Source organism: Peromyscus maniculatus, chromosome 1 (genome assembly GCF_049852395.1).
Source record: "Peromyscus maniculatus bairdii isolate BWxNUB_F1_BW_parent chromosome 1, HU_Pman_BW_mat_3.1, whole genome shotgun sequence".
NCBI classification, from domain to species: Eukaryota; Metazoa; Chordata; class Mammalia; order Rodentia; family Cricetidae; genus Peromyscus; species Peromyscus maniculatus.
The window spans coordinates 455,161-575,899 of record NC_134852.1 but is presented as its reverse complement, the minus strand read 5'-3'; the positions used below and the strand labels follow the sequence as shown (position 1 = coordinate 575,899).

Here is a 120,739-nt window from a genome sequence, read left to right as displayed (position 1 = left end):
AATCTGTAAATTGCTTTTGGTAAGACTGCAATTTTTACTATGTTAACCCTGCCTATCCATGAGCATGGGAGATCTTTCCATTTTCTGACATCTTCTTCAATTTCTTTTTCCAGGGACTTAAAGATGTTGTCATATAGGTCCATCACTTGCTTGGTTAGTGTTACCCCAAGGTATTTTATGTCATTTTTGTCTATTGTAAAGGGTGATGTATCTCTAATTGCCTTCTCAGCTTCTTTGTCCATTGTATATAGGAGGGCTACTGATTTTTTTGAGTTGATCTTGTATCCTGCTATGTTGCTGAAGGTGTTTATAAGCTTTATCAATTCCTGGGTGGATTCTTTGGGGTCACTCAAGTATACTATCATGTCATCTGCAAATAGGGAAAGCTTGACTTCTTCCTTTCCAATTTGAATCCCCTTAATCTCCTTATGTTGTCTTATTGCTCTGGCTAGAACTTCAAGTACTATATTGAATAAGTATGGGGTGAGTGGCCAGCCTTGCCTCGTTCCTGATTTTAGTGGAATTGCTTTGAGTTTCTCTCCATTTAATTTGATGTTGGCTGTTAGTTTGCTATATATTGCCTTTATTATGTTTAGGTATGTTCCCCGTATTCCTGATCGCTCCAAGACTTTTATCATGAAGGGGTGTTGGATTTTGTCAAATGCCTTTTCTGCATCTAGTGAGATGATCATGTGGTTTTTTTCTTTGAGTTTGTTTATATGGTGTATTACATTGATGGACTTTCGTATGTTGAACCACACTTTCATCCCTGGGATGAAGCCTACTTGATCATGGTGGATAATTGTTCTGATGTGTTCTTGGAGTCTGTTTGCCAGTATTTTATTGAGTACTTTTGCATCAATGTTCATGAGGGAGATCGGTCTGTAGTTCTCTTTCTTTGTTGTATCCTTGTTTCGTTTAGGAATCAGGGTAATTGTAGCCTCATAGAAGGAGTTTGGTAATGTTCCTTCTGTTTCTATTATGTGGAACAATTTAGAGAGTATTGGTATTAACTCTTCTTTGAAGATCTGGTAGAATTCTGCACTGAAACCATCTGGTCCTAGGCTTTTTTTGGTTGGGAGACTTTTAATGACTGTTTCTGTTTCCTTAGGGGTTTGGACTATTTAAATAGTTTATCTGGTCTTGATTTAACTTAGGTATGTGGTACTTATCCAGAAAAATGTCCATTTCTTTTAGGTTTTCCAGTTTTGTGGAGTAGAATTTTTTGAAATATGACCTTATAATTCTCTGGATTTCCTCAATGTCTGTTGTTATGTCCCCCTTTTCATTTCTGATTTTGTTGATTTGGATTCTCTCTCTCTCTGTTTTTTGGTTAGTTTGGATAAGGGCTTGTCTATCTTGTTGATTTTCTCAAAGAACCAACTCTTTGTTTCATTAATTTTTTGTATTATTCTCTTAGTTTCTAATTTATTAATTTCACCTCTCACTTTGATAATTTCCTGGTGTCTATTCTTTTTGGGAGACTTTGCTTCTTGTTGTTCTAGAGCTTTCAGGTGTGCTTAAGTCACTAGTGTGGGATTTCTCCAACTTCTTTATGTGGACATTTAGTGCTATGAATTTCCCTCTTAACACTGCTTTCATAGTGTCCCATAAGTTTGAGTATGTGGTGTCTTCATTTTCATTGATCTCTAGTAAGTCTTTAATTTCTTTCTCTGTTTCTTCCTTAACCCATTGGAGATTCAGTTGAGCATTATTCAGTTTCCATGAGATTGTAGGTTTTCTGTAGTTTTTGTTGTTGAAATCTAACTTTAAACCATGGTGGTCTGACAGAACACAGGAGGTTATTCTAATTATTTTGTATCTGTTGAGATTTGCTTTGTTGCCAAGTATGTGGTCTATTTTAGAGAAAGTTCCATGGGGTGCTGAGAAGAAGGTATATTCTTTCTGGTTAGGATAGAATGTTCTGTCGATATCTATTAGGTCCAGAAAGACAAATATGGTATGTACTCACTCATAGGAAGATGCTAGATGTGGAACAAGGATGACTGGACTGCTACTCACATCATCAGTGAGGCTACCTGGAAAACTGGATCCCAAAAAAGACACGGAGAAATGGATGAGATCTACATGAACAGCCTGGTCATGAGTGGGAACAATGAAGGGTGACGGTCGAGGGAAAGAGAGTGGGAGATCTTAGCTGGATCAAGAAAAGAGAGGGAGAACAAGGAATAGGAGACCATGGTAAATGAAGACCACATGAGAAGGGGTGGAAGCAGAGAGCTAGAGAGGCCCACGGAGATCCACAAAGATACCCCCGCAAAAGACTGCTGGCAATGGTCGAGAGACAGCCAGGACTGACCTACTCTGGTGATGGGATGGCCAAACGACCTGATAGGTGTGCCAAAAACCCCATCCAAGTACTGAGGAATCTGGATGCAGACATCCACAGCTGGGCCCCTGGTGGAACGCTGGGAGTCTAATTAGTGAGAAAGAGGAGGGTTTATATGAGCGAGAATTGTTGAAGCCAAGGTTGGATAAAGCACCGGGACAAATAACCAAATGAATGGAAGCACATGAACTATGAACCAAAGGCTGAGGGGCCCTCAACTGGGTCAGGCCCTCTGAATGGTTGAGACAGTCATTTGACTTGATCTCTTTGGGAGGCAGCTGGGCGGTGGTGCCGGGTCCTGGGCTCATTGCATGAGTTGGCTGTTTGAATCTTGGGACTTATGCAGGGACACTTGGCTCGGTCTGGGAGGGGGGACTGGACCTGCCTGGACTGAGTCTACCAGGTCGATCCCGGTTCTCGGGGGAGACCTTGATCTGAAGGAGGTGGGAATGGGGGGTGGGTGGAGGGGAGAGGGAGGGGGCCAGAGGGGGAGAACAGAAGAATCTGTGGCTATAATGTTGAACTGAATGGTGTTGTAAAATAAAAAGAAAAAACAGAAAATAAGCAGTCATATGAGGGAAAGGGGGATCTGTGATTGGTATGTAAAGTGAATAAAAGATTTCTTAATTAAAAAAAGCAAGCAAGCAGTCACCACTATTAGTTGCACCCTCACCTTTCAAAGAATGCAAACATATAGTTTATAGTCCAATCATTTCTTCTGTTGCCTATAATGAGAGTGAAGAACTAGACTATGAAATTAAAGGTCAGGTGTTACACATGTTTATAAGTGAAGTATAGGGAAACAGGCACACATGTGAAGTTCACAGTGGACTGGTCTCCACTTTTATTCTTGATGCAGCTTTAGAAGGTATAATCTGACTGCATGAAGAACCTCGGAGAGAGTAACTGAAGAGCAATGTAAAAATTCTCTGCAGCTAGGGTGGCACAAATATTACAAATATTAGTTGTCCTAGCACATGCATTAGGAGTTTCATAGTGATCAAAGGGTCAACACAGACTCATTTGACAGTCATTTCGTTACACTCATTTAGAATGATACTCCTTGAATAGTGTGGGGTTTCTTTCAGTGAGACATCACCAGATACTGTGCTGTAGAAACTGTCAAGAGGAGGGCTATATTTGATGGACAAGACACAGAGTCCTTTTTCACTCAGCTTCCAGCCTAATAATTAAGAGGCCAACTGGGAGAATAACAAAACACTCTTTGGACAAAGTAATAGAAGAAAAATAGCATTGAGTCTCTAAAAGAATCTGGAGTTGTTTCTTGGTGTGCAGATTGGGTAACAGGACAAAAGACTCAAAGCAATGCTCTGAATCTCATCTTCCTAACCATCTACTTCACACATTTACATAGAAGATACAAAGAAACTTACTGTGTATTCAGAATATAGTTGAAATAATCTTTCTCAACATGCTCCTTCAAAACCCTAAGAAGAAGATACAACCTGTCAACAGGTCTCCATCCTTGTCTTTATTCTGCTTCATTCTCCAAAAGCACCTGGGGTGAATTAACCTGACAACAAGAAGTGGAATGTTCAGGAGGAAGAACAGAAAAATCAAAGTGAACATCTTTGTCTTACTTGACACCTGGGCAGTGTGCATTATGAAGTGCTATTCAGATAAACACATTATATAGGCATTCATATATTTCCCTTGCTTTGTTTCTAAAGCCAAAGGAGAGGCTACTTATGAATTCATGATTTCTTTTTTTCCAGATGGTCCCTCCCCTCTGGAGAATCTTGGACACTCTCTTCCCTGGGGCACTGAATCTGATGTCCATGTGATTAAATTTGGTTAATAAATATAGATGAGGAGAGTTGAGCTAGTTTGATGATATCATTCACAGTTGTGGAAAATAAGGCTCTTTGGAGGATTCCAGATTGGGAAAATTGTTCCCAGGACTGAGTGAATAATCTGTGTATGTTAGTGCCTTTAGAAATAATGTCAGTAGATTTTATTGGATGATCCCCATTGAGACCTTCAGTGATGGTTCAAGAGGGACTCACAGTCAGAATTCATGGTTACATACTGTGAATTGTATCACAAAGTCCATGGTAGGCAAAAGCAGCTTGATGTTTAGAGCAATTGAGTTACACACAGCATGCACAGGACCTACACCTGTGACAGTTAATGTCTAACCAAATCCTGTGCTTCCACGTGTTGTGAACCAATAATCAGAACAAATTCCAAAATTTCCTTAATCCTGCCATTTTAATACTATCCAGCTAATCATAGAGACACTGTTACATTTATAGCACTACAAAAAATGTTTTTAAATATTCAAAAAGATCCATACAGATCTTCTGTCCTACATTTCAAACACTAAATAAGATCTCTCATTCCTCCTCCACACCAATCATTATTAAAATGTAGATAATTTAAATATTTGTTTTCTGAAACATCAACTTTGTCCCCAAGCCTCAGTTCTCATAGATTAATTTCTTGTGTTGAATCATTTCTTCTGCTTTATATTTGCTTCCCTACATTGTTTTAGTTCATTTTACAATCTAGAAAATGCTGTGAAGGAGACTTTTTTGAGTATCTTAGAAGCAAACAAAAAATGGGAAGTGGCCCTGTGTTTAATGTGTAAATTGTTCTTATAACATTTTCCTAGTTTTCTATTATTGTTTGCATTCTAGAAATTGCACTGCCAGTGTGAGAGCATTCTGATGAGTGTGGGCCAATCATCCTTCAGTGGATATGGACTACAGAGAAAGCAGAACAAAAGTAGGGCATTAATTTGCTGTGGGTAGTGATGTGTCTTATTTAGTATTTGAGATGATGCACACATGGCTATTGTTATTATCTGGATATTATTTTTTATTCAATAATAAACACTTAAAGAGTGTATGACCTCTGGTTTTGTGATGAGCTATCCTGCGAGTCTAAAATGTGGAAATAGAGGTATGTGACAGGAAGAGTCTTTCATAGGAAAACAGAGAAATATCACCTTTCATGAAGTGTGCAAATAAAAATTCCAGTGGTCCAGTTTGGGCATGGTATCCAGCTTTGTTTTGTGTGTATAATTATTTTTTAATTAATATACTTTATTCTGGCAATTAACACATGTATCATGTGTCCTTTGGTGGTATTTTCTCTTCTCTTCTCTTGCCCATATCTACTGCTCAACTTACTACTCATTTCATTCCTCTGTCTAAGCAGTTTCCTTCTACCTTTCTTATGTTTGGATGTGTGTATATAAAAGTAATGAGACAGTGTGATATTTTCTTTATATTTGTTTCACGTGGGAATCCATCCTTAGATCCTTAGGCCTTAAATTGTCAAATAATACATGTGGTGATATTTTATTTATTCTGAAATGTGATTTTATTTGTATGTTAATAAATAAAGTTGTCTGGGAGTCAGAGCTAATAGCAAGCCATTTAGCAGAAGTCTGGCAGTGGCAGCACAAGCCCTTAATCCAATCACATGGCAGGCAAAGTCTTTGTGTGTTCAAGGACACAGCCAGCATAGTGATACATGCCTTTATTGCCAGTACCAACCACAGAAAAATGGAGGTCTGTATAGACAGGCAGTAATGAGGAAGACATGTGGTTGAGTTAAAACCAATGAGAAGGTAGAACAGAAAGGCAATAAAAAGACAGGTCAAAGAGGAGATACCTTCTTTATGAGTAAATAAACCTGTTGAGGATTTCCTCTGAATATTAATAGGTCTAAGAGAAGCCAGAACTCTGTAATCTTATTAGTTTAACATCATCTTCAGTTCCAATCATTTATGAATTACATAGAATCAATTTGTCTAAATTTCTCTAAAATCCATTTGTACAGTTTAGTGAAAAATCGCTGTGTATATATTTAAGTGTGGTAATTCATGATACAAAACTTTCAAAATTCTAATAATGCATGGCAAATAACAATAGTGAATCTTTGTACATATGAAAATAAAATCACAAAATTTTAGCTGAAATCTTTTCTTTATTTTATTTCCTCAACTTTTTAGACTCATTGTGACAGATTACATATCTAGCATATTCTGAATAACAGTGAAATAAACCTGGGCAGACAAATATATATGTGCTATGGTGACTCACTTGCTTTCAGAAGGTTTCATGAAAGGTATGGATGGACCATAAGATATTGCTACATTTACTGACTGAAGTAGCCATATGTGCTTACCACAATGGAGACCTAGGCTTCAACTCACACTAGAAATATTCAATGTTATTCCCACAACTCCTACATGTTCATTCATTTATTGTAGGTTAGATTTTAGTCGCCATTTATCACAAAGATAGGGATTTACCATCTTTATTATGCTTTACCTTTATATAGCTAAAACAATTGAATGTATTTTTATACTCATGTTGTCTTTCACAATTTGAAAAAAATTAAAGTTAAAATCTAACACTGGTTATGAAGAAGTCAGCATTTCTAATATTTTAATGGTGGCCATGGACTTTGTTTAAATTGCATTAACCACATAGAGGTATGTCCCATTTATCCCTAATTGTCTCCATGACTTTTACAACTAAGTGGTGTTGTATTCTTTCAAAGGCTTTTCTTCATCTCATGGGATGATCATATGTTATTTCCTTTTTTTCAGTTTGTTTATGTGATAGATTATGTTAGTTGATTTCTTGTATTGAAACATCCCTCCATCTCTGGGTTGAGACTGACTTGTTCATGTTGGATGATATTTTTGATGCATTATTGGATTTGGTTTGCAAGAATTTTATTGAGTATTTTTGCATCTACTTTCTTAAGGCAAATTGGACTATAATTCTTTTTTGTTCAATATTTAGGAGATCTGCATATCAAGGTAACTTGCCTTGAGAAATGAATCTAGCATGTTTCTTCTATCTTTGCTTTGTGGAGTAAATGTTTGAGTATTGGTGATAGCTCTTCTTTGAAAGTCTGCAATAATATTTTATGACCCAGGGTTTTTTTTTGGTTTGGAAATATTTAATGACAGCTTCTATTTTACTAGGCATTATAGGTCTATTTAAACTGTGTATATGATGTTGAGTGGACTTTTGTAGAAGATACATATTGAGAAAAATGCCTGTTTATTATAGATTTTCAATTTTGCGGAACATAGTTTTTAAAAGTATTTTTTTATGGTTCTCTGGATTTCCTCAGTGTCTGTTCTCTTCCCCTTTTAGTTTCTGAATTTATTTAATCTCTATTTTATTTCTGTGACTTTTACTTAGTGTGGATAGTGATTTGTTTATCTTGTTGATTTTAACCAAGAACCAACTCTTTGACTCCTTTTTTTTCTGTGTATAGATCACGTTGTTTCTATTTTGTTGACTTCAACCCTGAGATTGATTAAATTTTGGTATCTACTCCTCTTGGGTTACATTGTTTCATTTTGTTTTTGTTCTAGAGCTTCCAGGTATGCTGTATTGTTCTTAGTGAGAGATCTCTCCAACATTTTTATGTAGGCACTTAGTGATATGAACTTGCCTCTTGGAGCCACTTTTCTTCATGTCCCACAAGAAAGAAGATGAGGAAGTCAGATGGGGAAGAACTAGATGGATAAGAACGAGATGAGAAAGACCAAGATGGGGCAGAACTAATATTCTTAGAGGGAACAGCAGAACGAAGTAGAGAGTATTGGGCAAGAAAGGAGCTAAGTAAGAGAGCAAATGGAAGGCATGTAGACAGAGAGCTGACTCAGAAGAATAAAGTGTAGAGACTAAAGAGCTCTGTGTACATCGATTTATTAGAGAAACACTCAGATTAATCCACCAGCAGGAGCATCTCTTCTGAAACTCTGGATAAATGCAATTTAGGGGCTGGACCCCAATAGCATTTATTACCTGGTGCTTGGCATGATAACCATACTAATCAGAAGAGTAATTACCCAAGGACATTCTGGGAGAGAGGAGTCACTTAGAGGAGGCTGTTCAGAGTAGAGTCAGTTTCCCTGAGGATCATAAAGATGACCTCTGAAGTCTTCATCTACCAGGTGGTCCTAACCAAAGGGTGCTGCAGACCCCAAGGATATGGTACATCCTGGAGTGTTGAGTAGTTTGAATAATACCTTGCCCCAGTCCCCTAAGAATATTTTTCAAAACCATCAATCAGAACAAATCTAAAGAGAAGGAGCTTCTGATAGAACTTACAGGACACAGTCTTGAGATAAGAGGCATTTCAGGCAGCTCTAGTCAGTTTACAAGCTTAGATAAAGAAGCAACAGACAATTTTTCAGGCTCCCAGAACAATGTAAAGAAAGATTTAAAGGTCCCCTAAGGGACTCAGACCTGGTAGGATGGTTTCACTGGCAGACTATGATAAGTGGCAACGATTCTAACTTTTCCTTTCTAGGGAGAAACATGCTGTTATTTCATTCAGGGACTTCCAAAGAAATAACACAACATTATCACACTACATGACCTCCTGAGAGTGTAAACTACAGCTAATGAAGTCTACTAAGTCCTCTGAAGTGGCAGCCTCCTGCTACAAACAGCCTTTTTTTTTTTTTACTATGACTCACTGGAATCTAAAAGGATAACTTGAGCTGTAAAATTTCTAACCTGCTCTGCAGTTAGCTAGGAGCTCCATCCAGCAGCCTTTATTTAATAACAATACAAGCCTCCAAGCCCTGCTTGAGCCAGTTTTAAAACTACGGCAATTTCCCAGCATTCATAAACTAATTCTTCAGCTCTCCTATTACAAAAGTGTCTGTTTTTCTTTTTCTTTTTCTGGGTTGCCTGTTTCTATGGAGGTATTTGTTTATTTACAAAAATCTTGGCCAAATCTAAGAACTTCCAGTTAAATCATTCAAACTAGACTTGCAGAAAAGGGACACTCTTCCAGGATCTGGAAATCCTATGGGTTTTCTGGACCCCAGAGACTTCTGGAGACAGAAATCCTACCGAAATAAATGCTTCCTGAACATCTGCCTTCTTTTGTCTCTGAACCTAACTGCCTGTCTGTAATTAATCTCCTTGCATTTCTGCTAACTGTGTCTCAAGTCACTTCAGCCTGCATCTCAAGCCCTTCTCTCATCTTGCCCTGCCCAGCAGTTACTTGACTTGATTACAAACTGGAGAAATTGGCTGCTACAGATAAAAAGACAAAAACAAAAACAAAACATCTCCCTTTTAATTTTTTTACTGTGCTTATTTTATTTTATGATACACCATAAAGGATTTATCCAGTTTTCACTCTCCTTACATACAATAATTCTGAATAAGAGCTCTTGTCCCTATATTAAAATAACTCCAGTACAGGCTCATTGTTTTCAAGCCTAAACTTAACATGGATAAAACTTAAAGTTCTATGTTTATAGCACAACTAATTTATAAACTATTAAGAATAAGTTTACTTAAATTATAAACTATGAAAGATAATTAAGATATACAGCATATAAATTGCTTGGCCAACTTAAGCTGTAAACTGTTTAAGGATAAGTTGTACTTAAATTATAAGCTATTAAAGACAATTTTAGAAATACAAGTTATAGGTTGATTATCTTAATAAAAGTCTTATTCTCTATTGTATATAAAATCGTATTTATATACATGCTAAGTGTGCCAAATATAATCAATTCATTACTTAGCCCCTTGCATTTAAAATATTTAAGTTTCCCACTTGAGACAAACTGCCATGTTCTTTAATGCCAGGGTTTAGTCCAAATTAGACTTTGGGATCATTTGGAATGTATTTCCATTTACTAGGTCTAAAGATAATTTGCCTTGCTACTCAATTTCAAATAAAGATAGCTCACCAAACAGATTTCAAAATAATCTTTGACTGTTACTTTGTTTAAAGTAATTCATTCACTCTACATTGGGTGCTCTCCATATTTAATCATTCATGTCTCCTGAAGAAATAAATACAAATATACTTTTAGATGTAAAGTTTTTACAAGGCTATGAAAGCTTAGATATAAAGAATGTTTAAGGAAGTTCAGAAATAACAATATATGTGAAATACAATGTATTAGGAAAGATAAATATAACATATAAACATCTAATATGTTATAAATGATAATGAGTCTCAGTAAATAATCTAGATATACAGAGGAAGTATGTCTAAGTTAGATCTAACAATAAAGTTTTTTATTGAGGTCTGAGATATATATAGGCTTTAGGAGTGGAGTTATGTTCCACCTCCTTCACAATACAAACACTGACTCCACATCAGTATGCCATAGTACAAGAATCTATGGACCTCCTTAAAATGGACACTGAGGCTAATTATAGGCCATATCTCTTCTGCTGTACAAGGTGTCAATGTTGCCCTAGGGATGATCAATCTTGACTTAACTGGAGAGATTAAGACCATTGTACAACCCGCCACAAAAACAATTCACATTAAAGCAGGGCTGCACCTAAAGGAGGTTCTATTTCTGATTCTAGTGATATGGCTTTCTGGGTATAGGAAATTAAATTTCCAGACCAACTAAATGTTTTAAACACAGGGAAAGAAAATAATTGACTTGCTAGACATAGGCACAGACATTTCAAGCATTTTGTGAAAAGATTTGCTGAGTTCTCAAAACAACTATTACTCTTCCTCTATACTAGAGCTAGGTCAAGCTAATGTTGTAGGCAGAAGATCAGGAATATTAAGGTGATCTGATAGAGAAAATCATAGCATTGTCTGTCTAGATGTCATCCCCTCCATACCTATCACTCTATGGGAAAGAGATGTGCTACAACTAATGGGTGTGTTATTAACCTCTGCTAATGAACTGGTTTCAGCTCAAATGCTTCAGATGGTTTTTACACCCTGAAAAGGACTTGGGTAAACAAGCCCAAGGCAAAATTGAGCCCATTATTCCAGAAATTAAAAAATGATAGACATGGCCTAGTGTATCAAAATCTATCCTAGGGACCACTGTTCTCACTGCGGACCTTCATTACATGGAAGTCTGATGCTCCTATAAGGGTTAAACAATGGCCCTTAGATGCTGAGAAATATTGGGCTGCTACCTGTCTGGTAGAAGTTAGAGCCCCACACCAGCTCTTGGAACACAACCATATTTGTTATTAAGGAAAAAAAATCAGGCGAATGAAGACTGTTACAAGATCATAGAAAATTAGATGGAATTCACTGGAGCCTATGGACACTTTACAGCCTGGCTTGCCATCTCCTATGGCCATCCTGAGAAATCAAAAACATAATTGTCATAGATTTGCAAGATTGCTATTTTGCCATACCTCTACACCCTAAAGACTATCAATGCTTCACCTTTAGCTTACCTTCTCCAGATTTTTATAGACTCTATCAGAGGTATGAGGGAAATACCTTACCTCAAGGAGGCAAAACTAGCCGGACAATATGTCAAAAATATGTTTTTGCAAGTTTGTAATGTGTATTCTCAAGTTTATCTTGTTCATTGTATGAATGATATATTGATTTCTCATGATGACAAAGCCTATTTACAAGAAGCATTACATTTTCTGGTCCAACAATTGACATTATATTGGGCCTCAAATGGCCCTAGAAAAATCCAAATTCGGTTTCCTTTCTCATATTTGGGACATGTTACTCACACAAATTTTGACTCTCCTCTATCTTTTCATGTGAGAATGCACTGTTTAAAAACTCTTCATGATTTTCAAAAACTGCATGATGATCTCTCCTGAGTACATACTTATTTAGATATACACATGATTGTACTCCAAACTTTATTTGACACTCCTCTTTGGTGATACTAATCTAAGATCATTGTGAAAATTATACATCTGAGGCTAAAGCTTCCTTGGCTGTTTGTGGGAGGGACTTAATTCTAAAAGACTGGGACTAGCAAGGAAATTAAACCAAAAAAAGAAGAATTATTTGCAAGATATTCATGTGATAATCCTCCCTCATTGGCAGAACAGCATAATATCTTGTATTATGACCCTGAAGATTGGCAAGTAACTCAGATAGGATAAATTGGCATCTTTTCATATGAACTACATGACCATCATCTGTTCATTATTGATGGTTTGTAAGAGTACTAAACATGATTTCATAATTTCAGGTGTTAATTCAATCTATAGCATTTGGGTCATTGATTTTCAATATCAGGAATGCCTAGAGCTCAAAAAATGGACAATGGCCTTCTTACACATCAAGAACTTTTAAGAACTGGTGCTCACCTTTCCTATCTCCCACTAAGGCATTCCTTGTAACCTCCAAAATCAAGCTATGGTAGAAAGAGATCATCATACTTTAAACACCCAAATATCAAATTGCAAAGTGAAGATTTTAATATTCATCTGTCCATCTTAACTTAAATCATGTTCCATTTTAATCATATAAATATATATTTGAGGACAATATGAGTACTTTCCTCCAACACATATCCACAAAAGTTACACTTGAGCCTCTTGGACCTCCTCAGTGGAAATTGGAAGGTCCTGATGTTTTAATAGTGACAGGAAGAGAATATGCTTGCATGTTTTATCAGGACACTGACACACCGTTTTGGATCCTGGATCACTTAATCATACCTCATGGCCAGGCCACTGCAGGGCAATGGCACTCCTAGCTGCCAGTCAGGTTACAAGCTGTACTTTACGTCTAGATTCTTAATATTTAGACCTTGGCTCTAGGAATAAATTGATAGGAAAAAGAGGTTCCTCCTTAAAAACTCCTTGACTCCATGGTCTACCACTAATATATATTTGTTTCCAGCAGGAATTCTAATCACTTAAAGAGTTAAAGGTTGTCAACTTCTTGCCAACTGGTGTGTGTCTAGCTGCAGCCCTGCACCCCACACTCTAGCCCACATACCAAGGAGTCCTTCTGCACTCCTGTTTGTCTCTCAGCACAGACGGATTCAAATTGCTGTCTGCATGGACAACACATGAAAAAGCCAACTCTTCCCTGAGCTTCCACTGTATTCCAGCCTTCTCAACTTCAAACTTTGCCCTATTTCAGCATGAAGCAACTATAAGCAAATCCATGCCCCCAAATGTCACTCCCCTTCATTTCATTTTGCTTAAATAACCTTCCTACACAGAGACTAGATTACCTTTTTTTTTTTTTCGTTTTCGAGACAGGGTTTCTCTGTGTAGCTTTGTGCCTTTGCTGGAACTCACTTGGTAGGCCAGGCTGGCCCCGAACTCATAGAGATCTGCCTGCCTCTGCCTCCCGAGTGCTGGGATTAAAGGCGTGTGCCACCACCGCCCTGCCAAGATTACCTTTTTTAAAGGTTTTATTATTAATTGTTTGAAATCTATCCATGATCCCGAATTGGATGTCCTATCAGACACACTCTTTTGTGTCTGGTGTGCTTGTGACAATTGTTCTGTATGTCTTTCTGTGTATACCCTGACACAGGTTATTACTGCCTTCTCAAAGTTAAATGGGTTACTTTTGCCTTGATTATAAATTGAACTATTAGGTCAGCTTCAACTGCAGCCTTGGTCCTACATATTCACATGACTAACTCAGGTTACTCTTTATCTAACAATACTTCATTAAAATACAGATTAACCAAATTAATATCACTAATCAGAAACTAACAAATATACTTAATATTCCAAATTAACCATTTTTGATAACTCAGAATCATATTATTTAGACACACTGTACCATGTTATGTCACACTGACTAATGATAGATTTTTATGCTACTTCTCTCCTCCCTCCTTGGAAAAGGGATATTCTAATTATATACGACTAAAACTATTTGCTGTGGAATGTAATTCTGTATGATGTGGATGTGTGCTACTCTGATTGGTTGATAGATAAAATGCTGATTTCCCAGTAGCCAGGCAAGAAATATAGGTGTAATGAGCAAACAAGGAGAATTCAGGGAAAAGGAAGGCTGAGTGAGGAGTCACCAGTCAGACACAGGGAAAGCAAGATGACAAGGCAGAACTGAGAAAAGGTACCAAGTCATATGGCTAAACATAGATAAGAATTATGGTTTAAATTAACTGTAAAAACTAAGTCAGTAATAAGCCTGAGCTAATGGCCAAACAGTTATAATTAATATAAGCGTCTATGTGCTTACTTGGGGAATGATAGTGGAAGAGACTTGTGCCAACCACTGGCCAGGTGGGACACAGTAAAACTTCTGACTACACCTATTATATGGTTAAACTAATCCTCAGGTTTTCATCTATATAGATTATTTATTATAAATATATTTATTTAAATATAATTATATATTATTGATAAAAATATTGATTAAATATCAATATTAATTAACCATTACCATTTATCCAGTCATCTCCAAATTTAAATTTATCCCCATTGTTTGCTTTCCCAGAGAGAATTAAACATTCTCCTTTTCTTTGCTAAATGAAAACACCAGAACTATTGCAAGCAACAATAATAAGTAGCATTTCAGCTGATTATGAATAGCTACTACCTGGAAGAAACCAAGGTCAAGCCGGGGCTCAAGGAGCCTTGGTGATATTGCCCATTGATTATTAGCCATTTGCTGCTATGAATTTCACATGTGTTTTTGTAGCATTTCCATCATTTATTAGACACAATTTCCCCTCTACTAATGGACTATTTAGATAACCTACTGTGCAGTAACACAGCCGGGATTCCTAATTTCAGACTTTTCTGTAATTATCATCATTAGCAGCATCCATCCAGGACCATCTCTGGATGGAGAAAGTATCTTAGCTGAGATACTTCACAGATTCTCTAAGAACAGACTTAAGCATCCAGATTACCTCTTTGAGAAGGCCTGGTGGATGTGTTAATTAAGCATAATTTTCTCCTTTCTGGGTTTAGATCAATCCTTACCTACACTAAAACCAAATGATAGTGTTCTAGAAAAGGTCATAATAAATCTTGTAATTGTGTTACTATATTCAGGGATCAACATCTTGCTCAGTTATTTTCAGAGAATCTTCATTCTAGAGAAAACAGGAACAAATAGCAAACAGAAATCAACAGCCAGACATTATGGTTAGAGGAAGAAAACTAAGTTTATAAGGGTTGCCTTCTTCACATATCTCCCACAAGCCACAGAAAATAGCACGGACACGTATGTAGAAAGAGATTCAGAGGCAGGCAGAATGGAGGACAATTAAGGTCAAAGCATGTGAGTCTATTTAATGGACAATATGGACTTATTAAGATTTAAATTTAGAAATACACTCCCTAATTTAGACACAAGTAAACTTCTGAAGTCATCTTCTATTCTGTAAGTGAGCAAATGGACCTGGCCAACAGATCAAGCCAGTAAGAAGAAGAATGTGACCTCTCTCCCTTTCCTTTATGAGGTCACATATGATGGCAAGAAGCACAGCCTCTTTTGGTCCGTAGAGCCCATGTTCATGGGTGGAGCAGATAACACGACAGAGGACATGAAAGAAAAAAAATGTCTTATAAATGAACAGGTTTGATAAATAAAAGAAATCATAGAACCTAGGAAACAGGAACAGTGCAAACATAGTTTTTCCTAATTGTGTCCCATACCTGAGAGTAGAAGTCATCAAAAGCCTCATCCCTAAACCAGAAGCAATCTCCAATTGATCAACACCAGCTAATGAGAATTTACTTTCCCTCAAAGGAGTCTTAATAGGGAATCGAACTACTCTTAACTGTAGACTGTATGCCCAGAAGTAGATGGGAACAGAAAATTGAGTCAACTTCATTTTTGGAAGCCTTTGTCTCATAGTATTGTGTCAGAGTTTCCACTTTGTCCCACTTTTGTAGATTTTTCATGCTGTGTGTGTGTGATTATATATATATGTACACACCTTTATATATATAATATATATTCAACTTTAAACTACAAATTGCTTGAATATATGTTATGGTTCAATGAAAGATTTTTGGGGGATTTCTGAGTGTTCAAACACATGTGTTTAATTCTCATGCTTTCTCTTGGGCTCTTTTCCTTATATTTGTCACTTTGACCAAATCCAATGGGTTAGATTTTCTCTATCAGATTATGTTTTTTATTATTATCTCCTACAAACCTTGCTTTTTTCCAATGAGAGATAGAAATGGGGTTAATTCAGATAGGAAGTCATGGGGGGAGGATCTTGTAGGAGCTTTAAGGAGCTGGGAGACAAACCATAATTGGGATATTATGTGAAAGAAACACAATTTTCAATGAATGGGAAAGAACGAAAACATGTGTTCATTGTAGTGCTATGTAAACTTCAATTTAAAATTTTCATTTAATTTCCCTTATGTGTATGTGTGCTTTTTGAGTGTGCTCTTATGTGCACACCTGTGTGTAGGTGTTCTTGAGAGACAGAAAAGATATCTGATCCATTGGTACTATTGTTATAGTTGCCTATGAATTGTAAGATGCATGAATTTGATAGTGAACTCATCTTCTCTGAAAAAGCCGAACATGATGTTAAATGCTGATACATGATACATAAACATGATGTTAAATGCTGATACATCTTTCACAATATTATTTCTCTCTATTTAACAAAACATCTTTCTTTCTCCTAAGTTTTATTCCTCTAACTCCTAGTATGCAACAGCAGTCTCTTGTCACCTCCAGAAGGGGTAATTAGTCTGCAAATATTCATTCCCTCTACTACAAACTTTCTCAGGTTTTCTCTTACATTAAAAGTCACACATTAATTCAGATATCAAAAGAATTACTCTGAGTTTATTTCAAATATTATATTGTATTAGAGAAATAAAAGAACACATCCCTTATGCACTAATCTCCAGGAAGCAGGTCTTGTAAAATAAGTGTTGGAGTGGAACATTATAGGATACAATGTACAGAAAAGTAGTACACCTGACATTTCTGGGCATTATCATAGAAGAAACAAAGAGAATAGATAGCTAATACATACATCTTGCATTGTATCACAACTGGTGTCTCTGTACCATCACTAAATTTTTAAGTAACATTTTATGAAATGAGTGTTCAGGAAGATGTTTTCTCCCTTAACTTTTGAAGAGAATTTCTTTCAGATCGGAACAAAATTATGTAGCACTTGGGGATAAAGATGCATCCCAGCAGACCCGCACTTGAGGACAAAATGGAGAAGACCTACACCACCACCATGACCTTGCCCTTGGTGCTGTGGTAGACAGGGAGAAAGGTGATCCACACACTGCAGAACAACAGCATGCTGAAGGTCAGCAATTTGGCTTCATTAAATTTGTCAGGGAGATTCCTGGCCAAGAAAGCCACAATAAAGCTTGTAAAGGCAAGAAAGCCATGGTATCCCAAGACACAGTAGAATGCAGTAACTGAGCCCTTGTTGCACACAATGATGATTTGGCCATACTCAGAGTACTCATCAATGTCAATAGAGGGAGGAGAGACTAGCAGCCATATTGCACAGACAATAATTTGAATAAGGGTACATATGGCAATGATGTAGTTGGGTGCCCTTGAAATCATGAAGAACCTCATCCTTCTTCCAGGGGCTATGATTATGAAAGCCAAAAGCACAGTCACTGTTTTGGCCAGCACAGTGGAAATAGCCACAGTGAATACAACTCCAAATGTGATTTGCTGTAGAATACAGGTAGCTGAGCTGGGATGGCCAATAAAGAGCAAGGGGCACAAGAAACAAAACATGAGTGAGATGAGCAAGATGTAACTAAGATTCTGGTTGTTTGCCTTGACAAGGGGAGTGTCATGGTGCTTGACAAAGACCACAAGAACAAGCACTGTGAATGCAGAGAAGCACAAGGCTATTGAGGCAAGAGTCTTCCCCAAGGGGTCTTCATAGGTCAGAAAGACCACAGATTTGGGAAGGCACTGGTTCTGCTCTCTGTTGCCATACTGGTCCTCTGGACACCTCACACATTTTTCCACATCTAAAGGAGAAAGGAATGTATGATTAATGCAGCTTTAGCCATTTATTGACTGGATATTTCAATTGAATGTGCTGAAGAAGCATTGCACTATCTGCATTTGTTTCTGAGAATGGAGTGGAAGGACATTGCTGAATAACATTGCTTCCATTTCATAATACTCATTCATTATCTTTATGGGGAATGAAACCAAACACACCATGTATTGTCTAATTTATGATGTGTTGGTGATGTCATTTGTTATGTTATCAGAAAGCACAGATATTTTCAGTACAAGACTTAAACAGGTGAATTGACAGAGTGTAAAATCATTAACTATTATTGTGCACAGAGTGTATTTTAAAGTCTCAGATCCCATGGTTGTAGTGCCTCCTGATGTCTTTCTGTCTGTGTTATATATTTTCTTCCAATAATAGATGGGGACTTTGTCTTCTATTGCGTTACTTCCTGTGATATGTTTTCTAGTTTGAATTTACTAGCCCAAATCCATTGACATAGAAGAAATACTAAACAAAATCTGTAGGGACACTTAGAATTCACACATGGCATGCCAACACAAAGTAGATTTATTTGACCCAAAGAAAAATGAGCAGGGAATAGGAGACAGAACCAAGAGATAGAGAATGAAGGAGAAGAGGAAAACAATAAGAAAGAGGGGGAAGAGATTTTTGGCCATGTTGGACAAAGAACTGCTCAGGATAGAGAAGACATAGACATGGCCTCTTTGAAATTGGCAGTTTATAAAGATCAAAGTGAAGCCCCCAGTTAGGTTGAAATGATTAATTCTGATTGGACTGTTTAATTGGGACAGACAAAGCAGAGTTTTTGGAAGCTGGACTTCAATTCTTTGAATGCTGGACCTTGATAGTCAGCCTCAGGAGGAGGAAGTGCCCAAATAAGGGAATAGACATTGATGACTAGCTTTAGGAATGTAATAGTTTTAGTTATCATTTCTATTGCTATGAAGAGAACCATGACCCCAGTAGCTCTTACAAAGGAAAACATTTGATTGAGTGGCTTATATTTCAAAGGCTCAGTCCATTATCTTCATGGGGGGACATGGTGCTATGCATGCAGACATAGTTCTGGAGATGAAGCTGAACATTTTACATCTTTGATCCATAGGCAACAGGAAGAAAACTGTCTCACTTGGTATGGCTTAAGCATATAAGAGGCCTCCAAGTATTCATGCACAGTGGCACGAATCCTCCAATTAAGACAACACCTTCTCCAACAAGACCACACCCTCTAATAGGGCCAATTTCATTCAAACTATCACTGAAATCTTATGATTTTTAACAATGTAAACGGATTGGTGAAGAAAGGCAAGGCTTGCTAGAGCCATATTTCCATGCTTATTGTAACTAAAGTTCCCTCATAATTAGTAAGTTGTGTGTGTGTATGTGTATGTATGTACATGCAAAAGTAACAACAGAGCTCTAATATGAGAGGGATTGTGTTTATAAGGGGGAAGCAGGAGGGTGAGAGTGAAAGAAGAGTGTTACATATATATAATTTTGATGTTTATAAATGCAAAAATAATTAATCAAGAAAATCTGTCCCCAGTTGTGTCCTTATCTGGAAGTAGGGATAGTTTGTCCATGAGTCTTGTTCATAAGAAGCAGTAACCCCCTCCTGAAGGCAGAAACCTCTGTATATACTTATCATTAACAAGCCTTTCTTCCTGATTCTATCACCTTTGGAAACAGACCACCACCTTTCTTCCTCTTTCACTAATTTCCATCTATGAGAGTCTCAGATTTTGTGAGTGTACTAAAGTGCTAAGTAGATATTGATAAAATACCATGATCACAATAAAAGAAGAGCACTCAAGCAAGAGTGATAGGATAAGGGTTTGTTTGGAGGAATCATATCCTGTCCATAAGTTGCAGTTTCCACCATGGAAAGTTTAGGAAACTTGAGTACAATTGCTCTGAATCATTGGACAATTGCATAGAGTCATGATGTGCTTCTAGGTTTCAAGTGTTTTTATCTAGAACAATGCATTTATGGACACATGAAACTAGTTATTTTTTAAGGCATAGAAATTTTTCTTAGTAGTGAAGAGATTATACTGCTCTTACAGAAGAACTGAATTCAGTTCTAAAGACCCATGTCAGATGTCTCACATCTGACTGTACTCTAACTGCAAGCGCCTTGGATGCCTCTCACATGCACATGCAATTGTGTACACATAACCACCCATTTCACACACACACACTCACACACACACACATACATAAACATAATTAAATAATAAAAATATTTTCTGTAATTTTTGATGTATTTATTGTTGTAAATACCCTGTATTTTTATATGTTTCATATATAAAACAATTTCCTTAGAGTTGATTTAAGTAAATTGCAGTAAGTTGTATGTGCAAGTACATAGGCATCAGAACACAACCTCTAAGACTTGGCAACATCTTTCTATTACATGGGCTCAAGGAATGAACTCATCATCAGCTTTAGTAGAAAGGGATTTAACTTCTGATCTGTTTTACTGGCCATAAATGTTCTTTAATAACTTTCATTATATACGATGATACGCAACAGGATAGAAAACATAAGTATCTGCCATTGTGATATAAACAACTCTAAATAATCATTTGACTAACATGGGCTGTGTAGGTGGCAACACCATTTGGATAACTGTAGCTAGTTGCTATCATTCAAATTGTGTCTTCCACTTTTTACTTTATTAACTATGCTGTATATAAAAATACTGATTATAGTACTCCATATTTTCTACTTTATGTGTGAACAATTCTCCACACTTCTCTAGATTTCAAATCACAATGATACTTTGAAAGGGGGATCTCTGGATACAGCTTGAAATCCTTTGTATCATACTGATCAGTTTCTTACAATTTCCCAAGAATTTGTTTCTACTCTTCATTAATCTTACAGAGACAGAGTGCTTATATTTGGTTTCTAAAACCCACATTGCAGAGTTCAAGGGATCAGAAGCCCTAGTCTGTTTTCCATTGATTCTCTGCATATACATGGTGCCTATCAACTTATAAATTTATGTAGTGACACAAACATAGATGTAAATATAAAAAATAAATATTAATAAAATTTTGTGATTAGAATCTAATCTACTTGTAGTTTCAAAGGAGATTAGTCACTAGTAAAGACCTTCTATGGAATTCCCTCACATTGTGGTTTGATTATCAAAATTTCTATGAGAAAAGGCCACCTACCATGAATTTTCAATGAGTCAAAGATGTATGTCATGGCATAACATGTTGCTTAAAGTGACATTGTTAATGATCATAGTATTTTCAAAACTAACTTGGGAAAGTGATATGGTTTATTTTTCCACACATCTTTTAGAACCTTTGATCATCCCAGTGTGTTTGGGAGAGGATGATCTATGTGAAGGATTTATCTAACAGCAAGCACTCACTTGTCTCATTAGAAACTTCATTTTCTGGGCAGGGGATGCAATCAAAACAGCAGGCAGAAATTCCCTTCTGCATGAATTTTCTGAATCCAGGACCACAATCAGCACTGCACACAGAGGGTGGCATCTGAGGAAAATTAGACATATGCTGATAATAGGAGTTTTACTTACTTCTTCCATAACAAAATTATATTAGTATGAAGGAATATCAATGAGCTTATTTTATGTATACCAAATGAGTGACCACATTAAACAGTATACTTTATAATGCCAAACAAGCAAATGTGGTGGTATCGTGTTCCCCAAAATATTGTGAACCCTTATAAACTTATCTGGGGTCAGATACAGAACATCCACAATATTAAACATAGAGGATAGGCAGTGGTAGCACATGTCTTTAATCCCAGCACATGGGAGGCAGAGCTAGGCAGAAATCCATGTCTTCAAGGATATAGCCAAGCATGTTGACTGAAGCCTTTAATCCCAGAAAGTGAGCCTTTCATCTCAGGGCATGGTGGTAGAAAGCAGATAGATATATACAGTATGAGGATCAGGAACAAGAAGCATTTGGCTGGTTAAGCATTTGTCTGGTTAAGCTTTTAGGTTTTGAGCAGAACAGTTCAGGTGAGAGCTATTTGGATATAAGGACACAAAGGCTTCCAGTCTGAGGAAACAATATCAGCTGAGAAGTTGGCCAGGTGAGGTTATCTGTGTCTTGTTCTTTCTCTCTGATCTTCCAGTGTTCACCCCAATAACTGGCCTTAAGTTTGGTTTTATTAATAAAACCTTTTAAGATTCATGCTATAAGCAAATGTATGGAAACAATCTGATGTAAGTTGAGTAGTTTTCCAGTCTTAGAAATTTAGGAATAAAAATGGGTTCTTTGCTGTGGGCAAACACCATTGAGCTTGCAAACTGAATTGTCTAGTTATTTCACCTTGACAGAAAGTACATTACAAAAGTTAGAGAGAAGTGTAACTAAAATATTTCTTTCCATTGAACTAGGCGGCTGCCATAATATTTATGCATTTTATTACTGCATAATTGATGTATGAGTCCCCAGTATACTGTGGGCAGTGCTGTCCCTAGGCAGGGCTATAGGAGAAATCAACCAGAGCAAAGCAGTAGACAATGTTCCTTTTGCGTCTATACTTTAGTTGAAGGATCCAAATCCTTGCTTTGTCTTCCCTTTAGTTTAACCCATTAGCCTAATCAAACCTTCTTCCTGAGTTTGTTTATGGTCAGTGTTTAATCACAGCAACAGTGCAACAAAGTAGGATAAATGGATATCAGAAACATGGGAAATATCTCTTCAAATCTATGACAGCAAACATGACTCCAATAAATAGCACTGCACAGCATGACAAGCAGAGTGTAAAGAGAATCACAGCTAATTAGGCAGAGCCTGGTGTATTTCTGGTGACAAAGTGTTGAACTAATATGCATTGAACTGAAAGGTGGAATGATTCCTGAGGTGAAAGGGCAATAAAATGCCAGCAAATATTTGGGGAACTGGAATAAAAGTGAGATTGTTGAAAGTTAATTCCTGGACTCCTTAAAATTTGAAATATAAAAACTGTATATAATCAAAAACCTGGTGATAGGGATCTATATACTGTTTAACAAAGCTGCTGATGATCAGGTGCTCACATGCCATCCTTTGTTGAGTATTGAGTTCTGTGTCAGAACCAGAGTGTCTCAGATGCAAGGGCTCTTTCATGTTCCCCACAGTGTGATTAACTACAAATATCCTTTTTGTTGTGGTTTTCTTGAAACAGGGTTTCACAAAGTATTATTGGTATATCTCAACTAACTATATATAGTAGGTTAACTAAGATCACATAGAGATCTGACTCTCTTGCCTCCTGAATGCTAGAATTAAAGGTGTAAGCTACAAGTGGGCATATGTCTTTCCTTGTTTCTGTATTTCATGTTTATCATTTCTTTTTGTACTTGCTATGATGTTAAGGCCTATTTTGAAGGTGAGTGGAGAAAATGTATCTTCTCATCCAATTTCTTTTTTATTCTTCATTAAATTATTTAATTTATTTGCCAACCACAGTTTCCCCTCCCTCCTCTTATCCAGTTCCCTCTCCACCATTCCTCTCTACTACAACACCCACTCCTCAGAAAGGGTAAGGCCTTCCATTAGAGTCAACATAGCATGGCATACTAAGTTGAGGAAGGACCAAGCTCTACCCACCTTCATCAAGCTGGGTGATTAATCCCACCATAGGGAATAGGTTCTAAAAAGACAGCTTATGTGCTAATGACAGATCTTGGTCCCACTGCAAGGGAATACAAACAGACCAAGCTATACATTTATAACCCACATGCACAGGGATTAGGTAAGTCCCATGAAGGCTCCCTAGCTGTTGGTCTAGATTCCCTCAGCCTCCACTACTCTGGTCAGCTGTCTCTGTGGGTTGACCTGTTATGATCTGGACCCACTTGCTCATATAATCCCTACTCTATTCAACTGGACTCCCAGAGTTTGGCTCAGTTTTTGGCTGTGCATCTAATTATCTGCTTCCATAGTTACTAGATAAAAACTCCATGATACAATTAGGAAACTCACCATTATGATTAAAGGAGAAGGCCTGTTCAAGTACTCTTTCTAGGAATCTTAGCTGGGCCCTTCTTCTAGAATCCTAGGTGTTTTTCTTGTACCAGTTTTCTCCCTATCCCCATAATGCCGTAATTACTGCTTCTCTCAATATATATCCTTCATTGCTCTCCCTCTCCATCCCTCCACCAACTGGGCCATCACAAAACTTCATGTCCCCTTCACTCAGTTTATCCAGGAGATTCCAGCAATTTTTCCTTCTAAGGTGATACATGTGTCTCTCTTTATGTCCTTTTTAACTGACTTCTCTGGTGCAAGTGTTATCATTTGCTTTACATCTTATGTTCTGTTAATGAGTGAGCACTTCCCATGTTTCTGTACCTGGGTCTTGGTTAACTCACTCAGGATGGTGACCCTCATGCAAAGAATGGATAAAGGAAATGTGATACATTTACATAATTAGCAGCAAAAAACAATGATATCATGAAATTTTAAAGCAAGTGGATGTAACTAGAAAAAAATCATCACTGTCTAATTTTTGCTCATTTCTTTTGAGGGAGGGTCTATATATGCAACCCGAGCTCACGTGGAATCACTATGTACACCACACTGGCCATCAACTGAGAAAGTTTGCCTGCCTCTCCATCCAAGAGTTTGATTATAAACATGCACCACCACATACACCTGGCCTCACTAGGAATTCATTGCAATTCTTTGAGTTTCTCTTCCTGTAATATAATGGTGTCAATAAGATTGCCATAGGTAAAACCTCTTATGTGATTGGGCTGGGAAAAATTATTTAATGAAAAACAAAAGTTCAATAAGTCAAGATGTGTTCCTTCTATTATGTTAGCTTTTTGTTTATTTTTTTTAATTTTTAAATCAGATTGGAAACTGAACTTTTTTAAGAGCACATTCTGCACACATTTGGATAATCTGTAGTACTATGCTTGAATCTATTTTTGTGCCCCATTTACTTAGCTGACCTGCATATGCTGAACCAACCCTGTATCCCTGGAGTGAAGCTATATTTGTCACAGGGACAAAACTTTCTGTTGTGTTGTTGACTTATATTAGCCAGTGTTATTTGAGAATTTTTCCACCATGTCCATCCAAGTGTTTAGCCTCTCATTTACTTTATAATGTTCTACTTCTTCAAAAATCTTTCCCTCCATATTTACAGAAGGAATCTCTCTACATTTGTAAGTAAGGTTTGATTTTAGAAGAAAAAATGAATGTTGGTTTGACAAAACAATCTTTTTGTTCAAGTATTATGATTAGAGAATGTGAAGATTGACATTAATTTTATATTGATTATTATTTGCTAATTATTGCCCGTTTTTGTTATTGCAATATTTGATACAGTTTGATAACATTTGTTTTTCTATCTGGTTTTGTAATGGTTGCTGTCTTTCTCTTCTTTGACCACTCATATTTATCTTACTTTTCAGTGTGTAGTAGTTCTTCAAGTGTCTTTCATAGAAATGTTAGTGGTTATGAATTCTTAAAACTCATATATATCATGGAACATTGATCTGTCTTAGTATTTGTTAATGTCCTTAAAGAACTTACAGAATGAATCTTTCTGTCTCTCTTTCTCCCTCACTCTGTTTCTCTGTCTTTCTCTCACACATATACGTATATATGGATTCACACAATTTATTAGAAAGTCTTCTAGGATGCAATCTAGCTAATCTAGAAATCACTAGGCATCAAAGACAATCCAAAATGTATAAACTTCTCATTCTGTGATGTGGAATGTTTGAGCTGATCTTCAGAAAACACTTAAATACCATAGATGGTTCTAATGCCAGTGAAGAAATGGACTTGCTAGAAAGATGAGAGAGAGCAAAGAACACAAGTTTCCCTTTTAAATGTCCTCATATATGCTTCCAGCACAGAGGGGGACTTTCAAAATCAAATGATGTAATTCAAAGTTGTGTCTTCCCAACTTAATATCCTGATAAAAGATGTGTCTTTTCCCAGGTTAAAAGATGCCAATTACAGGCATGACTTCCTTTTTCTTCTTTTTTGGATTTTGTTTGAGAGACATGTTTTCTCCTTGTAGCTCTGGCTGTCCTGGAGCTCTCTCTGTAAAAGAGGCTGGCCTAGAACACAAAGATCACTCTGCCTCTGACTCTTGAGTGCTCAGATTAAAGGCATGTACCACCGTCACCTAATATAAGGCCTATCTACCTATCTCAAAGATCTGGGTAGCAAATTGATCTTCCTACTTCAAGTGAAGTGAAAATATCTCTCAAGTGTGCCCTCCATTTTTGGTTTTGATAAATTACAGATGCACTCAAGTACATACCCCTGAAGAGACTCACAGCCTCCTTTGACTATAAATAACTTTGTTGGGTATAGTAACATCTTTAGCTGCTTGGATTACATCACTGTTACTCTCCCCTTTTAAGAAAGTTCATGAAGGAATCTGCTGTTTCTAGAAGGGTCCTTTCTATGAAATGGGTTTTTCTCTCTGCAACCATTTATTTCCTTCCTTTATATGCATAAATCAAATTTTAAGTAAGATATGGGACAGGAAGCTTCTTTTCTGATATTAAATGCCCTGCCTCAAGATGGCCACCTGTCTCACTATATTTTGGAAAATTCCCATTGTATTTTACTGGATATACTGTTGATGTCATTGTGAGTCCTTCTTCACTTCTGCCCATTGTTTGTAAATTTGATTGTTTAATGGTAACCCCCTCCCTAGTCCTATACATATTTCATTTATCCTAATTTTTATCTTTGTCACAATTTCAGTTTTCTAATTATTCTGCTTGGTCTTCAAGGCTGCCAACTTGTCTTCAATTTTAAATATTCCTCTGGAGAAAAGATTTCCTGGGATATTTTGGATTTATTTTATTTCCTTTGCATATTTTAGTTTGACTTTTTCATAATTTTGTACATTTAGGAATGCATCTGTCATATGTTCTCTCAGTTCCATTGTGCGTGTAAGTTTTTAATCTCATTACATTATCCTGAAGGTGATTTGTGTCCTGTTTGGCATTGTGGAACATTGTTATAATCATTCTATGAATTCTTTTTTCAGTATGTCATTGAACATACTTATATTTAAGGCTATGACTGGAACTGCGTCCTGACCACTGTCTACCACCCCCAGCTCAACTGCTCATCTTTTGTATTTGGTTTTCTGGAAATGCAGCAGCCTGGCCAGAGTGAACATCCCCATAGTTCCATCATTGCCTAGCCCTTGCCTGGGACAATGGAAATGCAGGGAGTCAGTGCAGGAGGCACAGCAGGTTGCAAGGGCGTCAGATGCTACCACAGCTCCAGTGACCTGAACAGACAAGATGTGCTGCCCCTTGAGCACTGAGGCACCAAGCCTAGACTCTGGATAGCAAATACCGAGTATATGGAGGTTTATTAATTTTTTATTTTATTTTATTTATTTATTTTGGTTTTTTTGAGATAGGGTTTCTCTGTGTAGCTTGCGCTTTTCCTGGAATTCAATCTGTAGCCCAGTCTCGCCTTGAACTCACAGAGATCTGCCTGGCTCTGCCTCTCAAGTGCTGGGATTGTTTTTTATAAATATTTTTTTTATAATTAATTTAATTGTACCTATTAGCCATGGTTTCCCCTGTCCTCCCTTCTCTCATCCACCAACATAACTCCCCAATCCACCTCCATTCCCACCTCCTCCAAGGCAAGGTCTGCCCTGGGGATTCAGCCCAGCCTAGTAGATTCCATTTAGGCAGGTCCAGTCGCCTCCTCCCTACACCGAGGCTGAGCAATGTGTCTCAAAAAGGCCCTAGGTTCCAAAAAGCCAGCTCATGCATCAAGGACAGGTCCCAGTCCCACTGTGTGTGGGGAGGGGGTCCTAAATGATTCAAGCTCATCAACTGTCTCACTTATTCATAGAGCCTGGTCCAGTTTCATGGGGGCTCCTCAGCTATTGGTTCACAGTTCATGTATTTCCACTAGTTTGGCTATTTGTCCCTGTGCTTTTTCGAATCATGGTATTGATATCTCTTACTCATATCATCCCTACTCCCTCTCTCTCAGGTTGTACTCCTGGAATGCCACCTGGGGATTAGCTGTGGATCTCTACATCTGCTTCCACCAGTCACTGGATGAGAGTTCTATCATGACAGTTAGGGTGTTCAGCCATCCCTTCATCAGTGTAGGTCATCTCAGGCACTCACCTGACCATTGCCAGTAGTCTATAGTGGAGGTATCTTTGTGGATTTCTGGGGACCTCTCTAGCATTCTGCTTCTTCCTATTCCCATGGGGTCTTCATTTATCATCATATCTCTTTCCTTGTTCTCCCACTCTGTTCCTGACCCAGCTGGTACCTCCTGTTCCCCTAAGCTCACTTTCCCCCTCCCTTGCCCTCCATTACTTCCACTCACATCCAGTTTGCTCCTGTAGATCTCTTCCATTTCTCTGTCGCTGCATGATCCCTGTGTCTTTCTTAGGGTCCTCTTTACTAGGCAGCCTCCCTGGAGTTGTGAGTTGCAGTCTGGTTATCCTTTTCTTTACATCTAGTATCCACTTATGAGTGAGTACATACCATGTTTGTATTTCTGAGTTTGGGTTACCTCACTCAGGATGATATTTTCTAGTTCCATCCATTTGCCTGCATATCTCATGATGTCATTTTTTTTCTCTGCCGAGTAGTACTCCATTGTGTATCTGTACCATATTTTATTTATCCATTTTTCAGTTGATGGGCATCTAGGTTGTTTCCAGGTTTGGGCTATTACAAATAATGCTGCTATGAACATATTGACTATGTGTCCTTGTGGTATGATTGAATATTCCTTGGGTATACAGCCAAGACTGGTATAGCTGGGAGGTTGATTTTGAGGGATATTGATTCCCAATTTTCTAAGAAAGCACCATATTGATTTTCAAAGTGGTTGTACACACTCGCATTCCCACCAACAGTGTAGGAGTATTCCCCTTGCTCCACATCCTATCCAACATAAGCTTTCTTGAGTATTTCTGACCTTAGTCATTCTGACAGGTGTAAGATGGTATCTCAGAGTCATTTTGACCTGTATTTCCCTGATGATTAAAGATGATGAGCAATTCCTTAATGTCTTTCAGCCATTTGAGATTCTTCTGTTGAGAATTCTCTGTTTAACTCTATAGCCCATTTTTTTAATTGGACTCTTGGGTATTTTGATGTCTAAATTTTTGAGTTCTTTATATATTCTGGATATCAACTCTCTGTCAGATGTGGGGTTGGTGGAGAACTTTTCCCATTCTGTAGGCTGTCATTTCATCTTATTGCCTGTGTCCTTTGTCCTACAAAGCTTCTCAGTTTCATGAGGTCCCATTTATTAATGGTTGCTCTCAGTGTCTATGCTACTGGTGTTATGTTTAGGAAGTGATCTCCTGTGCCAATGAGTTCAAGACTAATTCCTACTTACTCTTCTAACATGTTTAGAGTTGCTGGATTAATGTTGAGGTCTTTGATCCACTTGGACTTAAGTTTGGAGCCTGGTGAAAGATATGTATCTATCAGCAGTCATGTTGACATCCAGTTATGCCAGCACCATTTGTTGAAGATGCTTTCTTTTCTCCATTGTACAGTTATGGATTCTTTGCAAAAAATCATATGTTCATAGGTGTGTGGATTAATGTCATGGTCTTCACTTAGTCCACATGTCAGTTTTTATGCCAGTATCAAGCTGTTTTTATAACTCTAGATCTATATTAGAGCTTTGAAGTCAGGGATCATGATGCCTCCAGAAGTTGTTTTATTTTAAAGGGTTCTCTCAGCTATTCTGGGTTTTTTGTTATTCCATATAAAGTTAAATATTGTTTTTTCCAGGTCTGTTGAAGAATTGTGTTGGGTTTTTGTTGGGGATAGCACTAAATCTGTAGATTGCATTGTTAAGGTGGGATTTAACTATGTTAATCCTACCTATCCATGTGCAAGGGATATTTTTCCATTTTCTGACATTTTCTTCAATTTCTTTCTTCAGGGGACTTAAAGTGCTTTTCATACAGGTCCTATGCTTGCTTATTTAGAGTTACCCCAATGTATTTTATATCATTTGTGGATATTTTAAGGGTGATGTTTCTCTGATTTCTTTCTCAGTCCATTTTTCATTTGAATACAGGAGTGTTACTGTTTTTTTTAAGTTAATATTGTATCATTCTACATTACTGAAGGTATTTATAAGCTGTATGAATGCCTTGGTCAAATTCTGGTGGTCACTTATGTATACTATAAGGTCATCTGCAAATAGTGAAATCTTGACTTCTTCCTTTCCAATGTGTATCCCCTTTATATCCTTGTTGTATTATTGCTCTGACTAGAACTTCAAGTATTATATTGAATAATTGTGGGGAGAGCAGACAGCCTTGTCTTTTCCATTTTACGGGAATTGACTTGAGTTCTCTCCATTTACTTTGATGGTACCTGTTGGCTTGCTGTAAATTGCCTTTATTATGTTTAGATATGTTCCCTATATTCCTGATCACTACAAGACCTTTATCATGAAGAGGTTTTGGATTTTGTCAAAGGCTTTTTCTGCATCTAGTGAGATGGTCATGTGGTTTTCTTCTTTCAGTTTGTTTATTTTTTTGTATTACATTGCCAGGCTTTCATATGTTGAACCACCCTTGAATCTCTAGGAATGAAGCATACTTAATCACGGTGGATAACTGTTTTGATGTATTCTTGGAGTCTGTTTGCCAATATGTTATTTAGTATTTTTGCATCAATATTAATGAGGGAGATGGATCTGTAGTTCTCTTTCTCTGTTGTATCCTTGTTTGGTTTGGGAATCAGGGTAATTGTAGCCTTATAGAAGGAGTTTGGCAATGTTCCTTCTGTTGATATTGTTGGAACAATTTAAAGAGTATTGGTATTAACTCTTCTTTGAAGATCTGGACGAATTCTGTACTGAAATCAACTCTTCCTGGAATTTTTTTTGGTTGAAAAACTTAATGACTGTTTTTATTTCCTTAGGGGTTATTGGTCTGTTTAAATAGTTTAGCTGGTGTTGATTTAACTTAGGTATGTGGTACCTCTACAGAAAATTGTCCATTTCTTTTAGATTTTTCAGCTTTATGGAGTACAGGTTTTTGAAGTATAACCTGATGATTCTCTGGATTTCCTCATTATTAATTGTCATGTCTCCTTTTTCATTTCTGATTTTGCTAATTTGGATGCTCTCTCTCTCTCTCTCTCTCTCTCTCTCTCTCTCTCTCTCTCTCTCTCTCTCTGCCTTTTGGTTAGTTTGGATTAAGGATTGTCTATCTTGTTGTTTTTCTCAAGGAACCAACTCTTTGTTTCATTGATTATTCTCTTTATTTCTATTTTATTGATTTTAGCTCTGTATTTATTTACTTCCTGGTGTCTATATCTCCTGGGTGTCTTTGCTTCTTCTTGTTCTAGAGCTTTTGATGTTCTGTTAAGTTAGTAGTGTGAGATTTCTCCAACTTATTTGTGTGGGCATTTAGTGCTATGAATTTTCCTATTAGCACTGCTTTCGTGGTGTCCCATAATTTTGGGTATGTGATATATTCATTTTCATTGGTCTCCAGGAAGTCTTTAAATATTTTCTATTTCTTCCTTGACCCATTGGTGATTCAGTTGAGCATTATTCAGTTTCCATGACATTGCAGGCTTTTTGTAATTTTTGTTGTTGTTGAAATCTAACTTTAAACCATGGTGGTCTGATAGAACACAGGAGGGTATTCTAATTGTTTTCTATCAGTTGAGATTTGGTTTTTGGCCGAGTATATGGTTGATTATAGGGAAGTTTCCATGGGGTGCTGAGAAGAAGGTATATACTTTTTTGTTAGGATGAAATCTTCAGTAGATATTGATCAAGTCCTTTTGAGTCATAACAACAGCTAAGTCCCTTATTTCTATGTTAAGATTTGATTTGGCACATGTGTCCAGTAGTCAGGTGTTGAAGTCTCCCACTATTAATGAGTGAGATTTTATGTGTGATTTAAGCTTTAGTAATGTTTCTTTTACATATGTGGGTGCCCTTGTGTTTGGGGCATAAATATTCAAAATTGAAACTTCATCTTGGTGGATCTTTCCCATGAAGAGTATGTAATGCTCTCCTTGATCTATTTTGATTGATTTTAGTTTGAAATCTATTTTGCTGGATATTATGATGGCTACACTGCTTGCTTCTTAGACCATTTGATTGGAATGACTTTTCCCAGGATTTTATTCTGAGGTAGTATCTATCTTTGAAATTGAGGTGTGTTTCCTGTATGAAGCAGAAAGTTGGGTCCTGCTTTTCTATCCATTCTGTTAGCCTGTGTATTTTTATGGGTGAATTAATCCATTGATGTTAAGGGATCTTAATGAAAAGTGATTGTTCATTCCTGTTTTTTTTTTTTTGGTGATAGTGTGTGTACTTCACTTCTTTGGGGTTACTGTTGTGAGGGTATCTATTGCCTGTGTTTTTGGGGTATATCTGACTTTCTTAGGTAGGGATTTTTTTAGTGCTTTCTGTAGTGCTGGATTTGTGGGTAGGTGTTGTTTAAATCTGGTTTGGTGTTGGAATGTCTTGTTCACTCCTTCTATGAAGATTGAAAGTTTTGCTGGGTATATTAGTCTAGGCTGGCATCCATGGTCTCTTAGTGTCTGCATTACATCAGTTCCAGTGCTTCTGGCTTTCAAATCTCCACTGAGAAATCAGGTGTTATTCTGAATGGTTTGCCTTTATAAGTCACTTGGTCTTTTTCCTTATTCCTGCTCTTAATATTCTTTCTTTATTCTGTACATTTAGTTTTTCATTATTAAATGGCAAAGAGACTTTTTTAGAGAGTCTAGTCTGTTTGGTGTTCTATAGCTTTCTTTTATCTTCATAGGTATTTCCTTCTTTAAGTTGGGCAATTTTTCTCCTATGATCTTGTTGAATATATCTTCTCTGCCTTTGAGTTGGTATTCTTCAGCTTCCTCTATCCCTATTATTAGTAGGTTTGTTCTTTTCATGGTGTTCCACATATCTTGGACATTTTGTGTTATGACCTTTTTGGCTTTGGTATTTTCTGTGAATGACAAACATATTTCCTCTATTGTATCCTCTAGACCAGAGATCCTCTCTTCCACCTCTTGTATTCTCTTGGTTATTCTTGCATCTGTGTTTCCTGATCGATTACTCACATTTTTTATTCAAGCATTCCTTCTGTTTGTGTCTTCTTCATTGTTTCTATTTCTCTTTGCAAGTCTTGAACTGTTTCCCTCACCTGTTTAAATGATTGTTCATTATTTTATTTCAGTGATTTATTGTTTTCTTCCAATTTTTTATTTGTCTTTTCCTTGTTTTCTTTATAGACTTCTTCCAATTTTTATTTCTTTTAGTCAATTTCTTTATTGATTTCTTCCATTTTTTGTTATTCTCTTCCTCAATTACATTTTTTTTTCTTGAAAAGTCTCTAGCATCTTCATTGTGCCATTCCTAATGTTGCTTTCTTCCTCTTCTTCTACCTTGTGATGTTCAGGCCTTGCTGTTAGTGGAGGGCTTCGCTCTGGTGATGTTGTATTGCTCTTTATGTTGTTGTATGTACTTCTGCCTTGACATCGGCCCATCTCTTCCTGTAATGGGTATAAGAGGGCCCTGTGTCTTATTGAGTTGCTGTTGGTCCACTCTGTGCTTGTTGTGTCTGTGGTTCAGGGAGCTATCAGCCCCATCTTAGTCTTGGTCTAATTTGAGCAGGCAGATTCTGTATCTTGGGGAACTTCTCTTGGATCAACCCAAGCTAGTTGATTCTGTGGCTCACTGATCCACTCTTGGTCTTATCAGGGCTCTTGGTCCAGTTAGAGTTGACAGATTCTGTCTTACAGGAAGCCTCTCTTGGTGAACTGAGAGGTGGCAGATTCTACTTCTCCAAAAGCTACTCTTGTTCTGATGAGGGCTGGCAGATTCCCTGTCTCCTGATGTTACTCTTGGTCCTGTGACAGCTCTTTGTACAATGAGAGTTCTCTCTAGGCCTGATGATAGCTAGGGGTTGTTTTCCTAGCTTCAGAAAGTTCCCACGGGATTCTGTAGGATGGGTATTGAGACAGGGCATGTAGATTGCAGGGTGCACTGGGAGGTCATGGTGAGGGAAGGGCTTTCCTACAGGAGCCCTGCCTACTGGCCATCAACTGAGGCTGAGTTGGGCCAGTGTTCCTGGGGGAAATGGTTGTGGCCAGGAATTGGTCCTAGGGGCAGGGCTCACTGGGTATGAAGAGTCACTCACTCTAGGACCAATGAGAGCTGTCAGACAGCTTTAATTAGATACCTTAAAACCACCCACATCAGAATTCATTCCTATAATATACCTTAGGTTCATAGAAGTATACATCATTTATAAATTTCCAAAGCTATTTTTTTACTACCAATAATACATCCTCCCCACACAGATGAGAAAAATTGGCATATCCTTGTTTGTTTCAGAGAATTAGAAAGAACTAATGGAACCATGAAATGTTCCTCTATTGAGTAGTTTTTTAAGAACATGCTTTTAGGCTGGAGAATTGGCTCAAGTGTCTATAACAATTACTGCTCATATACAGGGTTCAAGTGTGACTTTCAGCACCCACTGGGTGGCCCTGCACTCTCTCTACCACCCAGAGATTCAAGCCATTGTTTTGGCATCCATATGCACCAGGCATACCAGTGTTGCAGAGACATATATGCAGACAAGACATCCATACACATTTAATAGAAAAAAGGAACAAAGAAAGAGAGAGACAGAGAGAAAGAAAGAAAGAAAGAAAGAAAGAAAGAAAGAAAGAAAGAAAGAAAGAAAGAAAGATAGTTACAATTCATAGGGAATCTAAATGGGCCATGAAAATGTTATCTTAGTATTTGGTTAGAGATATTGGCAATTTAGGACCTGTTGGTACAAAGGCTTAAGAAATTATTTAATAATCATTAATGGTTTGTATGTGTTTACTTTACTCCTCCTTATATTTACCTTCAGTCTTTCAGGATCTATGTCAAAGGTTCAGCAGAAGAAAGGACATGCACTGTATAGTAATCAGAATAGTATCACGAAGATATTGAATGCTTCACTGGAAATGATATAGTACAGTGATAACTATTAATATTCTTTTTGTTATAAAAACAAGAAACATGTTCTGGAATGATTGAAAAATCACTGTATGCATGGTATGCATGTCTAAGAACCTCAAAGAATTAAGAAAATGTCACATCAAGAACTGAAAAAAAGAGACATAAAGAGGGAAGCTAGAAAATGCTTCTTAATATGGCAGTCTATTTCAATGCATCAGTTAAAAGGCAGCACAAATGGACCCACTTGACAGTGTTACTGCTGTATGACAGAAACAATTACAGTTAGGTCAGACCCACCTGTCTACTTCCTGTGGCCCACTCTATCACGTCTTCATATAAATGGAGCTGTTGACCATGTGGAAAATATGGACTAAATTCTCCTATCTTCACCTTGACTTCAAATCCATTTGGGAAATTCCAAATCTGGAAAATGTCATACTCTGCCTGTAGGTTTTCTCTCTGGATCGTATTGACTTTTTCTCCAACAGGATTAGTGAAATGAGTCTTCCTCAGAAAAGAGTGCAGCTGAAAGAGAGGCAGCATTCTATAATGTATGTGTCCTTTCTTGATGTCAGAAAACATATAAATATTTCTTCTTAAAGGCAACATTATTGAAGGTGTCCATAAGAGAAATATAATAAGAGAAATAAAAGTAAGTGGATAAATAAAATTTCATAACATTCTTAGAATTTAAATTCTTTCAGAGGAAACTACAAAGAGTAACATGCACACACAAAATTTGATAAGAAAAAAGCAGAGAGAGAGAGAGAAAGAGAGAGAGAGACTCAAATAAATACAGACATATGTACATAATACAGATACATACAATATACACCCATGTATATATGTCAGACACACACATCAAAATACAGTCAGAAACAGACAGTCATACTAACCCAAACAGACACACAGAAACAGAAACCTGAAAAACACAGAGGCTCACACGCAAATGCACACATTTTTAGACAAATACACACGGGGAGACATACACATAGTGAAACACCCACACAGAGAAACATTGACATATACAAATTTATGCCCACAATAAAAGACTGACAGACAGACAGACAGACAGACAGACACACACACACACACACACACACACACACACACACACACACACAGAGAGAGAGAGAAAAACAGATATTCATATGTGAAAGCAGATACACAAAACATGATGTAGTGACATGCAGCTGAACTGAAAACACAGAAAAATGTACATAAAACAAACACACATACACAAAGACATTGACATAAGATAAATCTATTCTCACTTCCACAGACAGATATGCACAATATATGCAGCAATGCAGATAGACACACAGATACACAGAAAAAAGATTCATTCTCCCATACACTGTGAGAACCATTAATTCACACACATGGACACATGTATTTCCAGAAATATATAAGAGCACCACTGTTACACAGTAATTCCTGTGTAATTACTCACAGTGTGCCAAATAGGTCCCTAGAGCCTACACTAGGGCATAATCAGTTGAGAACACTTGTGAAAACCATCTCATACACTGATTACCACATGTTTGACAATCAATGAACAAGGGCTCATCTTCTTATCATGGAGAGGGTTAATGAGGAAGGACTGTTATATTTCCAGTAATAGAAGAAGTGAAATGATATTCAGGTGTTCTCTAATTATGTTACTGATATTTCTTGATAAATTGTGTCCTCCATTCCATTGCTTTGACATTAATATTTATATCAGAATCTAGGTTTAATTCCTTAGGAATTAAATTAAATTCCTTAGGAATTCCAGGAAATAATTTCAAAATATTCCTTCCCATTTGATTAAATATTTGCTCATCAAGTAAATTGGGGCATCTGACAGACTCTTAAAGGCTGTATTGATGACACATAATTTTATCCAATAGAAAAAAAACACTACCTTCAAGCAGTTACCATGGTGTTCATTCCCATTATACACTTGTTGAAGAAGCATCTCATGGATAACATGGACTACAGTATACACAGCATTATACAAGTCATAACTGTCATCACTAAAGGCCATGTCAATAGTCTGTTCCATTAGAAATTGTAATGAGGCATTGGATGAACAATGCTTCAGTGTCTTACACTTGGAAGCTGGGACCTCACAGTTAAAGTTCATCCATCCCAGCCTTGCAAGGTATTTATCTGTGTATTTCAGAGGGTTCAGTGTCTGGACAAATGTTTTAAAACCAGAAATCTCAGAATGGTGGTGTGTAAAAGCTAGTATCCCATGGGATGAGCCAATTGTAGAGTCTCTCTTACTTGTAGTGACATCCCACTGTGATGTGGTCAAAAATATTCTGTGTATACCTAGAGATTCCCACATTTTAAAGCTCACAGCTAGAGTACAGTCAATGTCACCATAAATGATGACTACATTTGCAGATGATGTTATGATTTGGTTATAATATACTTCAGCTCTTGACATGTATGTAAGGACTTTGGTTGGGATCATGCACACAAAGGAAAAGCAGACTGTATTTTTCTGCATCTCAGTTCTCAAATTTGAGAGAAATTGGGTACCCTGGTCATTGTCAGAGATAGCCACTCCTATCCAGTTCCAGTTGAAGTGAAGAATCAAAGAGACCATTGCCAGTGGTAGAGCTGTATCCTTGGGGGCCATCTGATATAGATAGGGAAATTTTTCACGATCACTTAGGATGGTATGGAAAGGTCCATAGGTAAGCTGAAGGATCTAGGACAGAGTGAGCAGCATGAGGTAGCATACACTTCTAAGAACTTGTAAAAATACTTTCAGCAAAGAGTTCTATAAAAACTTATCACCTATAATTTTTCCCTCATCTCAACTTCAAAAAAGGAAATTAAGCCACATCAAGTCTCTCAATAGTAATCTTGAACCACATTGTTTCACATAATTCAACATACTATTCTTAGCATCTTGGTATTGTTGCAACAGAGTCACAATTTCTTGAAAACCCACACCACAAAAATCTCACCTGTTGAGATATAGAGGGGTCCAGAAATGTCCCAAATATCGCAGATGTTTCATAATCTGGCCCTGTCAGCAACACTATACAACCAGGCTCTCCTTTACATACATAATTAGGGTAATAATCTTTAATTTCTTCACCGAAATTTATTCTTCTGATTAATTCTGACATATTCATGGATCCACACTCCAGCAATTCAAATACTAATGACATATTTGGCAAAAGATCAGGGTTCCTATTGACTTCATCCATGGAAAAAGTTAAGGCCAATGGAAACTGGATGTTTTCGGGTGATATTCTGTAAGAGGATAAGATGGTTAATATGGACAAAGACCTAAAAATAATTCTTTGTATTCAACAGAAGGCCTTTCAAAACTGGATGGCATTTTCAACCAGACCCAAATACTGAATCAAATGTCTTGTGCTGTGAAGTTGAAATGACATAATAAGCTGGATGTGACAATATTTTATTGTGTTGAAATGTAGTAACATTTTATTTGTATGTTAATAAATAAAGTTTGGCTCAAGAACAGAGGAAATAGCAAGTCATTTTAAATAAACACAAAAGTAAGGCAGTGGTAGCACATGCCTTGATCTGATCATGTGGCAGGCAGGGTATCTCTGTGTTCAAGGCCATGCTAGGGAACAGAACACATGCCTTTAGTGTGACTAACAGCCATACAGACCTGGAGGTCTAAAAAGACTTGCAGTGACAAGGAAGTGAGGCAGCTAGGCTAAGAGCCAATGATGGGAGAGAACAGCAAGGTAATAAAGGTGCAGGGAAACAAGAAGTAGCATACATTTTGGAAGCTGTTGCATGATGAGGTAAGGTTAGCTGGACACAACCATAGCAGCAAGGGGACAGAGCTCCAATTGGCCGGACTGCTTTTGGGGTTACTGACTCCAAGGCTCAGGCCAGGTGTGGCTCAGGCCAGAGCAGAAGGCTAGAATTTGTTATTTTTTTTCTCCTGGTGTGTAATAGCTCACCACGTCTCTCTTGTAATTCCAATTTTGGACTACCAGCAGACTAGATAACAGCTTTTAAATTCCCTTGGACATCTACTGTGTTAAGCAGACTTGGTAAGTCATAAAGATACCTTAAATGGAGAAACTAGTTGAAAGACAATTTTTTCCCATATTAAAAAATTGGGAAACATATTTACAATGGAACAAAATTGATATTTTTGATAACACATTAGAAAGTGTGAAAATGGAACAATGGTGAATATTGTTGATGGGATATATATAACATCAATTATGAATATTATTTGTTTAATCATCCTTATTAAAGTATTAAAACTGTTGTTTAATTTAAGTGCAAAGATAAAAGCTTTAGTAAAATCTCTTAAAATGATTTATATAGAAATTCAGATGCAGAGAAAAGAATTTAAAGGTGAAATATTTTCAGAATTGACTTATATGGTTACAGAAAGATAGCCTCTTTCCAAACAATCAAACTTAATCGATTTGGTAACTTTACAGGAATTACCTGCTTAAGGGCATGTACAAGTTAACTGGACTCCAGTGGAAATGGGAGCTTTAAGGAGCTTTAAGGAAGCTATTATATCATATGGCATGCATTTTCCACTCGTGAAGCAAAAGTTATACTCAAGGCAAACTTGGAATAGTATACCTCCTCAGAACTGGAAAGAAATGGTAACAGCTGTCCTAGAGTCTGGAGCACAATTAGAGTGGAGAACATGGTTAAAGGAGGAGGCTAAGACAATAAAAAGCCAATGTAGAACAAGAGGTATGGAAATGTACCAGGATCAACTACTTGGATAAGGCAAATATGATGATATACAAAGATACTGTTTATATGATAACCAATCCGTAATTCTATGTCACATGGCAGCAGTGAATGCATGGAACAGAATTGAGGAAGCAGGAAAAATTTTGAATCATTCACAAAAGGTGTACATGGTCCCAGAGAATCCTTCACAGATTTCTTACAAAGGCTGGCCTCAGCAGTATAGAGAATAATACCAAATTCAGAAGCTGGACAGAAAATAATTGCATGTTTGGCTTTTGAGAATGCAAATGAAGAATGCAAAATAATAATCAGGCCATTAAAAGCAAGATCAACACCTTTGGAGGATTGGATCAGGGACAAAATTAATATTGAATCTCAAGACCATGATGAGATGTGGATAGAAGTGATTTCAAAACCTTTGAGGAAAAAAGGTCAGAAATTTTGGTTGTGGTAAACAAAATTATTAGAAAAGCAAGTATAAACAGGGTGTTCCTTAAAAGAATATTTATTCAAAGAACAATTGCAAAAGAATGTCCCTCCATTCTGGACTATGCAGAAGGTGTGGTAAGGGTAAACGTTAGACCAACAAATGTAGATCAATAAGAGACAGACAATGTAATCCTTTGCCTTTGCCTTCAGGAAACTCCCAGAAGGCCTTCATATAGACCCCCACCGCAAATTCAGTTCAGACCTTTATGCCATCATAAAAGAAACCCCTACTCAGAGCAATTAAATAACCAAATGGCTATTGAAATTAACCAGACTGCTCGGGAGGATAAAACAACTACAGCAGAAAAATAGAAAATTCAGGAGGAACCATAAAGCAGATTTTTGACAAACTTCTCTAAATGAACAAAGACCAAAATTAAAAATACGAATAAATTATGGTTTCTTGGAAGAATTAGTAGACATGGGTATGGATGTGTCAATAATTGAACCAGAATTTTGGCATCCAAATTGGCCTCTGCAGGTGGTAAATTTTCAGCTGTTAAGGAATAGAACATTATCTCAAGTGAAACAGAGTGTAAGATGGCTCAAATGTGTAGGACCAGCAGGACAGAGAGGAAAATGAAAGCCATATGTGGCTAATATACCTATGAACTTATGGAGCTCTGATCTATTACAACAATGGAATAGTCAGATTACCATTCCTCCGACCTCAGAAACAAATCATAAACTAACACATGTTTCTGACAGAGATTGTAGAAGTTATTATTCTAAAGAGCTGTCAATAGCCATCCAGATTGTACAAGAACAAGGCATAACAACTGATGATCCTCCAAAGACACCAACAGCTCTACCTTTAAAATGGTTAAAAGACAAGCCTATAGATGTTCAGCAATGACCTTTAACAACAGAGAAACTGCAGGCTTTAGAAGAGCTGATACAAGAGCAGTTAAATGTCCAGTATATTGAAGAATCAACCAGCTCTTGGAATTCTCCTGTATTTGTTGTTAAAAAGAAATCTGGTAAATGGAGAATGGTAACAGACATAAGAGCAATTAACAATGTAATTCAACCAGTTGGTTCTCTACCATCTGGAATTCCTTTGCCTACTCTGTTACCTGAAGGATGGCCACTGATAGTTAGCAATTTAAAAACTGATGCTTTTCACTACTTTGGCTATTTGTCCCTGTGCTTTTTCAATTCATGATCTCAACAATTCTTGTTCATACAACCCTTCCTCTTTCTCGCTGAGTGGACTCCTGGGGCTCCACCTGGGGCATGGCTGTGGATCTCTGCATCTTCTTGCATCAGTCATTGGATGAGAGTTCTAGCATGACACACGAACTATGAAACAATAGCTAAGGAGCCCCCAAATGGATCAGGCCCTCTGGATAATTTAGACAGTTGATTAACTTGAACAGTGTGTGAGGCCCATAGGTACTGGGACTGGGACCTCTCCTTATTGCATGAGCTGACTGTTGGGAACCTGGGCCCTTTGCAGGGATACTTTGCTCAGCCTTGGTGAAGGGAGGAGTGGACTGGACCTGCCTTGATTGAATCTACCAGGTTAAGCTGAATCCCCAGGTCAGTCCTTCCCCTGGAGGAGATGAGAATGGAGGGTGGGCATGGGGAGGGGTAGAGGGGGGCTGGAGAAGGAGGACAGTGGAATCCATGGCTGATATGTAAATTTAATTAAATTATAAAATAAATTTTAAAAAAGACTGTTGCTTTTTAATACTCGTACAAGAAAAAGACACAGAAAGATTCACCTTCACAGTCTCTACATATAATAATTCTCAACCAACAAAGAGATATCAATAGAGGGTTCTCCCACAGGGAATGTGGAATAGCCCAACTCTGTGCCAATATTGTGTACCACAGCCATTGGAATTAATACATAAACAGTTTCCTAAGTCTATAATTTATCATTGAATGGACAATATTTTACTGGATGATTCAATGCCGATAATTTAGAACGTTTGAAGAAATAAAGAAAACATTGCCATGTTGGGGATTGCAAATTGCTCCTGAAAAGATACAAAGAAGATATTCTTTTAATTATTTGGGATACAAAAGAGGTCTACAAAAATTAGACCCCAAAAGTACAAATTAGAAGAGATCCATTGCAGAGTCCTAATGACTTTCAAAGATTGTTTGAAAATATTTCCTAGCTGTGAACCATTGTTGGGGCAAAAAATGATGAACAGAGTGATTTTTTCAAAACCTTAGACAGTGACAAGGACTTAAATAGTCCAAGAAATTTATCAGCGGAAGCTGAGATTTTGCGTTGGTGGAAAAGAAAGTACAGGAAGTACATGTGGATTTGTGCATCCAAGCTTGATTATATTTTGGTTATTTTACCCTCTAAGCATTCTGTTACAGGAATTTTAATGCAGAGTGAAGATATATTGGAATGATAATTCTACCAAATAAATAGAGAAAAATTTAAAACTTATGTGTAAAAGATCTCTGACTTGATTTTAAAAGGAAAACTGAGACTTAATCAATTAGCAGGTATAGTCCCAGCAAAAACAGTCATACCTTTAACTAAGGAGGACATTGAAAAATTATAGGCAGACAGTGAAACTTGGTAAAGAGGTTGAAATAATTTTTTGGGAGAGATTAATAGCAAATATCCCAACAGTGATAGAATTCAACTTATAAAGAGAGCTGATTGGGTTTTGCCTCACATTGTACAGGAAACACCCATATGCAAAATTCATAAATTTTAGACAGATGCAAGGAAACAAGGAAAGGCAGGTTACACAACAGAAAAATTTAAAGTGGTTCAAAGTGCTTAAAATTGTGTACTAAAATGAAATTGTGCACTATTCTGTTGATTTTAATGGATTTTTCAGAACCTCTCAACAGTTACTGACTCTCAATATGCTGAAAAAGTGGTATTACATATTGAGACTACAAATTTATCTCTGATGGGTCAGAATAAACTTCACTATTTATTCAGTTATAATGTAATGAGGAATAGGAGTCATCCTTTATATATAGCTAACATCTGATCCCATATGGGTCTGCCAGGCCCTCTAGAACAAGGTAAAGATGAGATTGAAAAATTATTGATAGTAACTGTGATGGATAATTCAGATTTTCATAAAAAGTATCATGTCAATAGGAAAGGATTTAAAAGGGATTTTTCCATAATGTGGCAACAAGCCAGGGAAATTCTAAGGAAATGTCCTACTTGTTTGCCCCACCTGCAGGGCTTCAATGGGTTCTCGACCACCCTAAGGAGGGAATGTAGGGACAGGAGATGCAAAGGAAAAGACACCAAGTCTGGATTCTGATCAAGGTGCCACTTTATTTCTCTTCCAGAAAGGTTGATATAGTTCCAAAGGGTGGGGGCAGCAAGAAGCTGTCATCTGCATAAGGTGGGGCAAGCTAACAGGATGTTTGTATAGGATGTTTACAGGGTGAGAGGGTCAAGGGCTCTGACTCAATGTCCTGTTGCTAGGCAACCTGACTGTAAGATGATCTAGTTCCGTGTCTTATTGGGGGTCTGTATTTTTCCACTAACTAGAGAATCTGTCCTTGTCCCTGACACTTGTTCTTTTGGAAACCAGACTCTTCTACCAGCAGGATGTAACCCAAAGTGTATTCAGAGGAATGAAATCTGGCAGATGGATGTGTTTCACTTTGCAGAATTTGAAAAACTGAAAAAAGGACAACACACTATTGATACTTATTCAGGATTTCAAAGGGCAAGTGCTCTGAGTTCAAGAAAGGGCGATTTCATTAATCAAGAATTGCTAGTAGTTATGGCCATCATGAGTATGCCTTCACAAATTAAAACTGACAATGCACCATCTTATGTGTTGGCTAAAATGAAACAGTTCCTTGCTTATTACAATATAAAGCATATTACAGGTATACCACATATTCCTACAGGCCAAGCAGTCATAGATATATCAAATCAAACTCTAAAGGACATGCTAAATAAACAGAGAGGGTAACAAAAAAAATTCCATTCATTTTACACACCAATTAAAGATCGCCTTCTAAACTCCTCCAGCTCCCTCCAGCTCCCTCCACCTCCCCCACCCAACCTACACTCCACACTTCTCCACAAGAAGACAAGGTCTCCCATGGGGTGACATATGCAGTAGATGCAAGTCCAAGCCCCTTCCCCTGGCCAAGGCTGTGCAAGGTGTCCCATTATAAGTATTTGGTTCCTAAAAGCCTGCTGATGCACCAGGGATGGTTTTATTCTGTTATTTTAATTTTGTCATTGTAGTTTTTGGTGGCTATATGTTGCCTAGTAGAAACATTTCTGCTGTCCTGAGAGGCCTATTCCCTGAGGTTCCCATGAAAAATAAATTTTTAGTTACTGGGAGCTGAGACCAATTAAGGAAGAATGGCCAGGTAGAAAGATGGAAAGGTTGCTTCCTTTGAAGCAAGGAAACTAGGTTTTTCCACCACTATGTCTCAGTCCCCTAGGAATGTGTTAGAGAGTCAGGAAAGGCCAGAGCAGAAACTGTTATAAAACTGAGAATGGTAATGTGTGATTTAACGGGTGAAGAATAGAAGCAGAGGTGAATATCTGTGGATAGCCAATCTGCTTCTCTGGCCATAGTTTCTCGAGTGTTCCCTAGGTATAGTTGTTCAGGTTGCATGACTAGGAAAAAAGCATAAAGTATGGACACGGAAGTTTGGTGAGGATGATCTGTATGATTCTCTGGAGAAGTTGATGTGCTGGCTGAAGCAGGTGATCGGGTACAGAACTGGGTATATGACATGGCATTTTTTTTTTTTTAGGAACTGAAGGGGAGGTGAACATTTGCAGTTAAGTTTTATGCTTCCCTGCCTCGAGTGGAATATAAGTATCCAGGGAATGTCTCCTTGAATTTGGGGCTCTGTTAAAGCAATGAGTGAAAGGAGGAAAGTTAGGAAAGGGAGATTCCTGGGTTTCCATTGCCAACAGTTTCAGAGGTAGAGAATTGATTGCCCAACATGTAGTCTGCTGCTATCTGGGGAGTGGAGTGTGGGATTGGGTTTGTTGGAATGGAGGGGAAAGTAATGATCTGCAGTTGGTCTATTAATATTCATGATATAATGGAACACATAGTGCAAAACATACTTGTGTGTTTAAAACAGAGGCTGTAACACATTCCTATGCAACCTGTGTAGCACTGTGAGAATCTTCTGATTACTTTTAGTTTAATATTTACTTACTTTTTGCTAATTGACTGTTCAGAAAAGTTTTACTGTTTTCACATGTGCTTTGAACATTGTGGTTTCCTGTGCAGATGAACAATGACTGTTAACCACAGATAAAGCACCAGTGACAGAGCAAGTCAATGATTCAACCCAACCCTACACTTGTCAATCAAGGCTCTACCCTTTCACATGCCTGCCAACAAAACTCTTTATAGGCCATTTGCATGTTGAACTCCCCAGGTCTCTCAATCTCTTAGTATCAGCTTAGTCTATCCTGTTTTCATAACTGTTTCTACATTATCCCAGACCTCAATGGGACAGAGTTTCCCATCTCTATCAGAGATAAAAATGGCCACCAGAATTCAATGTAGGACACCCATCCTTGAACATCTCCTACTGTCTTTGTCCCCCCCAAAGCTATCACCCATCCATAACCCTCCATACTACAAGGCAGCAGACCCAAAATACTAAGTGATCTCTGATCAAGTGGAGAACATGCAGGACTATAAGATGTCCACATTGGAAGCCCACCTCTATACTATCTCACATTATGGTGTTCCACTCTATCTATAATCACAAATCCCTGTGCATCAGAGTTCCCCAGCCCCAACCTGGAAAGAGTCCCCCCGAATGACTAGAGGCAACTTCAGACACCAGAACTTTTTCCTCCAACTCAAGTGGAGATGTCTTGAAGAATCCCAGGCTGACTGGAGGGAAAAAAGAGAAAACAGAACAAAGGAACAAAACATATCCAAATAAGATGAACATAAAAATGAGCACCAAGGCTTGTATTCACCACACACTTAGAATCCTAGACACAAGTGTAAGTATACAATCAACAACAACTGAGGCAATATGACACTAACAATGCTAGCTATCTTACTACAGCAATCCCGGACTATTCCAACACAGCTGAAGTAGAATAAAAAAGACCTTAAGACCAACTTCTTGGAGATGAATGAGGACTTTAAGGGAGAAATGAAAAAAAAATCCCTGAAAGAAATAGAGGAAAAGACAAAAGAAACAGTGTAGGAAATGAGTAAATCCTTTAAAGAAGGGGGAAAATCAGTTGAAAAAAAATGAATATAACATTAAGACCTGAAGGGATGGAACTTAATAATGTCATCCTGAGTGAGGTAACCCAGACTAAGAAGTATAAATATGACATGTCCTCACTCATAAGTGGATTCTACATATAAAGCAAAAAATAGCCAGACTACAACCCACAGCTCCAGAGAAGTTAGTTAACAACGAAAACCCTAAGAGAGATGCATGAATTACCCTGGGATTGGGGAAATAGATGAGCTCTCCATGAATAAACTGAGAGGGGGAAAAGCAGGCATGGGATCAGGGATGAGAACATGAGGGAATGGAAGGGTTGAGCTAGAGCATGAACAGAGTAGGAGAGAAATGAAAGAGATACCATGTTAGAGGGAGACATCATGGGGACAGAAAGAAAATGGATGCTAGGGAAGTTCCCAGGATTTCACAAGGAGGATCCCAGCTTAGACTACTAGCAATAATGGAAATGGTACCTGAACTGACCTACCCTAGTAATCAGATTGGTGAATACCCTAACTGTCATCATAGAGTCTTCATCCAGTAACTAATGGAAGCAGATGCAGAGAACCACAGCCAAGCACCAGGCCAAGCTCCAGGAGTGCAATCAAAGAAAGGGAACAGGGATTCTATGAGCAAGGAGCATCATGATCATGATGGGGAAATCTACAGAGACAACCATACCAAAATAAACTTTAGACCAACACCTATAGATCTTCCATGGGAATCAACTAAGCCCTCTGCATAATTGAGGCAGTTGTATACCTTGATCTGTTTAAAGGGCCGATTCTCAGTAGGATCAGGATCCATGCATGATGCATGAACCAGCTTTATGGAGCCCACTACCTACAGTTGGATACCTTGCATATCCTTTATGCAGGGGCTGGGGGTTGGACTTGCCACAACTGAATGTACCAAGCTCTGCTGACTTCCCATAGGTGGTCTTACCTTGTTAGAGGAGGGAATGCAGAATGGGTTAGGAGGGAATGCTGAGGAGTGGTAGGAAGGAAAAGAGGGAGTCGGTGGTTGGTATGTAAAATGAATAACTTTTATAATAAAAGAGAACTGAAAATGAATTAGAAACAATAAAGAAAACATAAACTGAGGGAATTCTGGAAAAGGAAAATCTAGGTAAACAAAGAGGAACTACACACATCAGCATCACCAACAAAATACAAGAGATGGAAGAGAGAATCTGAGGCATTCAGATATGAGGAAAAAATAGATACAATTATCAAATATTAGATCCTAAAAATTCTTGACACAAAACATCCAGGAATAGGTCAACACTATGAAAATGCCAATCATAAGAATAATAGGACTAGAAGAATGAGAAGAATCATATCTGAAATTCCCAGAATGTATTTTTTTTTAAAATTGTAGAAGAAAATATGCCTAACCTAGAAAAGGAGACAACCTATCAAGGTACAAAAAAATTTTAAAAACACCAAATACATTGGAACAGAAAAAGTATGCCCTTGCAAATTAATCTAAAGATTAAATATACCTAACAAAGAAAGAATATTAAATCCTGCAATGAAAAAGCTGTAGTGACATATAAAGGCAGACCTACCTGAATTTCATCTGACTTTGCAATGGAAACTATAAAAGCCAGGATGATGTGGTCAGGTGTACTGCAAATGCTAGGAGATCACAGATTACTACCCATAGTACTATACCCAGCAAAACATTCAATCAATCCTCATGAAAAGAGAAAATAAGATACTCCATAATAAATCCAATTTAAACAATATCTACCCACATATACTGTACTACAGGAGGTAATACTAGAAAAACTGAAACTAGGAAAGTTGATTTCATCCATAAATACACAGGATATAAATAATTTCTTACCAGCAAAGCAAAGAAGCAAAACATACACAAGTGCCACCATGAACAACAACAATAAAAAAAAAAGAAATTAACAATCATTGGTCATTGATATATCAGGTGTATCTGCTCCAAAATAGAAAGAGACAAACAAGAGTATGGATGTGTAAAGAGTATTCATCATTCCTCTGGAATTCATAAGTGTACCTCAAAATCAAAATAGTCATACCTCAAAGTTAATGGCTAGAAAAATATTTTAAGCAAAATGAACTAGAAAACAAGATAGTGAAGCCATTCTAACATCTAACAAAATGCACTGGAAACCAAAATTAACAAAAGGGGATGAGAAAGGGTACCACATATGTATCATATGAGAAATCCACATAGATAACGTCGCTTCTCAACATCTATGCTCTAAATGCAAGGGCATTCACATTTATAAAAGAAACATAATTGAAGCTTAAATCACACATTGATTATCAGACATTGATAGTTGGCAATTTCAATATCCCACTCTGTCCAAAGGACAGGTCATCTAAACAGAGAAATGCTCAAGCTATTAGATGTTATAAATCAAAGGACCTAATAGATATCTACAGAACATTGCACTCAAACACAAAAAAATCAGAAATTAAAAGGGAGATATAATAATAGATATCAAGGAAATCTGAATCATCATTGGGTCACATTTGAAAATTTGTAATTAAAAATTTGGAAAAGCTAAAAGAATTGCATAATTTTCTCAATAGATACATCTTACCAATTTAAATCAAGACCAAACAATTGAAATGCACCTGCAACATCTAAGGAAATAGAATCAGTCTTTCACAGTCTGCAAAACAAATCAATCCCAGTGCCAGATGACTTTAGGATAGACCATATATTCTACCAGATATTACAGTAAGACCTAATATCAGTTTTCTTCAAATTATTCCACAAAATATAAACAGAAGAATGATTGCTCTTCACTTTATGAAGCCACAGTCATATGATACACAAACCGCAAATAACTCCACAATAAAAGAAAAATACAAATTCCCATTATGAACATACATGTAAAATACTCAATCATATAATGGCAAACTGAATCCAAAAACACATCATTAAGATCATCCATCATGACCAAATAGACTCTATCCCAGATTTTGAGGGATGGTTCAACATATGAAAATCAGTCAGTGTAATCCACTGTATAAACAAACTAAGAGAAAAACACCACATGATAATCTCATTAGATGCTGAAATAACGTTTGACAAAATACAACAACTTTGATGATAAAAGTCTTGGGGAAAGAAGGAACACAGGGAACAAATCTCAAAATAATACAGGCAATGTACAACCACCGTATAGCCAAAATCCAAGCCAGCAGAAAAACTCAAAGCAACCCCACTAAGATCAGGAAGAAGACAAGCCTATCTATTTTCTCTATATCTACTCAATATAATATTTGAGATTAAGTAAGAGCAGTAACACTGTTGAATTAGATCATGAGGTCACAACTAGACACATAAACACACACAAACACTGCTACACAGAGAGATACTCACTTCCATACAACTTCCATACAAAGATACAAACATAATACAACAACAATATTATTTACACACATCCCCATACATGCTAAGACATACAGAGAAACATGCTGTCACATATAGACACAGAGATGTATACACCTAAATAGACACACAAAAAGAGAAACAATCAAAATTTACTCAGTCCCCTCACAAACATACATTTTCCCAGAAAAATACACATGGGGAGAGATACACAGATACAAACAACCACACTGAGAGACATTGACAAACACAACTTTATGCCCATATCCAAAGACATACCAACAGACACACCCATATACACCAACACAGACATATGGATGTCAAACACTACATAGAGACATGCAAAATACCCACCTAGGCACATGCAGACACATACACTGACAAATCCACACATACAGATACACAGGTAGACACAAACCCACATATATGTAAAGCAACACAGATACATACACAGACACACAGAAACACAGAAACATACCTCCATATACAGTGAGATGCATCCATTCACATACATGAATATGCATGTATGCACTGTATGGAATCACAGCACAATTTCATGCATTATTACTCCCCAGAGCCTACAGTGGGGGCAGAATTAGCTAAGCACACTTGTGAAAACCATCTCCTACATGGATTACAACATAATTGAGAATTAATAAATGAGGTCTCATCTTCTAAACATGGAGAGCATTAATGACTAAGGGCTGATATGTTTTCAGTATTAGGATGGACTGCTGATATTTGGGTGCTTTGTAATATAATCACTGATTTTCATTGATAAATTGCCTCTCCACTTAATTGGCTTTCCATTAGAGACTAAAAACAACACCTACATGTACTTCCTCAGAAAGAAAAAAATGTTCACAAATCTTTCCTTTTGGTGATTATTTCTTAATAAACTAAATTTGCACATCTGAGGGACTTTTAAGCACTATAACTTTGATGACACCAAATGCCATCCAATAGAAGAAACACTACCTTCATAAAGCTAATATCAGGTTTTTTCCTATTGTGCATTGGCTGATTATCTTCTTGTTGACAAAGCATCTCATGCAGGGCAAGGGACATAGCATACACAGAATTGTATACATCATAACTTTCATCACTAATGGCCATTTCAATAGTCTGGAACATTATCCATTCCAACACGGCTTTGGATAAGCAGTTTTTCAGTGTCTTACACTTAGAAGCCAACAGTTCACAGTTAAACTTTTTTCCCCAGCCTTGCCAGGTATTCATCTGAGTATTTGAGATGGGTCAATGTCCAGACAAAAAATTGAAACCAGAAATTGAAGGATGGTTTGTGCAAAAGCTAGAGTCCCAAGGGTTGAGTCAAGTGTGAATCTTCTCTTAATTGTATTGACATCCCACTGTGAGGTGCTGACTCATATTCTCTGTATATCTAGAGAGTCCCACAGCCAAAAGCCCAAAGCTAGAGTTCTGTTTGTGTCTCCATAAATAATTACTACATTCATGGATGGTGGCATGATTTTGTTATAATACACTTCAGCTTTTGATATGCTGCCTGACATCATGCTTACAAAGGTGAAGCAGACTGTATTTTTTCCATGTCTCTTCTCAAATATGAAAGAAATTGTATAGCCTGATCATTGTCTAAGATAGACAGCCCAATCCTGTTCAGGTTGAAGTGAAGCATCAAATAGATTATGGCCAGGGGTAGAGATGTGTCTTAGGGGGCCATCGGATACAAATATGGAAATTGATCATGATCACACAGGATAGGATGGAAGGGTCCATAAGTAAGCTAAAGGAACTAGGACACAGGTTGTATCATGAGGTATCATGCACTCCTCAAAACTTATAAACACGTTTCTGCTAAGTATTCTAGAAAATCTCCTGCCTTGTTACTTCTTCCCTCATCTTGTTTCACACAAAGAAATATGGAAGTCCCCTCAAGTCTCTGAATTGTACCCATGAACTACACAGTTTGACATAAGTGTGAGGCCAGTCTCCTCCTCACACTCTTCATAGAACCTGGGAGTGGTATCTGTCGACATAGGATTTCCTGCAAAATCACATTCAAAAAACTAATCTGCTGGGATTGGTAGAGGTCCAAGAATGTCCCAATGATGACAGATGCTGCCCAATAAGTTCATAAAGTTCATGAGAGTACATGTCCCATACAAAAATGGGACATTGCATTTTCCATAGAGAGGGCTGTGTCCTCTGTTTTTTGTTAGTTTGCTCAGAAGGTAAATAGAAGGGCTCATTCCTTGACCAAACAGTAAACCTAATCTTGAATTCCCTTTGAAATTATAGCATATGACATGTGATGCATGAGCCAAGTTTTTGATAATTTTTTGAAACAAACTGAATTGGATAAGGTATTCAAAGAATGACTGCTGTGTGCACAGTAATCTTTCTGGGGCAACATTTGGCTCCTATATTTATAATTCATTATAATTAGTGGGCAATGTAGTTACCATATTCTTTCATATGCATCCTCATCTTGTTCTTTCTTTCTGATGTGCCTATTACAGGCACAATTTTTAAAGATATAATTTTAAATAAAATTAAATAACAGAGTATATTTGGTAAATATATGCATCTGTGTATGGACATGAGAACTGCACATTGATGCCATAAAAGGATAATGGATTCCCTTATTTTGAATGACACTTGGCTTTAGACTGCACTGACTTCAAATGCACAGTAATACTCCGACTCCATTTCAGGAATGCAGAAATCAAGGGCATGTACCACAGTATTGGACATCTATTTTATGTTTACAGAGGTGTGTTCAATGTACTCCCACTTGGTATATCTGAACAACATAAAATTTTCCTACACAAAGCACCTCTTTGTACATTTCCCCATACAGTTGCACAACATTAGTATATTACTGAGACTGGGAACATCTGGATATTGCACTGAGATTTCTTTGTGCCAATATTACATGATTGTATAATAAAAGATTATAAAGTGTACAATGTATGGAAAATGTTTATGAATTTTGAAAATAAAAATAGTCTAAAAGTTAGTAGGAATAGAAAAATACCATTTTGTGTTTATGTGTATGGGTAGAATAATAACTCCCATATCTTATTACTCATTTCATATCATCTGCCCAATAAACATAAAACTGAAACATACTCTTTCATTTTGAATAATTCACTCAGAGTTAAATACAATCTATGTTCCGCTTAGAAATTGTACCACTGTGGTATCTTCATGAATAAATACAAATGTTTATTTATGCATTTTAAAAATAAAAAATATCTTAGAATATTCTTTATTACCACATGGAAAAATGTCATTCAAATTTTCAGTACCAGTCAACCCAGAATTTGAGAGTATAACTTATGAATCTCAAACACCAACTGCTGCACACTAAACAATATGAAACATTAATGACTGGAGCTGTTACTGTTGCCTACTAGACTAAAGTGCTATGTTTGAAAACAACTATCAGTAATATACAAAATCAAAATGTATATTATATCCAAATTGGAAAAATATACAGCTATAACTAGTAAAATTACAGAAAGAGAAACACAAGAGGTAAATACAAGTGTCAGAGAATAAACACATTAGACACAAAGAGAAGAAACGCATGTTTCTTAAATAATGTTAGAGATGTGCTTGTATGTAATTATTTTCAAGTGTAGCCAAGTATGACATGCCACAGCTGTCACTCAGGCAAGTGACAATGAAAATAAGAAGTCATATGAGGGAAGAGGGGATCTGTGATTGGTATGAAAAGTGAATAAAAAATTTCTTAATTAAATAAAAGAAAGTAAGCAGTCACCACTATTAGTTGCAGCCTCACATTTCAAAGAATTCAAACATGTCATTTATAGTCCACACATTCCTTCTGTAGCCTATAAAGAGAGGGAAGAACTAGACTATGAATTTAAAGGTCCGGTGTTACATATGTCTCTAAGTGAAGTATGGGGAAACAGGAACACATGTGAAGTTCACAGTGGACAGGTCTCCACTTTTGTTCTTGATGCAGCTTTAGAAAGCACAATGTGACTTCGTGAAGAACATCTGAGAGAGGAACTGAATAGCTATGTAAAAATTCTCTGCAGCTGGGGTGGCCACAAACATTACAAATATTAGTTGCCCTACCACATGCATTATGAGAGACATAGTGATCAAAGGGTCATCACAGACTCATTTGACAGTCATTTCGTTACACTCATTTAGAATGATACTCCTTGAATAGTGTGGGGTTTCTTTCAGTAAGACATCACCAGCTACTGTGCTGTAGAAACGGTCAAGAGGAAGGCTATGTGTGGTGGACAAGATACAGCGTCCTTTTTTACTCAGCTACCAGCCTAATAAGTAGGAGGCTCACGGGAGGATAACAAACCAGTCTTTGGACAAAGTAAAAGTAGCAAAATAGCATTGAGTCTCTAAAAGAATGTGGAGTTGTTTCTTGGTGTGCAGACTGGGTAACAGGACAAATACTAAAAAGCAATGCTCTGAATCTCATCTTCCTAACCATCTACTTCACACATTTACATAGAAGATACAAAAAAACTTACTGTGTATTCAGAAGGTAGTTGAAATAATCTTTCTCAATATTCTCCTTCAATTCCCTAAGGAAGAAGATACAACTGTCCAACAGGTCTTCATCCTTGTCTTTATTCTGCTTCATTCTCCAAAAGCACCTGGGATGAATGAAACTAGCAACAAGAAGTGGAATGTTCTGGAGGAAGAACAGAAAAATCAAAGTGAACATCTTTGTCTTACTTGACACCTGGGCAATGTGCATTGTGAAGTGCTATTCAGATGAACACATATATGGGCACCCATATATTTCCCTTGCTTTGTTCCTATAGCCAAAGGAGGGACTACTTATGAATTCATGTTTTTCTTCTTAAGTTGGTCCCTCCGCTCTGGAGAATCGTGTACGATCTCTTCCCTGGAGCTCGGCATCTGATGTCCATGTAATTAAATTTGGTTGATAAGTATATATGAGGAGAGTTTAGCTAGTTTCATGACATCACTCATAGTTGTGGAAATTAAGGCTCTTTGGAGGATGCCAGTTTGGGAAAATTTGGTCCCAGGACGGCCTGAATAATCTATGTATGTTAATGCCTTTAGAAATGATCAGTAGATTTTATTGCACTATCCGCATTGAGACCTGCAGTGATGGTTCAGGAGGGATTCACAGTCAGATTCATGGTTACATACTGGGAATTGTATCACATAGTCTCTGGTAGGCAAAAGCAGCTTGAAATTTATAACAATTGAGTTACACACAGCATGCAGAGGACCTACACCTGTGACAGTTAATGTCTAACCAAATCCTGTGCTTCCACGTGTTGAGAAAAAATCAGACCAAATTCAAAAATTTCCTTAATCCTGCCATTTTAATACTATCAAGCTAAACATAGAGACACTATTACATTTATACCATTACAAAAATGTTTTTAAATATTCAAAACGATCCACAGAGATCTTCTGTCCTACCCTTCAAACAATAAATAAGATCTCTCATTTCTCCTCTACACCAATCATTATTAAAGTGTAGATAAGTTGAATATTTGATTTCTAAAACATCATTTTTGTCCCCAAGCCTCAGTTTTCATAGATCAATTTCTTGTGTTGACTCATTTCTACTGCTTTATATTTGATTCCCTACATTGTTTTAGTTCATTTTACAATCTAAAAAATGCTGCGAAGAAGACATTTTTGAGTATCTCAGAAGCAAATAACAAATGGGAAGTGGCCCTGTGTTTAGTGTGTAAATTGTTCTTATAACATTTTCCTAGTTTTCTATTATTGTTTGTATTCCAGAACTTGCACTGCCAGTGTGAAAGCATTCTGATGAGTGTGGGCTGATCATCCTTCAGTGGATATGGACTACAGAGAAAGAAGAAGAAAAGTAGGGCACTTCTTTGCTGTGGTTAGTGATGTGTCTTATTTAGTATTTGAGATGATGCACACATGGCTATTGTTCTTATCTGGATCTTATTTTTTATTCAATAAAAAACATTTAAAGAGTGCATGACCTCTAGTTTTGTGATGAGCTATCCTGGGAGTCTGAAATGTGGAAATAGAGGAATGTGACAGGAAGAGTCTTTCATAGAAAGACAGAGAAAAATATCACCTTTCATGAAGAGTGCAAATAAAAATTCCAGTAGGCCAGTTTGGGCATGGTATCCACCTTTGTTTTGTGTGTATAATTATTTTTTTAATTAATATACTTTATTCTGCCAATTCACACATGTATCATGTGTCCTTTGTTGGTATTTTCTCTACTCTTGCCCACATCTACTGCTCAACTTACTACTCATTTCATTCCTCAGTCTAAACAGTTTCCTTCTAACTTTTTTATGTTTATATGTTTGTATGTGTGCATATTAAATTAATGAGACAGTGTTATATTTTCTTTATATTGGTTTCACATGGGAAACCATCCTTTGATCCTTGGGCCTTAAATTCCCAAATAATACATGTGATATTTTTTTATTCTGAAATAAAATGTGATTTTATTTGTATGTTAATAAATAAATTTGCCTGGGAGTCAGAGCTAATAGCAAGCCATTTAGCAGAAGTCTGGCAGTGGTAGCACATGCCCTTAATCCAATCACATGGCAAGCAAAGTTTCTCTGTGTTCAAGGACACAGACAGCATAGTGATACACGCTTTTAATGCCAATACCAACCACAGAAACCTGGAGGTCTGTCTAGACAGGCAGTAATGAGGAAGTCATGTGGTTGAGTTAAAACCAATGAGAAGGCAAAACATAACGGTAATAAAACGACAGGTCACACATTAGAAGGTCTCTCTCAAGGGCAGAATGGCAGCAACTGGTAAGCTAAAGGCTATTCACTAGTTCTCTGACCTCTTGGGCTTTTAACTATTTATTTGGCTCTGTGTTTCTTATTTAATAAGACCATTTAGAATTACATCTACATAATACCTTTCCTACTTTTTTGTGTAAAATGTTTGCATACATGCACACACACAAAAACATGCACATGCACATACAAACTCACAATCACATACACATAAACGCACAGATACACACAATTATATCTAGAATCTGTGAAAAGTCTGAATTTCTAGAGTCTGTTTAGATAACATGGATAACCTACTAATTTTTCCCCAAATCTTGCTAATGACATCATTTAATTCTTCCAGGCTGCAGATACATTCATTATGTGTAAATAAACCTGGTGAGGATTTCCTCTGAATTATAATATGTCTAAGAGAATTCAGGACTCAGTAATCTTATTAATTTAACTTCATCTTTGATTCCAATCATTTATGAATTACATGGACTCAATTTGTCTAAATTTATCTAAAATCCATGTATATGGTTTATTTAAAAATCACTGTGTATATATTTAAGTGTGGTAATTCATGATACAATACTTTCAAAATTCTAATAATAAATAGCAAATAACAATAGTGAATCTTTGTACATTTAAAAATAAAATCACAAAATTTTAGCTGAAATATTTTCTTTATTTCTTCATATTTTTAGAATCATTGTGACTGGTTCCATATCTAGCATATTCTGAATGACAGTGAAATAAACCTGGGCAGACAAATATACATGTGCTATGGTGACTCACTTGCTTTCAGAAGGTTTCATGAAAGGAGTGGATGGACCATATGATATTCCTACATTTACTGACTGAAGTAGCTATATGTGCTTACCACAATGGAGCCCTAGGCTTCAACTCACACTACAAACATTCACTGTTATTCCCACAACTCCTACATGCTCATTCATTTTTTATAGGTCAGATTTTATTCGCCATTTATCACAATGAAAGGGAACTACCATCTTTACTATGGTTTTCCCTTTATATAGCTGAAACGATTGAGTGTATTTTTATACTCATTTTGTCTTTTACCATTTGAAAAATTAAAGTTAAAATCTAACACTGGTTATGAAGAAGTCAGCATTTCTAATATTTTAATGCTGGCCATGGACTTTCTTTAAATTGCATTAACCATGTTGAGGTATGTCCCATTTATCCCTAATTTTCTCCATGACTTTTACAACTAAGTGGTATTGTATTCTTTCAAAGGCTTTTCTTCATCTCATGGGATGATCATATGTTATTTACTTTTTTCAGTTTGTTTATGAGATAGATTATGTTAGTTGATTTCTTGTATAGAACCATCCCTCCATCTCTGGGAAGAGGCTTACTTGTTCATGTTGGATGATATTTTTGAGGCATTATTGGATTTGGTTTGCAAGAATTTTATTGAGTATTTTTTGCATCTACTTTCATAAGGGAAATTGGACTATAATTCTCCTTTTTTGTTCAATATTTAGGAGATCTGCATATCAAGGTAACTGCCTTGTGAAATGAATTGAGCATATTCCTTCTGTCTTTTCTGTGTGGACTAAATGTTTGAGTATTGGTGATAGTTCTTCTTTGAAAGTCTGCAATAATATTTTTGACCAAGGCTTTTTTTTTGGTTTGGAAATATTTAATGACAGCTTCTAATTTACTAGGAAGTATAGGTCTATTTAAACTGTGTATATGATCTTGAGTCGACTTTTGTAGGAGATACATATTGAGAAAAATGCCTGTTTATTATAGATTTTACAATTTGGTGGAACATTTTTTAAAAGTTTTTTATGGTTCTCTGGATTTCCTCAGTGTCTGTTCTCTTCCCCTTTTAGTTTCTGAATTTATTTAATCTCTATTTTATTTCTGTGTCTTTTACTTAGTGTGGATAGTGATTTGTTTATCTTGTTGATTTTCACCAGGAACCAAGACTTTGATTCCTTTTTTTGTATGTATAAAGCACTTTGTTTCTATTTTATTGACTTCAACCCTGAGATTGATTAAATTTTGGTATCTACTCCTCTTGGGTTACATTGTTTCATTTTGTTATTGTTCTAGAGCTTCCAGATGTGCTGTATTGTTGTTAGTGGGAGATCTCTCCAACATTTTTATGTAGGCACTTAGTGATATATACTTACCTCTTGGAGCAACTTTTCTTCATGTCCCATGAGACAGAAGATGAGGAAGTCAGATGTGGAAGAAGTAGATGGATAAGAACTAGAGGAGAAAGACCAAGATGGGGAAGAACTAATATTCTTAGAGAGAACAGCAGAACGAAGTAGAGAGTATTAGACAAGAAAGGTGCTAATAAGAGAGCAAATGGAAGGCATGGAGCGAGAGAGCTGACTCAAAAGTATAAAATGTATAGACTAAAGAGCTCTGTGTACATAGATTTATTAGAGAATCTCTCAGATTAATCCACCAGCAGTAGCATCTGTTCTGAAACTCTGGGTAAATGCAATTCAGGGAATGGACCCCAATAGCTTTCATTACCTGGTGCTTGGCATGATAACCATAAAAATCAGAAGAGTAATTACCCAAGTACATCCATTGAGAGAGGAGTCACTTAGAGGAGGCTGTTCAGAATTGAGCCAATTTCCCGGAGGATCATAAAGATGACTTCCAAGGTCTTCAGCAACCAAGTGGACCTAACCAAAGGGTGCTGCAGACCCCATGGACATGGTATCTCCTTGAGTGTTGAGTAGTTTGAATAATACCTTGCGCCAATCCCCTAAGAATATTTTTCAAATCATGGATCAGAACAAGTCTAAAGAGAAGGAGCTTCTGATAGAACTTACAGGACACAGTCTTGAGATAAGAGGCATTTCAGCCAGCTCCAGTCACTTTACAAGCTTAGGTATAGAAGCAACAGACTATCTTAATCACAAAAGGCTCCCAGAAAAATGTAAAGAAAGATTTAAAGGAACCCTGAGGGCCTCAGATCTAGTGGGATGGTTTCACTGGCAGACTATAATAAGTGGCAAAGATTCTAACTTTTCCCTTCTTGGGAGAAATATGCTGTTATTTCATTCAGGGCCTTACAAAGAAATAACACAATATTATCACATTACATGACATCCTGAGAGTGTAAACTACAGCTAATGAAGTCTACTAAGTCCTCTGAAGTGGCAGCCTCCTGCTACAAACAGCCTTTTTTTTTTACAATATCTCACTGGAATCTAAATGGATAACTTGAGCAGTAAAATTTTTAACCTGCTCTGCAGTTAGGTAGGAACTCCATCCAGCAGCCTTTGTTTAATAACAATACAAGCCTCACAGCCCTGCTTGAGCCAGTTTTAAAATTATGGCAACTTCCCAGCATTCATAAACTAATTCATCAGCTCTCCTATCACTGTATTACAAAAGTGTCTGTTTTTCTTTTTCTCTTTCTGGGTTGCCTGTTCCTATGAGATTCTGGGTTATTTACAAAAATCTTGGCCAAATCTAAGAACTTCCAGTTAAATCATTCAAACCAGACTTGCAGAAAAGGGACACTCTTCCATGATCTGGAAATCCTATGGGTTTTCTGGACCCCAGAGACTTCTGGAGACTGAGAAATCCTACCTAAATAAATGCTTCCTGAACATCTGCCTTCTTTTGTCTCTGAACCTAACTGCCTGCCTATAATTAATCTCCTTGTATTTCTGATAACTGTGTCTCAGGTCACTTCAGCCTGCATCTCAATCCATTCCCTCACCTTGCCCTTCCCAGCAGTTACCTGACTTGATTACAAACTGGAGAAATTGGCTGCTACAGATAAAAAGACAAAAACAAAAACAAAACTTCTCCCATTTAATTTTTTTTACTGTGCTTATCTTATTATATGATACACCATAAAAAATTTATCCAATTGTCACTCTCCTTACATACAATAATTCTGAATAAGAGCTCTTGTCCCTATATTAAAATAACTTCAGAACAGGTTTATTGTTTTCAAGCCTAAACCTAACATGGATAAAACTTAAAGTTCTAAGTTTATACGACAACTAATTTATAAATTATTAAGAATAAGTTTACTTAAATTATAAACAATGAATGATAATTAAGATATACAACTTATCATTTTCTTGGCCAACTTAAGCTGTAAACTGTTTAAGGATAAGTAGTACTAAAATTATATGCTATTAAAGACAATTTTTTGGATACAAGTTCCAGCTTGATCATCTTAATAAAAGTCAAATTCTCTAATGTATATAAAAACATATTTATATACATGCTAAGTATGCCAAATACAATCAATTCATTACTTAGCCCTTGGAGTTTAAAATGTTTAAGATCCCCACTTTAGACAAAACTGCCATGCCCCTTACTGCCAAGGTTTCGTCCAAATTCAACTTTGGGATCATTTGCTGTGTATTTCTATTTACCAGGTCTAAAGATAATTTGCCTTGATACTCTATTTCAAGTAAGGATAGCTCACCAAACAGTTTTTATAATAATCTTTCACTGTTACTTTGTTTAAAGTAATTCATTCACTTTACATTGGCTGTTCTCCATATTTAATCATCCATGTCTCCTGAAGAAATAAATAGAAAGATGCTTTTAGATTTAATGTTTTTACCCAGATATGATATGGATATGAAGGCTTGGATATAAAAAAAATGTTTAGGGAAGTTCAGAAATAACTTAAGATATATGAAATACAATGTATTGGGAGAGATAAATATAACATATAAACATCTGATATGCTATAAATGATACATGAGTCTCAGTAAATAACCTAGATATACTGAGGATGTATGTCTAACTTAGATCTAACAATAAGGTTTTTTTTATTGTCTGAGATATATAGGTTTAGGAGTGGAATTATGTTCCATCTCCTTCACAATATAAACACTGACACAATACGAACACTATACATTATACCTTAGTACAAGAGGCTGTGGACCTCCCTAGAAAGGACAATGTGGCTAATTATAGGCCTTAGCTCCTCTGCTGTACTTGGTATTAATGTTGACCCAGGGTGATTGATTTTGACATTACTGGAGAGATTAAGACCATTGTACTTCATTCTACAAAGACATAAGGTGCATGCAGGGCAACACATAAGGGAGGTGCCAGTTCTGATTCTAGTGATATGGCTTTCTGGGTACAGTAAATTAAATTTTCCAGACCAACTGAATGTTCAAAACACAGGGAAAGAAAATAATTGGCTTGCTAGACATTGGCACAGACATTTCAAGCATTTTGTGAAAAGATTGGCTGAGTTTTTGAAACAACTATTACTCTTTCCTCTCTACTAAGCCTAAGTCAAGCTAATGTTGTAGCCAGAAGCTCAGGAATATTAAGGTGATCTAATAGAGAAAAACATAGCATTGTCTGTCTAGATGTCATCCCCTCCATACCTATCACTCTATGGGAAAGAGATGTGCTACAAATAATGTACTAATAAGGAGTGTGTTATTAACTTCTGCTAATGAACTGGTTTCAGCTCAAATGCTTCAGATGGTTTTTACACCCTGAAAAGGACTTGGGTAAACAAGCCCAAGGCAAAATTGAGCCCATTATTCCAGAAATTAAAAAATGATAGAAATGGCCTAAGGTATCAGAATTTATCCTAGGGACCACTGTTCTCACTGCTGATCTCCATTACATGGAAGTCTGATGCTCCTACAAGTGTTAAACAATGGCCCTTAAATGCTGAGAAATATGAAGCTGCAACCTGAAAGATAGAGCCCCCCCACCAGCTCTTGGAACATACTAATATTTGTTATTAAGGGAAAAATCAGGCTAATGAAGGCTGTTACACGATCATAGAAAATTAAATGAAATTCATTGGAGTCTATGGACACTTTACAGCCTGGCTTGCCATCTCCTATGGCCATCGCTAGAATTCAAAAACATAATTGTCATAGATTTGCAAGATTGCTATTTTGCCATACCTCTACACCCTAACGACTGTCAATGTTTCACCTTTAGCTTACCTTCCCAAATTTTCATAGACTCTATCAGAGGTATGAGGGAAATACCATACCTCAAGGAGGCAAAACTAGCCTGACAATATGTCAAAAATATGTTTTTGCAAGTTTGTAAAATATATTCTGAGGTTTATCTTGTTCATTGTATGAATGATATATTGATTTTTCATGCTGACAGAGCCTATTTACAAGAAAGCATTACATTTTCTGGTCCAACAATTGACTTTATATTGGGCCTCAAATGGTCCTAGAAAAGTCCAAATTCAACCTCCTTTCTCATATTTGGGAAATGTTACTCACACAGCTTTTGTCTCTCCACAATCTTTTCATTTGAGAATGCACTGTTTAAAAACTTTCCATGATTTTCAAAAACTGCATGATGATCTCTCCTGAGTACATACTTATTTAGAGATACCCATGGCTGTACTCAAACCTTTATTTGAAATTCCTCTTTGGTGACCTTAATCTAAGATATTGTGAAAATTATAAATCGGAGGCTAACGCTTCCTTGGCTATTTGTGGCAGGGACTTAATTCTAAAAGACTGGGACTAGGAAGGAAATTAAACTGAAAAGAAAAGTTTTATTTGCACAACATATTCATGTGACAATCCTCCCTCATTGGGTGAACAGCATAATATCTTGTATTATGAGCCTGGAGATTGGCATTAACTCAGATAGGATAAATTGGCATCTTTTCATATGAACTACATAACCATTATCTGTTCATTATTGATGGTTTGTAAGAGTACTAAACATGATTTCATAATTTCAGGTGTTAATTCAATCTACAGCATTTGGGACATTGATTTTCACTATAAGGAATGCCTAGAGCTCAGAAAATGGACAATGGCCTTCTTACACTTCAAGAATTTTTAAGAACTGGTGCTCAGCTTTCCTATATCCCACTAAGGCATTCCTTATAACCTCCAAGATCAAGCTATGGTAGAAAGAGCTCATCATACTTTAAACACCCAAACATCCAAATTGCAAAGTGATGATTTTAATATTCATCTGCCCATCTTAACTTAAATCATGTTCCATTTTAATCATATGAATATATATCTGAGGTCAATACAAGTTCTTTCCTCAGACACATCTCAACATAAGTTACACTTGAGCCTCTTGGACCTCCTCACTGGTATTTGGATGGTCCTGATGTTTTAATAGTGACAGGAAGAGAATATGCTTGCATATTTTAACAGAAAACTGACTCACCTTTTTGGATTCTGGATCACTTGATCATACCTCATGGCCAGACCACTGCAGATCAAAGGAACTCCTAGCTGCCAGTCACGTTACAAGCTGTAATTTATTTCTAGATTCTTAATATTTAGACCTTGGCTTTAGGAATAAATTGATAGGAAAAAGAGGTTCCTCCTAATATCTCGTTGACTCCATGTTCTACCACTAATATATATTTGTTTCCAGCAGGAATTCTAATCACTTAAAAAGTGAAAGGTTGTCAACTTCTTGCCAACTGGTGTGCTGTCTAGCTTCAGCCTGGTACCCCACACTCCAGCTCACATACCAAGGAGTCCTTCTGCACACACGTTTGTCTCTTAGCACAGACTGATTCAAATTGCTGCCTGCATGGACAACACGTGAAAAAGCGAACTCTTCCCTGAGCTTCCACTGTATTCCAGCCTTCTGAATTCCAAACTTTGTCCTATTTAAGCATGAATCAACTATAAGAAAATTCCATGCCCCCAAATATCACTCACTCCCCCTTCATTTCCGTTTTGCTTACATAACCTTCCTGCACAGAGACTAGATTACCTTTTTAAAGGTTTTTTTCTTTTTCTTTTCTATTCTTTTCTTTTCTTTTCTCTTACAATTCTATTCAGTTCTACATATCAGCCACGGATTCCCCTATTTCTCCCCGCTGCCACCCCGTCCCCTTACTCCAGTCTACCCCCCATTCCCACTTCCTCCAGGGCAAATCTTCCCCCAAGGACTGCGATCAACCTGGTAGACTCAGTCCAGGCAGGTCCAGTCCCTTCCTCCCAGACTGAGCCAAGTGTGCCTGCATAAGCTCCGGGTTACAAACAGACAACTCATGCAATGAGCACAGGACTTGGTCCCACTGCCTAGTTGCCTCCCAAACTGATCAAGCCAATCAACTTTCTCACCTATTCAGAGGGCGTGATCCAGCTGGGGGCCCTCAGCCTTTGGTTCATAGTTCATGTGTTTCCATTCATTTGGCTATTTTTTTTCAATAATTTTGTAAAACCGAAATTTATTATAAGCCACAGTCATCCTAGGAACCTCCATGATATATGTATAGCCTCTATGGTTCTATGGGTTTTGGTCTGATTGTTCTTTATTTTATATCTAGAATCCACTTATGAGTGATTACATACCATGACTGTCTTTCTGGGTTTGGGTTACCTCACTCAGGATGATTTTTTCTAGTTCCATCCATTTGCCTGCAAATTTCATGCTTTCATTGATTTTCTCTGCTGTGTAGTACTCCATTGTGTATATGCACCACATTTTTTTCCATCCATTATTCCATTGATGGACATCTAGGTTGTTTCCAGGTTCTGGCTATTACAAATAGTGCTGCTATGAACATAGCTGAGCATGTATCTTTATGGTATGAATCAGCATTCCTTGGGTATATGCCCAAGAGTGGGATAGCTGCGTCTTGAGGTAGTTTGATTCCTAATTTTCTGAGAAACCGCCATACGGATTTCCACAGGGGTTGTACAAGTTTACATTGCCATCAACAGTGAAGGAGTGTTCCCTTTGCTCCACATCCTCTCCAACATTGACTGTCATTGGTGTTTTTGATTGTAGCCATTCTGACAGGTGTAAGGTGGTATCTCAGAGTTGTTTTGATTTGCATTTCTCTGATGATTAAGGATGTTGAGCATTACTTTAAATGTCTTTCAGCCATTTGTAGTTCTTGTTTTGTGAATTCTCTGTTTAGCTCTTAAGCCCATTATTTAATTGGACTGTTCAGTATTTTGATGTCTAATTTCTTGAGTTCTTTATATACTGTTGAGATCAATCCTCTGTCAGATGTGGGGTTGGAGAAGATCTTTTCCCATTCTGTTGGCTATCTTTTTGTCTTATTGCCTGTGTCTTTTGCTCTGCAAAAGCTTCTCAATTTCAAGAGGTCCCATTTATTAATTTTTGTGTTCAGGGTCTGTACTGTTGGTATTTTATTTAGGAAATAGTCTCCTGTGCCAATGCATTCAAGAGTGCTTCCTACTTTCTTTTCTATTAAGTTTAGTGTAACTGGATTTATGTTCAGGTCTTTGATCCACTTGGACTTGAGTTTTGTGCATGGTGACAGATATGGATCTATTTGTAATCTTTTACATATTGACATCCAGTTATGCCAGCACCATTTGTTGAAGTTACTTTCTTTTTTCCATTGTATACTTTTGGCTCCTTTGTCAAAAAACAGGTGTTCATATGTGCATGGATTAATGTCTGGGTATTCAATTCAATTCCATTAGTCATAGATAAGAAGTATGGTTTAAATTAACTGTAAAAGCTAAGTCAATAATAAGCCTGATCTAATGGCCAAACAGTTATAATTAATATAAGCTTCTGTGTGCTTACTTGAGGGATGTAAGTTGGAGAGACTGTCCCAACCACTGGCCATCTGGGACACATGAAAACTTCTGACTACACCTATTATATGGTTAAACTAATCCGCAGGTTTTCATCTATATAGATTATTGATTATAAATATATTTAATTAATTATAATTATATAATATTGATACAAATATTGATTAAATAGAAATATTAATTCACCATTAACATTTTTCCAGTCATCTCCAAATTTAAATTTATCCACATTTTTTTGCTTTCCCAGAGAGAATTAAACATTCTAGTTTTTTTGCTAAATGAAAAAACCAGAACTATTGCAAGCTGCAATAGTAAGTAGGATTTCAGCTGATTATGACAAGCTACTACCTGGAAGAACCCAAGGTCAAGCTGAGGCTCAAGGAGCCTTGGTGATATTGCCCTTTGATTATTAGTCATTTCCTGTGATGAATTTCTCATGTGTTGTTCTAGCATTTCCATCATTTATTAGACACAATTTCCCCTCTACTAATGGACAATTTAGATAACTTTCTGTGCAGGAACACAGGCGGGATCCCTAATTTAAGGCCTTTTTGTAATTATCATCATTAGCAGCATTCATCCAGGACCATCTCTGGATGGAGGAAGTATTGTAACTGAGATACTTCACAGATTCTCTAAGAACAGACTTAAGCATCCAGATTATCTGTTTGAGAATGCCTGGTGGATGTGTTAATTAAGCTTAACTTTCTCCTTTCTAGGTTTAGATCAAACCTTACCTACAGTAAAACCAAATGATACTGTTCTAAAAAAGGCAATTATAAATCATGTAATTGCATTGTTATATTCAGGGATCAACATTTTGCTCAGTCATCTTCAGAGAATCTTCATTCTATAGCAGACAGGAACAAATAGCAAACAAAAATCAACAGCCAAACATTATAGTTAGAGGAAGAAAACTAAGTTTAAAAGGATTGCCTCCTTCATATATCTCCCTCAAAGCCACAGAAAATAGCACGGACCCATAGGTAGAAAGAGATTAAGAGACAGACAGAATGGAGGACTCTTAACCTCAAAGATGTGAGTCTATTTAATGGATAATATGGATTTATTAAGATTTAAATTTAGAAATACACTCCCTGATTCAGACAAAAGTAAACTTCTGATGTCATCTTCTATTCTGTAAGTGAGCAAATCCACCTGGCCAACAGATCAAGCCAGTAAGAAGAAGAATGTGACCCCTCTCCCTTTCCTTTTAAGAGGTCACATATGATGGCAAGAAGCACAGCCTCTTTTGGCCTCTATAGCCCATGTTCATGGAGGGAGCAGATACCATGTCAGAGGACACCAAAGAAAAATGCCTGATAAATAACCAGGATTGATAAATAAAAGAAATCATAGAACCTAGGAAACAGGAACAGTGCAAACATTATTTTTTCCCCAGGTGAGTCCCATACCAGAGAGTATAAGTGATCACAAGCCTCATCCCTAAACCAGAAGCAATCTCCAATTAATCACCACCAGCTAATGAGAATTTACTTTATGTCAAAGGAGTTTCAATAGGGAATCGAACTACTTTTAAGTGTAGACTACATACCCAGAAATAGATGGGAATAGAAAATTGAGTCAACCTCATTTTTGAAAGGCTTTGTCTCATAGTATTGTGTCAGAGTTCCCACTTTGTCCCACTATTGTAGATTTTTTAATGCTGTGTGTGTGTGATTTTGTACACACACACACACATACATACACACACACACACACACACATATATATATATATATATATATACATATATATATATATATAATATCTATTCAATTTTAAACTACACATTGCTTGCATTTATGTTATGTTTCAAGGAAAGATTTTTGGGGGATTCCTGAATGTACAAACACATGTGTTTAATTCTCATGCCTTCTCTTGGGCTCTTTTCCTTATGTTTGCTGATTTTGACCAAATCCAATGTGTTAGATTTTCTCTATCATAGTAAGTTTTTTATTATTATCTCCTAGAAACCATACTTTTTTCCATAAAAATGGGATGGATTCAGATAGTAAGTGATGTGAGGAGGATATTGGGAGAGGTTTAAGGAGCTGGGAGGGAAACCATAATAAGGGGATATTATGTGAAAGAAAATCTATTTCAATGAATGGAAAAGAAAGAAAACCAGTGTTCCATTGAAGTGCTATGTAAATTTCAATTTAAAATTTTCATTTAAATTCCATTATGTGTATGTGTGCTTTTTGAGTGTTCTCTTAGGTGCACACCTGTGTGTAGGTGTGCTTGAGAGACAAAAAAGGCATCTGATTCATTGGCACTCGTGTTAAAGGTACCACGAATATTAAGATGCATGGATTTGATGGTGAACTAACTGGTTTCCTTTGAAAAAGTCATACATGATATTAAATGCTGATACATCTCCCCATCTTTCACAATATTATTTCTATCTATTTAACAAAACATCTTTCTTTCTCCTAAATTTTACTCTTCTAACTCCTAGTATGCAAAAGCAGTCTCTTGTCACCTCCAGAAGGGGTAATTAGTCTGCAAATATTCATTCTCTCTACTGCAAACTTTCTCAGTTTTTCTCTTACATTAAAAGGCACACATTAATTCAAATATCAAAAGGATTACTTGGAGTTTATTTCCAATATTACTTTGTATGAGAAATAAAAGAACACATCCCTTATGCACTAATCCACCAGGTATTGCAAAATAAGTGTTTGAGAGGAAGATTATAGAATACAATGTACAGAAAAGTAGTACACCTGACATTTCTGGGCATTATCATTGAAGAAAAAATGAGAATCGATAGCTGACACATACATCTTGCATTGTATCACAACTGGTGTCTCAGTACCATCACTATACTTTTCAGTAACAATTTATGAAATGAGTGTTCAGGAAGATGTTTTCTCCCTTAACTTTTGAGAGAATTTCTCTCAGGTCAGAATAAAATTATGTAGTACTTGGGTATAAAGATGCATCCCAGCAGACCTGCACTTGAGGACAAAATGGAGAAGACCTCCACCACCACCATGACCTTGCCTTTGGTGCTGTGGTAGACAGGGAGAAATGTGATCCACACACTACAGAACAACGCATGCTGAAGGTCAGCAAATTGGCTTCATTAAATTTGTCAGGGAGATTCCTGGCCAAGAAAGCCACAATGAAGCTCCCTAAGGCAAGGGAGCCATGGTATCCCAAGACACAGTAGAATGCAGTAACTGAGCCCTTGTTGCACACAATGATGATTTGGCCATACTCAGAGTATGCATCAATGTCAATAGAGGGTGGAGAAACTAGCAGCCATATTGTACAGAGAATAATTTGGATAAGGGTACATATGGCAATGATGTAGTTGGGTGCCTTTGAAATCATGAAAAACCTCATCCTTCATCCAGGGGATATGACTCTGAAAGCCAAAAGCACAGTTACTGTTTTGGCCAGCACAGTGGAAATAACCATAGTGAATACAACTCCAAATGTGATTTGCTGTAGAATACAGGTAGCTGAGCTGGGATGGCCAATGGAGAGCAAGGGGCACAAGAAACAAAACATGAGTGAGATGAGCAAGATGTAACTAAGATTCTGGTTGTTTGCCTTCACAAGGGGAGTATCATGGTGCTTGACAAAGACCACGAGAACAAGCACTGTGAATGCAGAGAAGCACAAGCCTATTGAGGCAAGAGTTTTTCCCAAGGAGTCTTCATAGGTCAGAAAGACCACAGATTTGGGAATGCACTGGTTCTGCTCTCTGTTGCCATACTGGTCCTCTGGACACCTCACACATTTTTCCACATCTGATGGAGAAAAGAATGTATGAATAAAGCAGCTTTAGCCATTTATTGACTGGATATTTCAATTGAATGTGCTGAAGAAGCATTGCACTATCTGCATTTGTTTCTGTGGATAGAGTCGAAGGACATTGTTGAATAACAATGCTTCCATTTCATACTACTCATACATTATCTTTATGGGGAATGAAACCCAACATGTCGTGTATTGGCTAATTTATGATGCGTGGGTGATGTCATTTGTCATGTTATCAGAAAGCACAGATATTTTCAATACATGACTTAAACTGGTGAATTGACAGAGGGTAAAATCATTAACTATTATTTTGCACAGAGTGTATTTTTAAGTCTCAGATCCCATGGTTGTAGTGCCTCCTGATGTCTTTCTGTCGGTTTTATTTATATTCTTCCTATAATAGATGGGGAATTTGTCTTCTATTGGGACACTTCCTGTGATATGTTTTCTAGTTTGAATTTACTAGCCCAAATCCATTGACATAGAAGAAATACTAAACAAAATCTTTAGGGACACTTAGAATTCACACATGGCATGCCAATACAAAGTAGATTTATTTGACCCAAAGAAAAATGAGCAGAGAATAGGAGACAGAAACAGGAGATAGAGAATGAAAGAGAAGAGGAAAACAATAAGAAAGAGGGGGAAGAATTTTTTGGCCATGGACGACAAAGAACTGCTCTGGATAGAGAAGACATAAACATTGCCTGTTTGAAAATAGCACTTCATACAGATGAAAGGGAAACCCCTGGTTAGGTTGAAGTGTTTAACTTGGATTGGACAGTTTAATTAGGACAGACACAATAGAGTTTTCCGAATCTGGACTTCAATACTTTGAATGCTGAACCTTGATAGTCAGCCTCAGGAGGAGGAAGTACCCAAATAAGGAAATAGACATTGGTGAGTAGCTTTAGGAATATAATAGTCTTAGTTAGCATTTCTATTGCTGTGAAGAGAACCATGACCCAAGTAGCTCTTACAAAAGAAAACATTTGATTGAGTGGCTTAAAGTTCAAAGGCTCAGTCCATTAACATCATGGGGGGACATGATGGTATGCATGCAGACGTAGTTCTGGAGAAGAAGCTGAATATTTTACATCTTGATCCAATGGCAACAGGAAGAAAACTGTCTCACTTGGTATGGCTTAAGCAAATAAGAGGCCTCCAAGTCTTCATCCACAGTGGCACAAATCCTCCAATTAATCCCACACCTTCTCCAACAAGACCACAGCCTCTAATAGGGCCAATTTCATTCAAACTATCACTATAATCTCATGAATTTTAACAAGACAAAAGGTTTGGTGAAGAGAGGCAGGGCTTGCTACAGCCATATTTCCATGCTTATTGTATCTAAAGTTCCCTCATAATTAGTAAATTGTATGTGTGTATATGTATATGTATGTACATGCAAAAGTAACAACAGAGCTCTATTATGAGAGTGATTGGGTTTATATGGGGGAAGCAGGAGTTTGAGAGTGAAAGAAGATTGCTATATAAATATAATTTTTATGTTTATTAATGCAAAAATGATTAATCAAAAAATATGTCCCCAGTTGTGTCCTTATCTGGAAGTAGGGATAGTTTGTCCATGAATCTTGTTCATAAGAAGCAGTAACACCCTTCTGAAGGCAGAAACTTCTGTATATACTTACCAATAACAAGCTTTTTTTCCTGATTCGATCACCTTTGGGAATAGACCACCACCTTTTTTCCTCTTTCACTAATATCCATCTATGAGAGTCTCAGATTTTGAGGTGTACTAAAGTGCTAAGTAGATATTTAGATAATACCATGATCACAATTGTGGTGATAATCTAATTGTACTGAATTATTATTTTGATTGTATGTTAATAAATAAAATTGTCTGGGAGTCAGAGCTATTAGAGCCATAGCAAGAGTGTGGCGGTGGTGGCACACGCCTTTAATCCCATAGATATCTGTGTGTTCAGGGTCAGAGCTATTAGAGCCATAGCAAGAGTGTGGCGGTGGTGGCCCACGCCTTTAATCCCATAAGATCTCTGTGTGTTCAGGGATACAGCCAGCATTGGAGACATATGCCTTTAAGACCTAGGGGGCTGTACATTCAGACAGTGACGAGGCAGTCATGTGTTTGGGTTTACAACCAATGAGAAGGCAGAACAACATACTTTAAAAAAACGAACCAACAGGAAGTAGGTCTCTTTTCACGAAGCTGGGACAGCAGGAGGAAGGGTGAGATTTTAGCTCTGAGCTCTGACTTCTCGGCTTTCTCTTTTACATTGTTTCTGTGTTTCTTATTTAATAAGATGGTTGGTTACATCTACATCTGGCGCCCAACGTGACAAGAATCCATTAAAAACCGCTTGGCTTGACGGCAGGTCCGCTTTCCCGCAAGGGCGGCAGGCGGTGGCAGGCGGCGGAGGAAGCGGCAGGAAGCGGCCGGTGTCTTACTCCGAGCTGCCGGCGTCCTAGTCCGAGCTGCCAGCTTCCTAGTCTGAGCTGCCGGCTTCCTAGTCCGGGTAGCAACTTCTAGCCCGGGCCTAGGTCTGTGAGCAGCTTGCCTAAAGCCGGTGCTACAAACAACTCAGACCTGCCCTGCTGAACAGGGCCCTGCCTGTAAAGCCAACGCACGTGGTCGGAGCTTAAGGAAGCCAGACCCAAGCCTTGACTCGGCACAAGAGGGAACACATGGCTGCATTTAAGCTTTAGCCGGCTACGCTTTCTTGTGCGTTCTCTCTTTCCTCTCTCTCTCTCTCTCTCTCTCTCTCTCTCTCTCTCTCTCTCTCTCTCTCTGGATTTACACCTGGGACACTAGGTGGCTGCTTTGAAAATCCCCTCAGATTTCTACTGTTCTACGCAGATTTGGTAAGTCATAATATATCAGATATTTTAAAGGAAACTATCTAAAAGAGAATTTTTTCCACATTAAAAAACAAATGGGTTTTATGTGTACATTGGAAGAAAATTGGTTTTTGTTCGAAATTTTAGGCAGTCTGGCAATGGAACAACTATATAATATTAGTATTGGTGGAATTATGCACCTTATCACTATAATTATCCACATTTTAATATTTAAAAAGATAGTCAATTTAAGTGCCAGGATAACAGCTTTAGAAGAACTTGTTAAACCTGTAAAAATTCAGACAGAAGAAATTAACAGTGAAGTTGTTTCAAGTCGGGATCATAAGGTTGCAGAAAGAAAGCCTGTTTTCACACAGTCACCCTTAATTTATCCTGTAACTGTACAGCAGATGCCTGATCAAATGGCTACACAAAATACTTGGGCTCCAATTGAAATGTTGGATTTAAAAAGGTTTAAGGAGGCAATAGTATCTTATGGCATGCATTACCCATATGTAAAGCAAATGTTAAACTCTTGGTCAACATATAATAGGATAGTACCACAGGACTGGCGGGACCTCGCACAAGGTGTTCTGGAACCCAGCCAGAGACTTCAATTTCTGACTTGGTTTAAGGAGGAGGCTAAAAACATAGAAAAACAATGGAGGGATAAAGGAATACAAGTTTGCCAGGATCAGCTTATGGGCGAAGGCCAATATGCTTCAGCACAAGCACAATGTTTATATGATGTCCAAACCCTAATTTTATGTCGAACGGCAGCCTTGAATGCATGGGACAGAGTTGAGGAACCAGGAAAAAAATCTGAGTCATTTACAAAGGTGAAGCAAGGCCCAAAAGAGTCTTTTACAGATTTTTTACAAAGACTGGCTTCAGCAGTAAAGAGAATGGTCTCAGATTCAGAAGCTGGTAAGGCAATAATTGAATCTTTGGCCTTTGAGAATGCGAATGCAGCATGCAAAAGAATAATCAGGCCATTAAGGGCAAGATCTGCACCTATGGAAGATTGGATTAGAGAAACAATTAATGTTGAAGCTGATGAGCATGATGATACATGGGTAGGAGAAGTAATTTCAAAAGGTTTGAGGAGTGTTAGATGTTTTGGATGTGGAAAGCAAGGACATTTGAAAAGGGACTGTAGACAGGTCATTCCCAGAAACAATGTTTCTTCAAGGAACAATGGCAACAGAATGCCCCTTCCTTCTGGAGTATGCAGAAGGTGTGGTAAGGGAAAACACTGGACCAACGAATGTAGATCAACAAAGGACAGACAGGGTAATCCTTTGCCTCAGTCTTCGGGAAACTCCCAGAGGGGCCTCAGGCAGGCCCCCAGTGCAAATCCAGTTCAAAACTTTCCGGCAGCCATAGAGGAAATGCCTGCTCTGGAGAGCGATTAAATAACCAAATGCCTATTGGAATAAATCATGCTGGTAAGAATGATGAAACAGAGAGAATAGAAAATTCAGGAGAAAACATAAAGAAAATTTTTTGGCAAACTTCTATTAATGAACAAAGACCTAAATTAACGATAAAAATAAATGGTGTTTTGTTGTCTGGTCTGGTAGACACAGGTGCGGACGTTACCATAATAGCACCAGAATTTTGGCATCCAACTTGGCCTCTTCAGGAGGTAAACGTTCAACTGTTAGGAATTGGGACATTATCTCAGGTGAAACAGAGTGCAAGATGGCTTGAATGTATAGGTCCAGAAGGACAGAGTGGAAAATTAAAACCATATGTGCCTAACATAACTATGAACCTGTGGGGTCGAGACTTGTTGCAACAATGGAATACTCAGATTAACATCCCTCCAATCTCAGAAACAAATCATAAACTAGCACATGTTACTGAGAGAAATATTAGAAGATATTGTTCTAATGAGTGGTCACCAGCCATCCATATTATACAAGAACAGGGCACAATAACTGATGATCTTCCAAAGACACCAACAGCTCTACCTTTAAAATGGTTAACAGACAAGCCTGTATGGGTCCAGCAATGGCCTTTAACAACAGAGAAACTCCAGGCTTTAGAAGAGCTGGTAGAAGAACAGTTAAATGCTCAGCATATTGAAGAATCAACCAGCCCTTGGAATTCTCCTGTATTTGTTATTAAAAAGAAATCTGGTAAATGGAGAATGGTAACAGACCTTAGAGCAATTAACAAAGTAATTCAGCCAATGGGCTCTCTACAATCTGAGATGCCTTTGCCTACTCTGTTACCAAAAGGATGGCCTCTCATAGTTATTGATTTAAAAGACTGTTTCTTTTCAATACCCTTACAAGAAAAAGACAAAGAAAGATTTGCTTTTACAGTGCCTACTTATAATAATTCTCAACCGGTTAAAAGATTTCAATGGAGGGTCCTCCCACAGGGAATGTTGAATAGCCCAACTCTGTGCCAATATTTTGTACGACAGCCATTGGAAGTGATACGTAAAAAATTTCCTAAATCTATAATTTATCATTATATGGACGATATTTTACTAGCTGACTCAAATGCAGATACTTTAGAAATAATGTTTGAAGAAGTAAAGAAAATTTTGCCTCGCTGGGGATTACAAATTGCTCCTGAAAAGATACAAAGAGGAGATTCTATTAATTATTTAGGATATAAAATAGAGCTACAAAAAATTAGACCCCAAAAGGTGCAAATTCGGAGAGATAGACTACAGACTCTTAATGACTTTCAAAGATTATTTGGAGATATTTCTCATCTACGAACTATTGTTGGTGTAAAAAATGATGAACTGACTAATTTGTTCAAAACCTTAGAAGGTGACAAGGACTTAAATAGTCCAAGAGAATTATCACCTGAAGCTGAGAAAGAATTAGCCTTGGTAGAAAAGAAAGTACATGAAGGACACGTGAATCGTATTGATCCAAAGCTGGATTGCATTTTGGTTATCTTACCTTCTAGGCATTCTCCTACTGGAATATTAATGCAGAGGGAAGATATTATATTGGAATGGATATTTTTACCAAATAAACCAAATAAAAAATTAAAAACTTATGTGGAAAAAATCTCTGATTTGATTTACAAAGGAAAAATGAGACTTCGTCAATTAGCAGGCATAGACCCAGCAGAAAGTGTCATACCATTAACTAAGGAGGACATTGAAAAATTATGGACAGAAAGTGAACCTTGGCAAAGAGCTTGCAGTAATTTTTTGGGAGAAATTAACAGCAAATATCCCAAAAGCAATAGAATTGATCTTATAAAGAGAGCTGATTGGATCTTGCCTCGAATTGTACGGCAAAACCCCACATCTGGAGTTCGTACATTTTATACGGATGCCAACAAAGAAGGAAAGGCAGGTTACAAATCAGAAAATTTAAGTAAAGTGGTTCAAAGTCCGTGTAATTCAGTTCAAAAATCAGAATTGTATGCTATTCTGTTGGTATTAATGGATTTTTCAGAACCTCTCAACATAGTAACTGACTCTCAGTATGCTGAAAGAGTGGTGTTACATATTGAGACTGCAGAATTTATCCCTGATGCTTCAGAATTAACTTCACTATTTATTCAATTACAAGATACAATCAGGAAAAGGAATCATCCTTTATATATAACTCACATTCGATCCCATACTGGTCTGCCAGGCCCTCTAGCACAAGGCAATGATGAAATTGATAAATTATTGATAGGAAATGTGCTGGCGGCCTCAGAATTTCATAAAAAACATCACGTTAATAGTAAAGGTTTAAAAAAGGATTTTTCCATAACCTGGCAACAAGCCAAAGAAATAGTAAAGAAATGTCCTACTTGTTCCTTCTACAATCAGACGCCATTACCAGCAGGATGTAACCCAAAGGGTACTCAGAGAAATGAGATCTGGCAGATGGACGTGTTTCACTTTGCAGAATTTGGAAAATTGAAATATGTACACCACACTATCGATACTTATTCAGGATTTCAATGGGCAACTGCTTTGAGTTCTGAAAAAGCTGATTCTGTAATCACTCATTTGCTAGAAGTTATGGCCATCATGGGTATACCTGCACAAATCAAAACTGACAATGCTCCATCATATGTCTCTGTTAAAATGAAACAGTTTTTTGCTTATTACAATATAAAGCATATTACAGGCATACCACATAATCCTACAGGTCAAGCAGTTATAGAAAGATCAAACAGAACTCTAAAGGATATGCTAAATAAACAGAAATGGGTAACAAAAACCCCCAGAAATAGACTGCATAATGCTCTTCTAACTTTGAATTTTCTGAATGCCAATGAGAAAGGAACAACAGCTGCAGAGAGACATTGGATAATAGAAAAAACTACAGAATTAAATCAGCCTATATACTTTAAGGATGTGCTGACCTCAGAATGGAAACCAGGGTATGTATTACATTGGGGATGTGGTTTTGCTTTTGTTTCTACAGGAGAAGATAAGCTGTGGGTACCATCAAAATTGATAAAGGTTCGATTTGAACAAGAGAGACCTCTTAATTAGAGGAGGTGATAGTTCATCAACCAGCATGAACATCCAATTTAAACTAACTTGTATCAATAAAACATGCCTTTTCATTTCATCAGATAATAACTTGCCAAAAAGGAACATCCCCAAAATTAGTCTTGGGGAAAGGTTTTTGTTTTTGTCTTTTAGGAGAATGAAGGTTAAGGAATCTGAAGAACACTGGACAAATGAGACAACTGAAGAAAAGTGACAAATCATCTATCCCAAGAAACAGAGTGAAACGGTGTATGGGTATATATTATCTAAAAAAATTTTATGTCTTCCTAAATGTTTGTTTCTGCTTTTCTCCAAAGATTTAACACTATTGGTCTTCTAACAGTCCCAGTTCAATTAAAATTTAAAGCTGACTTTGGAGTTGGAGAATGGCTCTCTCCTTCTTTAAAATCAAGCATGTTGTTAAAAGGAAAATGCAAACTCCCTGTATCATGCCAGAATAAGAGCCATCTTCTGCTATGGTACAGGACAAAAGCAAAATTAATTAAGGGACTCTTCTATTACTAATCTCAACTCTTTGATTCTATTCTGATTCTTCAAACTTTTCTCAAAGTATAAATTTTATATCAAAATTTACAAGATTAATATATATATATATACATTTTAAACTTTGTTAAGATATGAATGGTCACATAGAGTACTAACTAATTCTAGAAAAAAGGCTAGCTGCATATATATGTTTTTGTGTTCGAGTCTCTTATCAGTTTTCTGCAGGAAATCATGGCCAGGCCTAAAATCAACTGAAGTCTCCAGAAAGAAGATGGGGCCCCACAACAACAACAATTCCACGTGGACAATAATAATATCATTAAGCTGACAAACATCATCCATAGATTAGCTTTGAACTATAAGATGCTCAGAGCAAATTTGAGATGACTAGCTGAGATGATTCAGTCTCAAAGACTACTTGAATAAGGACTTGAGATAAACCCTAAACTTTGGCATTATACACAGACTGGATAATGAAGGATATAGTTACCTCTCCTAGAATTTGACAATTAACCTAAAATTTTTCTTTCAGGATAAAGAAAACTTCGCCCATACCCAGCAGGAAGCAATTTTAAGAATACGACGCCCACATTCCCAAAGAGGTGGTGTGGGGCAGGTGGTTTTTTGGTCTTTTTAATGGGTTTTGGGTCTGGGATAATTTTCAGTATTTAGGGGGGTTGGTTACAAGTTATTGTCAAGGGTTAGGAAAAAGGCTAAGCAAAGGAGATTAGATTTAAGGTTCTTGTTTAAAAAAAAGAGAAAGAAAGAAAAGAAAAAGACAATTACTAGTTTTAAATACTTTACATTGGATTGAATTGTTTTATATTGTACACAAATTTGAAACTGATATTGTTAGAAAATGCTATATGTATATTTCTAATTGTATTTATTCCATCCATTTAACAATGTAATGCAAATTTCTGATCCTTGAATGTTATTATTATCAACTATTAGGATATAAAGAAATGAAAGCTAGTAGTTAGACATTATCATAGAACTTGTAGTCATATTAGATATGTTTTAAAAATTGAGCAGAGATGTTTTAGACATGTCATCTTCAAACTCTTCAGAGATCTACAGAATATGGCATTTAAAATGTTTTAATAACTTAGAAAATTTTTCTTTTTTGAGACATGTCGGCTCCTGGCAGTACCAATCTACTTTAGAGAAAATATGGGCATTGAAGAAGCTGCATATGGAGTCAACTTTCATTCTGGCAAAAGTTAGCCACTGGACAACAAAGTATCCTCGAATCAACAGGACAAAATGGACAGACAGATCACAAAACAAGGGACTACTGATTCTTGCCAAAACAAGTGTGGTTATGGCTTTATCAAAAGGCATCTTCTGAGGCCAGGACAATATGGCCCCATCCCTGAAGTGGCCTTCGCATCCGGAAAAGGTACGGTGCCCTTTTCTTCGAAGGCAGCTTAACAGGCAGAGGGCCGATGGATTCTGTTGTACAATGGAACAGCAGCTGAAAGCTCATGCCTCTCAAAAGTAGACTGGCATTTAATAGAGGGATGTGGAGAAGAAGGGGATGCTGAGATGAAGCCATATATACACAGCCAAGAAGAATGGACAGCTGAATTAAAAAACTGTCAACAATTTCCAGAATTTAAAATCCTGAATCATGACAGGACACTAGTGGAATTCAGGTGTTTCTGGTACGTGGACTGCTCTCACCCAATGTGAGGTTGAACTGTTGACCTTGTGTACATCCTACTTCACAAATGAGTCTGTCAGATACACTAAGCCTATAGGCTGAAGATGATGCCCCAACACTGCGGAGAAACCTCAGGTGACTGCCCAGGCAGCTGGCTGTTTCTGTCAACTCACAAAATTTTTTGGAAGTTGCTTGCATGCACTTCCTGTTTTTATTTTTGTTAGCTAATATTATTCCCTTCTTGGGTCTCTGAGGGAGTTGAAGATTAGTTAGTTATGGTTGAAGATTAGTTAGTTATAGTTGAACATTAATTAGGATAGAAAGTACATTAGATACATCTTGGAATTACCAAAATAGGATAGATAATGGAATTATTTTCTCTGATTTGTCAAATACCTATTTAGGTATTTATTACTTGTATATATTGTATATAGTTATTGTACTTTTGTATATAGTTTTTCTTTTGTTAGTTATAACCTTTTGCTTTCTTTTTCTTTTTATTAAAATAGAAAAGGGGAAATGTGGTGATAATCTAATTGTACTGAATTATTATTTTGATTGTATGTTAATAAATAAAGTTGTCTGGGAGTCAGAGTTTAGAGCCATAGCAAGAGTGTGGCGGTGGTGGCACACGCCTTTAATCCCATAGATATCTGTGTGTTCAGGGTCAGAGCTATTAGAGCCATAGCAAGAGTGTGGCGGTGGTGGCCCATGCCTTTAATCCCATAAGATCTCTGTGTGTTCAGGGATACAGCCAGCATTGGAGACATATGCCTTTAAGACCTAGGGGGCTGTACATTCAGACAGTGACGAGGCAGTCATGTGTTTGGGTTTACAACCAATGAGAAGGCAGAACAACATACTTTAAAAAAACGAACCGACAGGAAGTAGGTCTCTTTTCGTGAAGCTGGGACAGCAGGAGGAAGGGTGAGATTTTAGCTCTGAGCTCTGACTTCTCGGCTTTCTCTTTTACATTGTTTCTGTGTTTCTTATTTAATAAGACGGTTGGTTACATCTACACACAATAAAAGAAGAACACTCAAGCAAGAGTGACAGGACAGAGGTTTGCTTGGAGGAATAATATCCTGTCCATAAGTTGCAGTCTCCACCATGGAAAGTTTAAGAAACTTGAGTAAAATTGCTCTCAATGATTGGACAATTTCATAGAGTCATGATGTGCTTCTAGGTTTCAAGTGCTTTTATCTAGAACAATGCATTTATGGACACATGTAACTAATTATTTTTTAAGGCATAGAAAATTTTCTCAGTAGTGAAGAGAATATATTGCTCTTACAGAAGACCTGAATTCAGTTCTAAAGAATGATGTCAGGTGTCTAAAATCTGACTGTACTCTAACTGCAGGGGCCTTGGATGCTTCTCACATGCACATGCAATTGTGTACACATAACCACCTATTTCACGCACACACATACACACACACACACACACACACACACATACACACACACACATATATATATATAATTAAGTAATAAAAATATTTTCTTTAATTTTTGATGTATTTATTGTTGTAAATACCTTTTATTCTTATATGTTTCATATGGAAAACAATTTCTTTAGAGTTGATTTAAGTAAATTGCAGTAAGTTGTATGCACAAGTGCATAGGAATCAGAACACAACCTCTAAGACTTGGCAAAATCTTTCTATTACATGGGCCCAAGGGATGAACTCATCAGCTTTAGTAGAAAGGGATTTAAATTCTGATCTGTTTTACTGGCCATAAATGTTCTTTAATAAATTTCATTATATGGGATAATATGCAACAGGATAGAAAACGTAAGTATCTGCCATTGTTATATAACCAACTCTAAATAATCATTTGACTAACATGGGCTGTGTAGGTGACAACACCATTTGGATAACTGTAGCTAGTTCCTATCATTCAAAACCATTGTGTCTTCTACTTTTTACTTTATTATCTATGCTGTATATAAAAATACTGATTATAGTACTCCATATTTTCTACTTTATGTGGGAACAATTCTCCATACTCCTCTAGATTTCAAATCACAATGGTACTTTGAAAGGGGGATCTCTGGATAGAGCTTGAAATCCGTTGTATCATACTGAACAGTTTCTTACAATTTCCCAAGAATTTGTTTTCACTCTTCATTAATCTTACAGAGACAGAGGGCTTATATTTGGTTTGTAGAGCCCACATAGCAGAGTTCAAGGGATCAGAAGCCCTAGTCTGTTTTCCATTGATTCCCTTCATATACATGGTGCCTATCAACTTATAAACTTATGTAGTGACAAAACAAACATGTAAATATAAAAAATAAATATTAATAAATTTTCGGGATTGGAATCTAATCTACTTGTAGTTTCAAAGGATATTAGTCACTAGTAAAGACCTTCTATGGAATTCCCTCACATTGTGGTTTGATTATCAAAATTTATATGAGAAAAGGCAACCTACCATGGATTTTCAAGGAGTCAAAGATGTATGTCATGGCATAACATGTTGCTTAAAGTGACATTGTTAATGATTATAGTACTATCAAAACTAACTTGTGAAAGTGATATGGTTTATTTTTACACACATCTCTTAGAACCTTTGATGATCCCAGTGTGTTTGTGAAAGGATGATCTATGTGAAGTATTTATCTAACAGCAAACACTCACTTGTCTCATTAGAAACTTCATTTTCTGGGCAGAGGATGCAATCAAAACAGCAGGATGCAATTCCCTCCTGCAAGAATTTTCTGAATCCAGGACCACAATCAGCACTGCACACAGAGGGTGGCATCTGAGGAAAATTAGACATATGCTGATATCAGATATCAGGATTTTTACTTACTTCTTCCATCACAAAATTATATTAGTATGAAGAAATATCAATGAGGTTATTTTATATATACCAAATGAGTGACCACATTAAACTTAGTATATTTTATAATGCCAAACAAGCAAATGTGGTGGTATTGTGTTCCCCAAAATATTGTGCACCCTAATAAACTTATCTGGGGTCAGAGGCAGAACAGCCACAATATTAAACATAAAGGATAGGCAATGGTAGCACACGCCTTTAATCGAAGCACTTGAGAGAAAGAGCTAGGCAGAAATCCATGTGTTCAAGGATATATCCAAGCATGTTGACTCAAGACTTTTATCCCAGAAAATGAGCCTTTAATCTCAGGAAGTGGTGTTAGAAAGCAGAAAGATATATAAGGCATGAGGATCAGGATCAAGAAGTATTTGTTTGGTTAAGCTTTTGGCTGCTTAAGCTTTTAGGTTTTGAACAGCACAGTTCATGTGAGAGCCATTCAGATAAGAGGAAAAAGAAGCATCCACTCTGAGGAAACAAAATCAGCTGAGAAGTTGGCCAGGTGACGTTAGCTGTGGCTCGTTCTGTCTCTCTGATCTTCAAGTGTTCACTCCAACAACTGGCCTTAAGCTTGATTTTATTAACAAAAACTTTTTTTAACTTATTTTTTTATTTATTTTACAATACTATTCAGTTCTACATAATAGCCACAGATTCCCTTGTTCTCTCCCTTCCTGCCCCCCTCCCTTTCCCCCCAGCCCACCCCCCATTCCCACCGCCTCCAGATCAAGGTCTCCCCCGAGGACTGGGATCGACCTGATAGACTCAGTCCAGGCAGGTCCAGTCCCCTCATCCCAGATTGAGCCAAGCGTCCCTGCATAAGTCCCAGGTTTCAAACAGCTAACTCATGCAACAAGCCCATGACCTGGTAAAAACTGCCTAGATGCCTCCCAAACAGATCAAGCCAATCGACTGTCTCACCTATTCAGAGGGCCTGATCCATTTGGAGGCCCCTCAGCTTTTGGTTCATAGTTCATGTGTTTCCATTCATTTGGTTATTTGTCCCTGTACTTTATCCAACCTTGGTTTCAACAATTCTCACTCATATAGACCCTCCTCTTTCTCACTAATTAGACTCCCAGAGCTCCACCAGGGGCCTAGCCGTGGATATCTACATCCAGATTCCTTAGTCCTTGGATGGGGTTTATGGCACAACTATTAGGGTGTTTGGCCCTCCCATCACCAGAGTAGGTCAGTCCCAGCTGTCTCTCAACCATTGCCAGCAGTCTTTTGTGGGGGTGTTTTTGTGGATTTCTGTGGGCCTCTTTAGCTCTTTGTTTCTTCCTTTTCTCATGTTGTCTTCATTTACCATCTTGTTGATTTTCTCAAAAAAACAACTCTTTGTTTCATTAATTTTTTGTATTATTCTCTTAGTTTCTCTTTTATTAATTTCTCCTCTCACTTTGATAATTTCCTGGCGTCTATTCTTCCTGGGAGACTATGCTTCTTCTTGTTCTAGAGCTTTTAGGTTTGCTGTTAAGTCACTAGTGTGGGATTTCTCCAACTCCTTTATGTGGGCATTTAGTGCCATGAATTTCCCTCTTAACACTGCTTTCATAGTGTCCCATAAGTTTGGGTATGTGGTGTCTTCATTTTCATTGATCTCTAGGAAGACTTTAATTTCTTTCTTTATTTTATCCTTAACCCATTGGTGATTCAGGTGAGCATTATTCAGTTTCCATGAGATTGTAGGTTTTCTGTAGTTTTTGTTGTTGTTGAAATCTAACTTTAAACCATGGTGGTCTGATAGAACACAGGAGGTTATTCCAATTGTTTTGTATCAGTTGAGATTTGCTTTGTGGCCAAGTATGTGGTCAATTTTAGAGAAAGTTCCATGGGATGCTGAGAAGAAGGTATATTCGTTCTTGTTAGGACGGAATGTTCTGTACATATCTATAAGGTTCAATTGGGTCATGACATCAGTTAAGTGCTTTATTTCTCTGCTAAGTTTCGATTTGGGAGATCTGTCCAGTAGTGAAAGTGGGGTGTTGAGATCTCCCACTATTAATGTGTGGGGTTTTATATGTGGTTTAAGCTTTAGTACTGTTTCTTTTACATATGTGGGAGCCCTTGTGTTTGGGGCATAAATGTTCAGAATTGAAATTTCATCTTGGTGGATCATTCCTGTGATGAGGGTGCAATGCCCTTCTTGATCTCCTTTGATTGATTTTAGTTTGAAGTCTATTTTGTTGGATATCAGGATGTCTACACCTGCTTGTTTCTTAAGACCATTTGATTGGAAAGTCTTTTCCCAGCCTTTTATTCTTAGGTACTCTCTGTCTTTGAATTTGAGATGTATTTTTTGTGTGCAGAGGAAGATTGGTCCTGCTTTTGAATCCATTCTGTAAGCCTATGTCTTTTTATAGGTGAATTAAGTCCGTTGGTATTAAGGGATATTAACGACCAGTGATTGTTCATCCCTGTTATTTTTGGTGGTAGTGTGTGTGTACTTCTCTTCTTTGGGGTTTACTGTTGTGGCTTTATCTATTGCCTGTGTTTTCGAGTGTGTATCTGACTTCCTTCGGTTGGAATTTTCCTTCAAGTGCTTTCTGTAGGTCTGGGTTTGTGGATAGGTATTGTATAAATCTGGCTTTGACTTCGAATGTCTTGTTCCTTCTGTCTATGATGATTGAAAGTTTTGCTGGGTATATTACTCTGGGCTGGCATCCATGGTCTCTTAATGTCTGCATTACATCTGTCCAGGTCCTTTGGCTTTCAATGCCTCCATTGAGAAATCCGGTGTTATTCTGATGGGTTTACCTTTATAGGTCACTTGGCCTTTTTCCTTGGCTGCTCTTAATATTCTTTCTTTATTCTGTACATTTAGTTGTTTAATTATTATGTGTCGAGGGGACTTTTTGGGGGGTTCTAGTCTGTTTGGTGTTCTATAGGCTTTTTGTATCTTCATAGACATATCCTTCTTTAAGTTGGGAAAGTTTTCTTCTATAATTTTGTTGAATATATTTTCTGTGCCTTTGAGTTGGTATTCGTCACCTTCTTCTATCCCTATAATTCATAGGTTTGGTCTTTTCATGGTGTCCCAAATTTCTTGGACATTTTGGATCATGACTTTGTTGGCTTTAGTGTTTCCTTCGACTGATGAAACTATTTCTTCTACAGTATATTCAATGCCAGAGATCCTCTCTTCCATCTCTTGCATTCTGTTGCTTATATTTGCATCTGCAGTTCCCAATGTTTTACTCAGGTTTTCTATTTCCAGCATTCCCTCTGTTTTTGTCTTCTTTATTTTTTCAATATCCCTTTTCATTTGTTTCATTGCTTTTTCATGATTTTATTTCAGTACTTTATTGTTTTCTTCCTATACTTTATTGTTTTCTTCCAGGACTTTATTATTTTCTTGCAGGACTTTATTGTTTTCTTCTAATTTTTTTGCCCTTTCCTCTAGTTGTTTACAGTGTTCCTCCAATTTTCTTGTCTTTTCCTCTACATAAGCCTCTAACTTCTTCATGATGTTACTCATAAGGCTACTTTCTTCTGCTTCTTCCAATTTTTGGTGTTCAGATCCTGATGTTGGAGGCGGGCTAGGTTCTGGTGATGCTGTATTGCTCTTCATTTTGTTGTATGTACTTCTGCCTTGATGTCTGCCCATCTCCTTGTGGTTCCTTCTTGGTCTTATCAGTGTACTTGGTTCAGAAAGAGCTGACAGAATCAGGAAGTCTCTCTCTCTTGTCCAGATGGGAGTTCTCTTGTCTAAATGGGAACTCTGGGGCAGGATGGAAGCTCTTATCTGAATTGAAAGTCTCTGGTCCAGAAGGGAGGTCTCTAAGTCTCAGGAGGTTGCTGGGGTCTTGGGCAGATGGGCGTGGGAGCAGGGCACGGAGATTGCAGGGGCTGCCGGGGGGGGGGGGGGTTGGAAAAGGGGATCCCTTCTGGTGGGGCTAGAAAGTGACCTGCCCTGTGGACAGAACCTGGGGCCAAGTTGGGCAGGTCTTCCCGGAGTGGCTAGTGCCCAGGGATGGGGTCGAGGTTGGGCCCGGATACTCACCTCTGGTCCAGAAGGGAAGTTGTGGGCAGGATGGGAGCTGGGGACCGGTCTCTAAGTCTCAGGAAGTGGCTGGGGTCTTGGGCAGATGGGCGTGGGGGCAGGGCGTGGAGATTGCAGGGCCTGCTGGGGGGCTTGGAAAAGGGGATCCCTCCTGGTGGGGCTAGAAGGCGACTTGCCCGGTGGTCACAACCTGGGGCCAAGCTGGACAGGTCTTCCCAGAGTGGCTGGTGCCCAGGGATGGGGTCCGGGTTGGGGCCAGATACTCACCTCTGGTCCAGAAGGGAAGTCGGGGGCAGGATGGGAGCTGAGGACCATTCTCTAAGTCTCAGGAAGTGGCTGGGGTCTCAGGCAGATGGGCGTGGGTGCAGGGCGTGGAGATTTCCAGGGCTGCCAGGGGGCTTGGAAAAGGGGATCCCTCACGGTGGGGCTAGGTGGGGATCTGCCTGGTGGCCAGAACCTGGGACCAAGTTGGGCAGGTCTTCCCGGGGTGGCTGGTGCCAAGGGATGGGGTCCGTGTTGGCAACAAAAACTTTTGACATTCATGCTACAAGCAAATGTATGGAAACAATCTTATGTAAGCTTAGTAGCTTCCCATCTTTGAAATTTAGGAATAAGAATGGGTTGTTTGCTGTGGACAAACACCATAGAGCTTGCAAACTGATTTTTCTAGTTAATATCATCACCTTGACAGAAAGTACATTAAAAAGATAGAAGGAAGCTTAACTAAAATATTTCTCTCCATTAAACTAGCCGGCTGTCATATTATTTATGCATTTTATTACTGCATGATTGATGTATGAGTCCCCAGTCCACTTTGGGGGTGTTGTTCCTAGGCAGGGCTATAAAAAAAATCAACGAGATCAAAGCAGTAGACAGAGTTACTTCAGGGTCTATACTTTAGTTGAAGGATCCAGATCCTTGCTTTGTCTTTCCTTTACTGAAACCCAAGAGCCTAATCAACCCTTCCTCTTCAGTTTGCTTATGGTCAGTGTTTAATCACAGCAACAGTGCAACAAAGTAGGATAAATGGATAAATGGGAAATATCCCTTCAAATCTCTGACAGCAAACATGAACTCCAATAAATAGTACTGCAAAGCATGACAAACAGAATGTAAAGAGAATAACAGCTGAGTAGGCAGAGCCTGGTGTATTTCTGGTGACAAAGTGTTGAACTAATAAATGTTGGTTTGACAAAACAATCTTTTTGTTCATGTATTATGATTAGAGAATGTGAAAATTGACATTGATTTTATATTTATGATTATTTGTTAATTGTTGTCCATTTTTGTTATTGCAATATTTGGTACATTTTGATAACATTTGTTTTTCAATCTGGTGTTGTAATGCTTATTTTCTTTCTCTTCCTTGACCACTCATATTTATCTTACTTTTCAGTATGTAGTAGTTCTTCAAGTGTCTTCCATAGAAATGTTAGAGTGGTTATGAATTCCTAAAACTCATATATATCATGGAACATTGTTCTGTCTTTGTATTTGTTAGGGTTCTTAATGAAGTTACAAAATGAATCTTTCTGTCTCTCTGACACCTTCACTCTGTTTCTCTGACTTTCTCTCTCACATATACATATATATGGATTCACACAATTTATTAGAATGTCTGCTAGGATGCAGTCTAGCTAATCTAGTTATCATTGGTATAAATGACAATCCAAAAATGTAGAAACTTCTCAATCTATGATATGGAATGTGTCAGCTGATCTTTAGAAAACACTTAAATACCATAGATGTAGGTTCTAATGCCAGTGAAGAAGTGGACTTGCTATCAAGAGAAAGCAAAGAGGACAAGTTTCTTTTTTAAATGTCTTTATATAGGCTTCCAGCACAGAGTGGGATTTTCAAAATCAAATGATGTAATTCAAAGCTGTGTCTTTCCAACTTAAGATCCAGATAAAAGATGAGTCTTTTCCCAGGTTAAAAGATGTCAACTACAGGCAAGACTTCCTTTTCTTCTTTTTTTGGGGGGGGGTTTGTTTTAGAGATATGGTTTCTCCTTGTAGCCCTGGCTGTCCTGGAGCTCCCTCTGTTAAAGAGGCTGGCCTAGAACACAAAGATCCCTCTCCCTCTGCCTCTCCAGTGCTCAGATTAAAGGTATGTACCACTATCACCTAATATAAGGCCTATCTCCCTATCTCAAAGATCTGAGGAACAAATTGATCTTCCTACTTCCAACTAAGTGAAAATATCTCTCAAGTGTGCCCTCCATTTTTGGTTTTGATAAATTCCAGACTCACTTAACTTTATACCCCTGAAGAGACTCACAGCCTCCTTTGACTATAAATAAATTTGTTGGATACAGTAACATCTATAGCTGCTTGGATTGCATCACTGTTACTCTCCCCTTTTAAGAAAGTTCATGAAGGAATCTGATGTTAACTAGAAGGGGCCTTTCTATGAAATGGGTTTCCCTCTCTGCAACCATTAATTTCCTTCTTTTATATGTATAAATCAAATTTTAATTAAGATATGTGACAGGAAGGTTCTTTTCCGATATTAAATGCCCTGCCTCAAGATGGCCACCTGTCTCACTATATTTTGGAAAATTCCCATCGTATTATACTGGATATACTGTTGATGTCAATGTGAGTCCTTCTTCTTCTCTTCTGCCCATTGTTTGTAAATTTGATTGTTTAATGCCATCCCCCTGGTCCTACATATATTTCATTTGTCCTAATTTTTATCTCTGTGACAGTTTCAATTTTCTAATTATTCTGCCTGGTCTTCAAGGTTGACAACTTATCTTCAACTTTAATTATTCCTCTAGAGAAAAGTTTTACGTAGATATTTTGGATTTATTTTATTTCCTTTGCATATTTTAGTTTGACTTTTTCATAATTTTGTATATTTAGGAATGCATCTGTCATCTGTTCTCTCAGTTCCTTAGTGCATGGAAGTTTTTTGATCACATTGCATTGTCCTGAAGGTGATTTGCGTCCTGTTTGGCATTCTGGAACACAGTTATTATCATTCCTTGAATTCTTTTTTTCAGTATGTCATTGAACATACTTATGTTTAAGGCTATGACTGCAACTGCGCCCTGACCCCTGTCTACCACCCCCCAGCTCAACTGATCACCTTTCGTATTGGGTTTTCTGGAAATGCAGCAGCCTGGCCAGAGTGAACATCGCCATGGTTCCATCAGTGCCTAGTCCCTGGCTGGGACGCTGGGAATGTAGGGAGTCAGTGCAGGAGGCACAGCAGGTTTCAAGGGCATTAAATGCTACCACAGCTCCAGGTCCCTGAACAGACCAGATGGGCTGGCCCTGGAGCCCTGAGGCCCCAAGACTAGAATCTCGGGATAGCAAATCCCGAGTATATGGAAGTTTTTTTTTTAATTTTTTAATTTTATTTATTTTATATTGTTTTATTTTATTTATTTTGTTTTTTCAAGACAGGGTTTCTCTGTGTAGCTTGTGCCTTCTTTGGAATTCTTTCTGTAGCCCAGCGTGGCTTCGAACTCCCAGATATCCACCTGGCTCTGTCTCCCAAGTGCTGTAATTGTTTTTTATAAATATTTTCATTTTATAATTAATTAAATTTGACTTTCAGTCAGGGATACCCTGGACTTCCCTTCTCCCATCTCCCAATATACCCCCCCCAAAAAAACCCCATTCCCACCTCCTCCAAGGCAAGGTCTGCCCTAGGGATTCATCCCAGCTGGGAAGATTCAGTTTAGGCAGGTCCAGTCACCTCCTCCCTACACCAAGGCTGAGCAAAGTGTCTCAAAATAGGCCCTAGATTCCAAAGAGCCAGCTCATGCATGAAGGACAGGTCCCAGTCCCACTTTGGGGCAGGGGAGGGGTCCTAAACAGTTCAAGCTCATCAACTGTCTCACTTATTCAGAGAGCCTGGTCCAGTTACATGGGGGATCCTCAGCTATTGGTTCACAATTCATGTGTTGCCCCAAGTTTGGCTATTTGTCCTTGTGCTTTTTCCAATCATGATCTCAATATCCCTTGCTCATATCATCCCTACTCTCTCTCACAGGTTGGACTCCTGGAGCCCCACATGGGGATTAGCTGTGGATCTCTACATCTGCTTCCACCAGTCACTGGATGAGAGTTCTATCATGACAGCCAGGGTGTGCAGCCATCCCATCATCAGAATCTCAGGCAATATTTTGCCCATTGCCCATAGTCTATAGTGGAGGTATTTTTGGGGATTTCTGGGGACCTCTCTAGCATGCTGCTTCTTCCTATTCCCATGGTGTCTTCATTTATCATCATATCTCTTTCCTTGTTCTCCCACTCTGTTCCTGATCCAGCTGGGACCTCCCGTTCCCCTAATCTCACTTTCCCCCTCCCTTACCCTCTATTACTTCCCCTCATGTCCAGTTTGGTCCTGTAGATCTCTTCCATTTCTCTGTCACTGGGTGATCCCTGTGTCTTTCTTAGGGTCCTCTTTACTAGGTAGCCTCCCTGGAGTTGTGAGTTGCAGTCTGGTTATTCTTTGCTTTACATCTAGTATCCACTTATGAGTGAGTACATACCATGTTTGTCTTTCTGAGTCTGGGTTACCTCACTCAGCATGATATTTTCTAGTTCTATCCATTTGCCTGCAAACCTCATGATGTCATTGTTTTTCTCTGCTGAGTATTATAACATTGTGTATATGTACCACATTTTATTTATCCATTCTTCAGTTGATGGGCATCTAGGTTGTTTCCAGGTTCTGGCTATTACAAATAATGCTGCTATGAACATAGTTGAGCATGTGTCCTTGTGGTATGATTGAATATTCCTTGGGTATATGGCCAAGAGTGGTATAGCTGGGAGGTTGATATAGAGGGAGGTTGATTCCCAATTTTCTAAGAAAGCACCATATTGATTTCCAAAGTCTCTACAAGCTTGCATTCCCACCAACAGTGTAGATGTATTCCCCTTGCTCCACATCCTCTCCAAAAGAAGCTGTCTTCAATATTTCTGATATTAGTCATTCTGACAGGTGTAAGATGGTATCTCAGAGTCATTTTGACTTGTATTTCCCTCATGATTAAAGGTGTTGAGCAATTACTTAAATGTCTTTGAGCCATTTGAGATTCTTCTGTTGAGAATTCTCTGTTTAGATCTATAGCCCATTTTTTAATTGGACTCTTGGGTATTTTGATGTCTACATTTTTGTCTTCTTTATATATTCTGGATTTCAACTCTCTGTCAGATGTGTGGTTGGTGAAGATCTTTTCCCATTTTGTACTCTGTCGTTTTGTTTTATTGACTGTGTCCTTTGCCCTACAAAAGCTTCTCAGTTTCAAGAGGTCCCATTTATTAATTGTTGCTCTCAGTGTCTGTGCTACTGGTGTTATATTTAGGAAGTGACCTGTCATGCCAATGAGTTCAAGATTAATTCCTACTTTCTCTTCTATCAGGTTTAGAGTAGCTGGATTAATGTTGAGGTCTTTGATTCACTTTACTTAAGTTTTGTCCACGGAGACAGATATGGATCTACCTGCAGTCATTTGGACATCCAGTTATGCCAGCACCATTTATTGAAGATGCTTTCTTTTGTCCATTGTAGAGTTTTGGCTTCTTTGTCATAAATCATATGTTCATAGGTGTGCAGATTAATAGCAGGGTCTTCACTTAGATTCCATTAGTCCACATGTCACTTTTTATGCCAGTATGAAGCTGTTTTTATAACTGCAGCTCTATAGTAGAGCTTGAAGTCAGGAATCATGATGCCTCCAGAGGTTGTTTTATTGTACAGGATTGTTTCAGCTATTCTGGATTATTTGTTTTTCCATATGAAGTTGAGTATTTTTCTTTCCAGGTCTGTTATGAATTGTGTTGGGATTTTGATGGGGATTGCATTGAATCTCTAGATTGTTTTTGGTAAGATTGCCATTTTTACTGTTAATCCTTCCTATCCATGAGCAAGGAGAGCTTTCCATTTTCTGACATCTTCTTCAATTTCTTTCTTCGAAACTTAAAATTCTTTTCATACAGGCCCTACGCTTGCTTATTTAGAGTAACACCAAGGTATTTTATGTCATTTGTGGAAATTGTAAAGGGAGATGTTTCTCTGATTTCTTTTTCAGTCCATTTGTCATTTGTATATAGTAGGACTACTGATTTTTTTTAGTTAATCTTTTATCATTCTACATTACTGAAGGTGTTTATATGCTGTATGAATTCCTTGGTCGAATTTTTGGGGTCAGTTATGTATACTATAACGTCATCTGCAAATAGTGAAAGCTTGACTTCTTCCTTCCTAATTTGTATCTTTTTTTTTGGTTTTTTAGACAGGGTTTCTCTGTGTAGCTTTGCACCTTTCATGGAACTCACTTGGTAGCCTAGGCTGGCCTCGAACTCACAGAGATCCACCTGCCTCTGCCTACCGAATGCTGGGACTAAAGGTGTGTGCCACCACTGCCTGGCTAATTTGTTTCTTTTTGATATCCTTATGTTGTATTATTGCTCTGACTAGAACTTCAAGTACTATATTGAATAAGTATGGGGAGAGTGGACAGACTTGTCTTGTTCAATTTTAGTGGAATCATTTTGAGTTCTCTCCATTTACTTTGATGTTGGCTGTTGGCTTGCTGGTAATTGCCTTTATTACATTTAAGTATGTTCCCTGCATTCCTGATTGCTCCAAGACCTTCATCATGAAGGGGTGTTGCATTTTGTCAAAGGCCTTTTCTGCATCTAGTGAGATTATTATCTGGTTTTTCTCTTTCAGTTAGTTTATATGGTGTATTACATTGACAAGTTTTCATATGTTGGACCACCCTTGAATCTCTGGGAATGAAGCCTACTTAATCACGGTGAATACTTGCTTCGATGTGTTCTTGGAGTATGTTTGCCAATATGTTATTGAGTACTATTGCATCAATGTTTGTGAGGGACATTGATCTGTAGTTCTCTTTCTCTTGCATCTTTGTTTTGCTTGGGAATCATGGTAATCATAGCCTCATAGAAGGAGTTTGGCAGTGTTCCTTCTGTTGCAATTGTGTGGAACAATTTAAAGAGTATTGGTATTATCTCTTCTTTGAAGATCTGGTCAAATTCTGTACTGGAACCATCTGGTCCTGGGATTTTTTTGGTTGAGAGACTTAATGACTGTTTCTATTTCCCTAGGGGTTGTTGGTTTATTTAAATAGTTTAGCTGGTGTTGATTTTATTTAGGCATGTAGTACCTATACAGAAAATTGTCCATTTCTTTTAGATTTTCCAGTTTTGTGGAGTACAGGTTTTTGAAGTATGACCTGATGATTCTCTGGATTTCCTCAGTGTTTGTTGTTATGTCTACTTTTTCATTTCTGACTTTGCTAATTTCAATGCTCTCTCTCTGTCTGCCTTTTGGTTAGTTTGGATAAAGGCTTGTCTATCTTGTTCTTTATCTCAAAGAACCAACACTTTGTTTGATTGATTATTCTCATTATTTCTATTTTATTGATTTCAGCTCTCAATTTGATTATTTCCTGGCATCTATTCCTCCTGGGTGACTTTGGTTCTTCTTCTTTTAGAGCTTTCAGGTGTGCTGTTAAGTTACTAGTGTGAGATTTCTCCAACTTCTTCATGTGGGAATTTACTGCTATGAATTTTTCTCTTAGCACTGCTTTCATATGTCTTGTAAGTTTGGGTATGTAATATAATCATTTTCATTGATCTCCAGGAAGTCTTTAATTTCTTTCTGTGTTTCTTCCTTGACGCATTGGTAAATCAGTTGAGCATTATTCAGTTTCCATGAGATTGTAGGCTTTCTGTAATTTTTGTTGTTGAAATCTAACTTTAAACCATGGTGGTCTGATAGAACACTGAAGGGTATTCCAATTGTTTTGTATCTGTTGAGATTTGCTTTGTGGCCAAGTATGTGGTTGATTTTAGTGAAGGTTCCAAGCGGTTCTGAGAAGAAGATATATTCTTTTTTGTTAGGATGAAATTTTTAGTAGATATTGATTAAGTCCATTTGATTCATAACAACAGCTATGTCCCTTATTTCTCTGTTAAGTTTTATTTGGCAGATGTGTCCAGTAGTCAAGTGTTGAAGATTTCCACTATTAATGTGTGGGGTTTTATGTGTTATTTAAGCTTCAGTAATGTTTCTTTTACATATGTGGGTGCCCTTGTTTTGGGGCATAAATGTTCAGAATTGAAAGTTCATCTTGGTGGTTCTTTCTTGTGATGAGGATGTAATTCCTTTCTTGATCTATTTTGATTGATTTTCATTTGAAATCTATTTTGTTGGATATTAGGATTGCTACACAGCTTGCTTCTTAAGACCATTTGATTGGAAAGACTTTTCCCAGCCTTTTATTCTGAGCTAGTGTCTATCTTGTAATTGAGGTGTGTTCCTGTATGCAGCAGAAAGATGGGTCCTGCTTTCCTATCCATTCTCTTAGCCTGTGTCTTTTTATAAGTGAATTAAATCCATTGATATTAAGGGATATTAATGACCAGTGATTGTTCATTCCTGTTAATTTTTGGGGGGTATTTTGTGTGTTCTTCTCTTCTTTGAATTAATTGTTATGAGGTTATCTATTGCCTGTGTTTTTGGGGTGTATCTGTTTTCCTTAGGTAGGAATTTTACTGCTAGTGCTTTCTGTAGTGCTGGATAGGTATTGTTTAAATCTGGTTTTCTCTTGGAATGTCTTGTTCACTCTGTCTATGATGATTGAAAGTTTTGCTGAATATTTTAGGCTAGGCTGGCATCCATGGTCTCTTAGTGTCTGCATTGCATTTGTCCAGGTACTTCTGGCTTTCAAAGTCTCCATTGAGAATTTGGGTGTTATTCTGATGGGTTTGTCTTTATAAGGCACTTGGTCTTTTTCCTTTGCTGTTCTTAATATTCTTTCTTTATCCTGTACATTTAGTTTTTAATTATTATTTTTTTTTGGTTTTTCTTTGGTTTTTCAAGGCAGGGTTTCTCTGTGTAGCTTTGTGCCTTTCCTGGAACTCACTTGGTAGCCCAGGCTGGCCTTGAACTCACAGAGATCCGCCTGCCTCTGCCTCCTGAGTGCTGGGATTAAAGGCGTGCGCCACCACCACCCGGCCTAGTTTTTAATTATTATGTGGCAAAGAGACTATTTTAGGGAGTCTATTCTGTTTGGGGTTCTTATAGGCTTCTTGTATCTTCACAAGAATTTCCTTCTTTAAGTTGGGAACGTTTTCTTCTATGTTCATGTTGTATATATTTTCTGTGACTTTGAGTTGTGTATATTCTACTCCTTCCTCTATCCCTATTATTTGTAGGTTTGTTCTTTTCATGGTGTCCCAGATATCTTGGACATTTTGTGTTATGTCTTTTTTGGCTTTGGTATTTTCTTTGACTGATGAATCTGTTTCCTCTATTGTATCCTCTACACCAGAGATGCTCTTTTCCATCTCTTGTATTTTCTTGGTTATGCTTGCATCTGTTTTTGCTCTTCCTTTACTCAGATTTTCTATTTCCAGCATTCCTTCTGTTTGTGTCTTCCTCATTGTTTATATTTCCTTTTTCAGGTCTTGAACTGTTTCCCTCCCCTGTTTAATTGCTTTTCCATGATTTTCTTTAAGGGATTTATTGTTTTCTTTCATTTTTTATTTGTCTTTTCCTGTTTTACTTTATAGAATTCTTCCAATTTTTTATTTCTTTTTCTCAATTTTTATTGATTTCTTCCACTTTTTTGTTAGGCTCTTCCTCAATTCCATTCTTCATTTTTTTCTTGAAAAGCCTCTGGCATCTTCATGATGCTATTCTTAATGTTGCATTCTTCTGCTTCTTCTACCTTGTGATGTTCAGGCCTTGCTGTTGGAGGAGGGCTATGTCTGGTGATGCTGTATTGCTCTTTATGTTGTTGTATGTACCTCTGCCTTGATGTCTGCCCATATCTTCCTCTAATGTGTATAAGAGGTGCCTGTGTCTTAGCAAGTTGCTGTTTGTCCACTTTGTGCTTGTTGTGTCTTTGGCTCAGGGAGCCTTCTGGGTATGACAGACTCACTCACCTCTAGGACCAATGAGAGCTGTCAGAAAGTTTAAATTGTATACCTTAAAACCACCCACATCAGAATTCATTCCTATAATATACCTTAGGTTCATAGAAGTATACATCATTTATAAACTTCCAAAGCCATTTCTTTTACTACCAATAATAACTCCTCCCCACACAGATGAGGAAAATAGGCACACCCTTGTTTGTTTGAGAGATCTGTAAAGAATTATTGGAACCAAGGAATTTTCCTCTATTTAGTAATTTTTTTTTTTACAAAACGTGCTTCATGGCTGGAGAATTGGCTCAACTGTCTATAACAATTTCTGCTCATATATAGGGTTCAAGTTTGACTTTCAGCACCCAATGGGTGGCCACTCACTGTCTCTACAACCCAGGATTCAAGCCATTGTTTTGGCATCTATAGGCACCGGGCATACCAGTGTTGCAGAGTATATATGCAGACAAGACATCCATACACATTTAACAGAAAAATAGGAACAAAGAAAGGAGAGAAACAGAGGGAAAGAAAGAAAGAAAGAAAGAAAGAAAGAAAGAAAGAAAGAAAGAAAGAAAGAAAGAAGTGAAGAAAGGAGGGACCAAAGACAAACAAAATTATAATTCATAAGGTATCTAAATGGGCCATGAAAATGTTACCTTAATATTTAGTAAGCAATGTTGGCAATTTAGGACCTGTTGGTACAAAGGCTTAAAACAAATTATTCAAAAATAATTAATGGTTTGCATGTGTTTACTTTACTCCTCCTTACATTTACCTTCAGTCTTTCAGCATCTATATCAAAGATTCAGCAGGAAAAGGGATAAGCACTGTGTAGTATTCAGAATGATATCAAGAGGATATTGCACATTTCACTGGAAATAATATAGTACAGTGGTAACTATTAATTTTCTTTTTGTAATAAAAACAAGAAACATGTTCTGGAATGATTGAAAGATTACTCTATGCATGGTATGCATGTCTGATAACCTCAAAGAATTAACAAAATGTCAGATCAAGAACTGAAAAGAAAAAACATGAAGAGAGAAACTGGAAAATGCTTCTTAATGTGACAGTCTGTTTCAGTGCATCAGTTACAAGGCAGCACAAATGGACCCACTTGACAGTGTAACTGCTGCATGACAGAAATAATAACAATTAGGTCAAACCCATCTGTGTACTTCCTGTGACCCAATCTATCATGTCTTCATATAAATGGAGCTGTTGACCATGTGGAAAATATGGACTAAACTCTCCTATCTTCACCTTGAGTCCAAATCCATTTGGGAAATTCCAAATCTGCAAAATGCCATACTCTGCCTGTAGGTTTTCTCTCTGGCTCATATTCACATTTTCTCCAACAAGACTAGTGAAATGAGTCTTCCTCAGAAAGGAGTGCAGCTGAAAGAGAGGCAGCATTCTATAGTATATGTGTCCTTCCTTGAAGTCAGAAAGCATATACTGATTTCATCTTAAGGGCAATATTATTGAAGGTGTCCATGAGAGAAATATAATAAGAGAAATAAAAGCAAGTGAATAAATAAAAGTTTCATAGCATTCCTAGAATTTAATGTCTTTCATAGGAAACTACCAAACAGAAACCCAAAAATGCACACACACACACACACACACACACACACACACACACACACACACACAGATACATAGACTCACATCCATATAGACATATATACATAATACGGATAAATACAATATGCATACATGTATATATGTCAGACACACACATTAAAATACAGTCAGAATCAGACAGTCATACTAACCCAAACAGACACACAGAAACAGAAATCTGAAAAATACAGACAAGCCCTTATCCAAACTAAAAAAAAGACAGAGAGAGAGAATCCAAATAAACAAACTCAGAAATGAAAAGGGGGATATAACAACAGACATTGAGGAAATCCAGAGAATTATCAGGTCATATTTCAGATCTTTAAATAGGAGTTAATACCAATACTCTCTAAATTGTTCCACATAACAGAAACAGAAGGCACATTACCAAACTCCTTCTATGAAGCTACAATAACCCTGATTCCCAAACCAAACAAGGATACAACAAAGAAAACTACATACCGATCTCCCTCATGAACATTGATGCAAAAATACTCAATAAAATACTGGCAAACAGACTCCAAGAACACATCAGAACAATATTCCAACATGATCAAGTAGGCTTCATCCCAGGGATGCAAGGGTGGTTCAACATACGAAAGTCCGTCAATGTAATATACCATATAAACAAACTCAAAGAAAAAAAAACACAAGATCATCTCACTAGATGCAGAAAAGGCATTTGAAAAAATCCAACACCCCTTCATGATAAAAGTCTTGGAGCGATCAGGAATACAGGGAACATACCTAAACATAATAAAGGCAATTTACAGCAAGCTAACAGCCAACATCAAATTAAATGGAGAGAAACTCAAAGCAATTCCACTAAAATCAGGAACGAGTCCAGGCTGTCCACCCTCCCCATATTTATACAATATAGTACGTGAAGTTCTAGCCAGAGCAATAAGACAACATAAGGAGATTAAGTGGATACAAATTGGAAAGAAAGAAGTCAAGCTTTCCCTATTTGCAGATAAAATGATAGTATACTTGAGTGACTCCAAAGATTCCACCCAGGAACTGATAAAGCTTATAAACACCTTCAGCAACATAGGAGGATACAAGATCAACTCAAAAAAATCAGGGCTGGGCAGTGGTGGCGCACGCCTTTAATCCCAGCACTCGGGAGGCAGAGCCAGGCAGATCTCTGTGAGTTTGAGGCCAGCCTGGGCTACCAAGTGAGCTCCAGGAAAGGCGCAAAGCTACGCAGAGAAACCCTGTCTCGAAAAACCAAAAAAAAAAAAAAAATCAGTAGCCCTCCTATATACAATGGACAAAGAATGTGAGAAGGAAATCAGAGATGCATCACCCTTTACAATAGCCACAAATGACATAAAATACCTTGGGGTAACACTACCCAAGCAAGTGAAGGACCTATATGACAAGAACTTTAAGTCCCTGAAAAAAGAAATTGAAGAAGATGTCAGAAAATGGAAAGATCTCCCATGCTCATGGATAGGCAGGACCAACATAGTAAAAATGGCAATTTTACCAAAAGCAATCTACAGATTCAATGCAATCCCCATCCAAATACCAACACAATTCTTCACAGACCTGGAAAGAATAATACTCAACTTCATATGGAAAAACAAAAAACCCAGGATAGCCAAAAGAATCCTGTACAATAAAACAACCTCTGGAGGCATCACAATCCCTGACTTCAAGCTCTACTATAGAGCTACAGTAATAAAAACAGCTAGGTATTGGCATAAAAACTGGCATGTGTACCAATGGAATCTAACTGAAGATCTTGACATTAACCCACTCACCTATGAACATATAATTTTTGACAAAGAAGCCAAAAGTGTACAATGGAAAAAGAAAGCATCTTCAACAAATGGTGCTGGCATAACTGGATATCAACATGTAGAAGGCTGCAAATAGTTCCATATCTGTCACCGTGCACAAAACTTAAGTCCAAGTGGATCAAGGACCTCAACATAAATCCAGCTACTCTGAACCTGCTCGAAAAGAAAGTAGGAAGTAGTCTTTAATGCATTGGCATAGGAGATCACTTCCTAAATATAACACCAGTAGCACAGGCACTGAGAGATACAATCGATCAATGGGACCTCTTGAAACTGAGAAGCTTTTGTAGAGCAAAGGATACAGTCAACAAGGCAAAGCGACAGCCTACAGATTGGGAAAAGATCTTCACCAACCCCACATCTGACAGAGGACTGATATCCAGAATATATAAGGAACTCAAGAAATTAGACATCAAAATGACCAACAATCCAATTAAGAAATGGGGTATAGAACTAAACAGAGAATTCTCAACAGAGGAAACCCAAATGGCTGAATGCCATTTAAGGAATTGCTCAACATCCCTAATCATCTGGGAAATGCAAATCAAAACAACACTGAGATACCACCTTTCACCTGTCAGAATGGCTAAGATCAAAAACACTGAGGACACTTTATGCTGGAGAGGATGTGGAACTCGGGGAACTCTCCTCCACTTCTGGTGGGAATGCAAGCTTGTACAACCACTTTGGAAATCAATATGGCGCTTTCTTAGAAAATTGGGAATCAATCTCCCCCAAGATACAGCTATACAACTCCTGGACATATACCCAAGAAATGCTCAATCATACCAAAAGAGCACTTGCTCAGCTATGTTCATATCAGCATTGTTTGTAATAGCCAAAACCTGGAAACAAACTAGATGCCCTTCAACTGAAGAATGGATAAATCAATTGTGGCACATATACACAATGGAATACTACTCAGCAGAGAAAAACAATGACATCATGAGGTTTTTAGGCAAATGGATGGATCTGGAAAAAAATCATCCTGAGTGAGGTAACCCAGACTCAGAAAGACAAATATGGTATGTACACACTCACAGGAGGATAGTAGATGTGGAACAAGGATGACTGGACTGCTACTCACATTACCAGTTAGGCTATCTGTAAAACAGGACCCCAAGAAAGACACGTGGATCACCCAATGACGGAGAAATGGATGAGATCTACATGAACAGCTTGGACATGAGTGGGATCAATTAATGGCGAGGGTCGAGGGAAAGAGAGCTGGAGATCCCAGCTGGATCAAGAACAGAGAGGGAGAACAAGGAATAGGAGAACATGGTAAATGAAAAACACACAAGAAAAGGAAGAAACCAAGGGCTAAAGAGGCCCACAGAAATTCACAAAGATACCCCCACAAAAGACTGCTGGCAATGGCTGAGAGACAGACTGGGACTGACCTAATCTGGTGATGGGATGGCCAAACACCCTAATAGTTGTGCAAGAAACCCTATCCAAGGACTGAGGAATTTGTATGCAGACATCTACAGCTAGGGCCCCAGGTGGAGTGCTGGGAGTCTGATTAGCGAGAAAGACGAGGTTTTATATGAACAAGAATTGTTGAAAACAACGTTGGATAAAGCACAGGGACAAATAGCCAAACGAATGGAAACACATGAACTATGAACCAAAGGCTGAGGGGCCCCCAACTGGATCAGGCCCTCTGTAGAGGTGAGACAGTTGATTGGCTTGATCTGTTTGGGAGGCATCTAGGCAGTAGTACCAGGTCCTGGGCTCGCTGCATGAGATAGCTGTTTGAAACCTGGGACTTATACACTGACGCTTGACTCAATCTGGGAGGAAGGGACTGGACTTGCCTGGACTGAGTCTATCAGGTCGACCTCAGTCCTTGGGTGTGACATTGATCTGGAGGTGGTGGGAATGGGGGGTACCCTGGGGGGAAGGGGAGGGGGGCAGGAAGGGGGAGAACAAGGGAATCTGTGGCTGTTATGTAGAACTGAATAGTATTGTAAAATAAAAGAAAAAAGAAAAAATGGGAAGCATTTTTACAATGGAACAAAATTGGTCTTTTTTAGTAACACATTAGGTAGTCTGAAAAAGTAACAATTAAATGAGAGGATAATTATTGTTGATGGTATGCATATAACATCAATTATGAATGTTATTTGTTTAATCATCCTTATTATTTTATTAAAAATGTTGTTTAATTTAAGTGCCAAGATAAAAGCTTTAGAAAAATCTGTAAAATGATTTATAGAGAAATTCAGACCCTGAGAAAAGAATTTAAAGGTGAAATTATTTCAGGATTGACTTATATGCTTACAGAGAGACAGCCTGTTTTCAAACAATCAAACTTAATCTATATGGTAACCTTATAGGAATTACCTGCTCAAAGGCATGTACAAGCTAACTGGACTCCAGTGGAAATGAGAGATTAAAGGAAGCTATAGTATCATATAGCATGCATTCTCCACTTGTAAAGCAAAAGTTAAACTCATGGCAAACTTGTAATAGGATTACTCCTCAGCACTGGAAAGAATTGTTAATAGCTGTCCTAGAGTCTGGAACATAATTACAGTAGAGAACAGGGTTAAAGGAGGAGGCTATGACAATAAAAAGCCAATGTAGAACAAGAAGTGTGGAAATTTACCAGGATCAACTGCTTAGATAAGGTGAATGTGCTAATATACAAAGATAATGTTTATATGATAACCAAACCTTAATTATATGTCTCATGGCAACAATGAATGCATGGAACAGAATTGAAGAAGCAGGAAAAATATTGAATCATTCACAAAAGGTCTATAGGTTCCCAGAGAATCCTTCCCAGATTTCTTACAAAGGCTGTCCTCAGCATTATATAGAATAGTACCAAATTCAGAAGTTGGACAGATAATAATCGAATGATTGGCTTTTGAGAATGCAAATGCAGCACACAAAAGAATAATCAGGTCATTGAAAGCAAGATCAGCACCCTTGGAGGATTGGATCAGGGAAAAAATTAATGTTGAGTCTCATGACCATGATGATATGTGGATACAAGTGATTTCAAAAACTTTGAGGGAAGAAAAGTAGGAGTTTTGGTTGTTGTAAACAAAATTATTAGAAGGGGGCATATAAAAAGGGTATTCCTAGAAAAAATGTTTATTCAAAGAACAGTGGCCATCCTCACCTGGACTTCCCTTCTGGACCAGAGGTGAGTATCCCGGCTCAGCCTGGACCCCATCCCTGGGTACCAGCCACTTCGGGGAGGACCTGCCCAACAAGCAAGTTTGATGAGAAAGATCTGTGTGATTTACTGTAGAAGTTGATGCAGCTGGCTGAAGCAGGTGATTGTCTACAGAACTGGGTAAATGATATGGCATTGCTTTATGAGGAACTGAAGAAGAGGCAAATATTTGCAGTTAAGTTTTATGCTTCCCTGTATGGAGTGGACTATAAGTATCCATGGTATGTCTCCTTGAATTTGGGGATCTGATAAAGCTATGAGTGAGAGGAGTAAAGTTAGGAAGGGGAGATTCCTGTGTTCCATTGGCATCAGGGTCAGAGGTAGAGAATTGAGTGCCCAACAAGTAGTCTGCTGCTGAGATGGGGAAGGGAATGAGAGATTGGATTTGTTGGATTGGAGGGGAAAGTAATGATCTGCAGTTAGTCTAATAATGTGCAATATTTAATGGAACACGTGATGAAAACCATACTTGATGTGTGTTTATAACAGAGGCTGCAAGAAAGTCCTATGATGCAAGTTGTATAGCACGGTGAGAATCATCTGAGTACTTTTATTTAAATATTTACTTACTTTTTGCTAATTGACTGTTCAGAAAAGTTTTACTGTTTTCACATGTGCTTTGAATATTGTGGTTTCTTGGGCAGATGAACAAATGTCTGTTAACCACAGATAAAGCATCAGTGACAGAGCAAGTCAATTATTCAACCCAAACATACACTTGTCAATCAAGACTTTACCCTTTCTCATTCCTGCCAACAAAACTCTTTATAGGCCATTTGAATGGTGAACTCCCCAGGCCTCTCATTCTCTTAGTGTCAGCCTAGTCTATCACCTGTTTTCATAACTGTTTCTACATTATCCCAGACCCCAAAGGGTCAGAGTTTTCGATCTCTATCAGAGACAACAATGGCCACTAGATTTCCAGATAGGCCACCCATCCTTGAACATCCCCCACTGTTGTTGTTCCCCCCCAAAGCTATCACCCATCCATAACCCTCCAGACCACAATGCAACAGACCCAAAATACTAAGTGAGTCTCTGATCAACTGGAGAACATGTAGGACTATAATATGTCCACATTGGAGGCCCAACTCTATACTATCTCACATTATGGTGCTCAACTCTATCTATAATCACAAATCACTGTGCATCAGAGTTCTCCAGCCCCAACCTGGAAAGAGTCCCCCTGATGGACCAGAGGCAAATTCAGACACCAGAACTTTTTCCTCCAGTTCAAGTGGAGATGTTTTAAAGAACCTCAGGTCAACTGGATGGAAAAAGGAGAAAACAAAAACAAAGGAACAAATAAGATGAACATAAAAATAAGCACTTGGCTTATATTCATCACAAACTTAGAATCCTAGACACAAGTGTAAGTATACAGTCAACAACCACTGAGGCAATATGTCACTAGCAATGCCAGCTATCTTACTACAGCAAGTACTGAAAATTCCAACACAGTTAAGTAGAATAAAAAAGACCTTAAAACCAACTTCTTGGAGATGGTTGAGGACCTTAAGTGAGAAATGAAAAAAAAAACCCTGAAAGAAATAGAGGAAAAGACAAATAAAACACTGTAGAAAATGAGTAAATTCTTTAAAGAAGGTGGGAAATCAGTTGAAAGAAATGAATATAACTTTAAGACCTGATAGGATGGAACTTGAAAATGTCATCCTGAGTGAGGCAACCGAGACTCAGAAGAATAAACATGACTTGTCCTCACTCATTCGGGGATACTAGATATAAAGCAATAAATAACCAGAATACAACCCACAGCTCAGAGAAGTTAGCTAACAAGGACAACCCTAAGAGAGATGCATGAATTGCCCTGGGAAAAAGAAATAGATGAGATCTCCATGAATAAACTGAATGGGGGAATAGCAGGCATGGGATCAGGGATGAGAACATGCGGGAACAGAAGGTTTCAGCTGGAGCATGAACAGAGTGGGAGTGCAATGAAAGGGATACCAAGCTAGAGGGAGACATCATGGGGACAGAGAGAAACTGGGTGCTAGGGAAGTTCCCAGGATTTCACAAAAATGACCCCAGCTTAGACTACTAGCAATACTGGAAATGGTACCTGAACATGACCTACCCTAGTAATCAGATTGGTGAATACTCTAACTGTCATCATAGGGCCTTCATCCAGTATCTAATGGAAGCAGATGCAGAGAACCACAGCCAAGCACCAGGCCAAGCTCCAAGAGTCCAATCAAAGAAAGAGAAGAGGGATTCTATGAGCAAGGAGCATCATGATCATGATGGGGAAATCTACAGAGACAAACAAATCAAGATAAATTTTAGACCAATACCTGTAGATATTCCATGGGAATCAACTAGGCCCTCTCCATAATAGAGGCAGTTGTTTACCTTGATCTGTTTAAGGGTCCCCTTCTCAGTAGGATCAGGGTCCATCCATGATGCATGAACCAGCTTTATGGAGCCCACTACCTACAGTTGGATACCATGCAAATCCTTCATGTGGGGGTGGGGTGTTGGACTTGCTTCAACTGAATGCACCAAGCTCTGCTGACTTCCCATAGGAGGCCTTACCTTGTCAGAGGAGGGAATGCAGAATGGGTTAGGAGGGAATGCTCAGGGGCAGGAGGAGGGAAAAAAGGGGAGTCTGTGGTTGGTATGTAAAATGAATAAATTTCTTAATAAAAGAGACTTGAAAATGAATTAGAAACAATAAAGAAAACACAAACTGAGGGAATTCTGGAAAAGGAAAATCTAGGTAAGTAAACAGGAACTACACACATCAGCATCACCAACAAAATACAAGAGATGGAACAGACAATCTGAGGCATTGAGATATGAGAGAAAAAATAGATTCAATTATCAAATGTTAGATCCTAAAAATCCTTGACTCAAAACATCCAGGAATACTTGAACACTATGAAAAGGCCAATAAAAAGAATAATAGGACTAGAAAAAGGAAAAGCCTATCAAGGTACAAAAAATTTTTTAAAAACTCCAAATAGATTGGAACAGAAAAAGGATGCCCTTGCAAAATAATCTAAAGATTAAATATACCTAACAAAGAAAGAATATTGAATACTGCGATGAAAAAGTTGTAGTAACATTTAAAGGCCAACCTTATCTGAATTTCATCTGACTTTTCAATGGAAACTATAAATGCCAGAATGATATGATCAGGTGTACTGCAAATGCTAGGAGATCACAGATGACAACCCATACTACTATACCAGGTAAAACATTCAATCAATTCTCATGAAAGGAGAAAATAAGATACTCCATAATAAATCCAATTTAAACAATATCTACCCACATATACTGTTCTACAGAAGGTAATAGAAGAAAAACTGACACTAGGAAATTTGAATTCATCCATGGAAACACAGGATAAATAATTTCTTACCAGCAAAGCAAAGAAGCAAAACACACACAAGTGCCACCATCAACCTCAACATTAAAAAAAAAGAAATTAACAATCATTGGTCATTGATATATCAGTGTTATCAACTTCAAAATAAAATGAGAAAGACTATCAACAGTAATGATATAGAAAGAGTACTCATCCTTCTTCTGGAAATAATAAATATAGCATAAAATCGAAATAGTCATGCCTCAGAGTTAATGGCTGGAAAAATATTTTAAGCAAAATGAACTAGAAAACAAGATAGTGAAGCCATTCTAACATCTAACAAAATGCACTCCTAACCAAAATTAACAAAAGGATATGAGAAAGGGTACTACATATATATTATATGAGAAATCCACATACATAACATTTTACTTCTTAACATCTATGCTCAAAATGGAAGGGCATTCACATTTATAAAAGAAACATAATTGAAGCTTAAATCACACATTGATTATCATACATTGATAGTTGGTAATTTCAATATCCCACTCTGTCCAAAGGACATGTCATCTAGACAAAAGTTAAGCAGAGAAATTCTCAAGCTATTAGACGTTATAAATCAAAAGACCTAACAGGTATCTACGGAACATTGCACTCAAACACAAAAAGTACTTCTTCTTTTCAGGACCTCATGGAACTTCCTCCCAAACTGACCACATGGTTGGTCAAAAAACAAGTCTCAACTGTTGCACGAAAATTGAAATACCCCCGTGCATCCTGTCAGACCACTACAAATTAAACCCAAACATTGACAATAAGAGAAAAAAAACATAAAGCTTTCAAACTCATGGTAACTGAAGTCTTTCATGTATGACTAAGGGATCCAAGGCACGAACATGGATATGAATGACTTCTGAGAATCAAATAAATATGAATATAGCATACACCAAAAATTATGGGACAAAGTGTCAGTGTTGGTAAAAGAAAAGTTTGTTTATCTAGCTCTTTTACCAAAAAAAAAAGAAATTGGAGAGAACAAATACTAGCAATTTACAATTCTCGTGAACGCTCTAGAACAAAAAGAATTAAGCCCCATCCAAGAGGAATAGAACCAATTATAATCAAACTAAGGTGTAAAATCAATAAGATAGAAAAAAAGAGAAAAATAAAAAAAGATTTGATCTAACAAGAATTGGTTCTTTGAGAAGAGGAACAAACTCTTATCCAACATAATGTAAAGATAGACAGAATATCCAAATAACAAAATCAGACATTAAAAGGGAGATATAATAATAGATATCAAGAAAATCTGAATAATCACTAGATCACACTTGAAAACTTGTAATTAAAAAATTGGAAAAGCTAAAAGAATTGCATGATTTTCTCAATAGATACATCTTACCAATTTAAATAAATATCAAACAATAGAAATGCACCTGCAACCCCTAAGGAAATAGAATCAGTCTTTCACAGTTTCCAAAACAAATCAATCCCAGTGCCAGATGGCTTTAGGATAGACCAGATATTCTACCAGATATTACAGTAAGACCTAATATCAGTTTTCTTCAAATTATTCCACAAAATATAAACAGAAGAATGATTGTCTCTTCACTTTATGAAGCCACAGTCATCTGATACACAAACCACAAATAATTCCACAATAAAAGAAAATTACAATTTCCCCTTATGAACATAGATGTAAAATACACAAATAATTGCAAACTGAATCCAAGAACATATCAATAAGATCATCCATCATGACCAAATAGACACTATCCAAGATTTTGAGGGATGGTTCAACATATGAAAATCACTGAGTGTAATCCACTGTACAAACAAATTGAAAGAAAAACACCACATGATAATCTCATTAGATGCTGAAATAACGTTTGACAAAATCCAACAACTTTGATGGTAAAAGTTTTGGGGAAAGGAGGAACACAGCGAACATATCTCAACATAATACAGGCAATGTACAACCATCCTATAACCAAAATCCAAGTCAGCAGAAAGAAACTCATAGCAACCCCACTAAAAACAGGAAGAAAACAAGGCTGTCTGTTCTCTTTATATCTACTCAATATAATATTTGAGATTAAGAGCAGTAACACTGTTGAATTAGATCATGAGGTTACAACTACACACATATAAACACGCACACACATTGCTACACACAGAGATACTCACATTCATACAAATATACATACATAATACAGCAACATACTCACACACATTTCCATACATACTAAGACACACAGAGAAACATGCTGTCACATATAGACAGAGAGATGTATACACCATAATAGACCCACAAAAAGAGAAACAATCAAAATATACCCAGGCCCACACAAACATACATATTCTCAGAAAAATACACAGAGGGAGAGATACACAGATACAAACAACCACACTGAGAGACATTGAAAGAGACAAATTCATGGCCACATGCAAAGACATACCAACAGACACACCCATATACACCAACACAGACATATTGATGTGAAACACTATACAGAAACATGCAAAATACCCCCATAAGCATATTAAGTCACATACACTGACAAATACACACAGATACACAAATAGACACAAACCCACGTATATGTAAAGCAACACAGATATATACACAGACACACAGAAACACATAAACATACCTCCATATACAGTGAGATGCATCCATTCACATACATGAATATGCATGTATGCACCATACTGAATCACAGCACAGTTTCACTCTTAATTACTCCCCAGTGCCTATAGTGGGGGCAGAATTAGCTAAGGACACTTGTGAAAACCATCTCCTATGGTGATTACAACATATTTGAGAATTAATAAATAAGGGCTCATCAGAGCCTCATAAAAGATTTAATGACTAAGTGCTGATATGTTTTCAGTATTAGGATGGACTGATGGTATTTGGTTGCTTTGTAATATAATCACTGATTTTCATTGATAAATTGTTTCTTTCCACTTAATTGGCTTTGCCTAGGAGACTAAAACCAACATCTACATGTACTTCCTCAGAAAGAAAATATATTTAAAAATCTTTCCATTTGGTGATTATTTCTTAATACACTAGATTTGCACATCTGAGAGACTCATAAGCACTATGACAATGATGACACCAAATATCATCCAATAGAAGAAACACTAACTTCATGAAGCTAATATCAGGTTTTTTCCTATTGTGAATTGGCTGATTATCTTCTTGCTGACAAAGCATCTCATGCAGGGCAAGGAACACAGCATACACAGAATTATATACATCATAACTTCCATCACTGATGGCCATGCCAATAGTCTGGAACATTGGCCATTCCAATGAGGCATAGGATGAGCAGTTTTTCAGTGTCTTACACTTCGATGCCAACAGTTCACAGTTAAATTTTATTTCCCAGCCTTGCCAGGTATTCATCTGAGTATTTGAGATGGGTCAATGTCCAGATCAAAAATTAAAACCAGAAATCGAAGGATGATTTTGTGCAAATGCTAGAGTCCCAAGGGATGAGTCAAGTGTGAATCTTATCTTACTTGTAGTGACATCCAACTGTGAGGTGGTGACTCATATTCTCTGTATACCTAAGGAGTCTCACATACAAAAGCTCAAAGCTAGAATACTGTTTGTGTCAGCATAAATAATTACTACATTCATGGATGGTGTCATGATTTTGTTATAATACACTTCAGCTTTTGATATGCTGCCTGGGATCATGCTCACAAAGATGAAGCAGACTGTATTTTTTCTATGTCTCTTCTCAAATGTGAAAGAAATTGTATAGCCTGATCATTGTCTAAGATAGACAGCCCAATCCAGTTCCGTTTGAAGTGAAGCATCAAATAGATTATGGCCAGGGGTAGAGATGTGTCTTTAGGGCCATCAGATACAGATATGGAAATTGATCATGATCACACAGGATAGCATGGAAGGGTCCATAAGTAAGCTAAAGGAACTAGGACACAGGGAGTATCATGGTGAATCATGCATTCCTAAAAATTTGTAAACACTGTTCTGCTAAATATTCTAGAAAATCTCCTTCCTTGGTACTTCTTCCCTCATCTTGGTTCACACAAGGAAATGTGGAAGTCCCATCAAGTCTCTGAATTGTACCCTTGCACTACAGAGTTTTACATAAGTGTGAAGCCAGTCTCCTCCTCACACACTTCTTAGATTCTGGGAATGGTACCAGTGGAGACAGAATTTCCTGCAAAATCACCCTCAAAACAATCATCTGCTGGGATTTGTAGAAGTCCAGGAATATCCCAATGATGACAGATGCTGCCCAATAACTTCATAAAGTTCATGAGAGTTCATCTCCCATAAAAAAGATGGGACATTGCATTTTCCACTGAGAGGGCTCTCCACTCTGTATTTGTTAGCTTGCTCAGAAGGTAAATTCAAGGGCACAGTCCTTGACCAAACAATAAACTTGATCTTGAATTCCTTTTGAAATTATAGCATATGACATGTGATGCATGAGCCAAGTTTCTGGAAATTCTGGGAAGAATAATAACTCCCATATCTTCTTACTTGTTTCATATCATCTGAACAATAAACATCAAACTCAAACATATTCTTTCATTCTGAACAATTCACACACAGTTAAATACAATCTATTTTCCACTTAGAAATTGATTCACTGTGGTATCTTTATGAATAAATACAAATGTTTATCTATACATTTTTAAAATAAAAAATATCTTAAAATATACTTTATTACCACATGGAAAAATGTCATTGAAATTTTCAGTACCAGTCAACCCAGAATTGGAGAGTATAACTTATGAATCTCAAACACCAACTCCTGCACACTAAACAATAAGAAACATCAATGACTTGAGCTGTTACTGTTGCCTACTGGACTAAAGTGCTATGTTTGAAAACAACTATCAGTAATATACAAAATCAAAATGTATATTATGCGCAAATTGGTAAAATATAAAGCTATAACTAGTAAAAGTACAAAAAGAGAAACATAAGAGGTAAATATAAGTGTCTGAGAATAAACACATTAGACACAAAGAGAAAAACCGTATGCTTCTTAAATAATGTTAGAGATGTGCTTGTATGTAACTATTTTCAAGTGTAGCCAAGTATCACATGCCACAGCTGTCACTCAGGCAAATGACAATGAAAGTAAGCAGTCATATGAGGGAAAGGGGTCTCTGTGATTGGTTAGTAAGGTGAATAAAAAATTTCTTAATTAAAAAAAAAAAGAAAGTAAGAAGTCACCACTCTTAGTTACAGCCACACCTTTAAAGAATGCAAACATATCATTTAAATGTCCATGTGTCTTTGGTGGTATTTTCTCTTCTCTTCTCTTGCCCACATCTACCGCTCAACTTACTACTCATTTCATTCCTCTGTCTAAGCAGTTTCCTTCTAACTTTCATATGTTTGGATGTGTGTATATAAGATTAATGAGACAGTGTGTTATTTTCTTTATATTTGTTTCACATGGGAACCCATCCTTAGATCCATAGGCCATAAATTGTCAAATAATACATGTGGTGATATTTTATTTATTCTTAAATGTGATTTTATTTATATGTTAATAAATAAAGTTGTCTGGGAGTCAGAGCACATAGCAAGCCATTTAGCAGAAGTCTGGCAGTGGTAGGACAAGCCCTTAATCCAATCACATGGCAGGCAAAATCTCTGTGGGTTCAAGGACACAGCCAGCATAGTGATACACACCTTTAATGCCAGTACCAACCACAGAAAAATGGAGGTTTGTATAGACAGGCAGTAATGAGGAAGTCATGTGATTGAGTTAAAACCAATGAGAAGGTGGAACAGAAAGGCAATAAAAAGACAGGTCACACAGGAGATATCTTCATTATGTGTAAATAAACCTGGTGAGGATTTCCTCTGAATTATAATAGGTCTAAGAGAAGTCAGGACTCAGTATACTTTTTAGTTTAACTTCATCTTTGGTTTCAATCATTTATGAATTACATAGAATCAATTTGTCTAAATTTCTCTAAAATCCATGTATATGGTTTAGTGAAAAATCACTGTGTATATATTTAAGTGTGGTAATTCATGATACAAAACTTTCAAAATTCTAATAATGCATGGCAAATAACAATAGTGAATCTTTGTGCACATGAAAATAAAATCACAAAATTTAGCTGAAGTCTTTTCTTTACTTCCTCTTTTTTTTAGAATCATTGTGACAGATTCCCTATCTAGCATATTCTGAGTAACAGTGAAATAAACCTGGGCAGACAAATATATATGTGCTATGGTGACTCCCTTGCTTTCAGAAGGTTTCATGAAAGGTGTGGATGGACCATAAGATATTCCTACATTTACTGACTGAAGTAGCTATATGTGCTTACCACAATGGAGCCCTAGGCTTCAACTCACCCTAGAAACATTCAATGTTATTCCCACAACTCCTACATACTCATTCATTTATTGTAGGTCAGATTTTAGTCAACATTTATCAAAATGATAGGGAAATCCCATCTTTACTATGGTTTTCCCTTTATATAGCTAAAACAATTGAGTGTATTTTTATACCCATGTTGTCTTTCACAATTTGAAAAAATTAATGTTAAAATCTAACACTGGTTATGAAGAAGTCAGCATTTCTAATATTTTAGTGTTGGCCATGGATGTTCTTTAAATTGCATTAACCACATAGAGGTATGTCCCATTTATCCCTAATTGTCTCCATGACTTTTTCAACTAAGTGGTGTTGTATTCTTTCAAAGGCTTTTCTTCATCTCATGGGATGATCATATGTTATTTCCTTTTTTTCAGTTTGTTTATGTGATAGATTATGTTAGTTGATTTCTTGTATTGAACCATCCCTCCATCTCTGGGTTGAGGCTGACTTGTTCATGTTGGATCATATTTTTGATGCATTATTGGATTTGGTTTGCTTGAATTTTATTGAGTATTTTTGCATCTACTTTCTTAAGACAAATTGGACTATAATTCTCCTTTTTTATTCTATATTTAGGAGATCTGCATATCAAGGTAACTTGACTTGTAAATGAATCTAGCATGTTTCTTCTATCTTTGCTTTGTGGAGTAAATGTTTGAGTATTGGTGATAGCTCTTCTTTGAAAGGCTGCAATAATATTTTATGACCCTGGCTTTTTTTTTGGTTGGGAAACATTTAATGACAGCTTCTATTTTACTAGGGATTATAGGTCTATTTAAACTGTGTATATGATCTTGAGTAGACTTTTGTAGGAGATACATATTGAGAAAAATGCCTATTTATTATAGATTTTCAATTTGGTAGAACATAGTTTTTTAAAGGTATTTACTTATGGTTCTCTGGATTTCCTCAGTGTCTGTTCTCTTCCCCCTTTTAGTTTCTGAATTTATTTAATCTCTATTTTATTTCTGTGACTTTTACTTAGTATGGATAGTGATATGATAATCTTGTTGATTTTCACCAAGAACCAACTCTTTGATTCCTCTTTTCTTCTATGTATAGAGCACTTTGTTTCTATTTTGTTGACTTCATCCCTGGGATTGTTAAATTTTTGTATCTACTCCTCTTGGGTTACATTGTTTCATTTTGTTATTGTTCTAGTTTCCAGGTATGCTGTATTGTTCTTAGTGAGAAATCTCTCCAACATTTTTATGTAGGCACTTAGTGATATGAACTTGCCTCTTGGAGCCACTTTTCTTCATGTCCCACAAGAAAGAAGATGAGGAAGTCAGATGGGGAAGAACTAGATGGATAAGAACGAGATGAGTGAGAAAGACCAAGATGGGGCAGAACTAATATTCTTAGAGGGAACAGTAGAACGAAGTAGAGAGTATTGGGCAAGAAAGGAGCTAAGTAAGAGCGCAAATGGAAGGCATGTAGACACAGAGCTGACTCAGAAGAATAAAGTGTAGAGACTAAAGAGCTCTGTGTACATTGATTTATCAGAGAATCTCTCAGATTAATCCACCACCAATATCATGTCTTCTGAAATTCTGGATAAATGTAATTCAGGGGTTGGATCCCAATAGCATTCATTACCTGGTGCTTGTCATGATAACCATACTAATCAGAAGAGTAATTACCCAAGTACATCCAGAAAGAGAGGAGTCACTTAGAGGAGGCTGTTCAGAGTAGAGTCAGTTTCCCTGAGGATCATAAAGATGACCTCCGAAGTCTTCAGCTACCAAGTGGACCTAATCAAAGGGTGCTGCAGACCCCACGGACATGGTACCTCTTGGAGTGTTGAGTAGTTTGAATAATACCTTACCCCAGTCCCCTAAGAATATTTTTCAACCCATCGATCAGAACAAGTCTAAAGAGATGGAGCTTCTGATAGAAAATACAGGACATAGCCTTGAGATAAGAGGCATTTCAGCCAGCTCCAGTCAGTTTACAAGCTTAGATAAAGAAGCAACAGACTATTTTTCAGGCTCCCAGAAAAATGTAAAGAAAGATTTAAAGGTCCCCTAAGGGCCTCAGACCTGGTGGGATGGTTTCCTTGGCAGACTATGATAAGTGGCAAAGATTCTAACTTTTCCCTTCTAGGGAGAAATATGCTGTTATTTCATTCAGGGCCTTACAAAGAAATAACACACTATTATCACACTACTTGACCTCCTGAGAGTGTAAACTACAGTTAATGAAGTCTACTAAATCCTCTGAAGTGGCAGCCTCCTGCTACATACAGCCTTTTTTTTTTACTATTACTCATTGGAATCTAAAAGGATAACTTGAGCCATAAAATTTCTAACCTACTCTGGAGATAGCCCTGGAGCTCCATCCAGCACCCTTCATTTAATAACAATACAAGCCTCAAAGCCCTGCTTGAGACAGTTTTAAAATTATGGCAATTTCTCAGCATTCCTAAACTAATTCTTTTGCTCTCCTATCACTGTTTTACAAAAGTGTCTGTTTTTCTTTTCTTTTTCTGGGTTGCCTGTATCTATGAGGTTCTGGGTTATTTACTAAAATCTTAGCCAAATCTAAGAACATCCAGTTAAATCATTCAAACCAGCCTTGGAGAAAAGAGACACTCTTCCAGGATCTGGAAATCCTATGGGTTTTCTGGACCCCAGAGACTTCTGGAGACTGAGAAATCCTACCTAAATAAATGCTTCCTGAACATCTGCCTTCTTTTGTCTCTGAGCCTAAGTGTCTGCCTGTAATTAATCTCCTTGCATTTCTGCTGTGTCTCAGGTCACTTCAGCCTGCATCTCAAGTCCTTCTCTCACCTTGCCCTGCCCAGCAGTTACCTGACTTGATTACAAACTGGAAGAATTGGCTGCTACAGATAAAGACAAAAACAAAAACCAAACTTCTCCCTTTTAATTTTTTTTACTGTGCTTATCTTATTTTATGATACACCATAAAGGATTTATCCAATTGTCATTCTCTTTACATACAATAATTCTGAATAAGAGCTCTTGTCCCTATATTAAAATAACTTCAGTACAGGCTCATTGTTTTCTAGCCTAAACCTAACATGGTTAAAACTTAAAGTTCTAAGTTTATAGGACAACTAATATATAAACTATTAAGAATAAGGTTACTTAAATTATAATCTATGAAAGATAATTAAGATATACAATGTCTATATGTCTGTCTATATGTCATCTCCTCCATACCTATCACTCTATGGGAAAGAGATGTGCTACAACTAATGGGTGTGTTATTAATCTCTGTTAATGAACTAGTTTCAACTCAAATGCTTCAGATGGTTTTTTAACCCTAAAGGGACTTGGATAAACAAGCCCAAGGCAAAATTGAGCCCATTATTCCAGAAATTAAAAAATGATAGACATGGCCTAGGGTATCAAAATATATCCTAGGGACCATTGTTCTCACCGTTGACCTCCATTACATGGAAGTCTGATGCTCCTATAAGGGTTAAACAATGCCCTAAAATGCTGAGAAATATAGCTGCTACCTGTCTGGTGGAAGATAGAGCCTCCCCACCAGCTCTTGGAACACATCAATATTTGTTATTATGAAAAAAATCAGGCTATTGAAGGATGATACGAGATCATAGAAAATTAAATGGAATTCATTAGAGCCTATGGACACTTTACAGCCTGGTTTGCCATCTCCTATGGCCATCCCGAGAAATCAAAACATAATTGTCATAGATTTGCAAGATTGCTAGTTTACTATACCTCTACATCCTAAAGACTGTCAATGTTTCACCTTTTAGCTTACCTTTTCCAAATTTTCATAGACTCTATCAGAGGTATGAGGGAAATACTTTACCTCAAGGAGGCAAAACTAGCCTGAACCTATGTCAAAAACATGTTTTTGCAAGTTTGTTAAATGTATTCTGAGGTTTATCTTGTTCATTATATGAATGATATATTGATTTCACATGCTGACAGAGCCTATTTACAAGAAGCATTACATTTTCTGGTCCAACAATTGACTTTATATTGGGCCTCAAATGGCCCCAGAAAAATCCAACATCAATCTCCTTTCTCATATTTGGGACATGTTATTCACACAGATATTGTCTCTCCTCAACCATTTCATTTGAGAATGCACTGTTCAAAAACTTTACATGATTTTCAAAAACTGGGTGATGATGTCTCCCGAGTACATACTTATTTAGACATACCCAAACCTTTATTTGACATTCCTCTTTGGTGACCCTAATCTAAGTTCATCATGAAAATTATACAAGGAGGCTAGAGCTACTTAGCTCTGTTTGTGGGAGGGACTTAATTCAAAAAAACTGGGACTAGAAAAGGAAACTAAACCAAAAAATATAAGAATTATTTGGGCAAGATATTCATGTGATAATCCTCCCTTATTGGCCTAACAGCCTAACATTTTGTATCATGAGCCTGAAGATTGGCAAGTAACTCAGATAGGATAAATTGGCATCTTTTCATATGAACTACATGACCATTATTTGTTCATTATTGATGGTTTGTAGGAATACTAAACATGATTTTATAATTTCAGGTGTTAATTCAATCTACAGCATTTGGGTCATTGATTTTCAATATCAGGAATGCCTAGAGCTCAGAAAAAGGACGATGGCAGGCATTCTTACACTTCAAGAACTTTTAAGAACTGGTGCTCACCTTTCCTATCGCCCACTAAGGCATTCCTTATAACTCCCAAGGTCAAGCTATGGTAGAAAGATCTCATCATACTTTAAACACCCAAGTATCCAAATTGCAAAGTAAAGATTTTAATATTCATCTGCCCACCATAACTTAAATCATGTTCCATTTTAATCATATGAATATATATCTGAGGACAATACAAGTTCTTTCCTCAGACACTTTTCCACAAAATTACACTTGAGCCTCTTGGACCTCCTCACTGGTAATTTGAAGTTCCTGGTGTTTTAGTAATGACAGGAAGAGAATATGCTTGCATGTTTTAACAGGACACTGACTCCCCTTTATGGATCCTGATCACTTGATCACAATACATAACCAGGCCACTGCAGGACAAAGGCACCCCTAGCTGCCAGTCTGGTTACAAGCTGTAATTTACCTATAGATTCTTAATATATAGACCTCGGCTTTAGTAATAAATTGATCAGAAAAAAAAAGGTTCCTCCTTAAAAACTCCTTAATTGTATGTTGTACCAAAGATATATATTTGTTTCCAGCAGGAATTCTAATCACTTAAAGAGTTAAAGGTTGTCAACTTCTTGCCAACTGGTGTGCTGTCTAGCTGCAGCCCTGCACCCCACACTCTAGCCCACATACCAAGGAGTCCTTCTGCACTCCTGTTTGTCTCTCAGCACAGACTGATTCAAATTGCTGTCTGCATGGACAACACGTGAAAAAGCCAACTTTTCCTGAGCTTCCACTGTGTTCCAGCCTTCTGAATTCCAAACTTTGCCCTATTTCAGCATAAAGCAACTATAAGCAAATTCCATGCCCCCAAATGTCACCATTTCATTTTGCTTAAATAACCTTCCTACACAGAGACTAGATTACCTTTTTTTTTTGGTTTTTGAGACAGGGTTTCTCTGTGTAGCTTTGTGCCTTTGCTGGAACTCACTTGGTAGGCCAGGCTGGCCCGAACTCACAGAGATCTGCCTGCCTCTGCCTCCCGAGTGCTGGGATTAAAGGCATGTGCCACCACCGCCCTGCCAAGATTACCTTTTTTAAATGTTTTATTATTAATTGTTTGAAATCTATCCATGATCCCGAATTGAATGTCCTATCAGACACACTCTTTTGTGTCTTGTGTGCTTGTGACAATTGTTCTGTATGTCTTTCTGTGTATACCCTGACACTGGTTATTACTGCCTTCTCAAAGTTAAATGGGTTACAGTTGCCTTGATTATAAATTGAACTATTAGGTCAGCTTCAACTGAAACCTTGGTCCCACAGATGCTCATGACTAGCTCAGGTTACTCTTTATCTAACAATACTTCATTAAAATACAGATTAACCAAATTAATATCACTAATCAGAAACTAACAAATATACTTAATATTCCAAATTAACCATTTTTGATAACTCAGAATCATATTTTTTAGACACACTGTACCATGTTATGTCACACTGACTAATAATAGATTTTTATGCTACTTCTCTGCTCCCTCCTTGGGAAAGGGATATTCTAATTATATACGACTACATCTATTTGCTGTGGAATGTAATTCTGTATGATGTGGATGTGTGCTGCTCTGATTGGTTGATAAATAAAATGCTGATTTCCCAGTAGCCAGGCAAGAAATATAGGTGTAATGAGCAAACAAGGAGAATTCAGGGAAAAGGAAGGCTGAGTGAGGAGTCACCAGTCAGACACAGGGAAAGCAAGATGACAAGGCAGAACTGAGAAAAGGTACCAAGTCATATGGCTAAACATAGATAAGAATTATGGTTTAAATTAACTGTAAAAACTAAGTCAGTAATAAGCCTGAGCTAATGGCCAAACAGTTATAATATAAGCGTCTATGTGCTTACTTGGGGAATGATAGTGGAAGAGACTTGTGCCAACCACTGGACAGCTGGGACACAGTAAAACTTCTGACTACACCTATTATATGGTTAAACTAATCCTCAGGTTTTCATCTATATATATTATTCATTATAAATATATTTAATTAAATATAATTATATCGTATTGATAAAAATATTGATTAAATATCAATATTAATTAACCATTACCATTTATCCAGTCATCTCCAAATTTAAATTTATCCCCATTGTTTTCTTTCCCAGAGAGAATTAAACATTCTCCTTTTCTTTGCTAAATGAAAACACCAGAACTATTGCAAGCAACAATAATAAGTAGCATTTCAGCTGATTATGATTAGCTACTACCTGGAAGAAACCAAGGTCAAGCCGGGGCTCAAGGAGCCTTGGTTATATTGCCCATTGATTATTAGCCTTTTCCTGCCATGAATTTCACATGTGTTGTTGTAGCATTTCCATCATTTATTAGACACAATTTCCCCTCTACTAATGGACTATTTAGATAACCTACTGTGCAGTAACACAGCCGGAATTCCTAATTTCAGACTTTTCTGTAATTATCATCATTAGCAGCATCCATCCAGGACCATCTCTGGATGGAGAGAGTATCTTAGCTGAGATACTTCACAGATTCTCTAAGAACAGACTTAAGCATCCAGATTACCTCTTTGATAAGGCCTGGTGGATGTGTTAATTAAGCATAACTTTCTCCTTTCTAGGTTCAGATCAACCCTTCCCTACAGCAAAACCAAATGATAGTGTTCTAAAAAAGGTCATAATAAATCTTGTAATTGCATTGTTATATTCAGGGATCAACATCTTGCTCAGTTATGTTCAGAGAATCTTCATTCTATAGCAAACAGGAACAAATAGCAAACAGAAATCAACAGCCAGACATTATGGTTAGAGGAAAAAAACTAAGTTTATAAGGGTTGCCTTCTTCACATATCTCCCTCAAGCCACAGAAAATAGAATGGACCCATATGTAGAAAGAGATTCAGAGGCAGACAGAATGGAGGACTATTAAGGTCAAAGTATGTGAGTCTATTTAATGGACAATATGAACTTATTAAGATTTAAATTTAGAAATACACTCCCTAAATCAGACACAAGTAAACATCTGAAGTCATCTTCTATTCTGTAAGTGAGCAAATGGACCTGGCCAACAGATCAAGCCAGTAAGAGGAAGAATGTGACCTCTCTCCCTTTCTTTTATGAGGTCACATATGATGGCAAGAAGCACAGCCTCTTTTGGTCCGTATAGCCAATGTTCATGGGTGGAGCAGATACCACGACAGAGGACACGAGAGAAAAAAATGTCTTATAAATGAACAGGATTGATAAATAAAAGAAATCATAGAACCTAGGAAATAGGAACAGTGCAAACATAGTGTTTTCCCAGTTTTGTCCCATACCTGAGAGTAGAAGTGATCAAAAACCTCATCCCTAAACCAGAAGCAATCTCCAATTGATCACCACCAGCTAATGAGAATTCACTTTCCGTCAAAGGAGTCTTAATAGGGAATCGAACTACTTTTAAGTGTAGACTGAATGCCCAGAAATAGATGGGAACAGAAAATTGAGTCAACTTGATTTTTGGAAGTTTTTGTCTCATAGTATTGTGTCAGAGTTTCCACATTGTCCCACTTTTGTAGATTTTTCATGCTGTGTGTTTGTGATTATATATACCTATATATATATATATATATATATATATATATATATATATATATATAATGTACACACCTTTATATATA

General features: G+C 37.3%; 2 pseudogenes; both read right to left on the bottom strand.

The window, feature by feature from the left end:
• Window positions 1-17,149: 17,149 nt before the first annotated feature.
• Window positions 17,150-54,524, bottom strand: LOC143271864 (vomeronasal type-2 receptor 116-like; annotated as a pseudogene).
• Window positions 54,525-69,015: 14,491 nt separating this feature from the next.
• LOC143271218 (vomeronasal type-2 receptor 116-like) lies at window positions 69,016-109,502 on the bottom strand (annotated as a pseudogene).
• Between the last annotated feature and the right edge of the window lie 11,237 nt (window positions 109,503-120,739).